Source organism: Lepidochelys kempii, chromosome 7 (assembly GCF_965140285.1).
Source record: "Lepidochelys kempii isolate rLepKem1 chromosome 7, rLepKem1.hap1, whole genome shotgun sequence".
In the NCBI taxonomy this organism is placed as follows: Eukaryota; Metazoa; Chordata; order Testudines; family Cheloniidae; genus Lepidochelys; species Lepidochelys kempii.
Window position 1 is genome coordinate 61,050,711 of NC_136386.1, and position 142,710 is coordinate 61,193,420.

Below are 142,710 nucleotides of genomic sequence, written 5' to 3' on the forward strand. Positions count from 1 at the left end.
CTGCATCAAAAGACTCTTGGACTCATTGCAGCAGCCATAGACAAGCCCTCGCAACAAAATGCATGCCTGAGGGACTGAAGGAAGTGCTGGACAATGCAGTGAAAATGGTGAATTTCATAAAATCACGGCCAAAAAATTCCAGAATATTTCACGTACTTTGTGAAGAAATGGGTAGTATACACAATGGTCTGTTGACCAATACTGAAGTTAGATGGCTGTCACGGGGCAAAATCCTTCTGCGCTTGTTTGAGCTTAGAACAGAAATCCTAGTTTTTTTCAACAGCCACCCTTTCTACCTTGTCAGCTGTATGGAAAATAATGCCTGGCTCCATAGCATAGCTTATTTAGCAGATATTTTGTCAAGAATTAATGACCTAAATTTATCTCTTCAAGGCCTCAATATAACAATTTTCAATGTGCAAGAGCGAGTTGAATCCATGACAAAGAAGTTGCAGTTCTGGGAAAGTTGTTTGGAAAACAATCAAACTGCGTGTTTCAGTAATCTTCATGGCTTCCTGGCAGAACATAAACTTCAGTTGGATCAGTGCACTAAAACCAATGTAATTGCACACCTAAAAGGACTTCGCACAACTTTCAGGGAATACTTTCCAGCTATGTCAGGTGATCATTACTGGATTCGCAACCCCATTTGATTATACCACTTTCTCAACACAGATATTGAACACTAAGGAAAAAGATAAATTGATTGAGATCTCCTGTGATTATGAACTGAAAAGGAGTTTCAGAAATTTGTCATTGATCAACTTTTGGCTGAGTTTAAGAAACGAATATCCCCTTCTGGCAGAAAAAACTGCTGCAGTTTTGTTACCATTTTCAACAACATACTTATGCGAGAAAGCGTTTTCCTCGTATGCACATCTGAAAACCAAATACAGAAACAGACTTGATGCTGAACCAGACCTGAGACTATCTTTCTCCAGTGGTTCCAGACTTCCAAGAGCTATGCAGGAAAAGCAAGCGCAGCCATCACACTGAGGAAATTTAAACTTAAAACCCTGGAAATATTCATTTTTCGGAGGGGGTTCACGAGATTTCACAATTTAGTAAAAGGGGTTCACGGGCTGTTAAAGTTTGGGAACCATTGAGATAAAGTAATGTGTGAGCAGACAAAATGGAACATTGCCAGCTGGTTCTGTCTCACAGCCAGAAGTGGTGAAAGGAACTCAGGGTCCTTTGGTCACGCCTTCCCCTTGTAGATGGCGTGACCATCTCCTTAAGAGAAGAGAGGCTTGAGGCTACACTGGGAACTGATGAAATCAATGGACACTGCTGGCAAAAATGTTCTGATCTCTGGATCAGGGATCTTCAATCTCCCGCATGAAGAGGTATAGACACAGAAGACATTTAGACAAGTGCTCGAATATATTTTAATCCCAATGATCAGAACTCAGTTTGCTGTTTTGGGATGAAATATAATAAATTGGTTAGTCTCTAAGGTGCCACAAGTACTCCTTTTTTTTTTTGTACTTCGTTTACTAGTGAGCTCAATTCTCTATTGCCTTGTATCCTTGGTCACTCATACTGGTGCAAAGTGCATGTAAAATGTGCACCCACTTTGCACAGATGTAAATGACTGCACAAGGAGGCCCACTTAGTGTATTGCTGGTTATTTTGTGGATGATGTGAAATTTACAATTTCCTTCGCTTTTTATTTCTTGCTATTCAGAATTTGGATTTGGTAAGTGATGTGAACTTGTTACTTCATAGCTACCTGGTTTTGAAATGTTTTGGTTTTAGAGTAATTCAGCCTTATATGGAGAGAGACAAGCATGGATCAAGATTTTCAAAAGCAGCTTATGCTTTCGAGTGCTCAACTTAAGACATCTTAAAAGGGCGTAATTTTCAGAAAGTGCTGAGCACCTGCCCTCTATTAAAGAGGTTGGGTTGCACACCCAAAATCACTAGCCATTTTTGAAAATCTTGCCCATAAACTGAAGTCCAGGTAGCCTGTTACCTTTCCACTCCTGTGTCCTGCCCAAACAGAACATTGGCAAGTCAAACCATTTGAGGGTATCATCTTTAAAATGACGCAAATCTGGAACATAATAAGAATCACGAAGAGGTTCTACATAATATAATATTTATCACAAATGAACAAATAGAAGTCTTAAATATTTTAAAGTAGCCAGTGGATATAAAATTCCGTCTGTTTGGAATTGGGGAGTATTTCCTGATCAGTAAGAAACACCTGTCAAAACTGCTTCTCGGTAGACAAGAGTGCACATCGGGGTGGAAAGCCATGGCTGTAGTGTTTTTCTTTCATCCATCAGAAATTGCATTCCGCAGACCAGGGCTCAGATGGTTGGGATTTAGTGGGGGTTGGGGTGCAAGATAACGTAAGTAATACATCATTTTGCATGTGAGATGCCTGCCCCAGGAGAAAAGGGTGCAGTAGCCCAGCACCCCAGCAGGACACTGCAGATACTGCTGTAGCCTGTACTGTGCATCTTGTCCACTTAAGGCAGATATCTGTCTGCACCTAGAAGGCACTCCCTGCCTTCTCCCTACTCAGAGGAAATAAGGAGAACACCTCCCTGGTACCTGCCCCCTCTGCTTCCCCTAGAGCTCACAGCAGCTCTAGCACCAAACAAATTAACGCCAAATGCTGAGGCAGAGGACCTCCCGCCAGGAGAGGTTCTCCATAGACAGAACATTTCGAACAGTGCTCTAATCTCAGCTCATTTGTCAGAGCAACAGCTGCCTCCCTTAGCAGTGCCTATCAGGCACAGACTGCATGGACAGGTCATACTGCCAGAAAGACTGGCCATTGCAAACATTTTCAAACCAAACCCAGGTGCCTAAAAAGCTTCTAAATATAAAGGGTGTCATTTTCAAATGTGCTGAGCATCTGCAGTGCCCAGGGATGTAGTGGGAGCCAGGATCACTCAGCATCTCTGAAAATCAGGCTACTTCTTTAGGTAGCTTAATATGGATTTAAAAGCCCTGAAATGAGGCAGCAGGTTGGAAAACATTTGCCTCTAGCAGCAAAACATACAAGGTAGGGTCTCTGTTGCTGCCCATGTACTTTATAATCAAGTCCGCTAACATCTACAAAACACAAAATGCCTCTTGCAGAACTGTCATCCGGATGCAGTGGGAGAGAAGATTATTCAGTCCTGAATCAGCAGAGTGTGGAATCAACAGCACAACGTTGATACTGGGCTGTTTCATCTCATCGCAGACTGTCAGCCAACCTTGAGCACATGGACATATTGGGGATGGCAACAATGCCCGCTTGACTTCCTTAATTATTTCAGCCAACTCCAATCAAGACTCTAGAAAAGAAGCAAAAGAGCAACTAGAGTTCAGTCAGCTTATCAATTTTCAAATCAATGACCACCTGCCTGGGAGCTGCATTGTCCAAAACCACTCACTGATGGCAGTCTTGGAATTATAAGGAGAGACTGAAGTGGGTAGTGTTTTAACTATCCAAGACCCGCTGGTAAAAACCACAGCTAATCGAGGTATTTCAAAGACTTCTGACATTTCACAAACAGCAACTACTTTCCGGATCAAAAGCCTGAAAAGAAGTCACCCTGAATCTATTCTCAGCATTGGGGAGGAACTGATGAGAAACCAGAAATGAAGAATTTGTGTGGCCAGGGACTGTGAGCTACTGAAACTCAGTATACTGGCAGACAGTTAACCTTTGACCTCTAAGCTACTGGTTTCATCTGACACAGATCAGCAGGGACCAGAAGTCCTTACTGTCTGAAGGCTATTGGGTAACCACAGGAGATGAGTTAATGGTGTCAGCTCAGTCCCTACTATCACAAACCCACCACATTAGCTGGCACTAACTGGACCTTGGTGGTGGTCTCAGCAGCAATACTTGATAAAGTGTCAGAGCTACTGATAAGCAGTTGGTTTGTAAATTAGCAGAAAATAAGGTGAGAAGTAGTAAGCAACAAAGGGTCATCAAAACCAGACATTAAACCCTAAAGGCTAGATTCTGTGCTGTGCCCCTGAAAGGTGCAGCCCAGAAGAGGAGGCCAAGGAGGCTTTAGATAACATTTCATCCTCCAGATTCTGGGCAACTGGGCTCTGCCCTGGGAGCTGCTCTAACTTACAGTAACCTCCCCAGGGCTGCCTATCGCTGTTCAAGAATCCGGTGCTCACTTTGGCTACTCTACCTCCCTACCCCATCCTACTCTAGGGTTTGTGGGGTCCACAAAGGACAGATTATGCTGGCCATATGTTGTTCCCGTGTTGGGAAAATTCTTTACTGGTCTCTTACACAACTGCCACAAAGGTTATAGGGGTCAGAGCAGTGATCCCCTTAACATGTTCTCAAGTGGCTGGTGAGGAGTGGAAGCATATTGTATATGTAGGTTTTAGCATGGCTTCATAGGAAATCATTCTCAGGGAAACGTGTATTGAAGGGAACATCTAACATTCCAGCTAGGGAGTAGCTTAATGTCACAGTTGGAGGAGAAGTGAAATCTTAATCCCAAGGTCACAGCAGGGATATTTAGATAAATGTAACTGCATAAGGAGCTTGCAACAGAACAAGCTGCCAGGAAAGAGTGTGGCATCTGACACAGATCATCATCATTAGTTTGGACACCATACTGAGTGCTCATGGGAACAGCTTCATTTCATCCATTAGAGATGGGCTGAAACAGGTGAGATCCTTGCCTGCTCAAGGGGAAGGATAGGAGGAGAAGAACTAGCTGGCCCATAGTTTCTGCCTAGCCCAATGACTTATGAATTCCAGTTTCTCATTATTTAGAGAAAGGTGAAATATCCTTCTGCTCAGACACTAGGTCCCAGATTGACATCATACTTGTCCACTCACACCACTTGTTCCTCCTATTCCCTACTCACTCTGAACCTTAAGCCCATTCCTACTGCCCCTTCTGCTCTTGTCAAGTCAAAGGGTGGACATGGCTCAGGAACAGGAGAAAAGGTTTACTGCAGGCAGTTCTTTCTACTCTATAACAAGATCTTGAGAGATAATGCTCCCACCACTGTCCCCTGCTTGCCACATCCCTGCTTGAATAGCTTGCCTATTTCCAGAGCCAGGAATAGGATTCCTTAGCTGATGCTTTTGTCAGTGCACCTGCTATCCTTTGTGAGCAACTCACCAGGACACGCACATATACACTTGACAGCAGTAGCCTGACTTGTCACAAAGGACCAGAGATATATTTTAAGATACGCTCAGTAAGCAAAAGCTTCCAAGCCAATGACAGCTTTGAAAATCAAGCCTTTGAATCATAGAAACAGACTTACCATCATGCTGCTGTTCTGCTCCTGTTTTGCCTCTTGAATGATAGTGCTAAAGCGGTCCAGATAGTTCAGATTCTCTTCTATCACACGGGCAAAAACTTCCCTATAAAAAAGGCATAAGGGGGCAGATTTAAACGGTGACTGACCCACTCCTCCGGAAGGAGGACAGGGAGAGGAGGAGATAAATTTACAGCAGTTTATCTGCAATTCAAAAAGTTACTCTGCAACTGTATTTGGCATGCCACTCTGCTGATGCCAAGGGATTGACAGAGGGCTTCCAGCCACCATCCACAGGGCAAAGATTAAGTTAGGAATGATTCACTGCACAATAATATCCTGCACTTCACTCAGGACAGAGCAGAGTTCCAAAGAGGTGCCATAATACTGGAGACCTCAAAGATGAATAGAAATATCATGAATTACCTGGGATCTAATCTGAAGCAGCCAATTTCTAAAATTCTGAGTAACCAAGTATGACCTTAAGAGCCCCTTGATGGCAAATGGCAAAAGACTCACTGTTCTGTAAATACAACGGTTACCAGGCCTGCCAAACTCACTGCATCTTAACGCTGCTGTCATAATATTTATCCAAAAAGCATCTTGTAAAAACTGGTGACCCTCTGGTCATTAATACTGCATGATGTAGAAATGGTTACTTACTGTAATTGTGGTTCTTCAAGATGTGATGCAGACGTGTATTCCAGGTAGACACATTCACCCTGCAAGCCAGAGACTTTTGCCTATCAGTACTCTTAGGGGGGTGGCACTCATGTCTGTAGCCCCTCTCCTGACTATATGAGGCCGCACCACCGCAACCCCTCTCAGTTCTTTCGCACTGAACACCCAGGGGAAGACACTGATGCAGAGAAATAGAGGGTGAGTTGTGGAATACACGTCTGCATCACATCTCAAAGAACCACAGTTACTATAAGTAACTGTTTCTTCTTCGAGTAGATGCAGATGAATATATTCCACCAGGTAGGTGATTCACAAGCAACAACGCTCAGTTCCTTTGCACCAAACGTCCAGAGGAAGACTTTGATGCAGAGGGGACAGAGGGTCCATTGTGGAATACACATCTGTCTAGCCTTTTATCTGACCAGGACTGAACAGTTTCATGCTTGCCTCGCCTGTTCATATCGTATCCGGATTGCATGAAGGGACAAAATTTCTGTGCGGACCATCTCTAGGTGATAACGTCTTGTACAAAGACATGAGCGCTACCAGTGTAAGAGTACTGCTAGGCAAAAGTCTCCGGCATGTGGGGTGCACACATGCCCCCTAGAATACATGTCTGCATCACATGTCGAAGAACCACAGTCTAACGTATGGAGATGTTACTCCTCCAGGGAACGATGCAGCTTAGGGAAAAATACAGGCAAATACACAGCCTGTGCAAATGAAACAGAATCTGCCTTGGATAAGAAGTTTGGGTGTGGTTGGAACATTACCTTGTCCTTGGAGAACTGCATGTAAGGAGGCCCCACCATCAGGGCCTGCAACTCACCCACCCTCCTGACAGGTAATGGCTATCATGAATGCAGTTTTCTGAGACAGAGGTGGCAGTGGACAGGATGCAAGAGAGTCGAATGGAGGCCCCAATAGAGCTGTTAAAACTTCCTATGATCTAATACTGTTCAGAAAGGTACTGAGCAGTACAAGATGAGCATCTCTGTGGGAACAAGGCTGGGACTAGAGAGCTTGCGGGTGTTGCCCTGTATGTAATTCATGAGTGATTGGTCAGAGTGCTCATTATTTAGCTGGGAGTGAATCTGCATGCTGAAGGCTGCGTGAACAGGCAAGAATTGGCTGTTCTGATAGCAACACAGTGTAAAAGGCACCCCAGGCTAGAGAGTTATGGGTACAAAGCTGTTCAACTGTCCAGATTGTACCCTGGGTAATGTTACAGTCTGATGCAGGCCTCGCTGATTTCTCGAACCAATAGTTTTCAGACAGTTTTCTCTGGATCTAGCAGCTCTTCGGAAAAGGACTTGCAATCCTTAAACGTTTCCTAACATCTCACTCACCCAGGCAGTAGACATAATTGGGAAACATCAAGAAGTGCTGCACAGGTTTGTGGGATTTTTAAAAAATGGTATGAAAATTATGGACTATGGATGGCATTATTGAATGGAGAAAGTTGCATGCTGGGACCATGGCCCCCAGCTCCCAGAGATCTCTGGGCAAGTTGTTTCTATCCGACAACACATTGCAAAAATTTCCCAAAAGGCATTGTGCCAGACAGTGGGATACTTACCTGTGGCGCACTGCACTTTGCATCGACACAGGCACTGCTGGTGACTACACGCAGTTCTGACACAGCTGTACACCCATGTAACTTGAATCAATCATAATTCGTAGTGTAGACATAGCCTTGGAGTGAGCATTATTAACATGCATAACAGCCTCACATAAACATTTAAAACCTCAAAAATTTTAGACACAAGGAGGTCTCCCTACTTGGAAAAAAACAAACCAAATAAAAAAAAATACTATTAAATTAAAACCCATCAACTACTACAATACACCCTAACTAAACTATTTATAGATAAACTAATGTGTGAATGGATGAGATGGCACTGTCAGTTGGCATCATCTCACAGCCAAAAGTGCTGAAAGGAATTGAGGGGTCAGTTGGTCACTCCATCCCCTTTTATAACCTCACAGGGGAGGAGCTTGAGGCTATGCAGGAAGCAGCTGCAGCCAACGGACACTGTTGACTAAAGCATTCTGATCTCCAGTGCATGTGGAGCACATATAGACAAGGACTCGAAGAAGAATGGAACACCACAAGGGAAGAATATGTACAACAAGGAGAAAAATAGTACACACTGATTGGAACAGGAGTCAGGCAGGTGTTACAGTTAGCAAAAGGAGTATACCTAATTCAGCTAGAAAGCTGGGTGAGGTTTGAGGGAAACAACTGAAATGCCTGAACATGATTGCAAGTCGTCAGGACAATAAAACAGTGGAACTGGAACTACTGGTGCAGGAGGCCAAACCAGATATTATAGGGATAAGAGATCATGGTGGAATAGTGCTCATGACTGGAATACAGGCATTGAAGGGTATGTGCTGTTTAGGAAAGATAGCAATAAAGGTAAAGGTGGAGGGATAGAGTTCTATATCAATGATGCAGTAAACTGTTAAATAAAATGTGATAGTATATATAAAACTGAATCTGTTTGGGTCAAAATCATTTTGGGGAAGGATTATAAAAGAGGTTCTATTAGGATATGGTTGGGGTATGCAACAGATCTCCAGGGCTGGACTCAGATATGGATACAGATCTCTAATATTATTAGAGAGATAAATACTTTGGGGAATTGTGTCATAATGGAGACTAACTTGCTGGATAGAGATTGAAAAATAAATGTTGCTAATGCTGATATGGCCCAGGTATTCTTGGATGCGATAGATGACAGTTTTCATTTTCAACTTCTCACTGAATTAACAAGAGGTGATGCAATTTTATACTTGGTTTTGATAAGTAGTGAGGACATCATAAAAGAGCTGGTCGTAGGAAATAACCTTGGATCGAGTGATTCAGTTTCAACTAAATGGAAGGATAATCAAAACCAGGCATCAATTATGGTTTTTCATTTCAAAAGGGAAAACTTTGGAAAATTAAGGGAATTAATTAAAGAAATGAACTGGGCTAAAGAGCTCAAAGACTTAAGAGTTGGAGGCGGCTTGCAATTTCTTCAGATCAACTATTCAAAAAACTGTCTGAAATTTGCATTCCAAGCAAGGGGAAAAAATCTTGTAGGGAAAGACTCCAGACCCAGCTGGATGAATAACCACCTCAAAAAAGTTATTAATAGTAAGCAGAGAACCTTTTGGGAATGAAAGTGACACCTTGGAGGTTAGGAAATGTAAGAATAAAATGAACTGCTAAAAGTCTATGTGAATTAGCTCTTGTCAAGGAGATTAAAATAAATAAGAATTTTTTTTGAGAGAAGGTAGGTGAGATAATATCTTTCATTGGACCAACTTCTATTGGTGAGAGAGACATACAAAGAGCTCTTCTTCAGGTAAGCTCAAAAGCTTGTCTCTCACACCAACAGAAGTTGGTCCAATAAAAGATATTACCTCACCCACTTTGTGTCTCTAATATCCTAGGACCAGCATGGCTACAACAACACTACATATGACTTTTTTAGTTCTAGAAATAAAAAGAGAATAAGGAAGGATGAGGTCAGGCTGCTATGTAGCATAGATGGGAAGGAGATTAAAGATATATGTATAGCCCAAAAACTGAATGAACACTTTGCCAAATGTGGGGTCAGAAAGGAATTTCCCCTCAGGTCAGACTGGCAATAACTTTGGGGATTTTTTGCCTTCCTCTGCAGCGTGGAGTGTGGCTCACTTGCCAGGATTCTCTCTCATCATTTCCCTACCATGCCTTAGGCATTGGTGCACCCTGAGCCTTCCTATTTCCCTCCCTGTGGCATCTAATTAGTCTAGTCTCCTGTGGACTGTAATACTTTGGTCTAATTTTGGTTGTTGGATTTAGCGTGCGGCTACTGGTGGCCTGTGACACACAGGAGATCAGACTAGGTGATCTAGTGGTCCCTTGTGGCCTTTAACTCTATGAACTGCCCCTTAATTTATTTTCTTTCATAGTGCTTCAGATAGAGCAGATGTCAGTGCTGGGCAACTTGTATGTCTGCTATTAAGCATCTTCACTCTAAAGACAAAATGGAGGTGGTGATACTGGTGCTAATATATTCTTCTCTTACTCCAAATGGGGCAAGCAGACAAGGTCTGCACCACTCAGTGAGTAGCCAACTCCCAAACTCAGAAAAGAACCTGTCCTGCTTCTAGAGTGAATGACATCACATGAATCTTTTTCACACAGATAAACCCAATTTAAGAGATTCCTGATCCAACTTCCAGTGGCCTAAGAGTAACTCTGAGGCGCACATTACTTTTCCTCTGCCAGTGTACAACTTGACTAGATTCACTGAACATAAATTAGTTAAAGTAAAGAAAAAGCTAGTTTTGGTGAGACAGCAGATACACCAGATTCAACCACAGACTCAAAAAGTAGGACACAGCAGCTACCCATTTTTAAAGATATGATCTCGGCATTGTAGGGTGCCTGCAAAGAAGCACACTGCTCTGAGCTAAGACAAGAACTTTTACAGCAGTTAGGTGTAACCCAGGAAGTCCCTCAATGCGAACTGGCAGAGGGCATACCATACCATAACTCACATCAGGCCTGACATTCATTGCCTCAACACAGTGTTGTCGTAATCTGTAAACACAAGGCATCATGTAAGGTATGCAAACCAGTAAGATGCTGGTCTTTAATATTATCACGTGATGTATGTAACAGGTGGTGTATAAAGAATGATACATGTGTGCTGGAAAAAGGTGTTTTGCAAGGAGTGCATAAATCCAGCCTGTCCTAGACAAAGGAATGTCATCTCACCGGCTTTCCTGCATCTCCAGGGTAAATTGAGCCAGGAAACATCTCAGAGGAAAAGTACATCTACATATAAAGTTAACAAAGCCATCAAGCTAAATGAGCGAAGGGGAAGACCGCTTAGCTATCATGATGGAGCCCACACTCCATGAAGCCTTCGTAGCTCTTGAAATAGACAACAGATTTTGGGAAATACAAGCGGAAGCATAAAGCCATTTTGGCATCCAACACTGGGCAGACAAAAGAGGATAGAGCTCTAGTAATCTGAAAAAGGTGGATCCTTTAGCTAAGTGAGTTGAAGTCTCTGGAAACTTGCTGAAGTTAAGTTTTAGTCACTAGAAAGCATGTTTTGTTTTGTTTTACTTGTAACCACATCTGTGTCTTCTATTCTTGTCACTTAAATATGTGCTCTTTGTTATAAAACTTGCTCTTGTTTTACTACAAAACCATCTCAGTGCTGTCTACTAAACTAAAGGGTGAAGTCCTCAGCTAAACTAACAGGCTGGTGTGTGTTCTGTCTCTTTGGAGGCAGCACATACAACTTCTAGGTATCCGAGAGAGTAACTGGACACCGTTTTGAGGAGACTCAGAATTGAAAGAGCTGTTGGTGTCACCCTGCAAGGAGTAACCAGGTGGGTGGAAACCAAGGTGAGATCACTGTGCAGTGAACAGGCTGCTGGTATGTGGGCTCTGAGCCAAAGCTGCACAGCACAGAAGCAGGCGGTGCCAGAACCCCTTGCTAGTTTGGGTGGACCCTCATAGCATCACAAGAGCAGCAATCGGGGCCAGCAAGTTTCATAAAAGAACAAGACTTCAGCCTCGTTTCTGATTCTGATATTCAGTATGGTTGTAACATACGAGATGTATTAGGACTCTGTCCTTCCACATACTCACCAACAATCAACTGAACGGGAGCTCAAGATCACAGGTTAATTGCTGCCCTGAGCACAGGCAACCTCAGTGACCCCAGCTCCAGATCAGTCAAGAGAAACTGAACAATCAGAGTCCACTTGAACTGAAGAAGATTCAGGCTATTGCAGCTGCAATGGACGCCAAATGCGGCCAGCTTTAATCAGAATTAACGAAAGGCCAGGCAGCCTCTGCCAACAAGAGGACTTCGACAAGAAGAGAGGATGGATTGTGGTTCACAGTGTTTCATAGGCCAGCCTTATTCTATTCTGGTTCTTACACCACGGCCATCACAATGGTATGTCTAAAGTCACAGTTACTCTACCAAAACGTACCAGGCAGCACACAAGCTGTGTGCTTTTCAAGAAGTCCAACGTGCTAATGTATCACAGTTGGAGCCTGTCTACACTACAACTCAGTGAGGGAGGGCAGGCTTTCAGAGCTTTTGCATATAAAATAGGTATACTCTTCAGAAAAGAGACAGACTGGTCTTAGCAATAACCTCCCTTCCTTGGCTCTTACCCATCTCTAGGAGCTGCCATAGAAGAGAGGGGATGGGGTATGTTGCCAAAGGAGTTCGGAGGCAACCATGTAGCAGTTGGAGGGGTGGCTGCACTTTCGATGCTGGAACTCACAAGAGATCGAGCAGAACTCTGAGTCTAGGATAGAAGCAGAATTATTTTCATTGCACATATTCACTGGACACACAGATTTTAGTCCTGCTTCATTTGGGTTTATACTGTGTATACAAGCCAAGAGACCTGCGAATAGTGCATTATGAGCATCATTCAAGATAAATGTACATTAATGCAAAAGCTATGGCAATGAAACATCAAGGCAACGAATTCAAGCCCCAGAAGGCGATGAATTGCCAGTGTTAAAGGTTCTCACATCCACAGTAACTCACCCACATTGCACATACTGTACATTTTAAGCTGAAGTCACCTATGGCACTCGCCCTCCCAAGGCCATGCACTATAGTAACCCTCCTCGCTGGGGAGGGCTGTATATGGTTTCAGAACTGAACAGGCAAGTGGCCGGGAGATGCAAGGCTTGCACTTCCGCAGGACCCGAGGGGGTAGCCTTGGGGAGCAGAGACTCAAACTGATATGACTGGTGCTCCAGCCACACAGTCTGTCTTTGCTTCCCCAGCAAAACAGCAGCAATGTAGGAAGCAGATGTGCTACTTCAAAGCAGGCTTCTTCCTTGTTTTGGCTATTTAGACTAAGTTCTTTAGGATAGCAACTGTCTGTCTCTTGCTGTGTGTCTGTGCAGCACCCAGCAAAACGTGGCCCTCTGAGTGTCACTGTAACAAATAATAAACAGCATGCATAAGCCACAGAACAATTCCTGTATACTCAGCACGTAGTGCTTCAAACCTTCCACAACACTTTACCAACCATCAGAGATCTGACAGGTCACACACTGCCTGGCTAAAGAGGTTACTGTTAGCGTTTAGAGACTTCAATCCTAAAGTCACTTACACAAGCTATTTTCAGCAAATGCCAGATCTCCCTCTGCCTTTTTCCCTGCATCTGCATCACAGAGCTGTCAGCCTCCTTGATGTTATTCAGAGCCACTTCAATCTTTGGAAGCAAATCAATAATCTTCTGCTTACAGCCTAACAGCTTGCTGTAACAAAGGAGAAATCACAATCACTTTGCCATTCAGTGGGGCACAGGCTTTGGAAGAATCAATGTAGCTACACTGATTTTACATCTTGCTATTTAAGGAAAAACTGGATAAACATGTACTTGACCCTCAGCATTTACACTGATAGCTGCAGGCACAGATGCACAACTGAAAGATTCTTTAGGACCACGGTGGCTCCTGGAAGTCTTCGGGTCTAATGATCAAGGTACACAGCACAAAAAGTTCAATGAAAGAAGGCTTCAGGACTTAGAATTTGCTGTATTTTAGTCTTTCTTCACAAAGAAACCTCTTGCCATGGACCCCTCCACCTCAGCAACAGTCACATATGTACTGTTTCTTGAGAGAAGGTTCCCAGAGGAGATGTGAAATGCTTTTAGGAAAAGCGTTAAGGGGTTGTGTTACAGTATGAGTCAAATGAATGTGAGGAGTATAGAGTGTCTGCATGTCCTTGAAGGGGAAAGCAATTCTTGGTGGGGAGCTGCAGTGCCCCACTGACAACAGATAATTTGAGGGGGATGTATAGCAAGTTCTGAGACAGATCTTCCCCTTTACTAGCTTTGAAGGTTTAGGGACAGTGATGGGAATGTGCCCTTCAGCAATCTGAACGGTCTTTGAATGAAGATTTTGCTCTTGGAATATGAATGCAAGGGCTCTCTCTGCTCCCCAACAGAATTAGTATGTTAAAAGGTCTCCAGCTCAGAATGATGGAAGTTGCATTTTGTCTCTGTTTTCCTCCAGAAAGGAAAGCTCTTCTGGTACCTAAGGTGTCCAAAGAGCTCCTTGAGAACTCGATCCTGGCTCTGCACTGTCTGCACGATAATCTTCACCATGTCAGTGCTGTCACTGTAGGCGTGATCTGGAAGGGATACCAATCGTCTGGTTAGCAGAGTGCTTCTCAGCAAAACAGTTCAGACACAAACCCACAGGTCAAAGAAGGATTTTACCCAACAAGCTCTGCCAAAGAAATAGAGACCTACATAAGAATATAAGAGTGGCCATACGGGGTCAGACCAAAGATCCATATAGCCCAGTATCCTGTCTTCCCACAGTGGCCAATACCAGGTGCACCAGAGGGAATTAACAGGTAATCATCAAGTGATTCATCCCCTGTCACCCATTCCCAGCTTCTGAGGCTAGGGACACTATCCCTGCCCTTCCTGTCTAATAGCTATTGATGGACCTATCCTCCATGAACTTATCTAGTTCTTTTTTGAACCCTGTTATAGTCTTGGCCTTCACAACATCCTCTGGCAAGGAATTCCACAGCTTGACTGTGCGTTGTGTGAAAAAATACTTCCTTTTCTTTGTTTGAAACCTGCTGCCTATTAATTTCATTTGGTGACCCTTAGTTCTTGTGTTATGAGAAGGAGTAAATAACCCTTCCTTATTTACTTTCTCCACACCAGTCATGATTTTATAGACCTCAATTGTATCCCTTCTTAGTAGTCTCTTTTCCAAACTGAGAAGTCCCAGCCTTATTAATCTCTCCTCATATGGAAGCCGTTCCATACCCCTAATCTTTTTTGTTGTCCTTTTGTGAACCTTTTCCAATTCCAATATATCTTTTTTGAGATGGGGCGACCACATCTTCACACAGTATTCAAGATGTGGGCGTACCGTGGATTTATATAGAGGCAATATGATATTTTCTGTCTTATGATCTATCCCTTTCTTAATGATTCCCAACATAGTTTGCTTTTTTGACTGCTGCTGCACATTGAGTGGATGTTTTCAGAGAACTATCCACAATGACTCCAAGATGTCTCTGTTGAGTGGCAACAGCTAATTTAGACCCCATCATTTTATACGTATAGTTGGGATTATGTTTTCCAACGGGCATTACTTTGCATTTATAAACACTAAATTTCATCTGCTATTTTGTTGCCCAGCCACCCAGTTCCGAGAGATCCTTTGATAGCTCTTCACAGTCTTCTTGGGATTCAATGATCTTAAGTAGTTTTATATCTGCACATTTTGCCACCTCTTTTTTATCCTTTTTATCCTTTATTCCAGATCATTTATGACCCAATTAAAAAAGAAGGGGGTTAAGTCTACTAAATCAAAAAGCCTTCTCCGGTGCACGCAGTTATACTACACATCAATCATCTGAACCAGTCAGAGCACAGGGGAGCTGACACTAATCACCCACCTCTCCACACTCACTATACAATTCTAGGCACTCTGCCCAAGCGATACTTTCCATAATGACTACAGCTATTTACCCATCACATAGCTATGCAAAAATCCCTCCTCTGACTGCCCTTAGAATACCCTCGCCACAATATTCAGGGCTGTCTCAATTTCTGCCACCCTCCCCACCATCACGCCAGCCAGTATAATTTAAAAAGTGGGGAAGGAGGAGCAGAGGGAAAGATTAAGAATGTTAGATGCAATGGCAAGGAAGGGAAGATGCCAGAAAGCGATCATGTGTATTGTGGGCATGAGGATGAGGAACTGCAAGGACATTGGGCATAGAAGAAAAGTCACAAGAGTGCATGAATCAAAAGGTAGAAGGAGCATTTCTGAGTTTGGGCAAAAATCACATTGGGAAGAAAGCTACTAGAGCCTTCCCTGGGATAGTGCTTGGGGTGTGCTATAGACCGCTGGGATCCGATCTGGATATGGATAGAGACCTTTTCAAACAAATATTTTGCCTCAGTCTTTAATGAGGCTAATGAGGACCTTAGGGATAACGGTAGGACGACAAATGGGAATGAGGATATAGAGGTAGATATTACCACATCCAAAGCAGAAGGCAAACTTGAACATCTTAATGAGACTAAATCGGGGAGCCCAGATAATCTTCATCCAAGAATATTAAAGGAACTGGCAAGCCCATTAGCAAAAATATTTAATGAATCTGTAAACTCAGGGGTTGTATGGTATGACTGGAGAATTGCTAACATAGTTCCTATTTTTAAGAAAGGAAAAAAAGTGATCTGGGTAACTACAGGCCTGTTAATTTGACATCTGTAGTATGCAAGGTCTTGGAAAAAATTTTGAAGGTGAAAGGTCATATTTAGGGATTAATAACGAGGATTTTTGTTATAAACTGGGGATGCATCACTTGGAAGTAACAGAGAAGGACCTCAGCGTATTGGTTGATCATAGGATGACTATGAGCCGCCAATGTGATATGGCCGTAAAAAGGCTAATGCGGTCTTGGGATGCATCAGCCGAGGTATTTCCAGTAGAGATAAGGAGGTGTTAGTACCGTTATACAAGGCACTGGTGAAACCTCATCTGGAATATTGCGTGCAGTTCTGGTCTGCCACGTTTAAGAAAGATGAATTCAAACTGGAACAGGTACAGAGAAGGGCTACCAGGATGATCCGAGGAAAGGAAAACCCGTCTTATGAAAGGAGACTCAAAGAGCTTGGCTTATTTAGCCTAACCAAAAGAAGGCTGAGGGGAGATATGATTGCTCTCTATAAATATATCAGAGGGATAAATACCAGGGAGGGAGAGGAATTATTTAAGCTCAGTACCAATGCGAACACAAGAACAAATGGATATAAACTGGCCAACAGGAAGTTTAGACTTGAAATTAAATGAAGGTTTCTGACCATCAGAGGAGTGAAGTTCTGGAACAGCCTTCCAAGGAAAGCAGTGGGGGCAAAAGACATATCTGGCTTCAAGACTAAGCTTGATAAGTTTATGGAGGGGATGGGATAGCCTAACTTTGGCAACTGATCTTCAACTATTGGCGGTAGATATGCCCGATGGGATGTTAGATGGGGTGGGATCTGAGTTACTACAGAGAATTCTTTCCTGGGTGTCTGGCTGGTGAGTCTTGCCCACATGCTCAGGGTTTAGCTGATCGCCATATTTGGGGTCGGGAAGGAATTTTCCTCTAGGGCAGATTGGCAGAGGCCCTGGGGGCTTTTCACCTTCCTCTGCAGCGTGGGGGTATGGGTCACTTGCTGGAGGACATAGGTTAGAGGTTTGTTACAGGAGTGGGTGGGTGAGATTCTGTGGCTTGTGTTGTGCAGGAGGTCAGACTAGATGATCATAATGGTCCCTTATGACCTTAAAGTCTATGATTCTATGATTTCAGTGTAGCACTAACTTGAGACTCATCAACGCAGTAAAAATGGAAACCTGGGACTAACTTGACTTGGACTTCAGTTTTCAGAGTTTGTTTAGCCCAGGATACAATTATTAAGTAAGCAGGAAACACCCGATAAATGTTTGAAAACCCCCAAAATAATAACTGTAACTAACTAATAAATTAAGAGAATGTCACATGTGAGTATGTAAATGTGCACAAGTTGGGACATTCAGAGAGAAGGGTGCTACAATCTCCACAGCACTCCCACTCCAGGCCTCCACCAAAGCACTCGCTAAAAGTCCATCTAATTTTTGAGCTAGAGGTGTAACTTCCAACTCAAAGAGGCATAACCGCGCTAGTTCTAATTTAGCTAGAGAGCTAAAAATAGAAGTATAGCTGTAAGTGGTGGTGTGGCAGCTAGCCATCTGAGTATGTGCCTGTCTAAGCCCATAAGTATATACACAGGTGCCTGGCCCCTCCCATCACTTGTGGTGCCATGGATAGACTTATTTTTTGCATGCTAGCTTGATCAGCTACACTTGACTAGGTCATGGGAGTGAAATCAGACCCAGGACTGGTTACCACAGATAGATTAATGGATTTAAGGCCTATGAGCTATTTTTCCAGACCTTTGAGAAAAAGCCAAAAAATCATTTAACCAGAACAATGCTAAGAAGGACTTGACTGTTTATCCATCTGTTCCACCTCCTTCTACTAGGAGTGTGAGCTTCTCAGGGGGCAAAAGCTGCCTTTGTTTTTTCTATATGTCCAGTGACCAGCACAATGGGGCCCTCATTCCTGACGGGGAACTCTAGGTACTACTGCAGTAGGACCACCTCCGCCATATAGGAAATGGTTACAAAGGCTGAGCTCTTGGTGAGGTTTTAGGACAGCAGTGTCCGTCATAGTGATCTTGCTCAACAATTCCACACGCATGGATTAAAAAGGCCACTGGGAAACTCTGGGAGGACGGCTGATCAGCTTCCATGAACTGAAGCATAACATTTAGGTTTCAGAGTAACAGCCGTGTTAGTCTGTATTCGCAAAAAGAAAAGGAGTACTTGTGGCACCTTAGAGACTAACCAATTTATTTGAGCATGAGCTTTTGTGAGCTACAGCTCATGCTCAAATAAATTGGTTAGTCTCTAAGGTGCCACAAGTACTCCTTTTCGTCTTATAACATTTAGGGTAACTGGAGGGACAGGGTGTGGCACAACTGCATTTTGGTCGTTTTGTTTGTTCCATGTCTGACTTTTGCTTTCTGCATCAACTCCTGGTTCTATAAAGCCTTGAGCCCTGTCAACCTCAGACCATGATGTTTCTTAGGGTTACCTAACCAGACCGAGGTGTGGCTTTTACCTGCTCCCCTGACATTGTCCTCCTGGCTCTTGGCACAGGAACAGGGAGAGAAACCATCCACCAGCTCCAGCCCAACCTTCTAACCAGGGCCAGGACTCCCCTATCCAGTGGAAGAGGTGTGACTCCAGCTTGAGGCTCACAGTAACTACCACCCCCATCACCAGTTCAGAAAAAAAGTGTTCCTCTCTCTGTCTTTAACACTCAGGGCCATTCCTCGTAGATAGTTATCAAAGCCATGTTAAGTAGACTAGAATATCCTTTTTGCCTGTATGGTTAGAGAATCAAAGAGTAAGTGCTAAATGTATCTGTTTGCCTGCATCCCAGTAGAAATCTAACAATGTGATCTGATTAGCTTGTAGTTGCTAAATCCTGTTCCTATCTTCTAATGTTTCATTACTATATTCTATTGACTCAGAGATCAAAGGGGGATATTATCATTTAGATGGGACTGGTGGTGTAATAATATTATTGTCCTCATCTCTTCTCAAAGCTTGTAATTCCAAATAGTAACTACCTGTGAACTGTCTTGAGAGTTTGAATGGCTGTTGCTAGAAGTATTGTCTGTGAAAGGACCCATTGAATAGAGATCACAAACTGTCAGCTCACTTTCATCAAAGCCCACATGGTAGAGTTACCTGTCAGTGCCCTACCTACTTGAACTATAAAGGAAGCTTTGGGCCTGATCCTTTTCATCTCAGGTCTGCTTAAACTTTAACAGGGAAGGTCTAAGCCATAAGACTGAGGTTTCCGGGTTTACCCTGAATTTCTCATGGAAGAACGTGAACAGACTCTATAACTGGACTGTCTATTGGACTGTAACCTTTTTATATGGATTCCAGAAAGACTTTTACAAATCAGCAGCCTTACCATCTCAGCTACGAAGCTGACCTAAGAACTTTACACACATTTGTATGTATATTGAGCTCTTAGAAATACATATTTCTTTTTATATATATTATATATATTTTATATATATTAATAAATCTTAGACTTAGTTAATAAGGATTGGTTGTAAGCATGCATTTGGGTAAGATCTAAAATATTAGTTGACCTGGTGGGCAATGTATCTGATCCTTTGGGAGTGGTAGAACTTTAAATATGGTTAGGGACCTATCAAATTCACAGCCATGAAAAACGGTATTGTCACCTTTACTTCTGCGCTGCCTTCCCAGCTGAATGGCTGGAGAGCAGCAGCTGCTGTCCAGCTGCCTAACTCTGAAGCAGTACTGTCACAGCAGCAGCACAAAAGTAAGGGTGGCAATACTTCAGAAGCTATTTTGTTACTGGCTTGGTGAATCTAATTTTAGAATAAACCACCAGTTTGGCAGATTGTTTCACTCAGGGCAGACTGTAAGTAATAGGGTAGACATTCTCAGCGTGGCCCATCAAGGCACTACGATCACATTAGAGCATCTGTTCTTCCTCTCTCCCCTCTCATCTGGGTGTCTGCTTGGGTTTGGCCAGTGACAGTGACCTGACAAACTGAAAGCGCTGTAAGTAGCATAGAAGGTTTTGACGGTACCATCCCACACTAAAATAAGATCTGAGCAACAAGGCTGGGTTGGTGATCTGCATGATTTTCTTTAAACCTTAGTAACTGACTAAGAAGGGTTAACAGCATGCACAGCCCTGGAGCAATTAAGCCTTAGACAACAAGACCAGAACCCTATCACCTTTTACCTTATAGCTGATGCTATGTAACACCAGACTGATATATACATCATGACACCTACCTCCTCTACCCCAGACCCACCTGGTCAGGTCCAGGCCAAAGTTAAGGGGTGTGGCAGTTCTGACACTATATAAAAGAACGTGTAATGAAAAGGATCACTAAACAAGTTACATTTTATGGGCCATCTAATTTTTTGGTAGTGAAATTGATATATGATGATATTTACACAACTCACAAATGTTGCCGACATTTCCTCCACTCACCACCTATGTCTTTGGACAGGCACACCATCAAACCACTCCCCTCAGCTCCCACCAAGACTTTGCGGTCTTCCCCACCCCATCACTCTAAGTGTATCTCCACCCCTCCTTGTCCAGCATTCCCTCTGCCCTGCCGCAAATGGAAATGTAAAAAGTCTGATATTTACTGTTGAAAGCAAAGATTACTTGCAAGGTTTGAGTTTTATGTAGGTCATAGAATAAGCCTGTTCCGTACCTGGAGGTCTTGGTTTTAATTGCTTGTATAGTTCTATGGCTTTTTGTTCACTGCAAAAAGAAGAAATCACTTCATACATGTATTCAAACACACAGAGGAACTGATCATCTGTAATATTCAAGAGTAACAAGATTTCATATTCAGGTCTTTATTAAGATAGAGCCAATTTTTAAATCTTACTAATAGATATCCTGCCCCTCCAACATTAGGAATCCATGTCAATTCATTCCATGATAGAAGTCCACATTTCCTAAAAAGATGTCCCTTTTTCTTCACAATTCTGTATTTACCTTGCTGATATTCAGTCTAAATGGCATTAATTCTATGCTTTCTTCAATTACTTTGAACATATTTATTATTGCCATAAAATCTACCAGGATTTTGTTCCCATATAACATTTAAACATTGAAGGTTTGATTTTAGTAACTTTGTTTGCTTTTCTTCTGTATAACTGCCTGACAAATTCCCCATTTGCACTCATGTTTCCTTGATTGCTCTCAGTTCCATTGTGGACATTTGGGAAGAGTACGAGGAAGAGATCACCAAAAAGGTACATTTCTTTCTCCCTTTAAAGTAAGTTTTGATACTCTGCCTACCTTAAATAACTCAAAAGCGGCTACATGTGGAAGCTTCCAATGTCATGTCAAATCCTCCCTTTCCTATTTCAAAAAGTTCAGCATAATCTTTCACAGCAGATTAGTTTCTCCCATCATGCAGACCATTCATAAACCTGGAATCTCCCATTCCTTGGCCAGCCCACCCACCCACCTTTACTCACTCCCAGAGGAGTTTCAAGGGAATCACATATTCCAGTCAAATGTCCTGTGTTTTGTCCCAGTAATAATATATGTATAGAGCACCCTCCTCCACAAAAAGGCTGGGGTTGCTGAACAACCACAACAGCATTTTCTTGTTAACTATCAGAAAATACCCCAACCTCAACAAAATTACCGTCAGGGTGGGTAAACAAAAACAATAAGAAAAAAAAACAGAACAGCAGCAACAGCAGGAGTAATTTAAAAACACCTCTGAAAAAAACAAGTTTTTGGTGTTTTTTGAGTGGGGAGATGAAGTAGCCAGATTTCAGGAAGGAGGGAGTTCCACACTGCAGGGACGGCCACAGCCAAGGCTCGACCGCAGGCCTGCTTCAGGCATGATGGTAGAACCCCGAAGCACCAGGTGGTGTGGGAGAGCAAAATTCCATTAGATAGAGACTCAAGAAGGGAGTCTTAAATATAACCAGAGCCAGTCCCATTCAGAGCTTTATAAACGAGTAAGGATAACTGACTGAATCTGCCACTTAATAGGCAACTAATGTAAAGAACACAATGCAGACTGAATATGCTCAACAACTCAAATTTGCAAGCTGTCATGCGGTTTAATCTGAACGAGCTGCAAGCGCTGCATCAGTCTTGCTGATAGCCCCACAAGAGGGAATTACAACAGCTGATGTCTCAAGATCACAAGGGCTTACACAGCCACTGCCAGTTCGTCACGAGTTAAATAAGCACTGGAAATAGCTAAGAGATCGCCTTCTTCTTGGCACCCCCAAACTAGACAGCAGACCACTACACTGCACCCGTAATGTAGGGGGAAGAGAGCTTATTAGCATTCAACTCCCTCAATTAAGTTTTAGATGCTGTGCAAACAAGTGTGAAGATCCAGCAGTCTTTCTTGTGCCCTAATCCCAGCCCGGTGCTTGTTGGTATGCACTGGTGCTTGAAAAATCAATACACAGAGGAGAGAAAATCTGAGACAAGGATGGAGAGAAAATCCCCACCCCATCATACCCCAGTCTGCTTCTCAACCCTGCCAGCCCCCAACTGCCACGAGGCCAGGCACCCAGCCTGCTCTTCACCCCCCGCAACAGTGACTTGCCCAAAGTCATACAGGGAAACTGACACAGCTGGGGAAAAAACGAGATCTCCTGTGCCTCTGTCCAGTGCCTTAGCCACAAGATCATCCTTTCTTCTCACTTCCTGGCTCTAAACATTCACTTACTCAGGAAGGGAAGGGACATTTCTTCCTGCTCTCGGCCTGTCTGTGGTTTACGTGATAATTGGTTACATACTCAACAGCACATTTTTTCCCTTATCCGTTTCAAGTAGGCTTCCTCCACCCACTCTGAACCCCAATGCCGAACCAGCAATTTCACGACACAAATTACTCATCAACACATCAGACAGTAGTCTGCAGCCCTGATCAGACCTGTGGCACTGCTGGAGACTGCACACCAAGCCAGCTGGATCCACTACCATTATCAGAGAGTAACCAGCACCCCTCCTCCTGCCCCCGTTGGCTGCTTTCACTCCAAAGTAAATATACTGAAATGTGTGCACTTACTCTGAATTGACAGCAGCGTAACTCAGAGCAGATATGGCCCCAGAACGCCCAGGATGGACAGTGTGTAGGGAATCATTCAGGGATGTACAGTGAATAAAGCAGAGATCAGGAAGACACCTACCTCGGTTAGTACACATTCACTGAGCACTGTATAGAACAGAGTTTCTTTGGAAATAACAGATCCAATAACTATAGGCTATATGGTTATACGTATGCACAAAGGGACAAAGTTAAGACTGCATGTGCAAACTTTACTTTGGCACTTCCTAACTTGAGTGCTTCACTTTACAACCCTTATGTTCTTTTAAAGTAGGATTTAAATGGAATATACTAACGATTTTCAAGTTCAAGGTTTTTGGTTTTTTTTTTAAACAAATGTTATTATTGCTCCAAAACCACATTGAAACACTTGATGTTTGAGAAAATATTGTCATTTTCATACAATAATGGCTCAATGAAGTTTACTTCCCTCTTTGGGCTAAAAACAAAGCAAGAAAAACTTTAGCTCTCTCAAGCGTGCAGTTTTCAAATAGCCTGGGTATATAATTCTAGAGTACTGAAGTGTAAACACACCCACTCTTCCCCCTCCCACTCCCCACACACTTACTTTAACCTCTTCAAAATGGAGAATAAAACCAAAAAAGAACAAAAAATATAAAACCTGTTACAATGTAAAATGATTTCAACAAGTATGAGAGAATAGCCCTTTTCCTTACAGACTCTCCATGACATCTCCCTGGCGCCTTGCATATGGACTCCTCTGCAGTTCCACAATCTCTGTGTGCAAAGCCATAATCTGTTCATCTAGGTATCCGATATCTCCAGCCTAATGAGAAAAAATAACTCGCCATAGATCTCAAGTTTTGACTGGAAAGTGACAGTCCACGTATTAAACAATTTCAGGAGCAGAAATACATAAAAATCAACAAAGATTCCCCAAATTACTTTGTTCAATAGACAAGTGAATCTGAGTGGAACAAACAATTTACTGAAAGTGAGAGTCTTGCTGTCATTGAGGGACAATAATCATTCACTAGATCAGCTGCTGCTATAGTTCTACTACGGAAATCAGACCAATTTCCACACAATGTACGATACCCTCAACAACCTTGGATAGACACAGACAATACCAACAAACTGAAAACGTATCTTCTTCTAACAAAGGATTCCTCTGGAGTCAGCATTGTTGCGTTAACCACATCCACAAGACCACAGAATCAGCAGATAGTCTCAATTTTGGTGCCAAAACTGCTCCCATATATAAGCTGTGGAACTGTATTACAGTCCAAGTTGAGATGCTTCCAGAACTTGCAAAACTTAAAAAGCTATAAATAGATAAACTATGTACCTGAATAGGAAAATGCCACTGTAGTGATTCCCTCTGTTAAGAGGAGACAAACTTGCGGTAAGTCCATACGGTCTGTTCTCACACGTAGAAGGAATCTACTAGTCTGGAGTCATGTTGACAAGTGAACATATTGTTACTCCAAGTGTGAGGTATGGAAGAGACCAGGATGAGATGAGGAGACACATGTAGGGAGAATGGCAGACTGAATGACTCTGACCAAAGACAGCACTGGAAGAAGGTGTTGTATCTCCTTGCGTCTGATCAACATACGCTTTGATTGCCAGAGATCTGCAATTCTTCTCATAAGAGGTTCCATTTCTTCTACCCAGGTTATGGAATCAAATGAGTTGACCTTGCTCTGAGACTTGTAGATGTTCAGATTTTTTCCCTAAATTCTTTTAAAATAGCTAAACTGAGTCATCAGTAGATGGTAGATTTTGAATCTTTTCGATCTTTGATTTTGCCAGCAAGGATATGAATTATGAATGTATCTGAATTCCAGATGGACTGTGTCCTAATCAAATGGAATTGGATTGTTCTGCTGACATCCAGGTGACTGCATCTGTTTCCTTGGAAATGCATGAAAGTTAAGCCATAAGAAAGAAAAGTTGTCCCCTCACAGAAATGATACAGAGCAACTATAGTAGTTCAAGAAACCTGGTAGTAGTTTCAAAAAGTACTCTGGGTTGAAAAAACCCTGAGGATAAAATAAAAATGTCACTTATCCTTCTAAGAGAAACAACTGGAGTTTGACAAGACAACCTTAACTTCTTAATTCTTAAGAAAAAGAATCCAGGTGGAAGCAGCACTTGGATCAAAACACTGCTCCATCTTCAGGGTGCTCAAGACAGGAACATGCAATAGAGTGCTGAGACTAAGCCTTATTAGTCAAGCCACCCAATATGGCCCAAAGACAAGTTCTGTTAGATGCTGACGTGGCATTAAAGCTATCCTGAGAGAGCACTGATTAGAAGGCTTCCAGTACTAGCTATAGACAGAGAAGAGAACGTCTACCAATTACTCTGGGAGATGGACCTCGAGGTCCAAGTCATCAAACTAAATCTGCCGGGACCCAGACACTGGACATTACAATGGCATACCTAGGCTGGTGGGGGAAAAACACCAAGGAAACATATGGACATCCTCCTTGATTCAGGAGAACCAGAGGAAACACTAGATGTAGCATTTTCTAATCATCCTGGACACTTGAACAAAGAATGGTCAACAGGGGAAGCTGCAGTAAAGACCATAATTCAGCTAGTGTGCTGGCAGTAGCACCAAGGACACATTTCCTGTGTCATGCAAGCACAACGATCAAGAGGGAATCCCCCGCATCTTATGGACATCCAGAAAAATCAGAGGTAGGACCCTAAACTCCCCTATCCAGAGGAACAGGATTATGGATGTCAGATCCTGAAGCCTTTAAACTGAGCCTTTCCTAACTGGGCCCTGCTAGAAAAAAAGGTTGAGCAATTTGTGGAAAGGGACAGGACTCTATATAAACACCCCACTTCCACAGGACACACTTTATTTAAATAAATAAAATGCAGAGTGTTAGGCAACACTAATATAGGAATCACCTCCACCATCTGAATGCACTGTGTAAAAGCTGCTTCAATATATTTATCTGACTGGCCCACAACTACTTCCAGAACACATGAAGTGATGCTTTATTGTTTTGGAGAAAAAAACAGTACAATTCCAAGACAAAATCAACATTGTGCTGGAATAAAGGTTTCACAGATGTTAAGGCTAGAAGGGACCATTATGATCACCCAGTCCGAGCTCCTGCACAACACAGACCTGAAAACAGACCAACGATTCCTGCATTAAACCCACATCTGGTAGTTGAGCTGGAGCTTATCTTTTAAAAAGAGCCATCCAATCTTTAAATTCAAAGTGGAGGGACTGGATAATCTCCATCCCAGAATACTGGACCAACTGGCACACACTACAAATTCGGCAGCAAGGATTTTTAATAAATCTAGTAAATGGATAGTAGTACCATATAGACTGGAGACTATCAAAAGCAGTTTAAGGGAAAAAAGGCTCCAGGCAACTACAGACCTGTTAGTCTGATCTCAATAGCATGCAAGACTTTGGAAAAAACTTTAATTAATCTTTTCTTTAAAGACATGGAGGTAAATGGAAAATAGGACAAAATGCAACATGGGTTTACAAAAGGCAGATCACACCACTAACCACTTTCTTAGGCAAGATAAATGATAGTCTAGACCAGGAAAATACAATCAATCAAATCTACCCGGATTTCAAGTTCCACGTTGGAAATTATTAGATGAATTCGAGAATATAAACTGGCTAAAAGGGAAAGAACAATGGGTTGTGCCTGGAAGAAGGTTATTAGTGGAGCCTCCCAACTATCAGTCTTGAGACAGTTCTTATTTAATATTTTAATTAGTGATCTCGGGACAAAAAGTAGCAATGTACTAATGAAATTCACTGACAACACAAAATTGGGAGGCATCAACACAGAGGAGGAAAAATATTATCCAGTAAGAACTGAATAACCTAGAGGATTGGAGGAATAAAATGGGATGACATGTAATAGTACAGCGTGCAAGGTCATGTACTTAGGGGCTAAAAACGAGAATTTCTGCTATAAACTGGGAGCTCATAGTTGGAAATGACAGAGGAGGAGAAAGTCCTGGGTGTATTGATCACAGGATGACTATAAGCCACAAATGTACCAAGGCCATGAAAAGGATAAAGGCGATCCTCGGATGTATAAGGTGATGTATTTCCAGCAGAGATAGGGAAGTATTAATACCATTATACAAGGAATCCGTAATACTGTATACAATTCTGGTCACCCATGTTCAAGAAAAATTAATTAAAACTGCAAGAGGTGCAGAGTAAGGCTGCAAGGATGATCAGGGGAATGGAGAGGCTCTCTTATGAGAAGAGACAAAGAGCTTGGCTTTCTTAGCCTAGCAAAATGAAGGCTGGGAAGGGATCTGATTGCACTCTATAAACACATGAGGGAAGTAAACACCAGGGAGGGAGAAGAGCTATTTAAGCTAAAGGACAATGTTAGCACAAGAGCAAGGGCAATAAACTGTCCATAAGTAAATTTAGGTTCGGCTGGTGAAATGTTCTAGGCTGACCTGAATGGACCATGCTTTAACCTTTATTTCTCTTTGCTAATCTAAGGACTTCCAGCGCTGTGTTCCAATTGACTAATAAATCCTACATTGTTGTATGCCGTGTATTTGTAGCCATGTTAGTCCCAGGATATTAGAGACAGAAGGTAGGTAAGGTAGTATCTTTTACTGGACTGGGAAAAAAAATATTACCTCACTCGTGTCTCTAATAAATCCTACTTTGTTTTGAAAACACTGTTTAGGATGTCATTGGAAATACTGGCTAGGGTGCATTAGTCCCTGAAGAGCATACAAGTCTCTACCAGGAGTCTTTCTCAGTTGGACTTGCTGAGCAGAATTCATGCTGTGAAGCAGGAATGCTGGAGCCTCCAATCAAGGATGCACTGAGTCTGCATTGTCTTCCTTGAAGGAAGAATGAGACCCCTTGAGGGTCTGGCATACTAAGGGGATTCCTCCAAAAGACTGTTCAAAAGCTAAGGATGTAGCACCAAACCTGTGGATCCGTGACACTTATCAAGGTTTGTGGTGGATTTGCATCTCCAGAAATTTTAAAATCAAGATTAGATGTTTTTCTAAAAGAGATGGTCTAGTTCAAGCAGGAGTTAATTCAGGGAAGTCCTGTGGCCTGTGTTACACAGGAGAGCAGACTAGATGATCACAGTGGTCCCTTCTGGCCTTGGAAGCTATGAACAGTATCATAAGAGATGCTTCCATAATGAAAAGTGAGCCTTATAAAGAGATCATCAAAGTGGAGGGTTTAGGTATTTCAATTACTCTGATGTCAAGACAAGTTTAAAATGAAGTGGTAATATGTTAAGTGACTGGTTCCCTGTCAATCTTGTGGAAGTGGGAATGACTACAAAGTCTCAGTTACTCCCAAATCACCTCCCAAATCCCAAATGAGTAATAGTTTTCTATGATCTTGTGTTTCTAATATGGACTCTAAGGAGACAATGGAAAGAGTACAATGGAGAAATAAACTGTTATATTTGAACAACATGGTGACAGTTGAATTGTTTCTTGAGGAAGGTCTCTGGCTGAAATAGTAATTTTGTTATTGCTATTTCACTCAGTACATGAGGCATCTTGAACAGGTGCTTCAGCTACGGCGCACATCATAGCTTAAGTTTAATAAGTCATGATTTAACATTGATGTAAGTGAATGTATTTCATCAGTCAGACTCAATGATTCAGTTCCTTTAAACATGCTATAATTGCCTGAGAGAGTCCCTTGAGTTTTCTACACCATACACATCTTCTGTAGCTGCATAAGTTATTCCTCGGTAAAGCTTCAGAGGGGAAACTGACCCAAATGCAAAAATTTTCAGTATCTCAGCCTGCCAGTCCCCCTCCCCGAGACATCAAGCATCCTGGTTTCACTCCCCATACCTCAGCACACTGGATGGCCTTTACTTCCATTTCCTTCCAGGCTTTGAGCATCTTTTCTGAGGCTTAAAAGAAATGGAGTTTGATTAATGAACAAAAAAGGCACAGGTATCAAATGAACTGGGAATGAACCTAGATAAATGCATACATATACAGACAAAAATGGGTGCCTAAAGAAACACTCTGAAGTCCACAGTTAGGCACATAAACAAGTGTCCTGAACTTCAAGAGTACTGAGAACCCAAACAGCTTGCAATGGCTTCAGTTATCTTGAGTTCAGCTACTTTTTGCAAATCAAGCCTATAAACTTCATCTCATAACTTCAAGTTCCCACTTTTGGAAATTTTCATGGCCTGTATAACACAGGCCAAAGAACTTCACACAGTCATTCCAGCATCAAACTTGTATCTTCTGGTTGAGCTAGAGCAGGTCTCTTAGAAAGAGACATCCCATTTTGATTCAAAGACTCCAAATGATGGAGAATTCAGCACATCCCTATGTCAGTTGTAACTACATTTAATCACCCTCACTATTAAAAATAGCTCAACCGGAAGTTATGAACTTGAGGCAGGAATCATTGGATGAGGTTCTCCTGTCTGTGTCAAACAGTAGGTCAGACTAGATGATCAGAACAGTCCCTTCTAGCCTTAACATCTATGAATCAAAAATGCAGGTAACAGCACTTTTCTACCTCATCAGATTGTTGTGAGAATAAATATATTAGAGACAGCAAGGGACTCCGATACTATGGTAATGGGGAACATGTACAGACAGATTTCCAACAGAAAAGAAACGTGCCACCAGAATGGCAAAAGTGAGAAATGATCAACAAAACTGCACTATGTATAAAGTTGTCAACAATGCCAATTGCCCATTGCTTCAAATGTAAAAAAATTTATACAAAGGGGGCAAGGAAGCCTTGCTTCCTTCAATTAATTCAAACTTTGGAATGGGCAGGAACTCCAGGGAAGGAAATGAACATGTGGCAGATTTTTTAAAGACAGCTACTCACCTCTTTTGTAAGTTGTTCTTCAAGATGTGTTCCACATACCCATTCCACTTTAGTGTTTTGGGCATGCACACTCTAAAGTCAAAGACTTTTTCCCAATGCAGTACCCATCAGGGTGGCATCTGCATCCTCCATATGCTTTTGCTCCCAGGCCAAAGTATAAAAGGCAGAGCTGCCCTGATCCCCCTTCAGTTCCTTTGCACCAGAATCCAGAATGAATAGACTCTGATTTACAGGGGAAGGAGGGCAGGTCATGGAATGAACATGTGCCACACATCTTGACAGCCACATGGATTATGATTAAGAGAACAGATTCAGGAAAGTACAAACTGAGGTGTGAGAAGGAAATGAACTGAGATAAATGCTGCTCAACACAATAGCAACTAGATTTTTTGGAGGCCTAGCAAAGCATGCTTAGAACAGCTTCCTCGCTACCCCCTCAACTCACTCTTCACTTCAGGTTCGTTCGCCTCCCAATAGGAGTCCCCCCTATCTTAAAAAAAAATTTAGTCCTTTACTTAACTGCCTTTCTGAACCCAAGATCCCACACCTCACACTCTAACTCTTCAATCCAGCTTTCACCCTTTCTATTCCATGGAAGCTGCTCACACCAAACCTCTAACAACCTCTTCCAGCCCAAATCTCAGGGCTCGTATATCATCTTCCTCCTTGACCTTTTGATAGCCTCTCACACCACTGACCACTCCCTCACTTTTTAACTCTTCCAATGGCTCTCCTAGCTCCGTTCTCTCAGGGTCCTTCTCCTGCTTCTCTGACCGCTCCTATAGCAGGCTCTTTACCCACTCTCTTGATTGGCGCAATCATTGACACCCTCTATGTCCTGTCTAGGTGCACATATCTAACAAGCATGGCTTCAACCACCACCATCATTGCTGATGACTCACAAATCTACCTCCATCCAACCCAGCATCTCATCCTCTCTGATATCTCTTCAAGGATTATGTCCTGTTGGCAGATTAAACACAACATGGGAAAAATTTATCTTGTAATCATTCCCTGAAGCCCTCTCTCTCCTTTCCTCCATATCTGTGAACAACATGACTATCCTAACAGACATTCAGGTGGCATTTCTTTGACTCAGCCCTCTCTATGGCTAAACATACCAACCATGTATAAATCTTGCTGCTTTTCCATATGTAACAGCCTATCCTCTGTTTATGCCACCAAAATGCTCATCCAGGGTTTCATCATTTCCCATTCTGACTACTGCAACCTTTCTGGCCTCCATTACAGCAGACTTACCTATTCAAATAGCTGATGCTGCACTCACCTTTCTGGCTTGTTACTGACCACATTAACCCCTTGCTCTTCCTTCACTTTGCATCAAGCACCAGCCATCTTGTCTTCACCTTTAAGGTCCTCGACAACTTAGTCCTGCCCTACCTAGCTGCTCTATTCGTTTATTGCAATGTTGACCCCACTTTCACTCTGCCAACATTCTCAACTTCCCTCCCCACCAGCCACCTTCTCCCACAGCCCTTCTACCTAGGAAAATTCCATAACTAAATTCATAGAGCCATGCCCTTCCCATATCTCCTAGAAATCCCTCTTTAGGACATGCCCACCGCGATGCCTGCAAAACCCTACCATGACAAGGTATGTGCGAAAATGGGACTGTCCTTCTGTTTCTTCTTTTTCCTACTCCCTTTCTCTCATGAACTCCCTCACTTCTGCCATCCACAGATTTCAAGTACAGAAGGAACCATTGTGATCATGTACTTGGACCTGCTGTATAACAGACCATAGAAGCTTCCCAAAATAATTCTTAGAGCCTGTCTTTTAGCAAAAATATCCAATCTTGATTTAAAAATAGTCAGTGATGGAGAATCCACCACAAATTTACCCACAACCTTGGGTAAATAGTTCCAAAGGTTAATTACCCTATTAAAAATTTACACCTTATTTCCAGTCTGAATTTGTCTAGCTTCAACTTCCAGCCATTGGATCATGTTATACCTTTCTCCACTAGACTGAAGACTTCACTGTTAAGTATTTTTTCCCCATATAGGTACTTGGCAACTGCAATCAAGTCACCCCTTAACCTACTTTTTGTTAAGTTAAATAGATTATGCTCCTTGACTATCACTCTAAGATATGTTTTCAATGTTTTTAAATCATTCTCAGGGCTCTGCTCTGAATCCTCTCCAATTGTTCAACATCGTTCTTGAACCACGGACACCAAAACTAAACACAGCATTCCAGGGCCAAATATAGCCTTAAAATCGTCTCTACTACTCAGGATGTCCATTTACACATCTCAGGATTGCATTAGCCCTCATGTCCACAGCATCACACTGGGAGCTCATGTTCAGCTGATTATCCACCTCTCCCACCAAATCTTTTTCAGAGTCACTGGTTCCCAGGATAGAGTCCCTCATCCTGCAAGCATGACCTACATTCTTTGTTCCTAGATGTACAGGGAGTCCTCGGACTTATGATGCCTGACTTACGTCGGATGCCACTTATGACGCTTTTCAATTGTCTGCCCATTTCGCTCCTACGACGCTTGTTTCGCCCTTATGACGAAAGCTGGCAGGGAGAACAGCACACAACACATGCTGAGCCTCAGCCAATCACTGATTTCACTGTTCAAGCTTTCTCATTGGCTCCCGGCCCCGGGCTCAGATAATCAAAAACAAACGGCAAGGCTACCCAGCAACAATAGGCTAGCCATGGAAGCCAATCAGACAAGCAACTTCAAGGGTCCCCCTTCCAGCTCCATTCATTGTAACAGCTGCTACAGAGAAATTTACAAAGGAGAAGAGGAGAACATCTGTCCAAACTTCCTTGGACACTTTAAGATTGCAGAGAAGCCCCCAGCCAAGAGCCCTTCAAAAAGTTCTGGGAAGTCAAAGCATATGTGATTTTGTGTGTTTATTTGAATGCTGTTTACCAAATAAACACATTGATGTTGCTATGTTAGTCATCTATAATTCATTTAGTACAAAAATCTGTGTTCTTGTGGTGAAAATAGTGTATCATGTCTTGGTTTAGGAACAAATCCCTCCTTTATACCGTGGATTCCTATGGGAAAAGTGGTTTCGACTTACAACGTAATTCTGAGGAATGAATTGTGTTGTAAGTTCGAGGACTCCCTGCATACATTTAGCCATATTAAAACGTATATTACTTGCTTGCGCCCAGCTTACAGAGCGATGTGGATCACTTTGTATCAGTTACCTCCTCTTCATTATTTACCACTCACTCAATCTGTCTCTCATCTGCAAACTTTGTTTGCAGTGGTGTTGCAGAAGTATTAGTCCCAAGATATGAGAAACACAACAAAAGTGATGTCTTTTATCAGACCAAATTCTGTTGGTGGAAGGTACCAACTTTTGAGCTACACAGAGCTCTTCTTCAGGATTGGAAAGCCCAGACCTGAAGAAGAGCTCTGTGTAACTCAGAAGTTTGTACCTTCCACCAACAGAATTAGGTCTGATAAAATGCATCACTCACCTACCATGTCTATCTGCAAACTTTATTACTGATGATTTTGTGTTTTCTTCCAGGTCATTAATAAAAATGTTAACTAGGTCCCCTGACCTCTGTCCCCAGTTAAAAAAATACAGCACACTAACAAAACTGTGCTGAACCCCCAATAAGTTCATTTGCTTGTGTGAGAGTCGTCATCCTCAAACTTCTATCTATATCTTTTACATTACAAATTCTCTGCAGCAGGAACTGTCTACCCACCATGACCTTCACTGGGACCTTCAACTATTCCGAAAATACTTACATATTCCATAAGCCATCTGGTCACTGTATCTCTCCAGATCAAGATGAATACTCTGATGAAAGAATTCCAGCTTTGCTTTCAGTTGCTGAGATGCGGACACCATATTATTTTTCATCTTGGTTAAGTTAGCATTATATCGAAGAAGACTCAACCTAAACAATAATTGCGAACAGAGCCTGTTAAAATTAATACAACTGGAATTCTGTGAGTTAGTAACAAAAAATGAACTGCTATAATCAATGCATGGAGAACCTGAATTCTAACATCTAAAGGAAATGCATCAGTGGCACTGAATTTTTTACGACCTTTTGGCATAAGGTTTTCAGCAGAAGGACAGACTCCCTGTGTGACCCTGGGCAAGTCACTTAAAACCCTCTTGGCCTCAATTCCCCATATGTAAATTGGGGAGAATAATTCTTCTTTTTCCCCCATTTTAGTTGTCTTGGCTATTTAGACAGTGAGCTCTCTCTCCATGGCTGGGACTGACTGGGTATGTGTTTGTACAGCACCAAGCACAACAGGGGCATGTTCATGGCTGGGGCTTCCCAGTGCTACCATAATACCAATAATAAATAAGACCATCTATCCCTGCACACGCAAACTACTCTGAACAATCTATATTAGTACTATTATATTGGTCACAGAGTAACCATCATAGTTAAAATCGCAAAAACTATCTTTATCATCATCTGTTATCTGTTCCTGGAATATGGTGAAATATTTTTGAAAATCCCTTTTAGCTTTTTCTGGTTTATGAACATCTGAAGTACAGTTTTCCCCACTGAAAATTCTACTGCTACCATTTTCCAACACACAGGATACTTGTGTTATTTCATAGAACTGAACTTTGAAACTTTAAATTTAGCCTGTGAAGGTACCCCTCAATGAGAGGAGTACCGTTTTGCTACATTCAATAAAACTGAGTAAATATAATGGAGCTGCTAGGCGTGATTCCACAGTTAAGGCTGAGTTGAGTTTTGCACATAAGGTGGAGATTCGACCACTCTGGTGTACGAAGAAGAATGCAGCGTACCCTCACCAAATTTACAGCATTTACTGTGAACACAGAATGAATTTTCTGAGTATTTGCAGGTAAATCCATTAGTTTAGGAGTTAAAAATTTAAATTCTGAAGTGGGTTCTCTAAAGATAACGTAATTACCTTGTGTTCTGAACAGTCTTAGAGTAACAGAAACTTCCAATTTACCATATAGTTAACACTCACTGAAATCTTGGGCAGAGGCTACATTTGAATACTCTTTTTTTAAATGGACTAATGGTCTTTGTGACACTATGAAGAAGAAAAAAAAATCTAATGCATCTTTAAACATCAGTTTACTTTAAACTAATCTAGGACTACAACTGCTATCATGCAATAATCTTTTCTTTTAAAGTTTAACTTTAACTTGGCATTTCCTGGGCTTATTAATGTTTGTTTTGGGGACAATTACATCATTATGACAATGTAATTTTACTCAAAATTACTAACTTGAGTTCAACCTTAACTCCAACTCAACATAGATTTTATCTGGGATACAATTACATTTGATGTAAAATACACCTTTGAAAATGCTCAGCATCTTCTGCTATGATTTATGACCTAATGAAGACCACAGAACATTCCTTCTGACCAAATAGTCTTGACCACCAGCCATTTGAATTCTCAATTTACATTTACTGCTGAAATGCATTTTCAAGAATAAAACTACTGCCACCATAAACCCAGACCAGCTGCAATAAACAATGCTAGAGAAACAACCTCTAGCTTATTCATTTTTAAAGTTGAAGTTGCTTTTACTGAGATAAATATTAATCATATATAGAAGCACTGATAATTTAACAGATTAGGACAAGTTCTCATCTGGTTTACAATGTACGTTTATGGACAAAAAGAACAATGCACTTCAAAAGAGTGGCCAAGAATCCAAGAATCCTTTAATTCCTACAGCTTTCAGTTCAAATGTCTTCCATGTTCACATCTCTCTTCCTGGTCTACTGAATTTGCACCAACTTACATTGCAGCTCTCTGCCCTTGGAATAGCCGGCTGTAATCTTCTTTTAGCCCAGTCACATAGTGCACGGCTTCTGCCCACACTTTACGCAGCTGTGAAATTGGCAACTGGATTTTGCTGTCCTGAACTGCACACAAGAGAAAAAGAAAACTGTGTAAATGAAGTAACAGCAGTGTTAGTCTGTATTCGCAAAAAGAAAAGGAGTACTTGTGGCACCTTAAAGACTAACTAATTTATTTGAGCATAAGCATTCGATGAAGTGAGCTGTAGCTCACGAAAGCTTATCCTCAAATAAACTGGTTAGTCTCTAAGGTGCCACAAGTACTCCTTTTCTTTTTGTGTAAATGAAGTTTCCTGGAATATTTGTAAGAGGCTAACATTGCATTTCTGTACCACTGACAGTGTTATTGTTCACACTGCAAAACTCTTTTAGCTACGAAAATAATCTATTTGAAGAGAATAATAAAGTAGTGGGTGAAGATCCACTCAGACTCATTAAAAAATTACAAATCATCAGAATTAAGACTAATTCAGCCAAATTATCACTGATTTCTCATATACTCCTGACAGTGAGAACAGCTAGGCAGGGACACACAGGATTTTGATCTTCTGTCGGTCTCAACTGGCCCATACTGGGCTCTGGAGTCAATGAACTTCCCTGCTTATAGGTGTGCCCTGGACAGTGCCTCCTCTATGGGCACACTCCCAAGTCTTTAGATAAGCTCAACCTCTTCGTCTGCTTTGATGATTCAGGTACCAAGTCCTATTTACAATGCCTCTTCGGTACCAGCAACACCAATCTGCCTCTCAGTACCAGTGACGCTGGAGGTGCATTACTGACGGATGCCAAGGCACTTCATACCTGGACCAAGGTAGATGGTTCAGACAGACAATGTAGCACCAATCCCAGCAGCAGATATTTAAGTCTGGCTGCCCTGTCCTTCTTGAAGCAGCACTGAAAGCCCTTACGAATGCTACATTTGTCACTCATGTGAGCATTCCCCAAGCACTTAAGGGAACTGGGATGAGGGTCACTGTTAGGCATTACCTTACTACAAGAGTGGCAGGACTTGAAAAGCAGAGAGCTCAGCATATCTCCAGTACTAGAGCTGGTACCCAGACTGGGTGCCAGAGCCAAAAAAACCCTTTTTTTTTTTTTAAACTACACTAACTAACCAACCTACACTAACTGTACAGAAACTTACAAATGGGCACTATTTACATGCTTGACAAAAAGCCTTGCAGAAGCAATAAAAGGGAATGCCAACAACCATCATGGGCAGCAGGAAGGAACTGAGGAGGGTTAGGGTGGCTCCACCCTGTTTGCCTGCGTACTGTGCACAAGGCACAGAGGGGGCTTGTGCTGCCTCAGTGAGTACCCACAGGGGAAAAACTCTGACAATTGTGCCCTGGAGCAGTCACACCCCTACAGTGGAATGGACATGTGCAATCATTCACAGAAGAACTGCTATTTGTCAGTCAAATCCCATGCACATCTATGGTGCTATACACATAATTCCAGATAATCCACTACATTTGAAGAACACTAGTGTTGCACAGTTGAGCACTCAACAGTTAGATGCCAAAGTTAAGGTTGCATGTATAACCTTAGTCCTTGTGTTCATGCCACATAACAATACAATCTATTACACTCCGAACAGGAACAGGAGAGAAAAGAGGTTCTGGAATCTAATCTCCTCCCTGACTCATCTTGGTCAATAAGTCATGGGCAAAGGTGTCCACTTCCACCAAGTGGTGTTACCAAAGGCTGTAATGGAACACCTGGGGACTAAGAGGTGATAGTTGGAGACATGGTCAGGTAACACAGATCTTTTCCCTTTCTAATTCATATTATTCCATAGCAATTTGCTCCCACAAGAATTCACACTATAGAGTTTTTGGCTACACCAGTTGTGGTTCTATTTACTGGCTGGGATTTATTTACTGACAGTGGAGATGGACCGTGTTCCCTCAATGCTCAGAGATTTTAATATAAATCTTTAAAGAGCTTAAAGAGAAAATAGCTCAGACAGACGCTCTGTAGAATACCCATGCAGATTTTTAAGACAAGACAAATTTGGGTATTAAACTAGTTGAAGGGCATTCAGGTTCAAAGTCTATTGGAATACACTTACCAATGTAATTTACACAGTCAGACAGACTTCTGGAAGCAAAGGGTCCTTCATACACGATTTTGCTTTTATCGAACAAATAAACCATGTAACTGTCCCAGCCTCTCTGGTGAGGAAAAGAAAGATTATAAACAGAGAGAATCCCAAACACAAACTATCATGAGAAAGACTTCAACACATCTCACCAATCCAATGGTTTGCTACTATACAATTTTATGAACTAGTTAGAGGAGATGCTGATCTCAGATACAACCATCATTTTATACACAGAGCTGATGAGGACTCAGCACTTTGGTGAATCGAGCTATTCTATTTAGGTCCTTAAACAGGGATTAAGGATCCTGCATGGTGCAGGAGATCAGACTAGATGATCATAATGGTCCCTTCTGACCTTAGTATCTATGAATCTAAAGTTAAGCACCTATTTTTTATAATATTGGCCCCTGGCTACAGAGGGATAGAAACATGGAGCACAGCTTAGGCTCAGACCCCACACACAAGCCCAAGATTGGATTCTTCTGAATAGCAGTATCCTTTGGGGCTGCGCCTGTGACCCCCAAATCCTGTCACTTTCCACAGCAGAAAGTATATAAGGCAGGGTGGCAGCAACCCATGCTCTGTTCCTTCACCAGTAAAAAAATCCCATTAATAGGACTTCCATCATCAGGAACATGGGGAAGATGTGGAATCTGTGTGGATAGCCCATCTCAAAGAACTACAATCACTGTAGGGCAAGTAACCATATTTTCTTCAAGTATTTGCCCACACAGGTTCCTCTCTTCATGATTAGCAATCAATCACCCGAAAGCCAGAAGGTGGGTGAGGGGACATTTACTTGAACAGTGATTGTAAGATTGAATGAGGGAATACTGGGAGATAAAAGTGCAGACCGAATTCCATGCCACTGCTCCACATATTTCTGAAATGGAGACACGAAGGCAGGCCACAGAGGCTTCCTGGGCAGATGGAGTGAGCTCTAACTTGTCCAAGTGTGTCTTTATTGGCTAGGGGATAGCAGGTCTTGACAGAGTCCAAGACCCACTTAGTCTCTGTGAAAATACTGATTGACCCTTAACCCGCTCAGAAAACACCATGAAAAGTCTAGACATACATCTTTGGTCTGGTTCTGTTCAAATAAAACAACAACATCCAGAGTGTGAAATCTCTTCGCCCAGGGAGGAGTGAGGTTTCAGAAGGAAAACCAGGAAGTGAATAGATTGGTTGGTGTGACAGTTGGACACTAACTTAGGCAGACATATCAGGTGAGCCTTAAGGAAGACTGTCCCTGAGGAAAATCATACATGGAGGTCTTGCCCTGAAAGCTTGAATCTCTCCTAGCCATCATATCAGCTAGAAGGATATCAAGGTGGCAATGTTCATTGACAGATGGTAAAGAGAATGCACAGCCTGAAACTCAAACAGAGAGAGCCCATCCATCTGTCAGCACCATGCTGAGGTTTGATGATGGGCGAAAACATATGAGCCCCTTAAAATTTTTTGATGCCATAGGGCAGGAGTGGCCAAACTTACTGACCCTCCGAGCTGCATAGTATAATCTTCAGAAGTTCAAGAGCTGCAAGACATTCGCTATCTGCCCCGCAGGACGGCGTATGCCAGGGTGCAGGGCTTCTGCCCCAACACCTCCTGTGAAGCTAAAGCCCAGAGATCTCCCTCCCCACAAGGCAGAAGCCCCTAGCCCACCACCCCGCCACAAGACAGAAGCCCCGAGCTTTCCCCCCGCCCCCAGTATGGTAGACGAAGGGGCGGGGAGTGGGAGGAAGGTGGCTCCACAAGCCGTGCTTTAACTGTAAAAGAGCCACAGCAGCTCACAAGCAGCAGTTTGGCCATACCTGCCATAGGGCATGAGAAAACAGTGTGACCTTGAATATGGGGATGACTAGCGGATATCACCGCTAGGTGTAGCTGTACCAAGCTTAAAGAAGAGTAAATAGTCCAAAAGAAAAGGTTACTCACCTTGTGCAGTAACTGAGGTTCTTCGAGACGCGTCCCCCTGTGTGTTCTCCACTTCAGGGGGAGGTGCGTCCCAGCGCCATCCATCTGAGATTTTGCTAGCAGCATCTGGTTGGGGCGCGCATGTGCAGTAGCTGTCTCGTGGTGGCACTGACACCTCTTCTACCACGCACACGCCTCAACCCCCTCAGTTCCTTCTCTATCGTGGAGCAGTTGATTCTTACTCCAAAGCAGAGGAGAGGAGAGTGGGTAGTGAAGCACCCACAGGGACACACGTCTCAAAGAACCTCAGTTACTGCACAAGGTGAGTAACCTCTTCCTCTTCGAGTCGTGTCCCTGTGGGTGCTCCCCTTCAGGTGAATGTAGAGCAGTGCCCGCATGCGGATGGAAGGGGCTTCGGAGTTGATTGTGTAGCTGCTGCTAGGACTGTGCAGCCTAATTTAGCATCTGCGCTCGAGCTAATGATTGGTGAAAGTGTGTTCGGATGCCCATGTAGCTGCTCTGCGTATGACAAGAATGGGCACGTTGTGCAGAAATGCTGTAGAAGCTGCTACAGCCCTTGTCGAATGTCTTCTGATACCCTTTAGAGCTTCAGTGTTGCATATGGAGTTGTACAAGTGGATGCAGTTTGATATCCATTAAAATAGTCTTTATGTTGATATAGCTGCGCCTTTCGACCTTTCCGTTGTCGATATGAACAGTCTGGGGGACTTATGAAAGGTCTTTGTCCTGTCTAGGTAAAAGGCCAGAGTGTGGTAGACTTCTTACATGTGTAATGCCACCTCTTGTGGGTTGTTGTATGGTTTAGGGTGGAAAGTGGGTAGGTGAATTGGCTGGTTAAGGTGAAATGAGAACGATATTTTGGGCATGAATTTTGGGTGAGTCCTCAGAGTCGCTTTTTCCTTGTGGAATATTGTGTATGGGGGGAGCCATGAGTGCCCCAATCTTGCTCACTGTTCATGCCAATGTGATGAATATTAAGAATGCTATTTTCATTGATAAATGGAGCATAAAGCAAGATGCTAAGGGTTCGAATGGTTTTCTGGTTAAGGATTTGAGCACTAGGTTTAAGTCCCATGCCGGAGTGGGTTCACGGATGTCCAGGTACATGTTTTGTAGGCTCATTATGAATCTCTTTGTAATTGGGTGGGTGATTGAGGTTCCTTCTACCTGTTGGTGAAAGGCAGTTATTGCCGCGAGGTGGACCTTGATCGAGCTTGCAGCCAGTCCTGATTTCTTTAACAATAGTAGGTACTCCAGGATCAATGGAAGTGGGGCCTGGTTTGCCGATATTTGTTTGCTTTGGCACCAAATGAAAAATCTCCCATTTTTGGAGGTAAGCATGTCGTGTGTTTTGTTTCCTGCTGTTAATCACTACTACTAATACTTGATCCAAACAGGTTAATTCATCCTCTGAGAGCCATGAAGGAGCCACGCTCTCAGGAGAAATTTCCCTGGATTGGGACGGAGGACTTGTTCATTGTCCTGTGAGAGGAGATTGTGTCATCGAGGGATAGTGAATGCAGTGCATATTGCCTTGCGATTCAGGTAAGGGAACCGAGTTAGTCTGCGTCATGTTGGCATTAAGAGGATGATCTTGGCCCTGTTTGTATTTTGTGTATGACTCTGGAGATTAGAGGAATTGGAGGGAAAGCATAAAGGAGAGGGGCATTCCATTTGATCAGGAATGCGTCTCCCAGTGATTGCGCTCCCTGTCCTGCTCATGAGTAAGATCTTGGGCATTTCTTGTTTGCTCATGTGGCAAATAGGTCTATGGACGGATTTCCCCTCCTCCGAAAGACGCATTGTGTTATTTCTTCATTCAGTTCCTATTTGTGTTCTGGTGAGAATGTCTGCTTAGTGTGTCCGCCATGATATTCAGGTGGCCTGGTAGATATGAAGCTGTTATAGTGATGTTGTGCTTTATGCACCAGTTCCATAACTTTAGAGCTTCCACACATAACGAATGGGATCACACTCCACCCTAGCGGTTGATAAAGAACATGCATACAATGTTGTCTTTTAATATCCTTAATGTTCTGTTTCTTATTAGTGGAATTGCAGACGACACGTAGTTCTAATAGGTTTATGTGAAGGTGTCTCTCTTGTTGGTGACCATTTGCCCTGGGCAGTACATTGTTTCAGGTGGGCCCCCGATCCAATCAGGGAGGCATCTGTTGTGATTTGAACTGATGGTGTTTCCTGTTGGAAAGGTATGCCTGAGCACATGTTTGATGGGTTTGTCCACCAGTGCAGTGACTGAATCACCTCTGTGATGGGTGTGATTCTCTTGTTTAAGCTGTGCCTTCGTGGTATGTAGACTTTGTAGGCACTGCATGTGTAGTCTGGTGTGCTTGACCACTGCATGTATAGTCTGGGGTGCTGGGCCATGTGCCCCAGTAGCTGTAAGCAGGTGCGTGCATGCACCCATGAGCTGTGTGAGACCATCAATATAAGGGAGGTCATCATTGTAAAGTGGGGCTCTGGAAGGGATGCTCTGGCCGTGAGTGAGCCCAGGCGAGCACTTATGAATTCCAGTTGCTGTACTGGAGTGAAGGCTGATTTCTTTTTGTTGATTTGTAGCCCCAAGGAGTGGAAGAGGAAGATGGTTAGTTGAACACCTCTTTCTGTTTCTGCCTTTGTGGAGCCCTTGATTAGGCAGTCGTCTAAGTAAAGGAATAGGAGTATCCCTTGTCCGCATAAGTGTGTTACTACTACCGCCAGTGTTTTGGTGAACACTCTCGGTGCTGTCGATACGTCAAATGGTAGGACTCTGTAATGGAAGTGTTCTTGTCCTACTGTGAACCTTAGGAAGCATCTGTGAGCCGGGTGGATTGTAATGTGAAAGTATGCATCTTGTAGGTTGAGGGCTGCGAACCAGTCCCCTTCTTCCAGCATAGGGATGATCGAGTTCAGGGTGACCATTTTGAATCTGTGGGCATGACGAATTTGTTGAGTTTTCTCAGGTCTAGGATGCGTCTCCACCCCCTATTTTTCTTTTGAGTCAGAAAGTAATGGGAATAAATTCCTTCCCGGTGTGTTGTATTGGGACTAGTTCCACCGCACCTATTTGCAGAAGGTGATGCACCTCTTGTCTCAATAGATGCTTGTGGGAAGGGTCCCTGAAGAGGGACAGGGAAGGGGGGTGGGTAGTTGGGATAGATGCAAAAGGGATGGTATAGCCCATTAGAATTAGTTCTAAACCCACTGATCGGATGTGATCGAGGCCCAGTTGGTGTAAAATGGCCTGTGTCGGTGCCCAAAGATTTGGATGTTGTCCGCTGACATTGGTGTTATGGGAAGGTCATGCAGACCCTTGACCAATACTTCAAAATTGCGGTTTGTTTGGTGGTGGCTGAGATGCTGAATACTGGGGTTGGGTCTGTCGGCATCTTTGTAGTCTATTTCTTTGTCCCCTTGCTTCATATGGTCTCTGCTGTCACTTCTGTGGTATGGCTGATAAAGCTGTCTCCTGTTTGGGATTGTATATAGCCCTAACTTTCCAATGGTCGCCCTGGAGTCTTTCATGGAGTGGAGAACTTCGTCGGTTTTGGCCAAAAGTAGTTTGTCTCTGTCGAAGGGCAAGTCTTCCACTTTGTGTTGCAGTTCTCTGAAGAAGAATAGTAGGTATTGCAATGTCAGCTTTAACAAAACAGCTCCATTGCCCAGATAGAGTCTGTTCCATTTGGCACTGTGTGTCAGCCTGGTCGAGGGTTTCCTATTGTGAAGGAGAATGTCTTGCACTGCAGCAAAGCAGTTTCTTTTCATAACCAGCAACCAGGTGATTGGGTCCAGCCAGCATCCAGGTGGTCAGGAGAGACATCAAGTCCAGATGAAGAATCCATTCGCTGCTCTGAGAGAGACAAGGTTTGGCAGGTCGAGCAGAGTGATGGGCCATTAAATGGACAGGTTCACCAGGTTGAGAACCAAAACTACAAGGCCCATGCTGGTGCTATCATGATAACTCGACCCTTGACCCTGCCTTAACTCCTTTAGCACAGTGGATATTGAGGCAATAAGAGAAAAGGTAAATCAGGCTGGGGGCCCAGGAGAACAGATATCTGACAGCAAACCTAGGCACAAGCCCCCTTTGGAACAGAACTGTTTGCACCTGGCATTAACGCTCATCACAAAAAGATCCACCTATGGGAGCCCCCATTTCTGAAAGACCTCCAGGAGGGCCTCAGTTTTTAAGAGACCATTTGTGGTTCCCCAACAAGACCCTGCTGAGGTGGACAACCTGTTGGAAACCCAGGAGATGAAGGACCACCAGTGCAACATGCATGTAGCTTCCTGACAAAGGGGAAAGGATCTGGCTCCCCCTTGCTGATTTACACAATGCATTATTGTTGTCTTTAAGCACGTGTATCATCAGATCCTTGATTGGGGTAGGAAGGCTTTGTAAGCCAGTCTGATAGCTCTGAGTTCCAGGGTGTCTATGTGCAGAACAGCCTGGAGACGGGCCACTGTCCCTGAGTTTTCAGACAGTCTTTGTGTGCTCCCCACCCAGCAATGGAGGCATCCGTGATCAATCTTTATTGGTAATGTCTAAGAAGGCTATTCTGCTGCCTACTTGATTTGGAATTGTCCACCAATCTAGAGAGGAGAGGACTTCGAGGGGAGCCTGACCACCTGGTCCATACTATGTCTCTTTGGCAGATATCACTCTTACAGGGACCACAGACTAAGTCTGGCCTGCAGCCTCATGGGTACCAAGTCGGAGATGGGTGGGTCCCGAGGTGGTCAACCTTGTTGGGGATCTTCTCTACCCAGGGGACTTGAAGCCAGCTTTTTTGAGTCTTTTTGAGCGGAATCCAAGGATTTCCTCTTCAAAATCATGGGGGAATGTTGCACCGAGGAAGTTGATGGAATCAGCCTCATTAGGGACTGTTGTACAGAGTGAGTCCCTGGGCTGGGATCAGAAGCTGATTGGAGTGAACTCTCCATCATTTGCAGCTGCAGTTTTAACTCAGTTCTTTCTGGCTCTTGATTTTAACTTAGGGCAGAAAATACACTTTTGAGGCACATGTGACTCCCCGAGACCAGCATATGTAGTGGGAATGTCTATCACTGACCAGGATTGCTTCTCAGCAGGAAAGGCAACATTTAAACCCAGGAGAGACAGGCATACCCTGTCCAGATTTCACTTCCACAGAGGGAAAAGACAAGGAAAAATATAACTAAAGATGAGGATTAGTTCACATTCCAATAAGGGAAGAAAAAAACATTGAATTTTTTTGAAAAAAAAATTTTAAAAGAAAAAAGTTAGTACTACTACTAACAGAAACCATGAACTAACATTAACTATTTCAAAACAAGAGAACAAAACATAAATGAGGTCATCTCAGTTTGGATGCTGCTGAGGCTCCAGCTCAGACCGACGCAGTTGAGAAGCTCAGATGCAGGGCACGAGACAGAGGGAGTGTATGTGTGGGCTGAATGGACACTGCTACATAAAATATCCGATCTGAGGCGCAAACACTTCTAGAGTGGGAGCACTCATAGGGATACTACTCAAAGAAGAAGAGGTGGTTAACTTCGCCAAGGCTGGCTCCCATTCCTGAACTGGCAGAGCTGGAAGGAGCAGCTCCACAGGCTGTGCATGGGGAAGGCTAACTGGTGCCTAAATCTGCGGTAGGTCCACAGTTCCTCCCACCAATCTGCCCAGTGAGACTTTGCCTTAGAGCAAGCTGAAGCATGCGAGCTCTACAATGAGCGTCCCACACAGCATTCCCTCTATTTTTTTCCATCCAAGTGCAGAATGAATTTTGTTATGTACACCATATCGAGGTAATGTGCGGATGTGCACCACCGTTAGAAACCAAAAACCTAGATAGAATATATATTTTTTAAAAGTTACCACAGAGATAATTACTCCAGCCAGGTTAGGCATTTTAGAACTCATTACTCAAAGAATTAAATGTAACCATATGAGAGAAATAAAAATTCTGAAATGCATAGACCAGTCAAAAAACTAAAACAACACACTTTGAAAGAAGTATCAAGAAGTAACAACACCACCACAAGTATGTGTTGGAAGGTGAGTGTGAAATACAGCGTGTGAGAGAGAGACAGAGACACACACACGGTGTGTGAGAGAGACACATACGCACGTTGCCCCTTTAAATATGCTGCCTCCGGTTTAAGTGTGCTGCCCTTTTAAATAGATCACTGTGTTCAGACACAGCAGCAGCTGCCAGCAAGCTCCCTCCGTCCTGACCCTGTTGTGTACCCCCGCCCCTGCTCTGTAAAGATGCGGTACGGGGCAGGGGGACACACTGACATCAGTGCCCTGCTCCTCCGCTGCTCTGCATAGCAAGCTCCAAAGCAGAGGGCAGGAGCAGTACAGCAGTGGGGGGAGACACACCTGAAGTGCTACACCTAAATTGTGCAGCACTTGATAGCCAGCTGGGCAGCTTAGGGGGAAACTTAGGTCCCACGGATCCCAAGGAGGCCACTGCTAAGGATAGGGCATTGATGGCCAGTAGGCACCGGGCCAGGGGCCCCCAACCCCAGTGCAAGACGAGTGCCAACACCACACAGAGCTCCAACTCCAGCCACAGGTGGCAAGAAGGAACTGAAGAGTGTTGGGGTGGCCCCACCTCATATAGCCAGGGGAGGGGCTATGGTCACAAGGCACAAGCACCACGTACTGCTAAGCAAACTTCTCTGGCTTCAGTAAACTGGGCATGCACATAGGTGGAATACATAGCTGCATCTCATCTACTCAAAGAACCACCTATTAATATGCTAACTATAGAAACTACAGAATATCCAAAAGTGGGGAAGATTGGAGGGGAGTGAGAATATGCAGAGTCCATCTCAAAGAACTGTGGTTACAAGTAACCAGCCTTTGTTTCTTCTTTGAGTGTCCTCTGCATATTCCCACTCGAGGGATAGTTTGGGAAGCAGTAAACTAAAAATGGATGGGAGGGACATGGAGTTCTAATTAAATAATGATTGAAGAAATTCTCTGCCAACCCATGTGTCAGATCTGGCTGCCAAATCTAATTCACAAAATTCTGTGCAAATGAGAACTGAACTCCACGTAGCAGGTCCACATATTTCAATAAGAGGAACATGTCTAGCACACGTTACAGATACAGCAACTACCCTAGCGGAATGGATTCTAAGACCAGGAGGGGAGATTGAAGAGTTTCTATATCCTTGTTCTGTACACTGTATAATCCATCCAGACAGGTACTAGGTAGAAATAGCTTGACCCTTGGAATGACCAATATAGGAAATAATTTAGGAGAGGGGCTAAAATCTTGAGACCTGTTCAAATAATAATAATGCATTCTTTTTGCATCTAAAAGGATACAATCTAGATTCTCCCTTATAAGTATTACCAGAAAATAATACCAATACATTAATACACTGATTTACTTGAAAATCCTAAATTACTTTTGAAAGGAATTTGGGGTGCAGCTTAAGAATTACCTTGTCCTTAAGGAAAACAGTATGGGAGGAGGGGGGCAGCCACCAATGCATGTAGTTCTCAGATTCTTCCAACAGAAGTAATTGCAATTATAGAAGCTATCTTTATAGGAAGATGCAACACGGAACAAGCCATAAGAGGTTCAAATAGAAGAGACAAAAATTGTGTTAAAACTAGATTTAAATCCAGTGGAAGAACTGGATCTTGTAATGATAAATACAAGTCCAATAAAGCCCTTAAAAACTTTTTTTAACTAAGGTGGGGGGAAAAAACAGATTTGCCAACCATCTGTATATGGAAAGCTGCTAATACAGCTAAATGAACATCATTAGAGAAGACAGAAACCCATAACTTTTAAGTTTAACAAATCTAAAATATGTTGAAGAACTGAGAATGGATCAACACCTTTATTAGATACCCATATAGCAAATCTCTTCCACTTTAAGTCACAACTTTTCCTAGTGGACTGTTTTCTAGACTGATGAGAATGTGTTGCATGTCCACAGAACATGACTATTCTAAATCTGTCGAAGTCCTGTTGCCCATTATTGGAGATCTGGATTGAAAACTCCCCCCCTCCACCTGCAATACAACAGGACCCTTATTACTGAAAGCATCTTGAATTTGCCCTTGGATAAAAGGAGTAAGTCATGTACTAATGGTGCCTCAGCCATGCAGGAGCAAACAGGATCACCCTGGCCAAATCCGGTCTTAATTTTCTTTACTACCCTTAAGCTCAGAGGGAATGGGAGGAACCACGACCCTTCTCCAAATCGAGGAGGAACACATCCATCACTGATTGAGTGTCTGAGCCTGTTCTTGAACAAAACCAGGGACATTTGGTATTGAACCTGGTGATAAGGAGGTCTACGCGTACAAGACCCCAAAGACTGAAAACATCCTAAATCACTGAGTCTTTTAGAGACCACTTATGCATCTGTGAGGGATCCTAGCTCAGTTGGTTCTCAAACTCAATGTAATCTCCTGCTATATGTAAGGCAATCGGATAAATGTTGTGTAGGATACACAAGTCCCAACATTTTATCGCCTTCCTGGGTGCAGTGGAGAGGCCAAAAGACAGAACTTTGAACTCAAAACAGTCTTGACCAAGCATAGAACAAAGACATTTGCAGTGAGGGTCTTATAGAAATAAGAAAGCATGCATCTAAGACTTAGATCAGCAAACCAAGCTAGAGTGGACAGGGAAGGAAGAATCAATGGCAGGGGTAGCATTCTGAACTGAAACTTTCTGATATATTTGTTTAGAGCTCTGAGGTCCAGAATTGGTCTGAAAGCTCCATTCTTCTCTGAGATCAGAAAGTTACAGAGAAGAACCCCATGTTTCTGTAAGTTAATGGGGCCACCTCTGTAGAACTTCTGTTCTTAATATAATCTTATGAGAAGGATACCTGAAGAAGGAGGGAAGGAGAGGGCTGTAGGGAGAAAGGGATTCAAACAGGATAGTATAACACTCCCTTACTGTTTCCAAATTCTCTCTCAGAGGCGATAGCTGATCATGCATTGTAGAAATGGTATGACAAGTCTCCAAAAACATGGGTTGTACTTTCTAAAACTGGTTCAAAGCTCTCAATTTCAATGTAAAATCTGAGGCTTGACATGGGGCAACGAAAATGCAGCTGAAGAATTCTTTGTCCTCATCCCAGGTTTAAAGGGCTTTCTTCTTTCTTGGGATTGATAAGATGATTGGTGCTGCTACGGCTTGTCTCCTTTTGTATAGTATGAAGAGAAAGGAAGGAGGACAGTACTGCTTATGGTATCCCAACACAGGTGGTTTCCTTCTAAACCAGTGGTTTTCAATCTGTGGTCCATGGACCCTTAGGGGTCCACAGACTATATCTAGGGGATCCATGAAAGATAGTCATTACCATAGAACAGTGGTTTTCAACCCATGCTCCTCAGAACCCTATGTCTAAGATTTCCAAAGAGGTCTGTATCTCCATTCAAAATTTTTTTAGGGGTCCACAAATGAAAAAAGGTTGAAAACCACTCTTCTAAACAAATGCAGTAAGTCAAGAGAGCTAGCTGTGGAAGGTCTCATCTTTTCCAATACTTCATCAGTTTTAGCACTGAATAGTCCATCCCCTTCAAAGGGAAGATCCTCTATCTTTGATTTCATTCCCATAAGTAATGATGATCTTAACCATGTGTGCCTATGGAGATCTACTGCTGATGCAACTGATCATGAGGCAGTACCTGAAACATTAAATGATCACCTGAAGGCACATTTGGCAATGTTTTGACTATCTTTGACAAGAGCTACCATTAATTTTCTCTGATTCTTTGGAAGAGTTTTAGTAACGTTCAAAGTCTTTTCCCACAGGTGAAACTAATATCTGGCCACCTCTGCGTGAAAAAAATAATTTTCTCCCTAAGGAGTACAACTTTTCCCCTTCTCTTTCACAGGGAATAAAGTGTGGAAGATCTGATCTAGTTCTTTGTACTGGGTAAACATGAAAAGAAGAGAACCCTTCATATGTGATCTAGCAGAATTTGTCAGCCTTTTTTTAAATGGGTTGACAAGAGGAAGTATTGGTCCATATAGCTTTTGCTGATGATCAAACAGGGCTGGCTCTAGGTTTTTTGCCACCCCAAGCTCAGGTGGGACTGGGGCTCACAGGCGGCGCTGGAAGCGGACGGAGTGATGTCACCGTCTCCCAGTGCCTGCAGGGGCTTACCCCCTCCCCTGCCTGGCCACGCAGAGAAGCCCTGATATAAGGGGTGGCACAAGGCAGCACAGCAGCCAGTGTGCAGATGAGGCAGCGCAGCCCCGGCTCCCCGGCAGGACTCACCCTCTCCTCCCCAGGTAGCGGCTGTGCCCTGGCAGCTCAGCACCCAGGGGCTGGGGCTTCCCCTTCCCACTACGACCAGGGGCACGGAGCCCTCGTCCCATCTAAGTGGTGCAGCTCCGAGAGCGCAACTGCCCAGAAAAAAAAAGGATGGCTGGAATGCCGCCCCTGACAATGTGCCCCCCCAACCATGTGCTTGCTTTGCTGGTGCCTAGAGCCAGTCCTGTTATCAAAGTCCCTCCAGTATTGGCAAAAAAAGTTATTTTTGGCAGAAGAACTCAATGTCAAATACTGGGTGGGTGGCTTCTTCCAAAACTACTAATGACAAATTTAAAGTTAACATCATCCCATCTAATAGTTCATGGACTTGAACTAAATCTGTAGATTTAGATGGAGGCTGCTCAGGAGTCGGCTCTTCTTGCATAGTATGGATAGGCAGGAGTTGGCCAACAGGGGCAAGGCATCCACAGTGGCATGTGCCAGTCTTGCCAATTACCCCATACTAGCACCACAGCAGACACTGCTGTGTAGAATGTCTTGAGATGTCTGTTAGAGAAGGAAAGCCCTGTTTCAGAGAAACTGTTGATTATTAGATGCTATCATCAGATCTGGCTCCTACCCTGATCCAATAGTGAAACAGTAGGAGATACGAATGAAGTTAGGATCTAGAGAATGGAGACAGTCTTTCTTGGAGAGGCAGTTGGAATCTTAGATGGGGGGAGTACAGTCTCTGGAGATCTATCATGTTCAAGCTCCTGTCTTGGTCTCTTGTTCAGAGAAAAATTATATGTAGTCAGATCAGTCTATGTTGCGGATCTATGTGAACCTGCACTGTAATTGAAGGATCCTTAGTAGTTGAGGTACAGGATTCTGTTGGTCTCTTTTTCAGATCCATTCCCTTAGAATGATCCCTAGTTGTTATATCTTTAGGTCTTGGATCCACACTGAGTTTTGAATGGCCCAAAGAACCACTTGAGATATGCTTCAGTTTGGCCTCTCTTTTCCTCATAACTGAAGTGCTTGGTTGAGGCAATTTCTCCTGAGCTTTGTGATCCTTAGCTAGAGCAAGTTCTGATGGAGGTTGTAATATCTCTGGAGTTGGATCAGAGGATTTGGCTACTGCAAGCTCAAATTGACTTGGAAGTGAAATTCGGTCCCGAAACCAAAGCCTTAACTACTGAAGCCTTCTTGGATCCAGAAGTACTATCCTTCCACTCAGATCCTCTAGCTATATCCGATCCTGGAGATTTGGCTGACAAGCCTTGTGTAACAAAAGGGCCTGAAATCCATTCTCTCTCTCTCCATGGGCCTGAGGAGTAAATGCAGCAAACATCGCAATATGAAGGAGAACACTTCTCTTCTAAGCATTTTGGTATCAGACTTTTTTTTTTAGGGGGGAGGGGGGCGGGGGGGGAGCACATGAGCACTCAGACGCTACCAGAAGGTTCCCCCATCCAAGCTGCACCGGTTGGCGCATTCCCAGGAGTGGGAATACTGCAGAGGACACTAGACGAAGAACAAGGACATTATGATTTTCTATCTTGTAGCCACAGGCGATAAGAAGGAACTGAGTGCAGTTTGCAGCTGCCACACCCCTTATTCCCTGTTACAAGGAAGCAAGAGAAAAAGAGGGGTACAAGCACAGCCACAGCAGACACTGATATTCAAAAGAATGTGATCTCATGCATATGGGGTACATGTGCACCAAGAGTAGAATTCTGTATGGCCACTCACTTGACTTCACATTAAATCTGTAAAGCAAGCGGTGCTAGAACTTATCTAACCACTAACTAAACTGAAAGACCACAGCTTAAGCTACAATCTCTACTATGATGAAATGAAAGCAATTAATTTTCCCTGAGATTTTCAATGTGAAAATTTAAAACAGATATGACACAACTGGAGTAAAATGGAAATAATCTTACCACACCATCAATAACACACTGGGAAGCAGGTTTCCGAGGATCCAGGGAAATTCCCATCTCCAAAAGCAACTCTTGATTTCCAGTACTTATTCCAGTATCAAGCTCAATGCGAGACTGAAGTGAATGAAGACTTTCCTCAGGATGCAAGAGAAAAGAAACAATCTTGGCAGAAGTCATATTTAAGATGTGTACTATCTGTAAAACCAAGAACAAAGTCATCTTCATTTCTAGTCGTAATTTCTTTCAAGAGACAAATGGCACTAAGGTATCAGGCTAAATGATACGCTGTCCTAGAAAGAAGATGTGCTGATATACAGATAAATAAAAGTTAGGCTGATTAGATAAACTGAGTTTTAATTACTGTCAACAGTGGCATCCTTAACACGTGGCACATATTTGTCTGAGGCCACCCTTACGCTTCCAGAATAAGGGTGAAAGAGTCACATTACTACTAATATTCTTGCTTTCAGGTATGAACTGAATTAAGGCAGAAGCGTTTTCTCTCTGAGGAAAGGAAGAATGCATCCCCCGACACTGGATTTGGAGGGTGCAATGATTTCCACTCAATTAGCACATTCATTGTCCACTGAGAGGTCTTTACCATCAGTATTTAGATAACACATTTAAAAAACGCACCTTCAAATTCAGTATGTGATCCATTAACAGGAAACATTTCGGTCGATTGGTTTCTGTGTCTATACCTCCACCCCTCTGCTGTGGATCCCAATTCAGCATCAGTTGTAACCAACTCTCCATTGGTTCTACAATTATACTAAACAAAACAAAAACAAACCATACATTGACATGTGTAATACAAATAAAGAAGGCAGGCATTCTACAACGAAGAGTACAGTTAATTCAAACGTGTTTTCTACCAGTACTAGGAAAAAAAATACTAAGAGACACAAAAATCCCATTGACTTCAGTGGGACCAGAATTTCACCCAAAGTATGTATCCTCTGTTTTATTTCCCTCTTATAAAGTAGTTACACTTATTCAGTACAAGAAAATTATTACTACGACATTAATGTCAGAACAGTTACACCATAGGCAAGGCAAAAGTTAAGGTTTCAACAATAACATCATCTTGGCCACACTGGGAATCCAGTATAGTGTACAGTTTACATGTTTTACATGAAACTGTAATAGAAATCTACATATGAAACAAGAAATAGGAAGAACAAGGCAGCGGAATGTTGCTTCTGGAACATTAACTCCTGCATCTCCTGACTTTTGAAACCACCCCACTTCAATGCAGTCTATGTAGATTTAATCTTTATTTATTTATTAAAGGAAAAACAATTCGCCTGTATTTAATATGTGCATTTCAATGGTCCCGGTTAGTCTTTGGTGTTCACACCATAGAGAGAAAAATGGAGAGGAGTATGCCTTTGCTGTTGCTCTTGGCAAGTAGACAATCCCATCCCAGGCCCCCAATTCCAAATGGGGGCCAAGAGAAATGAAGATTACTCATCTGATACTGACATTTGAGATTAACTCTGTATATTCCCACTTTTGGGATGTGCTGTAGTGCAGCTCTAACTGTGGAACATTCCACAGCAGTGCCAACTGGAGAGCTCTCACATCCCTCCCTTCTCCTCACTGTTGCTGCATGTTCTGAGGGAGGGGCAATGAAAGGGAGTGTGGCACTCCAGTCACCTCAGTTCCTTCCGCTACCTCCTCAAGTCTGAGATTATTATTAGGACCCCAAGGAAGAGTGGCAGGGAATGTGAATGTGCAGAGTCCATCTCAAAGAGCCCTAGTTACAGGTGAGTAACTTGAATTTCTTCTTTGAGAGGCCCCTGACACATTCCCACTGTTGGGATAGTTTGTTATGCAATATTGTCTTCTGCAGAAGGTGGGATAGAGTCCTAATTAAACAGCAACTGGAGTACTGCCCTACCAAAGTGCATGTCAGATCTGAATGCTAAATAAGTAACACATTTCATAAATGTGTTTATAGAGGTCCACTTTGTAGATCTGCAGAATTCAGTAATGGGAATATGTCTAAGGCTGTCTTAATCCTAGTGGAACCTTTACAGGAAGAGGGACATGGGCTAGTGTGTGGCTCTCTTCAATGCACAGTGTAACCCATTTAGACAAGCACTGAGATGAAATTGCCTGACCTTTAACTATTCTCTCTGTAGGATATAAAAGAATCTGGGAACTTTCTAAAGTTTTTAGTCCAATCAAAATAGAATGCTAATGCCGTTTTAGCATCTAGTCTGTGGAGTATTGACTTGCCTAAATGCACATGAAATCTGAGAAAGCATCTGTAGACAAGCTGATTGGTTAAGATGGAAATCAGTTACCACCTTGGGCAGGAATTTAGGATGTGGACAGAGGACCAACTTTGTCCTTGTGGAAAATTGGTTCCACCATCAAGACTTGCAGTTCGTTTACCCTTCTGGCCGATAATACTGCTATAACGAATGCTGTCTTGACTGATAGATGAAGCAGTGAGCACTAATTTATTGGCTCAAAGGGCGGTCTCATAAGTTGAGTAAGGACTAAGATAAGGTCCCAGGATGGCAAGGTGGCTATACATTCACCACACCTGTCAAACTTCTCAATCAAGTCCTGGGTAACTAAGGTTCTGTTGTCTTCTAATACGTGGTAGGCTGAAATGGGTGCTAAATGGACTTTCAGAGAGGATACAGATACTAGATAGTATCAGGTGCAGTAAGCAGGGACTGATTTGTTGCAGACAATGAAGATCAGATCCCCAAAAGACAAATCTTACCCACTTGAGGTCATAGCACTTATGAATAGATTGCTTCAGAAGTTTTGCATGATGTGTTGCACATCTGATAAACAAGATTCCCCCAGATCAGTTAGTCCTATAGACCATGCTGTTACGTATAGGGACTGCAGGTGTGGGTGCAAGATCTGTGAAGGAGAACTGGAAACCACTGCAATCTTGCCCTTGCTATAACAACCAGAATTACAAGGGCATTGTCTGCTTTATCTTCCATACTACTCTTTGGATTTGAAGAAATGGGAGAAAGGCGTAGAGGATACATATTACCTAGTAGATCTCGAACACATCTGAAATGGATAGCTTACTAACTGTAAGCTAACTAACTGGTAGGGAAGGTTGCTGACAGTTGCAAATACCATGAGTGTTCCAAGTCACAAGGTGGTTAGGGATTAATGGCAACTAATGCCCTTCTCTCTTATATCCCCTTGCAGAACAGCATGACAAGACTCAAGGCACATATGCTCTGGGCGGATACTTCCGGCCACAAGCACATGAGGTGCACATGCACCATCAGTCGTGAAATGTACACATGGACAACTACTCTAAGGAGAACCACAGTACTCCAGTAATCCTCTTTTTCATTCATAAAACATAAGAACCTTCAAAGTTTTGGATGAAGTTCTAGACAACTGCTAGATATTAGCTTTATTGTGCTGCAAAACACAGTAACCAATGGAAACCTGCTGCAATTTTCATATTTTTGATTTGTAGTAAAATTGTGGCCATTTTCTTGCAAAACTACCTGAAATAATAAATCTGGTCATATGCACTATTGGCTCTTAATGGTTTAAAAGAAAACTCAGAGATTAATGTGCACAAAACTATAAACATACTTACCTACAAAGACTGTTAGGCTGTGGCAAATGGGTACTAAACCGAACCTCCCCAGTCATCTCTTCAAAAGCAAAAATGTGCTTTGGATCCTTTTTCTTGATTTTTTCATGCCTATAAAATAAAATTCTCTGTGGACAGACTGACTTTATGTACTCTTATTTTACTTGCTCTAGTTCAGTGGTCTCCAACCTTTTTACGCCCAAGATCACTTTTTGAATCTAAGAGCAACCCAGGATCTACCCTGCCTCTTCCCCAAAGCCCCTCCCCACTTACTCCATCCCCCGCTCTCTCCATCACTCGCTCTCCCCCACCCTCACTCACTTTCACCAGGCTGGGGCAGGGGGTTGGGGCTGAGAGGTTCGCAGTGTGGGAGGGAGCTCTGGGCTGAGCCTGGGGCAGGGGGTTGGGATGGAGGAGGGAGTTAGGGATGCAAGCTCTAGGAGGGAGTTTGGGTGCAGGAGGGGGCTCTGGGCTGAGGCAGGGGTTGGGGTACAGGAGGGGATAGGGTGCTGGCTCTGGGAGGGGGCTCCAGGCTGGGGCAGGGGTGCAGGAGGGCGCTCAGTGATGGGGGTTGGGGTGTGGCCTCCCACCAGGCAGCACTTACCTCTGGCGGCTCCCAGTTGGCGGCAAGTGCAGAGAGGCTAAGGCAGGCTCCCTGCCTACCCTGGCCCCACACCGCTCCTGGAAAGGGCTAAACGCACTCCTGAGGCCCCTGGGGGAGGAGGGAAGCTGGGGGCTTGTGTCTCCGCACGCTGCTTCTGCCTGCAAGCACCGCCCCCACAGCTCTCCCGGCCAATGGAAGCTATGGGGGCAATGCTTGCAGGCAGGAGCAGTGCACGGTGGGAGACTCCTGCTGCTGCTGCCCCCCCCCCCCGGCGGGGCTATGCTGGCAGCTTCTGGGAGCGGCGTGGGGCCAGGGTAGGCAAGGAATCTGCCTTAACAGTAGACACACTATGCTGCCGGAGATCGCAATCGACTGGGAGATGCTCTAGGATTGACCATTCCATCACGATCAACCAGTTGGTGACCACTGCTCTAGTTCATACAGCCACCTCCCCACAAAAAGAGCAACTCTATCAAACCCACGTACCTTCTCTCATAGCAAATGTCTTACCAGGTAAATGGCTGTAGATTGTGTAAAAAGGGTCTAAATCCTGCAATACACTCGAACACCATTGTTCCAAAGCTCCAATAATCTACAGTAACAGTGTAGGACTTACTCTCAAAGAGTTCTGGGGCCTAAAAAACAATATCATACTATTTTTAAAATGACAAAACTCCACAGAATGTATTTTTTTCTATTTCTGGAAAATGTATGATTTGAGGAACATGTGTAAGTAGAATTGTGCTAATTTATGCCAAAGTAAATTGTAAACATGAAAAAAAACAAAAACACTTACCAAATATTGTAAGGTCCCAACAAATGATGTACATAAACTTCCCTGATCCAGATCTTTGGCATATCCCAAGTCTATTATTTTATGAATTATCTGTCAATATCCAAGACAAATATTTGATAAAGCATGATGAAAAGGGCAAATTCAAAGTAAAAGGTGCAGAGTCAAACCCAGGGATGGGAGGAACAAATCCACAAACAAGATTTAAAAAAAAAACATGAAATGCTACACAGAGCTGTTCAGCCATGTAAGCCAAGCTCATTAATTTACATCAACATGCACATACAATTCATTATTGTCCTGAAACTAATTAGATCAGGCTTGACTGAACACAGCATCTAAACTTTTGAGAATTTACAAGATATAGTATTTTGATATCAAGAAAAGTAAACAGAAAAATAGTAAATCAAGAATACCACTTTTACTAAAAAATGTATCCAACTGAGCACAAGGACAATCTAGATATGTACCCCGCAGAAATCCAAACATATGCCAGGATACAATCAATGTCACATTGCTGATACTGGCAGGAAGCAAAAACACTGGATAAAAAAAAAGTTGATACTTTACAGTAAAGTGACTGATCAATTGACAAGTCTTCGAGGATAAGCAAATAGAATTTGTAATATTAAGAAGGAATATGAATGTTATTAAAATCATGGTTGTCTTTTGCATGAGCATCATTCTATGGGATTCAGTGCTATACTCAATAAGAAAGCAGTAGCATTCTTCATTTCAATCAGTCAAGGCAAAATTGTTACATGACTTCCAGATCTGATATTTGGGACACCAAAGGTGATATTCTTAGGCACAGTTATATGACTTACCTTTCCACCATCATCCTGGAGAACAATATTTTCAGGCTTTAGATCTCTGTGTATAATTCTGTTTTCATGCAAATACTGGATACCCGACCCTGAATAAAATCAAGTATTTGACATAAGAAACAGAAACAGCACCAGTACCAGTACAAATCAAGTTATAAGAATTTCTAACACCTCTATACGATTTCCTGACCAAAAAAGAATAAATAAAGTTAAGGTGTATGTATTTCCCTTTAAAAACAAGAATGGTTTAAAATAATAAAATTCTGTAATTGGCGAATTTACACTTTCACCTCTGTAACCTCCCCACACCGCATTAACAAATCAGAGAACTTTTTACCCTACCAAGTGCCATCTGCATTTCCATTATTGGCCACCAACCAGCTGGCCTATCAATTGCCTGGTGAAGCACCTCGTACAGACAGCTGTCTTCTCCAGCCCACTCTCCTGCTGCAGGACACGGCAGCATGCTGTATTTTACCTGTCACATGAGGTTCCTCACCTACCATTTCACGAGACCAGACCTCCCAGGCTAGTTCCCCCACTGTGCCAAAACAACCTGGAAATTCCATAGTATCTTCTACTCTCACCTTTCCAAGACGTGGAGGGTTAATCCTTTATGACATAATATATAAATCTACCTTTACCTTACTCTCTCAGCACAAAGAAGCCACAGCCCTCCAAGTACTACATACACCTAAACTGGCGCCATATTTCTACCCTTTCTGTATGGAAGGAAGATGGGAGCTAGTAAGTGCAGCCTGGGAAACTCCACATGCCCTTGGCAGCACATCGCTGCCATATTCTGCCTTATACCCTCCCTTTAGGACAGTCCCCAAGTCAGGTGACACACAAGGGTGTCAAATGCACCCTAGACATCTCCCCCCAGCTCAGTTAACTGAGTCTCCCTGATTATTCTACTGGAAACTGCCCATCAGCTGTGCATTACACATTGACCTGCATAGGGTGCCAGATCCCAGCACCACAAGAATGCACCCCAACACATCACCTTATAATCCAGGCCCCTGTACTCAAGACTGCTACAGAATTTGTACCTTGCAGGATAACTGTGCTCTAAACATCAAATGTTTTGGACTTCTTGTTAAATTTTTTTTATTGCTTATGGTTGCAAAGCAAGCATTAAAAACAGGAACTGAGTGTAAACCATTACATCAGTCTTCCTGCACCTGCAGAAAGCCTGAAACAACCGGTCTAAGAAGTGTCAACTGCCTCATTTATCTCAGTGAGATGCATGGTGTTGGAACAGTCTTTGTTCAGAGTGAATGAAAGGTTGTTTTAAGTTAAGAGCATGTTATGTAAAGGGTTGCTTAAAGAAAGCACAAAACAGATTCAAAGGAATGCAGAGAACTGAGTTTTTGTTGACCTAAAGGAAGTGCTAAATAGGGGTTACAAAACTTCTCATGAAGTTACAGAATCACAGGCCAGAAACTCTCTTAAATTGGAAGCATCTCTGTCGGTTCAATCAGAAATGTGCTTTCAACTAAATGTTGACTGAACAACACTTCCCCTTAGTTAGACATTTCCTTTTTTGGAGCATCTGGAACTCCTTGCCAGAGGATGTTGTGAAGGCCAAGACCATAACAGGGTTCAAAAAAGAACAAGATAAATTCATGGAGGATAGGTCAATCAATGGCTATTAGCCAGGATGGGCAGAAATGGTGTCAGAAGCTGTTTGCCAGAAGCTGGGAATGAGCGACAGGAGATGGATCACTTGATGATTACCTGTTCTGTTCATTCCCTCTGGGGCACCAGGCACTGGCCACTGTAGGAAGACAGGATGCTGAGCTAGATGGACCTTTGGTCTGACCCAGTTGGGCCATTCTTATGCTGCTAAATATTGAAGGATGGAACGTTGTTGCCTCGGTAATGCTGTTCCGACTCCTTGGTGCTTTTGTCCTTGGAGCTCCAGTGTTATCAGCAATAGCAAACAGTGCAGCCTGCTAATTTAGCAGACCTTAATGCTACTTATAAAAAAAGACAACAGGCACAGTTTTGTAACAAAGGCACTTGGCCAGGTTTATTGCCCTGAAGGCACAGTACTAGCGTTTTATAGGAGCTACAAGGACACTAACATATAAATGCCCAGGGGCAAGGAACAGCTTAGTGAGCAGAGGAATTTTTGCTGTCTCCTCAGCCACAAAAAGGGTTAAGACAACATTTATAGACTGAAACAAACAACTTACATATCCTTATACATGTTTTATGACATTTGTTTGTTATTTCCCCTTGTTCCTAATATCTTGGACAAAACATCCTTATTCATTATTTTGTCAAATTTTATTTTGTTTTGGATGCATTTGTACTAGTTAAAATATATGTATGTAAATACTGTAGCTTAGTACACTAGCAACAACTTTGCCAAGTTCATGTACTGGACAGTGAACTTATGTTCGTTTGCTTTAATATATGGCCTGACTTTGGTTTACAGAAGTGGTTCTCAAACTGTTGTACTGGTGACCCCTTTCACATAGCAAGCCTCTGAGTGAGAAACCTCCTCACAAATTAAAAACACTTGTTTATATATTTAACACCATTATAAATGCTGGAGGCAAAGCGGGGTTCGGGGTGTAGGCTGACAGCTCACGACCCCCTATGTAATAACCCTCGCAACCCCCTGAGGGGTCCCAACCCAGTTTGAGAACCCCTGGTTTACAGCCTCTGATTCAGGCCTTAAATTTTGCACCAGGCTCAGTGTTCCAATCTCTCTCTCTCTCTCTACTACAGCTGCATTTTCCTTTCTTCTCCTTCATAGTGTATGTATTTAAGAAGAAACAGGATCAGACTAACTACAAAATCCTGCGCACTAAATACAACCATCTAAAAAGGTGCATCCTCTTCCCCTATCCACACAAGGGCACTGAGCCACACCTATAAGATGATCAAACTAGGGGTTTCCCAATATGAGACTACAGAGCTGAAAACAGAAGGAAAAAGGGAATTTGTTAAAATGAAGATATATTTGCTCTTTTGGGATTCAACTGTGCATGCACTTCGTGTTTATTTTTTGGCTTGGTAATGTGCAAGCAAAACCAAGATTCTAGCAACAAAACCCCCAAACCAAACAATTGTTAATGATGTGGCAATAAGTAGCAATAGTGCAACTTTTTAATTTTAGCACACTACAACCATTAAATCTGGACCATATGTTAACTCTGAAACATAACAATGAATAATAACCATGAACATTGTTATGTATGTAGCAGGGGAGTTACCCCGCTCCTGTGAAAGGCTAGGCTGATTGGGGAAGCAGCCACAGCTAGGGCCACGCTGCAATCAGGCCACAGCTGGCCCTATAAAAGGGCTGTGAGCCAGGAGCAGAGTCAGTCTCTCTCTAGCTCTGGAGAGAGAAGGTACCTGAAGTAGAGTAGTGCTGGGGAAAGGCAAGAGGAATTGGGGAGCTCCAGCCTGGTAACTCCCCAGGCTGCAGGCCTTGTGCAAGGCCTAAAGAAGGTACTGGGGCTGCAGAGGTACAGTCTGGGGTTAGGCAAAAACAGCTGGTCCAGACCCCATTGCCAATGATGAGTGGCCATTACAGACTGCAGTCTGCCCCAGTGAGTGGGAGCTAGATGATGACTGGCAGTAGCCACTGAGACAAGGTGGGGATAATGGGTTGGGGGTTCCCCTGGGAGGGGAGACCCAGACTATGGATTACTGCTGGAGATAGAACCCTGAGGTAAAGGGCCAGCGGGGTCCGGGAAGGATACAGGGGCCTGAGGCAGGTGAGCCATGGGCCTGCAGAGGGCACTCTGGGCTGGACAAGAGCTAATTCCCAAGACTACCAACAGGAGGTGCCGCACTGGTGAGTCTTCAACCCTGCTACAATGTATTTCATTATAGATCATTTTTTCAGAAATATCTAACTAATGTGCTTAGCTCACAATTCCAAAATGCCTTCCCTACATGAGCCAGGAACCAGAAGCCCCACCTCTTTCATACCAGCTGCTAAAAATCTTCAATCCGTAATTTACAGCTTCAAAAATACACTTATCCACAGTCAATACAAAAATCTGCAGGAAATGGAGGACTGGCAATGTAGAGGCACAGTAAAATAAGTTGAATGTTATGTCAGGAACACACATGAGGGATACCGTATTATTAGTATTAGTATGTAATTTAATTTAAAGTCAGAGTTTACCTGAAGGCACCACAGAATTTCCAGCCAGCTAGAGTGGAGCACCACAGGCCCTCGGGGCCAGGCAACAGAATTTCCAGCCAGCTAGAGTGGAGCACCACAGGCTCTCGGGGCCAGGCAACAGAATTTCCAGCCAGCTAGAGTGGAGCACCACAGGCCCTCGGGGCCAGGCAACAGAATTTCCAGCCAGCCACTGGGGAAATCTCTGACCCTATAGGCCAGGCCAAAGAATTTAGATGCAGCTCCCCACAGAGTACATAGGGCCTTTCCTAAAAGTCGAAGGCAGGCAGGAATACAAGACAGAGTTAAGACTTGTTTTGCAAAATTACTTGTAAGTTTCCACTTTCCAGTGTTCAATTGTTTATTGAACAATACAATTCAGTGTTGTTAACATGCATATGGCCATTTAAAAGTGTATCTGGCTGGACATTTCCTTGGAATGACTTCATTAGGCCATTCTCCAGGAGCTCCTCCTGCAGATACACCCACCTGGGTGTAGAGAAGACATTTTCACCAGCCAAGACCAACACTATCTCCCTAGACAGAGAGCTGTGCTGACTCGAGATAGAGTTGGTGCTTTTTATTCTCTCCTAGCAGTGCTGCTGGCAGAGCAATGGAAGCCAAGAGCAGGCATCTGAAAAGGCAGTATAGCAAAGATACCATTGCTGGGACTCTAGACCCCAGTCCAACTCAGCAGGAAGAGTAATGAGAAGATGCTGGCCACCAGGAGCAGGAACACACATCAGGCATTCTTGCTGCCCTAGACCAGGTCTGAAGTGTGTGTGTGACTTAAGTTAGGGTTGGTCGCGGGGGGGCAAAGGGGATCCACACAGAGTTTCAGACGGTCTATCCTCCAATCCAGGGACTACAAAATTGATATTAGCACCTGAACCATCTTTTCCACATGTTGTTGATTTGGGCTATACACAGATGCTAGCCATGGCTGAAGCTTTCTGAGGTGTAGCCTGGTGTGTTGAACCACACAGGTACACAGGAGGCAGTTGTGTGCCATGGTGAGAGGATATGATTTCAGACATAGCACCAGATCCTGTAGCATCTCAAACCTGGATTGAGGTGGTAAAACCTTGGCCTTTGTGGAATCTAAGACCACACCAATAAACTATCTTGGGGTACAGGTAGTAGAACTGATCTGTTCCATTCACCAGGAGCCCCAGTGCATCGAACATTGATACGATAGTGAAGATGCTGTATAACACCTGAGCCTCAACCAGTTATCCAGGTACATAGGGCCCTATGAAATGTTTTATTATGGATTTTCAGATTTATTCAGATTTTTTCCCATTTTTAAAAGATCTATGGATTTTTTAAATCAAAATTCTTTGATACACTGACAATTAAGTAGCCTTTCTATAAATGCATTAAAATGTTCAGAATTGGATTGCAATGGGAAAACATATTTTACAAAAAAAATCCTACAATTTAAGGAAAACATGCTGCAGATATACAGTACATGTGAAAATTAACACATTTTAAATCACTTTTTAAAGTAGCACTTGCTCAGGTGACCAAACAGATGTCACTAAACAGTAATACAAAAAGTCCACAGAAGCGTGTGGGCACGCATGGAGGGGCAGGTGCATGTATGCTCTTTCTTTAAGCAGAGCACTCAGAGCCTAAATACTTGTTCAAACAGCAGGTGGCAGCAACCACTCTTGAAACATGCATCCGATGAAGTGAGCTGTAGCTCACGAAAGCTTATGCTCAAATAAATTTGTTAGTCCCTAAGGTGCCACAAGTACTCCTTTTCTTTTTGCGAATACAGCCTAACACGGCTGCTACTCTGACTCCTGAGACAAAGGCTGGTACACAGACAGGATCGCCCCTGACCCCCACCCCAATGGAGACCAGCAATGGGAAGGGGACACCCCAACTTCAGCCCCCACCCCTCAGGCTCTGCTCAACACAAAACAGGAGGCTCCCGATCCAGAGCAGCTTGACTCAAGTGTAGCTGCACAGTAGCTCAACCATGCAGCCCACCTTGCCTGCCGCTGTGGTCTCAGTGCTGGGGAGAGCAGAATTCTGCATTAACGTTCTGATTCCATGATTCTATCCATGAACACAGATTTCATAGTACCCTAGGTATGGGAACACATGGACTCCTGATTTATGCAGATGAGTTCCCACTACCACCATGCACTTTGAATATCTGAGGAGTGGCTGAGAGACCAAACTAGAGCACTGAACTGACAGTGGGACCCATTTACCACAAATCTGAGAAACTTCCAATGGCAGTGTCAAATCACAACATGGAAGCAAGCATTCTTTAAGTGTATCAGTCCCCATGTTCCAGGAAGGAATAATCAAGGCTATGGTAACCACTAACCATGAGCAACTTTATTTTCTTCAGGAATTTGTTTAACTCTCTTAGATCTACAATAGGCCTGAGAACTTCTTTGGCTTTGGGGATCAGGAATAAAAGCCTTCCCCTCTGAGGCCTAATTGAACTTCCTCTGTGGCCCCAATTGAAGAAGCAACCAGATCTCCTAATGACGGATGATCTTGTCAGAGCAGTCACTGAAGGAGAGTAGGGAAGGGGGAGGGAGGGGGGTGTACAAATGAACCTGAGGGAATATTCCAGTTCTACCATGCTTAAGACCCACTGATCCGAGGTTATTTGGACCCACAGTCTTAGAAAGTGGGATAATCAGTTGAAAAACAAAGGGCAGGAAATAGAGGGAACTACAGACACTGGTGTACTGTCCTCAACAAACGCGTCAAAATGCCTGTTGGAATGCAGCAGCTGGAAAGCATGAGCCCACTAATGCTGATGAGGAGGATGGTAGAGACTGCCCTGTATAACTCCTGCCCTTTCTCCTTGGCGAATCTTGAGACAGAGGAGGAAAACCCTGGAGTCTGTATGGCTGTTGATGACCAAAATGTTTCCTCTCTTTCACCAGAATACAGATCACTGGAATCCTTTAAGCTACAGAGCCCATCGTCCATCTTATCTGAACATAAACAGGGACCTTTGAAAGGGAGGTCCATGATGGTTTACTGGACTTCTGGCAAAATCCTGGATGACTGTAACCACAAACTTCTTCTCACTGTAACAGCTGATACCATGTTTCGAACCACCACATCTGCACTGCACACGATGTCCTGGAGAACAGTTCTGGCAATCAACTTGCCATCATCTACTATTACTGCAAACTCCTGCTTACAGTGCTTTGGCAGATTATAAAATTTAAAGATGTTGTTTTCCTAGAGGGTGGAGTCAGAGCAGCTCAGAAGTGCTTGTTGATTTGATTCTTGAGCTGAAGACTCCCTGTGGAATAAAGTTTGCATCCAAACAAGTCCAGTTCCTTTGCATCTTTTTGCCTGTCAGTGTTGACACTAGGTACACGTCTCTCCCATTTATTAGCAGCTGTCACCAACAAGGAACCCAGGGGAGGATGGGAATACAAGTATTTATAATCCTTAGAGGGGATGTAGTATTTCCTTTCAGCACCCTTTGCTGTGTGGGGTAAGGAAAATGGTGTCATAACACTTTGACTGGCTCCATAATGGCTTCACCAATTGGCAGGACCACCCTGGCAGGGGCTGCTGATACGAAGATGTCCACCACTCGGAGGAGCTTAAACCTCTTGCAGATGTGTTTGTCACTGATACGGGATTCACCCAATGTCACATTAAACAGGTTGGATGGGGATCACTAACTGGCATGGGTTTAGTGCAACTGTGGCAGGATTTAAATCCCAGTGAGCACAGCATCGTTCTGGTACCAAAAGCCAGTTATCTGAAAACAAACTTAGTCTAGTCTTAGGACTACCAGTATAACTAGTAGGGCTGTCGATTAAATTTTGTTTAGTTAATCGCATGAGTTAATGGTGATTGATCATTATTAGCAGTTTTAATTGCACTGTTAAACATTAGAATTTATTAAATATTTTTGGATGTTTTTCTACATTTTTGAATATATTGATTTCAATTACAATACAGAATACAGTGTACAGTACTCACTTCATATTTTTATTACAAACATTTGCACTGTAAAGATGAACAAAATAGTATTTTGCAATTCACATCTACAAGTACTGTTATGCAATCTCTATCCTGAAAGTGCAACTTACAAAGGTATTTTGTTCCATAACTGCACTCAAAAACAAAACAATGTAAAACTTTAGAGCCTACAAGTCCACTCAGTCCTACTTCTTTTTCAGCCAATCGCTCAGACAAACAAGTTCGTTTACATTTGCAGGAGATAATGCTGCCCGCTTCTTGTTTACAATGTCACCTGAAAGTGAGAATAGGCGTTCGCATGGTGTTGTAGCTGGCGTTGCACGATATTTACATGCCAGATGCGCTATAGATTCATATGTCCCTTCATACTTCAATCACCATTCCAGAGGACATGTGTCCATGCTGATGACTGGTTCTGCTCAATAATGATCCAAAGCAGTACAGACCAACACGTGTTCATTTTCATCATCTGGCTCAGATGCCATCAGCAGAAAGTTGATTTTCTTTTTTGGTGTTTCTGGTTCTGTAGTTTCCGCATCAGAGTGTTACTCTTAACATTTCAGATTCTTAAACCTTGGGTCGAGTGCTGTAGCTATTTTTAGAAATCTCACATTGGTACGTTCTTTGTGTTTTGTCAAATCTGCAGTGAAAGTTCTTAAAAGGAACACATGCTGGGTCATCATCCGAGATGCTATAACATGAAATATATGGCAGAATGCGGGTAAAACAAGAGCAGAAGACATACAAGGAGTTCAGTCACAAATTTAATTGATGCATTTTTTTTTAAATGAGTGTCATCAGCATGGAAGCTTGTCCTCTGGATTGGTGACCGAAGCATGAAGGTGCATACGAATGTTTAGCACATCTGGCATGTGAATATCTTGCAATGCTGTCTACAAGAGAGCCATATGAACGCCTGTTCTCACTTTCAGGTGACATTGTAAACAAGAAGTGGGCAGCATTATCTCCTGCAAATGTAAACAAACTTATTTGTCTGAGCAATTGGCTGAACAAGTAGTAGGATTGAGTGGACTTGTAGGCTCTAAAGTTTTACATTGCATTCAAAAACAACTTATTTTTTTGTACATAATTCTACATTTGTAAGTTCAACTTTCATGACAGAGATTGCACTACAGTACTTGTATTAGGTGAATTGAAAAATACTATTTCTTATTTTTTACAGTGCAAATATTTGTAATCTAAAGTAAAAGTGAGCACTGTATACTTTATATTCTGTGTTGTAATTGAAATCAATACATTTGATTATGTAGAAAACATCCAAAAATATTTACATAAATGGTATTCTATTGTTTAACAGCGCAATTATGCAATTAATCATGATTAATTTTTTTTAATTGCTTGACAGCCCTAATAACTAGCTAAACGAACTTACTCCTAACAATAAGAGGGTATATAGACAAAGAATTGAAGGTAGCACTTATAATAAATTGAAGGTTGCTGTGACAACTGTCACAGGCAGCATGAAGGAACTGCAAGGGGTCCAGAGGTGGCTCCGCCCTCTTATACCACCCCACGGTGGCATCAGATAGGAGGGGGCTCAAGCTGCCCCCATAGGTACAGCTGAGGGAAAAATATTCTCTAAAAGCAGTTCATAAGGCAAACACACACACCTAAAGTGGAACAGATCTGTGCAAACACTCAAAGAACAACACTTCTTCCCTGCAAAAGCAAACAGATTTCTTTTGGTAGATTTGACTCACCCTGTAGTCCCAAGAAGAAGAGAATCATGTATATACATTATGTGTTCACAAACTCTTTACTATTAGTAAAATATGCTTAGCAGGTATGCTCTTTAAAGCATCTTGGGTTGAATGATAAATATAGACAATACAAATTCATCAATTTCTCAGGAAACACAACTCTAGGAGCTTGACTACACCATGGTGAGGGGTTAATCCACATTGAGTTAGCATGCAATTTGTAAGCCACGCTAATAGCATGCATCCAGGATGGCTGTGCCCTCTTTCAATTCACAACAAACGGCGAGGTTTATTGCATATTAAGTGCATGGCATTCTCGGAGGGAATCCCATGGTTCTTTGCTGCTGAACTGGGTGCATTCTGAATTTTTCTCATTCTGCATATTGCAGGATGCATTGTGGGATGCATAGCAGAAGCCAGGCAAGTTCAAATTTTATTTTTTTTTTAAATCCTATGGTTCTACACTCTCAATCCCTTGCTTCCTTTCTGGGTAGCTAGCACCATTTTTGAATTGCTGTTGGCCAGCATGGACCTTATGCTGACAACTGTGAATATGCAGACACTCCTTGGACTGGGCTTTATTTCAGCACTCAAAACCAGGTGGCTTTGGTTTTGGACTTCACCCACCACATCACCACGCAGAGATGTGGCTGCAGATGCAGCTCTTCCCTCAGCAGCAGCGGAGAAAGCAGGACGAGGAACAAGAAGATGACACTGAGCATCTGATATTATAAGAGCTGCTTCACACAGTGCCAGTGTGGACCACGCTATGTCAGCAGGAGATGCTGTCCTGCCAATTTAGCTACCACCACTCATTGGGAGTGATTTTAATTATGCTGGCAGGAGAGCTCTCCCCCACTGGCATAGAGCAGCTACGCAGGAGACCTTACTGCAGCGCAGCTGTAGCGGTACAGTGCACTGCTATAAGGCCTGTAGTGTGGACTTAGTCTTAATGTGCTGTAATGAACTGCACACTGTGTATGTGGGCATTTTCACCCAGACTAACCTGAAGTTAAGGCAGATTTAAACCTCCAGAGAAGCCCTACGTGTCACAAATTATCCCAGTAAGCAGGACAAAAGAGCCTTCCACTACTAGAGATACCTGCTTTGTTTTGACAACTTGCTTTTGCAGGGTTTTGTTGAAACATCAAAACAGTTACATATAGCGAACATGAAAAGGCAAGAAAGGCAGCAGATTACGTACCAATGTCGCAAAGCAGAGAAAGTATTTGACTTTCCTTAAGTCCACAGCAATTTTCTGGTTTGTTTAACAACTACAGAAAAGAAAAATAAGTCTAAGTCGGCAATGCAAGAATTATTTGTTAAGATCTTCTGTCCTCAATCACTATAACATGAGAAAACAATTAAATTCACACTTAATTAAAATGGGCTACAAAATTAATTGGTCTTGTGAAAAAGAATAAAAGGTACAGAAAGACAAAAGTATATATGAGCAAGAAACTGGTTTGAAAAGAAGATTCCAAGTGTGTGAAGGTTGTTGTAGTTACATATAACACAGTCTTGTAGGCTGTTTAGAGGCCAGGCAATGACAGATTCAAAACTGACAGCCATTACGGCGAGATCATGGCCCCCAGAGAGTCTGCACATTCCCCAAAAACTTGACAAATTCAAAACATTATATGAAAGCAAACAAATGAAATTTATGACTGGCCCAAGTCTCAGGAGCAAGATCACTGCTTGGAGGATCAACTGCGCTAAACAAATAATCTAAACTAGGGGTCTCAAAGTCCCTGTCCACGGGCCATCTGCAGCCCAAGAACCTCCCCACTGCGGCCCGCGGAAACATTTAATAAAGTTCTTTCATCCAGCCCTCAAGGCTGCCAGCCGAAAGTGGGTGGGAGGGTCAGGAGGGGAGCTGGCAGGAGAGATTCACATGCCTCTCCCCACAACGTTGCTCCATCCTGCTGCTCCTGGGACCCTCCCAGGGGTTGCACTCGGCAACGTGTAATTCACCTCGGGCAGCTCGTCTCCCTGCAAGCGGTTCCATATCCCTGCTATTGCTGGTGGAGGAGAGATCCATGCAGCCATGCTGTCTACTGCAGGCGCCGCCCCCCGCAGCACCCATTGGCTGGGGGAGAGGGACAGAGATACCACCACTAGTCGCTGGGCAGAGTCAGCCATGGATGCAGCATCATTAGTTGCCAGGCAGAGTCATTTGGGGCAGCATGAGGCCAAGGGAGCAAGGGAAAAGGGTGGGAAACGGGCTGGGGAGGTGGCGTGAACACCATCTTCAGTGACATTATTGGCTCGCTGGGGGAGTTTGAGGACTGGCACTGGCCCTAAGGTAAATTGAGTTTGAGACCCCTGGTCTAAACCATTTCTGAGGAGCCAAGGAAAATCAGGCCAAGTGACAAGAAGAAACAGAAAGGAGCACATGTATATGCATGCATGCATACACACACACACGGAGCATGATGCCCTGTAGTCCCTAGGTTAGTACTCCATGAAAAGAACAGGAAGGAAACACACAGGGCCAGATTTTTGCTATGTCTAAGGGGGTGAAGGGGCAGTCAGGGAACCAGTTACAGCTCCCTGTTCTCTGCTTGACCCAGAGTGACAGCTGCTTTAATCTGAACAAGTTGGCTATGGACCTTAATGGACCATCCATCAGCAGGAATTGCATGGCACCTTAGCCACACACATCAGCACAAGGAGCAATGGGTAGGAAGGCACACAAGCCAGCTACATGGGCTCTGCACCTGCTGGAGACTCCCCCTCCCGAACACTAGGGCATCCCTGACTGGGGCATTGCAATTAGTCTCCATTCCCTTTGCACCACCTGAGCAGTGCAGAGAGCCTGCCCTTCAGTCATGCTGATGCCTGGAATGTATCAGAAAGAGGTGTGCTCTCTTCTGCAATGACTGCATAACCCTCTAATGTTGATCCACCCAATGCCGGCCTGCAAGTTACTGCCCTTACCAGATCAACTGAGTTCATTATATGCCAGCTGGCATTCTGAACCATTGAGCAGTCAGTGAGTACTTTTATGTCACTTCGCCTAATTTCTGTTCACCTACTAATCATATATTTAGCCAGGCAGATCAAGTGATTGGTATTTCATCATAAAGCCTAGCTAGCTGTGTGTTATCTATCATTTAATCCCTCTTCATCACTGAATATTTATTTGGGATTTAAGCACTCTGTCTCTCATTCTTCGATTTTTCAATCTACTTGAAAGCTAAGCACTTGCCTTATTAACCAACTGTCCATTGGATTGCCCCCAGCATGGCTGGCTCTACTAACCATTTGCTACCCTTTTACATGTGCGATCTTCGTCTCTGCTCCTCTATTCCCCCACCCCTGTACCCTTTCATCCTAACACCACACACACTCCCCACCATCACCTGTACATTTGCATCTCTTCCTCCTGTCCTTGCTCTACCTCTCTCACTCCCACAAATCCACATACCTCTTCTGCCTTCCTCACTTCCATAATCACTTGTCCCATTCCAATCCTCCCTCGCTAACACTTTGCTTCCTTTAACCTCAACTGTTTCCTTCCTCCTGTCCCCACTAAAATGCCAAGTCCATCTAAAAGAAAACTTCTTCCAACCACAACTTCACGATCTCCCAGCTCTCACTGAGACCTGGACTCTCCCTGGCCCTTCTCTCCCCCTCATACTGCCTCTGTTGCAACTTTCCTATTGCAATCACTCCTCATCAACTCTCCTTGCACAAAATTGCCCTGCACAGGTCATAGTTGGGGTATTTGGCTCCCCTCTCTTATTTCTATCACTTCCAATGCCTTCCTGCTTCTTCTTTTCACTCATCTTTTGGACTACCCTCCTCTTTCTTCCACTCCATGTTGCTGTGATCTATGGCCCACCTTATTCCATCTCACTGACCATCCTCAATGACTGACTCTTGGCTCCCATGCTTCACAATCCCTCACTTTCATTTTGGCTACTTCAGCCTCCAAACTGATGTCCCAAATGATCCCTAGGTAGCTGCCCACCTTCCTGCCTTCATCTCTTCATTTGATTAGCTCCTTCATTCACCTGATCTGGTCTTCACCAAATACTACTCTCTCTGATCTTTCCATCACTGAATTCCTCCCTCTTACCATTACCTCATCTCCTCAGCACTGCTCACACCACTTCTGGAACCACCAATTCATCAACATCTATTCTCTCTCTTCTGCTTTTCACCACCCTTGTTCTCACATCTCAGCAGTCCCACAACGATGCAAGCTTTCTCCGCTACATATTCACTCTGTTGTCTCAGCTAAGTAGTTCTACTTCTCCCCTCTCACTGAATGCCACACGCACAACTCAGACAATCCCCCCCCCCGCATCTTTGATCCCCTCAAGTCCTACCTCTACTCAGGATTTCTTCAAGGAAAAAAACATAACATCCAACATGACCTCTTCCTATCACTTACAGAGTTCTCACCTGCTTTCCTATGTCACCCAGAGGCTGCCCCCTCTCCCTCATTCTTCTCAACTTCTAACTTTCATCATGTGTTCTCCACCCAGGGGAAAAGGCTTTTGTCCCCTGATTACAGAACACTCACCCAGACCCCCATCTCACACCCAATCTCTTCTTTCCAAAACTCTCATTCAATCACTGTAACCACCCCTGGAGTTTCTTTCCTCCAGCTCCATCCACCTTCCACCCTCTATGCTCCCTGAAAGTGTTGTCAGAGTCTAAAATGATCTCTTTCTGCCCAAACATGAAGGCCTGTCCTCCAGCCCCATGCTCCTCAACTTATCAGCTGACTTTGACAACCATGCTCCTACCCTTGAAATCTTGTCCTCCCTTGGCTTTAGTGACTCCATCCTCTGTCCTGGGTCTCCTATCACCAAACAAAGCATCTTAAATACATGCTAGGGTGATCATGTTTTTAGAAGTTGGTGCCATGAGTGATCTACTAGTGTAGACAGGGCATACACAGCATGCCTAAGGACAGAGAAGGAGTCATTGGCAGAATCAGGCTCATTTCTCTTCAGACAACACTCCCCACAGATCAAGATGACCAGTAACTGATAAAGACCACAATTTAGTATCAGACTATTTTCCAGCCTTGGTGCTGTTACAGAACTTTAACTAGATATTGACATCAGTGCAAAATAAAGATGTCACCACACAAGTGCAGAAAAGCGATGAAAATGAGATCACAGATGATTAAAAATATGCTGTAGTGCTTCTCCCTCTTTAGGTGTGAAGCATTAGAGGTGACCATTTGGACTAGAGCATTTCACTTCCAGAACAGCCACAGGCACCAACACAGCTTTCAAGGTCTGAAAAACCTAACAAATGGTACACTGAAATGAGATTTGATGTAACCAAGGTCGCCTGAGCCTGGCCCTCCTCTTAGTCCTTCAGGTTTCCCCATGCTCCTATTCACCGAAGGCAGAACCTCTGAGTGGGGCCCTGCTATCCATATTATCAGTTCAGTATCTCTGTATATCCCTAACCTGTCCCCTCCGGGTTCAGACTTTGTTTCCTCCTCCTGAGAATATCCAACCAGGGATTGCTCCAATTGCTTCAAATAAAGCCAGAAGTATTTAACATAGAAAACAAAGAGAAGATGAAAGTGAAATGGAAAAAATCATGGATATAATAGGATAAAAGTTAGTTACTGATTAAACAGAATTCAAAGTCTCTCATTGTTAAAGCCCATTTGCCTCTCTCCCAGTCCTTAGTCTGTGGCACATCTGACTTGTCTGCTATTTACACTGTAGTCAAGAGCCTTCCTCATCATTTTAGATACAAGATCAAATTCTTGTCCAATCCCTCATTTAGTTACCTTTGTTTCTTAGTCTACAAATGAAAGTGTGTCATTCCCAATTCCCACTGCAAGGGAAGGGAGTACAAAGTGTGCTGGTCTATATCACTGCCCTCTATTAAAACTACTGAAAGGTGCTGGTGAATACACCATTAAGCATTTCTTCCAAGGTGCTGTCTAGTGTCTTCCTAAATGAAAGTCGCCCATGCAATGGCCTAAACACATTCCTAAATCAATAGGGAATATTAGCATTTTGGTAGCTTCAGCCCAGGAAGATTCTACACTGATGGAAGCCATGTGAGAATCTAAATAAATCGACAATTTAGTGTGACATCTTTCATACTTTTACATACTCCAGAATAACTTCTCTATTATGTATCTGTATCAAACACACTGCTGGTTAAATAAGAGCTTGATTTAACTACTAGAATTTGTACCACACTGATTTAGTTCCTATGACGGGAGGGTAAAAAGGGGATTGCACTTGTACTACTCACCACTGTAAGATACTCTGGTGCAAACCCCTTCTTACACTGGTGTGGGTGCACCTGTGGATTTGCACTTGCATTTGTTACACAGGTGCAAAAATCCCAATCCACTTAGTTGCACAGACAGTCAACTTTGAAATCACTTATTCAGCTATAATTTCAAACAAGCAGGTTTTACCTTTCTGAGATCACCTCCTGAACAGTACTCCATTGCAAGAAGAGGGACATCATTAACTAGGAAGTTCATCTCCTCTGGAACATCACAGGCCTTTACTACATAGGGGTTGTTTAACCTAAACAAATGGAAAGCGTGATGAAAATCTTGACACATATTTCAGCAGAAGATCAAGCAACAGAAGCAAAATGTGTTTCAAATATGTGCACAGTAAGATTTCTTTCCCAAAAACATTTAATGTTAAAAGTGCGATGGCCAGCAAGTAATTGTCATCAAGTTATCCCAGTGTTACCCAAGGACAATACACAAAGTTCATACTTTCCAAGAACAAGCAGATCAGTGATGAGTAGAAAGTTAGTCTTATGGTTAAGGACTGGATTGGGACTCAAGAAATTTGGGTTCAAGTCCCTGTGTGACGATGGGCAATGTCACTTAATCTGCACTTCAATTTCTGTATCTGTACAAGAGGGATGATACCTCCTTACCTCCCAGCAGTGTTGGGAAGATACATTTGTTAAGGTCTGTGATGCCCTCAGATACTTTTCTATGTGAATACCTACATAGTTAGGAGATGTGTACATAAGGAAAGGGGGAGCCATTTAATATCTATTTCCTGGTCATGTCTGAAAATACACCTGTCAACCTCTCAAAACAACATGAGGGGAACACAGAGGATCCAAAGAGCCAAAGTTGGGAATATTGACATTGTACTTCTGATGGAAACACACAGCCAACTCAGTGTCAACTAAGAGATTCAATACGTTGCATAAAGCAAACTCTCCATAACACTCTAAACATTTCCATCTTTTTTTTTTTTGTTAACTCGTCTAGTAATATTTTCTGTCCTAGTCTCTACTTCCCTTCTAGATTTTGCAGCCTCACTCAAATCATCTACCTTTCAATCATAATTGCCCCTCAGACTGGCTTTTTCTACAAGTTTTGCCCTTTTCAGTTTTCAGCTAGTTCCTTCTCAAAAGGCTGTTTCTCGCTCTACGAAATTTTGCTTTTATATGGTGGTTACCTTGTCATCCATTTTTACGGTCAGTGTTGTCCTTCTTCTTTCCCTGTCTCTCCCTACCACTGTTTCTTCCCTTTCTCCTTTCTTCCACTTCTACTTCTCCTTCCTCACTTTAACCCAGCCTCTAGTGCCTTTATGTGGGCAAAAGCACTGGCCCGGCCTGACCTCTAAATTCAGTTAAGGATTTTGGAGAATGAGCCCATGGACAGTGAATGCACAGGGTATCTGTAACCAGGTGAGTGCTCTGACCAGCGCCCAGGAGAGAACCAGTGCCATGCCCAAGTCTGTTTCAGGCTTGCACCCCATGGTCTCAACATTTTGTTCAACACAAATTTATGAAGTATACAAAAATAAAGTGATGCTCCAACTCAACTCTGGCCTTTCCGAGCCTCCTGCCCCCAAAGAGAACACAGCCCCTTATTGAACCCCCTTCTCAGTCCTGTGACAGACCGGTAGCCCTTATCCATTCCTGACTATTTCACCATCACAGTACTGCTGTCCAATGAAGCGGTTAGCTGACAAATCTGAGGGAACTGAGTCAAGTAATGGAATCTGCTGTGACCCTTCGAAGTACTATGTTTTGGGCAAGTGGTGAAATCCTGTCAAAAGGAACACAATGCTGAAAGCAAAAATTTTAAACTACTACTGCAGTTCTTGTAAGAAGAGAGATTTTGTTCACATGTAGGAGTGGTGTTTCAGCCTGTGCAGGCAGATATTGCATGTCACCCTTCTGTTCTTACTGAACTAAGCAGGGCTGGGCCTGATTAGTTCATTGATGGGAGACCAAAGCAAACCAAGGCAAAGAGGGATTCAGCAGCTGACACTCTTTCTCTGAGTCAGGACTGAACCTGTATGGTATTAAATGTTACTATGCTACTGAAGGCACGGTGATTCTGATGAGATGTAGAACAGAAGTTCTGACTTTTCATGTTTATTAGGAAGTCTATGCCATGTATGAACCCTGGTGTTTTGACCAAATACCAATAGTAGTACTTATAATTTATCTAAAATTCTCCCTGCAGTTTTAAATGGCTATTGTAATGTTCACTTCATGTTCTATTCTAAAGCACAGCAATGAACTGTTAAACAGCAGGCCATATGCCATCCGAGAGGTAGCTGAATTTTAGAGGCAGATGTCATTTCTTGGCACATATTCAGGCCAAAGTGCTCTGGACTCCATTATCGAAATACAAGATAGTGCTGTATCAGCATAGAAAGCCATACAGGTTTACAGGGAAATTCCGTGGACAGAGATTATGTTAACCTAATATTGTTTTATAAAACAAGCTCTAGTTATGTGATCACTTACACTTGTGCATTTTCTTTCAGTTTTATGTTCATCGGTTATATATGCTACATCACTCACATGCAATATTCAGAGAAAAACCAGGATGAAACCCATTGCAGCAAAGACACGAATCAGAGCAGTAGCAGAAAGTCTATACAACAGAATATACTGGACACAAAAAATGGATCTGGGCCCATATACTTCTGCTCCCTCCCTCCAGCCTGAGCCTTTCATTATAGAGTATCTATCCAACTGAGATTAGAAGCTCCAAGAGCCAGGCACTTCACTTGTGAAAAGTGAAATGCATACTTCTAGCACTATATAGTAATAATTAAAATAAGCAGTTACTATTAGGATGACTTTGGCTTACTGTGATTCATATATGTCTCACAAATGTACTGGGGACACAGAAGAGTTAAGTGCCCAAGATGCATTAATAATAGCTTCATACTTGCAGAACAGCTGCTGAACTTGTGCAGGTGCTCTCAAGATGGGTACTGTGTACATAGCAAAGCCCTGAGTTGCACTCATGTGCCAAATGCAGCTCCAGCTCTGCCCTGTGCACTTCCTTATGTTGAATTGTCAGGAGTGCAGCTAATAGCTCAGCTAAGGGGTCTGTCCACTACAAGTTACCCTAAAACACACCACCCTTTTAAGAAAGTCAGTCATCTTTCCATGTTACAAATTATAGAAAATCTTGTCCTTAAATGTAATTTCTAATGGTGTTAACATTTATTTACAGCTTGTGAGCATCTATGGCATCTTCAAATAAAAATTTAGTTTCTATTTTGTTTGAGATGGAGGATGGAAATACATTAATATTAGATCACTAGAGCATAGCCAGTAGTTCTCAACATACTAGGCCCCCTGCTGCCCCATGACTGAACCAGAAAATGTCAAGAAAGTTTTACAGACTCTGTGACCTCCATGACAATCTTAGCCTTAATTATAGACCACTAAATTTCACCTAGTTATCTCCATATTGAGTCCAATAACTTGGAGGTTAAACTAAACTGTTGTGTGCCACAAACAGAAGACAGGAGCGACTGAGGTGCCACAAATGCAGGAGGCCCCAGCAGTGGCAGGAAATTGATTAGGTGAGTCGTGCCCAGATGATCCCTGCAGGTGAACCACACCCCATACCACTCTGCCCAACCCCAAAACTGGCAGTCAGTATGACAGAAAGATTTTTAAAGACTCCAAGCAATGGTAGGTGCCCCACTCCCCCCGGTAAGCTGTTCCAATACTAGGAAACCATGTCTTGTTTCAGGATAGAATTTGTCCAATTACAGCTTCCAGCCCTTGGACCCTTTGTCAGCCAGGTTTTTTTTAAAAAAAAAACAAAAAACTGCTCAGATCTCTTTTCTGCATAGCAGTGCCTAAATGCATTGATCAAGTCACCTCTCAACCTTCTCTTCGATAAACCGAGTAATGTGAACGTAAAACAGGCAGCTGGAATTCTATGAAATCCTGTCACATGCAAAGTTCATGTCTGGGCCAGGAGTAAACAAGACATCTCACTGCAGAGGGTAGTTTTTCCATAAAACTATAAGACTGTGAAAAGAGAAGCTTATTAATTTATCATAATTATAGCGTTTTACCTTTACAATATCAGTGTAAAGTTGATTTTTTTTTTTTAATTACAGCTTTCTTTCCAGTGGACTAAAGATGCTCACTCTCACCTCTTAGGATAAGATTAAGACCAAAAGAAAAGTCTATGGTCTACTTCTGAGTCTGAAATGCAAATGCTCCCCAATTGATTTGACGACACCCGCTCCCAAAAGCGAGGGAAAAGATCATGATGGAGCATACTTACTTCTTCATGATTTGGATTTCATGGCACCACCGGTCTTTGTTTTTCATGCTTAGTTCCAGTCGACAAGATTTAATAGCTATCTTATCACCTAAATCCTACAACAAAAATCAATCAATCAATGTGCTATGGCACAACAATCAGTCTGGGAATTAGCCAGGTTTCAGCACAGTGGAGTGGGATGGCTGTAGCAGAGGGGCATGAAACTGGGGATCAATGGGTGGGGGGGGAAATCAGTGTAGGGCCAGAACAGGGGGGGAATGAGTGGGTCAGGATGAAGGGATGTTGGTGGGGTCAGTTCATTAGGTTATATGGGGCATCTATGTGGAGCTGAGGTGGGAGGGTTATTAGGTATTTGGGGGTGGTCAGTGAGGTCAGGAGTCACAGAGATCAGAGAGTGTTGGGGAAAGCAGTGAAGAGAACAACATGGAGTTACCGAAATGCCAGAATGAAATTGATGGGGGTAGGGAATTATCAGTGGGGAAGGGGTTATCCAGGGGTCAGTGGGTTTGGTGGAAGGGTTACGCTGGGGGGGAGGGGGCCCTGAGAGGGCACTAGATGGTCAGCAGGGACTACCCAGGGGTGGGGGCACTACCCAGGGATCCGTTGGGATTACCCAGTAGTTGGCAGGGGCTACCGGGGATAGGGGTAGCTATGGACTCGGTTGCCCGGGGGGGAGTAGTACCCAGGGGCAGATTACCCGGGCGGGGGGGGGGGGAAGAGGGGTGACCAGATAGTAAGTGTGAAAACCTGGAGGGCGGCAACAGGCTGCCTCTGTAAGACAAAGCCCCTAATGTCGGGACAGCGGCTCACGCGAGGGCCAAGGGGGGGCTGCCGGGGCTTCGGCTGACACCCGCGCGGGGAGCAGGGCGGTTACCCCGGGTGGCCATTGGAGGCTCCCCCGCACCTGGTGCTGGTACAGACAGACGTTGCCGAAGCCGCCAGTTCCCAGCCGCTCCCGCATTTCCCAAGGGCCGCAGCTGCCCCCGGGCTGCCCCCGCAGCGCCGCGCCCACCGGGGGCCGCTCCATCCCACGCCAGGGCCCGCAGCAACCCCCCACCAGCCCGGAAACCAGGGCTTCTCCCCAAGCTCGCTGACGTCACTTCCCGCGAGACTCGGGGCGGGGCCGGCGGGTAAAAGCATCACTCGCTCGCCCTCCCCGCTAACGGCCGAGGCGCAGCGCGTGCTGGAGCCACGGCCCCGACCCCACCCGGCTCCCGGCTGCGGGGGGAGGGGGCCCCCCTTCGCCCCGGGCCCCGCCCCCTCTGACCAGGCCCCCGCCTGGCGAAACAGCAACCCAAATCAGCGACGCAGACATGCTCCCCGAAAGCCTTGGCAGGGCAGGTTGCAGGTTTGGCGTCAAAGCTCTGATGTCACACAGGCTGTGTTGCGTTGAGTACAGGAGCAAAACTGCCCCTGAATTCAAGGGGGCGTAGAGCCACTACATCACACTCAGGCATAGGGTTGGCAGGATTTGATGTTTATTAGAGACTGTCAAGTTCATCAAAGGCACATAAACCTATGGAAAAATATCTCTAGCACTAATCTTCAAAGATTACAGATGATCAGCAAAGTAAGAAAATGTTACTTAAGTATATTTGGTATATTTTGATATGTGAGTTTGACAATTTGTGTTTTAGAAGTTATAAAGTATTATTTATATTTGTCATTAAATATTTGTCTGACAACCCCACCCCCATAATTTCCTTCAACTGAAAATTTAAATAAACATCTAAAATTGCTTAAGAATAAACTATGTCTGTCAAAATTTAACAAATAAAAATCAAATTCTGCCAAGCCTACTTACAAACAAATACAATTCCTAGCCAAAAACATTATTAAGGTAGAATTAGGGCTACTCAGATGCATCCCCCACTTTTCAATTTTAAAAGGCATTTTACTGTGGAAAATAAAATGTAAATCACAGAGCATTACCTTACACCGAATGTCATACATACCTGATTTTGCATGACTATGTTAACCTCTTCATTTTAAGTACTATGATTTTATTATCTTAAGGTGGCTACATAGGTAACACATAACTAACTGGAAGCATATGGAATCTTTGCAAACAAATATAAAACTCCAGGCCTCATTCCACAAATGGAGAAGAGAAAGGATGGAGGGTCTTCTGGTTAAAGCACAAGACTGAGAATCAGGACATTTGTGTTCTATTCTTTGTTCTGCCACCATGGTGCTGCCTGACCTTGCTCAAGTGACTTCGCATCTCAGTCCCTCAGTTTCCTCATCTTTAAATACTTATTCCTGTTTTGATTGCTTTATCCTTTTTGGTGATTCTTTGTAAGCGTTACACAAATAAAACTCTTTTCTGCTTAAAAAAAAAATTGGAAACAAGGACTTGGCAGCTCTACACATTAGAATCAAGGTTGGTCAAGAAATGTTTACCAATTAAGAGTATGCTTAGGATCATGGGCGGTGGGTGAACCCCGGCATAGACACTGACTCTGTGGGTGCGCCGGGGCTGGAGCATCCACGGAAAAAAAATAGCACCCACCAACAGCACTGCAGATCAGCTCCTCTGCCTCCCCTGCAGCGCCTTCAACCCATGATCAGCTGTTTAGCAGCCTGCAGGAGGCGCTGGGGGTGGGAGGGGAAGCAATGGGGTCAGGAGGAGGTGGAGCGAGGGTGGGGCATGCTCAGGAGAGGGGGCAGAATGGGGTGGGAAGAGGCAGAGCAGGGGTGGGAAGGAGCAGGGGCGGAGCCTTGAGGGAAGGGAGGGCTGGGGCACACCCAGGGAAATTAGAAAGTCAGCACCTCTGAACCCTGGGCTCGGGGAAGTTAGTCCCCGGCCCCACCCCTCCCGCCAAAGCCCAGAGCCCCCGTGTGGCACCAGTCCCAGGCCACCCGAGTGACCCCCCTCCCTCAGCCCTGGAGTGCCAGGCGGGTGAGCAGGCGACACCTCCTCCCACCCAAGTGCTGGGCAAGAGGGCTGGCGGCATGGCCCCCTCCAGCCACGGAGCACTGAGCAGGTGGCATGCCCCCCACCAATCCCTGGAGTGCAAGCCAGCCCGCATTAGCCCCAGCCTAGGGCCCTGGCAGGAAAAGCCCCCCATATCACAGCACCAGGAAACAGGAAGGGGCCAGGGCGGAGCGTGAGCAGGGCCACGCAAGGCTGTTTGGGGAGCCTCAGCCTTCCCCAGCCTTCGATACCTGCCACCCAAGTTGGGGATGCTGCCTTGTTTGTGGAGAAGCCAGAGATTTTCAGCTGTGCCCTTCAAAGTTTCCAAGATACCACGAGCACTATGGGATTAAAACATCTCAGAGCAGAAAATCAAGGTTCAAAAACCTCAAGGCATGTCTACACTGCAAAATTAGGTCGACCAAAGATGTCAACATACAGCTGCCGCAGTAATTAAAATCACTTTTCTACATCCACACTACACTCCTTGTGTCAGCAGTGCAAGTCCTCACTAGCGGCACTTGCATCGATGCAGAGAACAGTGCACTGTGGGTAGCTCACCATCTGGTGCAGGGTGTTTTGGGAAGGGTTTAAAAAGCCTCATGGGGGCAAACAAGTCATGCAGGGGTGACAAGGAACATGGTTTAAACATCCCATGATGCAGTTTTCTCCATCCCATATTATCATCTGCATCCCATAATGTTTCATGCATCTTTTCAAAAGCCCCACAAACCCGCACATACACCATCTCTGTAACAAACATGGATCCTGCACTGCTTTTCAATATTGTACTGACCGTTACGAACACAACGTGCCTGGAAGCAGCACATTCTTCTGGACTGGTATTCAAGGGGGGTCAGAGAGAGCTCTCGGCTCAGGACCGACCCAGAAGGACGTTGCTGTAACCTTCTGTTCTCCTGTTCACCACAGACTTTCTACACTGTGTTCCAGTCATCTAATAAATCCTTCTGTTTTTTACAACACTGTCTGAGAGTCACTCCTGATTACAGAATTTAGGGGTGCATTGCTCCCTTTGGATGTGCAAGCCTTCTCCAGGAGTCCAATTCAAAAGGATTCACTGAGGGGAGCTCACTGAGTGAAACCAGGGTGCTGAAGGCTCAGAGGTTTGGTCCCAGGAGGCAGTAAAGCCAAGGGGTTTAACCCTCCGAGAATGACCCACAGGGGGGTAACATACTGAAGGGGTAATCCTAGGGGCTGTTCCACAGAGCACCGGACCTCTGGATTCTGTCACAATTGCATTGTTATGCAGGTTTGGGATGACGAGCAGTTGCTGCAGAACTTTCAGATGCACAAGGCCACATTCATGGAATGGTGCATGAAGCTCGCCCCAGCCCTCCAGTGCAGCAACATCAAAATGAGAGCTTCACTCATGGTGGAGAAGCAAGTGGCAATCACTGTGTGAAAGCTGGCTATGCCAGATTGCTACCAGTAAGTCAAGAATTAATTTGGAGTTGGGAAATCCACCAGGGGGGTTGATGTGATGCAAGTGTGCAAGGCCATTAATCGTGTCCTCTTGACAACATGTAGGACCTTCTGAATGGTTCTGCAGCAATAGGGTTCCCAAATTCCAATGGGGGCAATAGCTGGCATGCATATCCCTATTTTGGCACCAGACCACCTTGCCAAGGAGTACAATCAACAGAAATGGCTACTTTTCTATGGTATTGCAAGCATTGATGGATCACCAGGGACATTTCACCAACAACAACGCGGCCTGATCAGGGAAGTTGCATGACACACACATCTTTAAAAACAGATAAAGATGTTCAGAAAGATGCAAGCAGGGACTTCCTTTCCAGAGCAGTGGATTACCATTGGGGATATGGAAATGCCAATAGTGATCCTTAGAGACCCAGCCTACCCGTTCCCATGGCTCATGAAACCTTACATTAGCCACCTTGACAGCAGCAAGGAGTGCTTCAACTACAGGCTCAGTAGGTGCAGAATAACTGTTGAAGGTGCCTTTGGTCATTTGAATCAGTGCTAGGGCTGTCTACTCATGGGATTGGACTTTCATTAAAAAAATATCCCCAGGCCTATAGCTGTCTGCTGCATGCTTCATAATACCTGTGAAGCAAAAGGGGAAAGCTTCTGCAAGGGTGGAATATGGAGGTAGAACATCTGGTGGCTGATTTTGAGCAGCCAGATACCAGAGCTGTAAGAAGAGATCGACGGGGAGCATTACAGCTCAGAGAGGCTTTGAAAGACCATTTCAAAAGTGAGCCACAGTAGTGAGTGTTGGTGTAGTGTACTCTACTTGGCATTGTTTTTTAGCACTCCGCTTTGAACCTTATGAGTGCTGTGTGTGTGGTAATAACACATTGCAAATGCACCAACTGCTATTATCGTTGAATGTCAGCCCCAGCTACCATATGTTGTGAACTATTAAAGATGAACTAAGTTTCCGTAAATAGACTTTTATTCCAAACTCATGCAAACAAAAATAACTGTAACTGAATGAAACTATATAAATACAGGGAAAAGAACCTTTGAAGGAGAAAGAACAGTCATTCTCATTTCAAACACAAATATACCAACCATGTCTCTCATAGGTCAGTGTATATTCAGCTCGGATTGCGTGTACTCTCCCTCGGGGTGGAGTGGTAGGGGTACTGCAATGGCCCAGAAATATATGTGGAATGTAGAGGCCGGGAGTGTAGGGAGGTCCCAGAATGCAGTTATCAACAGACTGCAGCAGGAGGCAAGCAAGGGTTACTTGGACCTGAAGGTCTATAAGAATCTCCAGCATGTCTGTCTGGAGCTTGAGAAGCGCTATCATGACCTGCTGCATGTGTCACTCCTCTCTGCACTATCTCTTTCCATTCTGTCCACAAGGGTGCTTCTCCAAGCCCTCTGCTCGATGTGCAACACCAGAGGCTTGCAGAATCTCTTGGAACATGTCATCCCTCATCCCCTTTCTTCTCATCATCTGAGCTGTTCCAGTGGAGTGGATGAACGGAGCCTCAAGGCCAAATTTCCAGCTGCAAAAAGCACAGTGCATAGAGGTACTATTTTAAGTGTTTTCACTCTCCTTGCTTGTAACTTGTGTGGATCACTACATGCTCCCTTGGTATTCATCCATGATTAAGGCTGTGAGTCTGTCACGGAGGTCACAGATTCCGTCACTTTCTGTGACCTCCATGACTTCTGCAGCGGCTGGTCCTGGCTCAGGGACTGCCCAAGCTGGGCAGCCCCTGGGCCAGCAGCAGCAGTTTGGGTGTGTGGGTGGGGTCTCAGGGCTAGGGGCAGGGGGAGTGCAGGGGGGAGGGGAACTTACCTCGGGGTGCGGGGGCTCCCTAGCTCCCACTGACATGGCCACCCTGAAGCTCCTAGGCAGCAGAGGGGTAGGGGGAGCTGCAGGCCCCGCCCCCGCACCTCCCACTGGCCGCAGTTCCCAACCAATGGGAACTGCGGCAGTTGGTGCTTGTGGGGGAGCAGCAGAACCCCTGCCTCCGCCACCTAGGAGCTGCAGAGATGTGGAGCAAGGTTGGAAGACCCTGCCAGCCCCACCAACTCCCCCTCACCCCTGCCCCAAGCCACCTCCTGTGGTACCCCCCGGACCGCCCCTCCATGACTTTTACTAAAAATACCCATGACTGAAACATAGCCTTAGCCATGATTATGGCCCGGGGTAGGAAAGGGATGATTTGGGACAATAATAGGGGTGAGCACACGGGCATCAGTATATGTTGATAGGGCAACTGAACGGAATACTAGCACCATTTTCTACAGGTGGTGGTAATTTTAGCTGGTATCTCACTCCCAAGGGTAATAGAGGCTGAAAGGGAACAACTCCTGAACAAGTCTGGCTGGAGACTGGATCCGTATCCTGCTAGCCTGTGTGCTGCATTGGTGCCTGCTGATGTAACTGCTCACTGGTGTGAGAAAGTGTCCTACTGCAGTGGAACAAATAAAGCAGTCCTCCCCAGAAACCTTCAAAGACTGCAGACTACCTCCAGGAAAGTTTTCTTGAAATCTCTATGGAAGATTCCCAGGACATCCCGGTGCACATAAATAGACTGTTCCACAGGGCCCCCTTTGCCTAGCTGAATAGGGGAATGAGAGGCACAGAGTGAAATAACCAGTAGAGGCAGAGTTGCTCTCTCTTCTTGCCTGATTAAAAAAGAGTAAATGAACACATGTCCCTGCAACATCAAAACAAAACAGCATACTTACCAGAGGTTCCAACCCCTGCATCAGGCTCGCCGGTACTGGACAGTAGGGACTTGCTCAACTGCTCCAGCAGTCAGAAAGAGGTCCTGGCTCACTGTGCCACTGGATTCCCCCATTCACCTGTCCTCCAAAACTCCTCCTGCTTGTCGTGACTGCAGGGGCCTCTGATTTTAGCTCCTCCGAAGTATCCACGGGGCTCTTGGTGGTGGTGTCTCCGCCAAGGAAGGCTTGCAGCTCCTTGTAGAAGCAGCATGTCTGCGGTTCCGCACCAGAGTGACAGTTTGCCTCCCTTGCCTTCTGGTACGCCTCCTGCAGCTCCTTGATTTTTACACGGCGCTGCTGCACGTCCCTTTTGTAGCCCTTCTCCCCCATGCCCCAAGTGATCTGGTCATAGATGTCAACGTTTCTACGGATGGATCAGAGCTGTGCCTGCATCGCCTCTTCTCCCCACAGACCGAGGAGAGCCACCACCTGCTGTGCACTCCAGGCAAGAGCACGTCTGCTGCGTGGAGCCAGCATGGTCAGCTGGGCAGTTGCTATGTGAGCTCTCCACACCAACCAAACATGAAACAGAATTTAAAATTTGTGGGGCTTTAAAGGGGGAGGGGCATGTACATGCGCATCTGACTGCCAGGCAGTGGAGTTCTAAAAGGTGACGAGAGCAGTTACGATGGGGCATCATGGGTCACCTCCTGGAAGCCACTAATGTAGACATAAGTAACGCAGTGTCACTGATATTGTGTCAGCTAAACTATGTTGACCTAAGCACTATGCCTCTCGTGAAGGTGGAGTTACTAAGTCAGTGGAGAGGGTGAGTTACATCGGTGGGAGCAACATTTTAGTGTAGATGCTTACAGAATTAGGTCAACATAAGCTGCCTTGCAAACAAAAACTCTGTAGTGTAGACCAGGCCTCAGAGCTGGGCTACCAGAAACCCTGGTGCAGGTGGGGACGAGTTCAAATGGTCGCAACAAACTGGACATCCACTGAAGAATAGGTCTCACTGCCTCTTGAATGAAGTCTATGTCTTGCCTATGAATGCAAAAATATTTCTGCATTAAGACAAAGTTCAAGATCTAACAAACCTGTGTACTGCCTGCACTGCTGTATGGGTCAGAAACCTGGACCCTCCTACAAGCAGACTTGGAGCAGCTAGAGGCATTCTATATGCGCTGTCAGCATCAAATGCTGTGCATAAAATGGTTCAACTTCGAGCGAGATTTGGTCTTCCTCCAATTGCTTGCTCTTTGGCCATGTTGCCAAGAGGACCAAAACCACCCCAGCTCATTGTGCTCTCAAACTCTTCACTGATGCACCTTGACACCTACCTGACATCACCTGCAGGACTGCCCCAGAGATTCATGGATTCTCGGAATTGAGCCATATCTGGGAACTTCATTCTGCGATGTCTGGTACGATGCCATCATCCAAAACTTCCTGTCAGAATGATTAAGCACTCGGAATAAATTGCCTAGTGAGGTTGTCGGTATCTCCATCATTGGGGATTTTTAAGAGCAGGTTGGACAAACACTTCTCAGGGATGGTCTAATAATACTTAGTCCTGCCTTGAGTGCAGGGGATTGGACTACTAGATGACCTCTCAAGGTCCCTTCCAGTTCTATGATTCTATGGTCACTCCAGCTGCGCAATGGCCCTCAGTATATTGTGCACATTTGATGATACTGATGATGAATTTATAAAACACTGAAGGGAAGACTTCGCATGTCTGAAATTTGTTACCAACTCACTGGACCTGTTTTTCAGTACATTCCTAGGCACATATGCACATGAATGCATTGCATGCACACCCCACTTTCTGCATGCACACAGCAAGACAGGCAGCTAGCTTACTCTGCATGTGTGTCAAACCCAATTTGGGTGGCCTCTGTCATGCAGGCCTTCATCATTCACTAGTGCAACGTGGGGCTATAGTACCTTAAATCTATTTGGAAACTAAAGTTGCTTCAGAATAACTAGGGTAACTTGCCAGGAGCTCCTACCACCAGTGTTCTGTGATCTACACCAGCTGCTTATTGGCCGCTGGGTGGAGTTTCAGGTGTCTGTTTTGGCCTGTAAAGCTCTAGATGGCCTGAGGCTTGCCTGCCTGAGATGCCTTTGCCCTTTTGAGCTGCTGACACAAGATCAATGGAAGTGCTCAGAGTACAGCCTCCTTGGTTTACTAGAGAGGATGCTGCTGGTAGGACAGGGCCCTCAACTTAGAAATTCATTTTCTTGACTGAAACTGTCTGAATATGCTCACCATTAGTACATGGTGAAAAGCATTTGGAGAATGCGGAGTTTGTAAAGAAGTTGTGGTGTTAGGGGATCTGCAGGATGCAAGGAGAGAGGAAGTTCATCTAATGCTGATGTCTGGTTTTGTCCACAGCAAGGCAGTTGGTCTGGCTAATGCTGTTTTTGTCTCAGTTTAGTGGAGTTTTACACAGCCCAGGATGAAGCATCTTTAATTATTTTAGTTTGGTTTCAACATATAAACATAATTTGCACATCCCCACCTGCTGAAAATCAAGCCCTTTTACTTCCCAATGCACAGAGGGTATATTAAACACTTGCATTCCTTTAAATAGTAATACAAACACATCTGTGCCATTGCCGAGACGCTAGCCAGTCAACTCTTCAGGATCATGAGGTAAGATCTGGCCCTTCCTGTACTGAAGGGATGTTAATATTCACCTTGAAAAGCGAGTCTGGTTTTATTCATGGCATCTAGGTCCTTTACAAAGTTAAGTATTTATGTTCCCATTTCCTCACAGGAGCTTTCTCCGAGTCAGAGTGAGAAAAGCCTCAGCTTTGCTTGAAGTCAGGCTTCTCTGTGTAGTGCTGACCAGGCAGCTTGCATAAAGATAAACCAGGGTGTGTCCAAGTTAAAAGAAAAAGCAGGGACTTAATTTTTGGCTTGTGTCTCACTTCTGCTGCAGATGTGATTTCCAAGGAGTAATGGGTCCAAAGGACACAACAAGCTACACTGCTGCTAGTTATTAGTCATTGATCAAACAAGAAGGCCAAGAGCTTTCTAAACTCTACCCAGGCAAGTGCACCAAAAAGCCAGTCAGCTGGCATACACTACTACTATTCCACTGGAGCAAATGGAGCTGTACCTGTTCTTCCACGAACAAATTCAGCTGACCGTGTGCACATGACTGGAACACCAGATGAAGACTTATTTCTTATATCCCCTCACCTCAGACATTTCTGACTCCCCCTGGCTTCTGAGCTTTACTTACAGACACCGTATAGCAGAGAGGTGACTAATCTACAAAACATAAAGGGTGTTTTTATAAATTAAATCGTTAAGAAAAACGCTGAAAAAACTGCACCTACCTTTGGGAAACTCAGGGGTTTTATTTAAATAAAAGGAATAGGAGGTTATACAAGCAATGTTTAACTAAATGCTACACCAAACCATCTACCTACAGCAATTACTGATACAGGGCTTAATGTTCAGAGATGCAGGGCACAATGTCTTCACCTGGCTAACTAAGTACTCAGCACCTCTGAAAAAATCAGGCCTACAGTATCTTCTATTACAACAACTGCCTACAGCTTAACTCTGGTCATGTAAAGGATACTTTTCGATGAAATGACAAACCAGAAAGGATTAAGGTTAAATAAATGAGAAGTGAAAATCTTGTTTCATACTTGCGTGATATCCAAATGCTCTGAGATTTCTAGTAATTCGATCCGTTGTTCTTGCGCTTGTACAATAAAGGACTCTTTAATATCTTCAGTAGCACAAGAGTGAGTGGTACAGGAATCACCTGGAGATGGGAGACACAATAAGAAAAAAGACACAAACCATACTATTCTCCTAGGTAAGACAATAAATCCATCACGGGGGTTTGTACACCCCTCAGTACTGCTTGTCATCATGTGAGACAGATGATCACCTGTCTCTACAGACTTAAACTTATGAGGCAGGTCCGCCTTGTAGGAACTGGCAGAATAACTGAAAACTGAAAGTTCTGGAAAAGTTTTCATGACTGTCCTTCTCCTTTATACTCTTTGTGGTAGGTTGAGGCCGCTCTGACACTGTCACAGATCCGCCAGGCAGAAAACCACCACAATGCACCCTTCCATAATCAATTCAGCAGAAACTGGTCACTGAGCATCCATGTTTGTGGACACTGACCAAAAAGATTTACACATGTTACAGCACACACGTTTAAGCTTTCCTTCCTATCTCAGTACCCCAAACAGAGAGGAAAGCCTCCTGGATTATATGAAGCCCCTCTGGTCTTTATCAGTTGAAGACAATAAACATTCCTGTCTATTGTCACTGTCCTTCAACAAAATCAGCTCTCTGCACTTGCTGTAACACGAAAAATTAGCATGTTCAAGTGGCCATTTAAGTGGTCACAGGTTTTACTTTTGTCCTGTTCCCTATCTGCTGGTTGGGAATTTTTATCTACCATGTGGGATGCCAAGAAGGAAAAAAAAAAAGAGAGGGAGAAGTTTGCCTATGCTTAGGTTTAAATGTGACCTGTTCCCTTTCAAGGCAGTTGAGGTTGCATTCTTCCACTGATGTGCTATAACCCTACCTGCAACTGTAGGTGCGGACTCTGGTAATTTCTTTCAAAAGACACTTGTTTACTTCTTCCACCACCTCTGCAAAGAGTTCAACCACTGACTGGTAATGCCCACCAAATGCAGGCAAAATCCAGACATGATCTGTTGACTAGCCACCCTTAGCCAGGGCAAGGAAGCACGAGAACATAACAAGAGGTCAGAAAATATATAAGCAGCTATTCACAGCAAACTAACTCAGACCTTGCCATGATAATTCCCGCCTGAACACAAAATACATTGAGTGACTTTCATGGCTAACCAGGCCCACAGTTGCAAGATTCAAAATACAAAAGCCACGAAACCTCCCAAGCCCTAGAGGAGATTTTGTAGCAGTCTGTCAATTATCAGCGGACTTAAAAAAGCGTAAGGAACTGCAAAAAATTACTTTGAATGCAGGTGAGTTGGGCTTTAGCCAGTATGGCAATGAATGGGATTTATGGATAGGATGCAGCCTGAAAGAAAATCCACTTGGGAATTTATGGTTGGATATAAAGTAAACAATGAATTAATTTGATCCTATAATGGTTCATATTCAGCTCAAAATTTGGATTATATTCCACAGCAACAGTAGTTTTAGGCAAGTGTAATAGACTCCTACTAACACTGTTTAACTCACAGTAGGTCACTGAATTGCAGTTGCTCAAGACAGAGTCATGAGATGGTGAAGGTGTTTGGTTCGCTTTTTTCACAGCATCTTTCAGAATTAGTAAAAAAGGCCACTGAGTCCCATGTTTCTCCTTCCCATTTATTTAAAAATTATGTTAATTTACTACAAGAAAAATAAAAAACTGGAAGATGTTAAAACATGCAAAAACAAAATCTCATTAAAAAAAGCAGTAAAAGGTACAAAAAGTGACAACACTGTACATACCTGTTATATCACTTACTACACTAAAGCTCTTCAAAACAATATTTACTAGTCTAGAGATTATCCCATTTTACACTCCCACTTGAGAGTAACGTGTTTATTAAATATGATAAATGTCTATTGCAACATATCACAGCTACCTTGGCTCCAACGCAAAAATCAATGTTCTTTCATCACCAGTCTCAAAATATAAACATGTCTGAAAAACAAAGGCATCAGTAACACGTTAATCAGTCTCAAATGCAAGTCCATATACATTCTTAATTTTATTATAAATCAATACTGTTTTATTACTTATTTGTAATCCTGTAACAGCTAGGAGCCCCTGACATGGACCAGGACCTTATTGGGCTAGGCACTGTACAAACACAGAACACACTTTTCCTATTAAGCAACATACATCATTCTCAAGAAACAAAAATTAGAAACACTTCACCCAAAAATACTGATGCCAACTGATAAAGAACACAAGTTTTCCCATTTAAGGGAATCTGAAGAAAGTACTTATCAAAATATTTTTAAAAAGCATTAATAAAACAAACCAGACTTCAAGTTGATGAGTTATAATGAAATACGCATTTCTATTTGAAAATAAATATTTATTTTCTCATATGTGTAGGAGCAAGATTTACAGTATCTTGCAGCTATTAATTTTTTCACTCTTAAGTGCTTGGGGTTGTAAATGAAGTGACAGGTAACAACACTTGTTATTTAACTCACTTTTAAAAAAAATATATAACTTACAAAATGTTTACAAGTAAAGACACCCTTCCTTTCATCCACTTTAACTCAGAAATGGCTGGGTTTTATGAAAAATAGTTACCTTTGTATGAACTGCCACTCAGAAACCAAAAATCAATTTTGGTAAAGTAATCCAAGTTCTACATTACGATTAATATAGAATGAGAGTGGGAGCCAAAGGCCAGAACTCCTGGGTTCTATTTCTGGCTCTGCCACTAACTAAGGCCCGGTCTACACTTAAAATTAAGGCTGTGAAAAATCCACACCTCTGAATGCCATAGTTACTCCAACCTAAACCCCAGTGAAGATGCACATATTGTTGCTTGGGGAGGTGGTATTCTTATGACAACAGACAAACCCCTTTCATCAGTATAGGCTGCATCTACACCATGGGATTATGCCAGCATAGCTACAGCGCCACAGCTATGTCCGTGCAATCTCCATAGTGTAAACATAATCTCAGTGAGTGACCTTGAGCAAGTCACTGCATCTCTTTGCTTCAGTTTCCCACCTGCAAATATGAGAATAAGACATAGCTGTAGTACTAACTTTAAAGAGGTTGTGAGACTTAATATTTGTTCAATATCTTAAAGATGGGAAGCACTATGCACATGTTAAGCATTGTGCTTCTAATTCACATTAGATTTAGAGGAGTCTAATAAAATAAGCATTTGGCTTAATTTAACACTGTTGTAGACCAGGAATTTTTTCCACTTGCCAGTGGTAGCCACGATACAGTGACACACTCCTAATCTCATAGACCACGATGCAGAAGCAGAAAGATAAATCTTACATCAAATTCTCCATTTTTCTCTTGTACAGCTTGCACAATGTTGAACAACATTAAATTTTTCTTCAACATCCCCAAAGGCCAGTCTAGGAGAGAAAAAGTAGAAATAAAGACAAGATGACGCCATAATAAGTTTGTGCATCTATAATTTTTGAATTGGTAATATTAAATATTGTGACCCCATCTTGCTTACAACCAAGGATTCACACACTCAATTCACCCATGTGGCTGGGGAATATCCTGCCCAAAATGTCACTACTGTCTAACTGCTGATTAACTCAAACAGACGCACTTTCCCAGAACAGAAGTCCTAAGAGACAGACCGCCTGAAACCTCTGAGGATCAGGAAAAAACAAGTGCTGCCTCATGTAATGTACATCTCCCCAAAATAGACAACATTTTTCTACAACCATGTCAACTTTATTACATAATATCATGTAATTAAAACTTATATTGAAACGCACACACACAAGGGGCAGAGTTAGGATTACAGGAGTAGCCATAATGAGCATATCTTGAATGTTAGGTGTTTAAACCATGGAATATTAATGTTCTCTTTACAATTTTTTCTGAAACGTCCGACATTTTTGGTTTTAAACAAACAGAAAAAAGTGTGTGATGCCAATGGAAGCCTCACCATTTGGGCTACAAGATATGGAGCCCTTTAGCTCAGTCCTTACTCACCTTCAGGCTTAGTACAGTCTAAGTCACACCCCATCCCAAATGGTGATTAAAACCACTAAAAAAATATACGACACTGGCACAGTGCAACTTTCTGTTAAGCGGTATTAAAAACAAAACATTGCAAAAGCGTTTTATGTACCGAAATCAAATTGGAAATACTTCGGCATCTTCGGAACCGTGTCATTACTTCTCCAGTTACGCTAGCTGACAGCAAGAACAAGGTTGAAACTGCAACACGGTTTCCATTATGAAGCCTGTTTTCTAACAACTTCCTCCTGCAGACCTCTCCTTTGGCACGGAGAGTCTCCCTGCCGGCCCGGCTATTACAGCTGCAAGAAAACGGGGGAAAGCGCCAGAGCGTATCAGGACAGGACCGCGCGGCTCGGGAGCAGCCAGCACAACCGGCCCGGGGCGCCAGCAGGGCGGCCCTACCGGGGGGTGGAACAGCTCGATCGGCGCCCCGCCCGGGGCAGGGCTGAAAGCAGCGGGCGCTCAGACCGAAACAGCCGCAGCCCCGCCGAGCCCGGCTCCGCCCGCACCCTCCGCCGAGCGCGGACATACCAGAACCGGCCCTTCGCGCGCAGCACGATGACATCGGAGCGACCCGGCCCCCTTCCCCGGAACCAACAACCCTGACCACCCCGTGCACCACTCACACCCTTCCCCTGATTCATAGCCCGGCTTGCAGTGTGCCTCAGCTAAACCCTTCCCCTGCAGAACACACAGTCCTGATCGCTGTGTGCGTCACCCAAACCCTTCCCCCTGGAACCAGCTCCAAAACACCAGCCCACTCACCTCAGGCCGGGCATAGTCAAGTCAATTGTTTATGGTCAAGGTCCAGCTTCCAGAGAAAATAATTAAAAAAAAATATTGATAATAATTAGTAAACACAAAGATTTCAAGGTCCTTTTAAAAGCATCTGGCGGTGCAGATTTGGCACCTATTGGCTACCCTGGCTGCAGCCATTACTGGACTAAAACCTTCCCCCCACAGCCTCTGGAATCAACATCCTTGTGACCGTGCCCGCATCAGCCCAGCCCTTCCCTACGGCCACACTCACCATACACGTCAACCGCACCACTCCTCCGGCACTGAATTCACAGCTCCATAGGATTGTTCCTGAGTGCGTGTATGTGTGCGTGTCGCGGACACCGTTTCCCCCAGAGCTAGCGCTGACACGTTTTGGGTTGCCAACGCTCTAATCACACAAAACCAAACAGCTCTGCCCCGCCCTTTCTCCCAGACTCACCTCCCAGTCTCTCCATGCCCCTTCCAGTCTCTCCATGCCCCTCCCTCCATCGCTCACTCTTCCCCACCATCACTCACTTTCACTGGGCTGGGGCAGAGGGTTAGGGTGCGGGAGGGCATATGGGATCCGGCTGGGGGGGGTGGGCTCGGGGATGGGGCCAGAGATGAGGGGTTTGGGATACGGGAGGGGACTCCGGGCTGGGGCAGGTGCTGGGGATGCGGGATCCGAGCAGCACTTACCGCAGCTCCAAGGAAGCAGCCTCCAGGTCCTTGCAGCTTCTAGGCGCATGGGTGGCCAAGCGGCTCTGTGCGATGTGTGCTGCCTTCGCATTTGCAGGTGCCCCCCTCCACAGCTCCCATAAGTCATAGTTCCTGGCCAATGCAGCTGCAGAGCTGGCCCTGGGGGCGGGGGCAAGGGCAGCACGCAGAGCCTCCCAGTCCCTGGCCACCCCAGCACCTAGGGGCTGCAGGGACCTGGCCATCACTTCCGTGGGCAGTGCGTAGCCAGGGAAGGCAGGGAGCCTGTCTAAGCCCCAGGCCCCTACTGCACTGCTGACTGGACTTTTAATGGCCCAGTCGGCGGTGCTGACCAGAGCCACCAGGGTCCCTTTTCAATCGGGCGTTCCAGTTGAAAGCCGGATGCCTGGCAACCCTAGACAGATACTGCAACCACATATGGTATTGTTGCCAGCACCCAGTGCCGAGAGGCTAAACAACAGCTGGAGTTTGTTCGCTACCCGGTGTGCTACACCCAATAATCACAAAGGGGTGGAGAAGCAGAAAAGTTTATTTGCAGGTGCAAAAAGGTACAGGGAGAATAGAATCTCAAATCCTGCACACAGAGCAGGAAGTTACACAGGCTTTTATACATCCTTTTTCCCAGCATACTTATCCAATAGCAAGCTGCCCTAAGTATCCATATAGCCAGCCAATCCAGTTCCCAGCTAGTGCCCTTGTGCTCTGTATCATTTCTTAAACCATACATAAAGCTGCTTTATTCAGCACTGTTCTTCCATATGTGCCCTGTTTGGCCTTGCTTAGTTTCAGGCAGTCTGACTCTGCAACATATTGTTGCAGATCTTCAGCATAACTGCTGCAAGTGCCTCCAGGCGGGGGGGGCCAAGGACACTTGGGCCTAGTACACAGAGCTGCTGTGAGTGCCTTCAGGCGGGGAGGGGGAGGGCACCAAGGACACTTGGGCCTACTGTGAGGGGGCTTCATCGACACTCATGGTCTTCCATTCCCTCGAGTTACCTAGTGGCCATGCCCCAGTGTCCCCAACAGTATCTTTGGGGACTAGATTGTATTTTACATTGAAAGCATGAAAAAAAACATCAAAGAGCCATTCTACTGCGATGGGCCAGACAGTATGAGCTGTGGAATATCCATAGCTCTTTGTACCACATGGATGCAATTAATGCAGAACCCCAAGGTTAGCTTTGAAGCTTGACCTCTTGGATAATAGGCAGTGGGAAGGTTTTTCCTGTTTTCAGGAGGCAGGGAGACACAATAAGACATTTGGTATAAAAGGCTGGGTTAAAGTAGACTCAGGGTCATTTTTTAGATTTGGCAAAGAGAACTTTTGGCCTTGGGGCCCCACCCCTTGCTGAAGGTTTGGAAGGCTTACCAATGGCCCACATGGAAAATGCACTATTTCTGGTATGTTTAGTGTTTATGTAAATCCATTTATTGCTCTTTATATATCTTCTCCGTAAAACTTTTGCACTAAGAATAAATATACTTGTGTGGTAACTTGTAACTGCTGGCGTACACATATCATCTCCCTCAGCAAGAAAACAAAAGCACTGGCAAGGGCACCATGAAGCAGGACACCGCAGCCTACCGCTCCTCCATTCCCTGAATGTTTTCAGGCTGGGCCACAGATTGCAGCTAGCACTCCTGGCCCTGAGGATCCTCTGCCTCCCCAATGAGGCCCACACCACCTTTGCCTCCATGAACATCAGGGGATGTAGAGTGACTGCAGGTGACAGGTGCACTCCTTCCTTCAGGCAGAGGGGTACTCTGTGATCTTCCTGCAGGAGACTCTAATCAATCTGGCCGCCGAAGCCAGCAGGCATCTGCAGTGGGGAGACAGTATATTTCAGCCACCCCACCATGCTCTTAAGCAGAGTGGCCACCCTGTTCTCCATAGATCTATGCTCCAAGGTGCTAGGGGGTTGCCAAAGTCATGCCTGGATGCCTGCTGCACCTCCAGGTGTGTGTGGAGGGGCTGATTCTCAATCTGATCAACATCTATGCCCTGATACAGGGCCTGGAGCAGGTGCGCTTCTATTGGCAGGCGTCCAGTGCTTTGGATCCTCATGAATGCCTGGCTGTGGCTGGGGATTTTAACACCACCGTGGATATACGGCTTTGACATAGGGTAAACAACAGGCTTTTTTAAACAACTAACAAAATCATCCAAAGCACAGGACTTGGTGGTGATGGGGGACTTCAACTACTCAGATTTCTGTTGGGAAAATAACACAGCAGGGCACAGATTACCCTACAAGTTCTTGGAATGCATTGGAGATCATTTTTTATTTCAGAAGATGGAGAAAGCGCCTAGTGGAGAGGCTGTTCTAGATTTGATTTTGACAAATAGGGAGGAACTGGTTGAGAATTTGAAAGTGGAAGGCAGCTTGGGTGAAAGTGATCATGAAATGGTAGAGTTCAAGATTCTAAGGAATGGTAGGATGGAGAACAGCAAAATAAAGACAATGGATTTCAAGAAGGCAGACTTTAGCAAACTCATGGCATTGGTAGGTAAGATCCCATGGGAAGCAAGTCTAAGGGGAAAAACAATTGAAGACTGCTGGCAGTTTCTCAAAGAGACATTATTAAGGGCACAAGAGCAAACTATCCCACTGCGAAAGATAGGAAGTATGGGAAGAGACCACCCTGGCTTAACCAAGAGATCTTCAATGATCTAAAAATCAAAAAAGTGTCCTACAAAAAGTGTAAACTAGGTCAAATGACAAAGGATGAATATAAACAAATAACACAAGTATGTGGGCACAAAATTAGAAAGGCCAAGGCACAAAATGAGACTGAACTAACTAGAGACGTAAAGGGTAACAAGCAAACATTCTACAAATACATTAGAAGCAAGAGGACGATCAAGGACAGGGTTGGCCCGTTACTCAATGGGGAGGTGGGAAATAAAAACAGAAAATGTGGAAATGGCAGAGGTGCTTAATGACTTTTGTTTCCATTTTCACCAAGAAGGTTGGTGGTGACTGGACATCTAACATAGTGAATACCAGTGAAAATGAGGTAGGATCAGAAGAGACTAAAACAGGGAAAGAACAAGTTAAAAATTACTTAGACAAATTAGATGTCTTCAAGTCACCAGGGCCTGATGAAATACACCCTAGAATACTCAAGGAGCTGATTGAGGAGATATCTGAGCCAATAGTGATTATCTCTGGAAAGTCATGGAAGACTGGAGAGATTCCAAAAGACTGGAAAAGGGCAAATATAGTGCCCATCTATAAAAAGGGAAATACAGACAACCTGGGTAATTACAGACCAGTCAGCTTAACTTCTGTACCTGGAAAGATAATGGAACAAATAATTAAGCAATCAATTTGCAAACATCTTGAAGAAAATAAAGTGATAAATGATAGTCAGCATGGATTTGTCAAAAACAAATTGTGTCAAACCAACCTGATAGCTCTCTTTGACAGGGTAACAAGCCTTGTAGATAGTGGGGAAGTGGTAGATGTGGTATATTTTTACTTTAGTAAAGCTTTTTATACTGTCTCGCATGACCTCCTCACAAACTAGGGAAATACAACCTAGATGGAGCTACTGTAAGGTGTGTGCAAAACTGGTTAGAAAACCGTTCCCAGACTACTTATCAGTGGTTCACAGGAAGGACGTAATGAGTGGGGTCCTGCAGGGATCAGTTCTGGGTCTGGTTCTGTTCAATACAGTAATGCCTCACTTAAAGTCTTCCCGGTTAATGTTGTTTCGTTGTTACCTTGCTGACCAATTAGGGAACATGCTCTTTTAAAGTTGCACAGTGCTCCCTTATAACGTTGTTTGGCAGCCGACTGTTTTGTCCACTGCTTGCAGAAAGAGCAGCCCGTTGAGGCTAGCTGGTGGGGGCTTGGAACCAGGGTGGACCGGCAGCCCCCCATCAGCTCCCCGCTCCCCTAAGTTCCCTGTGTGGCAGCTGCCCAGCAGGCTATCAATTGCCAGGCAGTTCAGCCGTCCCTCCCCGTACTGCCCTGTGCTGCTCCTGCCCTCTGCCTTGGAGCTGCTCCCGGGAGCCTCCTGCTTGCTGTGCAAGGGGAATGTCAGGGTATCCCCCTCCCCCCCCGTTCCTTTACCCCATTTCCATAGAGCCGGGTGTGGGGGCAACAGGACAGAGCTCAGGACGGAGGGAGTTTGCTGGCAGCAGCTGTTGTCTCAACTTGCTGATCTACTTAAAAAGGCAATGTACTTAGAGTCAGCATACTTAAAGGGGCAATGCGCATCTCTCTCTCACACTCACAGTGTGTGTCTCTGTCTCTCTCTGCCATGCTGTCTCCCCTCCCTCCATTCATGCTGCCTTGTAGAGTGTGAGGCTACATTAACAACAATGTGTTAGCCATGGAGGGCTCAGCCAAGTGCTAGCTAGTTCATCATTTAGCAGTAAGGCATTTCCTAGGAAATATCCCACCCTCTTCCACCCTCTGACGTCACCACCTCAACCAAGCTTTACAATCATCATTGCTGTGTACAGTATTAAATTATTTGTTTAAAACTTATACTGTGTATATGTGTGTATATATAGATATAAAATACAGTCTTTTGTCTGGTGAAAAAAAATTTCCTGGAACCTAACCCCAGCTATTTACATGAATTCTTATGGGGAAATTGGATTAGCTTAACATCGTTTTGCTTAAAATAGCATTTATCAGGAACATAACTACAATGTTAAGCAAGGAGTTACTGTATCTTCATCAATGATTTAGATAATGGCAGAGAGAGCATACTTATAAAGTTTGCGGACAATACCAAGCTGGGAGGGGTTGCAAGTGCTTTGGAGGATAGGATTAAAATTCAAAATGATCTGGACAAACTGGAGAAATGGTCTGAAGTAAATAGGATGAAATTCAATAAGGACAAATGCAAAGTACTCCACTTAGGAAGGAACAATCAGTTGCACACATACAAAATGGGAAATGACTGCCTAGGAAGGAGTATTGCGGAAAGGGATCTGGGGGTCATAGTGGACCACAAGCTAAATATGAGTCAAAAGTGTAACGCTGTTGCAAAAAAAGCAAACATTATTCTGGGATGTATTAGCAGGAGTGTTGTAAGTGACACAAGAAGTAATTCTTCCGCTCTACTCCGCACTCATTAGGTCTCAACTGGAATATTGTGTCCAGTTCTGGGCACCACATTTCAGGAAGGATGTGGACAAATTGGAGAGAATCCAGAGAAGACTGACAAAAATGATTAAAGGTCTAGAAAATGTGACCTATGAGGGAAAGTTGAAAAAACTGGGTTTGTTTAGTCTGGAAAAGAGAAGACTAAGGGGGGATATGATCATAGGCGCCGACTCCATGGGTGCTCAGGGGCTGGAGCACCCACAGGGAAAAATATGTGGGTGCTCTGCACCCACCAGCAGCCAAGCTCCCCGCCTCACCCCACCTCTGACTCCTACACTGAGCGCGCCACAACCCTGTTCCTCCACCTACCTCCTAGCGCTTCTCGCCACCAAACAGCTGTAGCAAGCTCCAGGAGGGAGTGGGGAAGAGCGGGGATGTGGAGCTCTCAGGGGAGGAGGCAGTGAAGAGGCAGGCCTGGGGCAGAGATTTGGGGTAGGAGTCAAATAAGGGCCGGGAGGGAGCAGAGTTGGGGCGGAGACTTTGGGGAAGGGGTTGGAGTGGGGGTGGGGTGGGGGTGCAGTCGGGGTGGGGCCGGGGACAGAGGAGGGTCAAACACCCACCGGTGCCATTAGAAGTCAGCACCTATGGATATGATAACAATTTTCAAGTATGTAAAAGGCTGTTACAAGGAGGAGGGACAAAAGTTGTTTTTCTTAACATCTGAGGATAGGACAAGAAGCAATTGGCTAAAATTGCAGGAAGGGAGGCTAAGGTTGGACATTAGGAAAAACTTCCTGTCAGGGTGGTTAAGCACTGGAATAAATTTGCAAGGGAGATTGTGGCATAGAATCATAGAATATCAGGGTTGGAAGGGACCTCAGGAGGTCATCTAGTCCAACCCTCTGCTCAAAGCAGGACCAAGCCCCAACTAAATCATCCCAGACAGGGCTTTGTCAAGCCTGACCTTAAAAACTTCTAAGGAAGGAGATTCCACCACCTCCCTAGGTAACGCATTCCAGTGTTTCACCATTTTCCTAGTGAAAAAGTTTTTCCTAATATCCAACCTAAACTTCCCCCACTCCAACTTGAGACCTTTACTCCTCGTTCTGTCATCTGCTACCACTGAGAACAGTCTAGATCCATCCTCTTTGGAACCCCCTTTCAGGTAGTTGAAAGCAAATATCAAATGCCCCCTCATTCTTCTCTTCCGCAGACTAAACAATCCCAGTTCCCTCAGCCTCTCCTCACAGGTCATGTGTTCCAGTCCCCTAATAATTTTTGTTGCCCTCCGCGGGACGTTTTCCAATTTTTCCACATCCTTCTTGTAGTTTGGGGCCCAAAACTGGACACAGTACTCCAGATGATGCCTCACCAATGTCGAATAGAGGGGAATGATCACATTCCTCGATCTGCAGGCAATGCCCCTACATATACATCCCAAAATGCCATTGGCCTTCTTGGCAACAAGGGCACACTGTTGACTAATATCCAGCTTCTCGTCCACTGTAACCCCTAGGTACTTTTCTGCAGAACTGCTGCCTAGCCATTCGGTCCCTAATCTGTAGTGGTGCATGGGATTCTTCCGTCCTAAGTGCAGGACTCTGCTCTTGCCCTTGTTGAACCTCCTCAGATTTCTTTTGGCCCAATCCCCTAATTTGTCTCAGGCCCTCTCTATCCTATCCCTACCCTTCAGTGTATCTACCTCTCCTCCCACTTTAGTGTCATCTGCAAACTTGCTGAGGGTGCAATCCACGCCATCCTCCAGATCATTAATGAAGATATTGAACAAAACCGCCCCCAGGACCGACCCTTGGGGTACTCCACTTGATACCGGCTGCCAACTAGACATGGAACCATTGATCACTACCTGTTGAGCCCGACGATCTAGCCAGCTTTCTATCCACCTTGTAGTCCATTCATCCAGCCCATACTTCTTTAACTTGCTGGCAAGAATACTGTGGGAGACCGTGTCAAAAGCTTTGCTAAAGTCAAGGAGCAACACGTCCACTGCTTTCCCTTCATCCACAGAGCCAGTTATCTCGTCATAGAAGGCAATTAGATTAGTCTGGCATGACTTGCCCTTGGTAAATCCATGCTGACTGTTCTTGATCACTTTCCTCTCCTCTAAGTGCTTCAGAATTGATTCCTTGAGGACCTGCTCCATGAATTTTCCAGGACTGGGGTGAGGCTGACTGGCCTGTAGTTCCCAGGATCCTACTTCTTCCCTTTTTTAAAGATGGGCACTACATTAGCCTTTTTCCAGTCATCCGGGACCTCCCCCGGTCGCCATGAGTTTTCAAAGAGAATGGCCAATGGCTCTGCAATCACATCTGCCACCTCCTATAGCACTCTCGGATGCAGCGTATCCGGCCCCAAGGACTTGTGCTCATCCAGCTTTTCTAAATAGTCCTGAACCACTTCTTTCTCCACAGAGGGCTGGTCACCTCCTCCTCATGCTGTGTTGCCCAGTGCAGCAGTCTGGGAACTGACCTTGTTCGTGAAGACAGAGGCAAAAAAAGCATTGAGTACATTAGCTTTTTCCACATCCTCATAGGATATCAGGGTTGGAAGGGACCTCAGGAGGTCATTTAGTCCAACCCCCTGCTTAAAGCAGGACCAATTTTTGCTCCAGATCCCAAATGGCCCCCTCAAGGATTGAGCTCACAACCCTGGGTTTAGCAGGCTAATGCTCAAACCACTGAGCTATCCCTCCCATCCTCTGTCACAAGGTTGCCTCCCTTGTTCAGTAAGGGGCCCACACTTTCCTTGACTTTCTTCGTGTTGCTAACATATCTGAAGAAACCCTTCTTGTTACTCTTAACATCTCTTGCTAGCTGCAACTCCAGGTGTGATTTGGCCTTCCTGATTTCACTCCAGCATGCCTGAGCAATATTTTTATATTCTTCCCTGATCATCTGTCCAATCTTCCACTTCTTGTAAGCTTCTTTTTTGTGTTTAAGATCAGCAAGGATTTCACTGTTAAACCAAGCTGGTCGCCTGCCATATTTACTATTCTTTCCACACATCAGGATGGTTTGTCCCTGTAACCTCAATAAGGATTCTTTAAAATACAGCCACCTCTCCTGGACTCCTTTCCCCCTCATGTTATTCTCCCAGGGGATCCTGCCCATCAGTTTCCTGAGGAAGTCAATGTCTGTTTTCCTGAAATCCAGGATCCATATTCTGCTGCTCTCCTTTCTTCCTTGTGTCAGGATCCCGAACACGACCATCTCATGGTCACTGCCTCCCAGGTTCCCATCCACTTTTGCTTCCCCTACTAATTCTTCCCGGTTTGTGAGAAGCAGGCATCTTCATCATTGGAGATTTTTATGGGCAGGTTAGACAAACCCCTGTTAGTGATGGTCTAGATAATTTTAGTCCTGTCAGGAGTTCAGGGGACTGGACTAGATGATCTCTCAAGGTCCCTTTCAGTCCTATGATGCTATGATTCTCTGGCCACAGAACTGCAAGCTAGGGTCCTCTAACATCCCCTGATCCCTCCCACCACCCTTAACCCTCAAAATCAGAGCAAACAGGCAATAGAACACCCAGAAGCACACAAGTGCCAAAGGAAACCAACACTGCGCCTATGCTACCCATCCAGCAAGCTATAAGGCAGCTACGTACTCTCATGCTGATCCCTTTATACCAGGGGTTCTCAAACTGAGGGTCGGGACCCCTCAGGGGGTTGCGAGGTTATTACATGGGGCGTCCCGAGCTGTCAACCTCCACCCCATACGCTGCTTTGTCTCCAGCATTTATAATGGTGTTAAATATATAAATAAGTGTTTTTAATTTATAAGGAGGAGGTCACACTCAGAGGCTTGCTATGTGAAAGGGGTCACCAGTAAAAAAGTTTGAGAGCTAAACAGACCACATGTCTGATGCAGGCAGCTGGGATTGGACAAACCTCCACATTACAATTCCTGCAGAGCCAGGTGAGAGCCTAAGCCCCTCGCCCTCCATTAACACCCACCCAGGGTCTTCAGCTGTATCTTTTAGGGCCTGGCTACACTTGCAGATGTAGAGCGCTGTGAGTTAAACCAGCCCTCGGAGACCATAGCAGGGAAAGCGCTGCAGTGTGTTCACACTGTCAGCTGCAAGTGCACTGGCATGGCCACATTTGCAGCACTTGCAGCAGCATTGGGAGCGTTGCATTATGGGCAGCTATCCCACAGAGCACCTCTTCCCATTCTGGCGCTGTGGCTTTTGGGAAGGCGGTGGTGGGGTGCGCAGCATTCTGGGTCCTGTCCCAATGCCCTGTGATGCATCGCTTCACATCCCAGCAATCCCCATACTTCCATCCACATTTGGCACCATCTTTCAATGTTTTTTGTACTGCATGTCCTGTCTTCCCTTTCAGTCTGCGGAAATAGATCCCGAAAGCTGAGGAATATGCTGATGGGTCTTGCCAGGACATCACGAATTGCAGTCGAGTTACTCCTTAAGCTACAAAGTCACAGTGAGGAGTCCGATGATGATATCGACTTCATAATGCATACAACGTGAGATTGCTTGTAGCATTTACGAACATGCTCACCACAGTGGAACGCCGCTTTTGGGCTCGGGAAACAAGCAGTGAGCGGTGGGATCACATCATCATGCAAGTCTGGGATACGAGCAGTGCCTGCAGAACTTTTGGATGAGAAAAGCCACTTTCATGAGACTGTGTGCCCAGCTCGCCCCCATCCTGCGGTGCAAGGACACGAGATTGAGAGCTGCCCTGCCAGTGGAGAAGCAAGTGGCTATTGCAATCTGGAAGCTGGCAACTCCAGACAGCTACCGATCAGTCGCTAACCAGTTTGGAGTGGGAAAGTCAACCGCTGGAATTGTGTTGATGCAAGTTTGCAGGACCATTAATCGCATCCTGATCAGAAGAACCGTGACTCTGGATAATGTTTATGATATTGTGGCTGGCTTTGCACAAATGGGTTTTCCTAACTGCGGAGGGGCGATAGATGGACGCATATTCCAATTCTGGCACCAGCCCACCTAGCCTCCGAGTACATAAATCAGAAGGGGTATTTCTCTATAGTTCTCCAGGCGCTTGTGGATCACTGTGGGCGTTTCACTGACATTAATGCAGGCTGGTCTGGAATGGTGCATGACACATGCATCTTTCAGAACACAGGCCTGTTCAGGGAGCTGCAAGCCAGGACTTTCTTCCCAGACCAGAAGATCACCATAGGGGAAATCAAAATGCCCACTGTGATCCTTGGAGGCCCCGCTTATCCTTTAATGCCGTGGCTCATGAAACACTACACAAGGAGCCTTGACAGCAGTAAGGAGCAGTTCAACAACAGGCTGAGTCGGTGCAGAATGACTGTGGAGTGTACTTTTGGCCGTTTAAAGGGCCTCTGGTGCTGTCTGTATGGGAAGCCGGACCTGGCCGATGACAACATCCCCACGGTTATATCCGCATGCTGTACACTCCATAAAATTTGTGAAGGGAGGGGTGAAAGATTCACTCAGGCATTTAGAGGGACCCAGCATGGGGGTGCAAGGATTAGGGATGCCTTGAGGGAGCAATTTCAGGCTGAAAGCCACCAGCAATGTTTGGTGCCCTGCACAGGAGTGAAGTGCAGCTGTCCCCCTCCTCCTCAGCAGCCTTGCTCCTCTTTCCTCCTCCTGCCTTGTTGAACTGGGCTCTGAAGTGTCTATGGTGATCTTTGGAGTGGAGGTGGGGTTGCCCCCAAGTATTGCGTTCAGATCTTTGTAGAAAGAGCAGATCCCGGGGGCAGCACCGGAGTGGTGGTTTTCCTTGCACGCTTTGTGGTAGGCATTCCGCAGCTCCTTCACTTTGACCCTGCACTGCAGAGCATCCCGGTCATGGCCCCTTTCCATCATGTCCCTTGATATCTGCCCAAAGGTATCATAATTCCTAAGGCTGGAGCGCAGCTGGGACTGGACAGCTTCCTCCCTCCAAACACTGATGAGGTCCAGTATCTTGTCATTGCTCCATACTGGGAATCACCTGGCGCATGGAGGCATGGTCACCTAGAAAGATTCCCTGAGAGCACTCCACGCCTTGCTGAGAAAACAGGAAGGGGACTTTCAAAATTCCCAGAGAATTTAAAGGGTGGGTCTGATGGCTGGTCACCTGAGGACAGGGCAATAGAGTTCGAAGTAATGACCAGAGTGGTTAGAACAGGCCATTGTGACACACTTCTGGAGGCCAATCAGAGCGCATTAATAGACCAGGGCGTCCACACTGGTGCCGCAGCACTCCAGCCGGGGCGCAGCAAGTGTTATGCTTCTCTTGGAGGTGGATTACCAGGAGCACTCCAGCTGTGGAGTCCAGGTGCTCTACGTGCCTTGCCAGGCATCATAAGTTAGGGTGCCCGGGGCTGCTTTAATGCACTCTAACTCGCAAGTGTAGCCAAGCCCTGAGACTCATCACAACTTCCCCCAGAGACAGGAAGCCTTTGGGAAAATGGAAGGAACCTCACTCAGATGGCAAATTGGCTGCTGTTTCTGCAGAGATTTATTGGCATGCTTTCTTTTCTCACTTATTTCCCTCTTGAACCTAACTGAGTTTTAAATTCTGTCCTTCCCTAAGTCCCAAGCCCCCTTGTGCAAGGTGCATGGCTCAGCCCCAAAGAGATCCTTTTTCCCATTTGCTAACAGACTCCTGTGTTATTATTAGGCCCCAATCCTGCAAGCTGCTTTGTGCAAGTGGAGGTCCCATTGAACTGACTAGCACAAGCATTTAAAGAAATTTATACTAAAGGTGTAAAATACATTGGAAAACCAGAGAAATGTGGGCATGTCCAAAGTGAGGCCCGTGGAATCAGAAATCATTTGTTGTTGGAGTCTATTTAGCTAGGAGGGCTGTGCTGCAAAAAGCACTGGAAAGTGGCACCGAGTACATCAGACTGCCCAAGAAATAGAAAATTTTTCCTTATTTACAGCTAGTCTGGAAGAGAGCAACTAGGGGAATGAACTCCAAGGAACAGTCCTCACCAGTGAATGTACTTTTAGTTTGCATTGTTTGTGCGGTAGGGAAATTTTCTAAACTTCTCAGTAATTAGACTACAGTGCCGCTGCTGCGGTTACAGCTCAAATCCTCCAGATGTCGCATGTACATCAGGTCCAATTCCAATGTGCAGGAAGCAGCTAAATTAAGAGGCTGGTGAGACGTATTAATTAGTCCCTCAGGCTCTCCTATGACTAGCAGAGGATTGTTTCCTTCCGTACCTGCTTTAGAGGAACTTCCTTCAATGGCAAATTGATGACAGCATCCCTCTGGGAAATGATTTATGTCCTGCCTCCATTCCCAGTGCACTATCCATTGTAAACTTTACAGAGTCTAGGAGGACTTGTGGCTCCTTAGAGACTAACAAATTTATTTGAGCATAAGCTTTCGTGAGCTACAGCTCACTTCATCGGATGCATGCAGTGGAAAATACAGTGTAGAGATTTATATACACAGAGAACATGAAACAATGGGTGTTACCATACACACTGTAATGAGAGTGATCAGGTAAGGTGAGCTATTACCAGCAGGAGAGAAAAAAAACCTTTTGTAGTGATAATCAAGGTGGGCCATTTCTAGCAGTTGACAAGAACGTGTGAGGAACAGTGGGGGGGGGGGATAAACATGGGGAAATAATTTTACTTTGTGTAATGACACATCCACTCCCAGTCTTTATTCAAGCCTGATTTAATGGTGGCCAGTTTGCAAATTACAGTGTGTGTGGTAACACCCATTGTTTCATGTTCTCTGTGTATATAAAATCTCCCCACTGTATTTTCCACTGCATGCATCCGATGAAGTGAGCTGTAGCTCACGAAAGCTTATGTTCAAATAAATTTGTTAGTCTCGAAGCTGCCACAAGTACTCCTTTTCTTTTGTGGATACAGACTAACACGGCTGCTACTCTGAAACCTGTCATACTGCATGAACACTCCAAAGCAGCTTGTGAGAATCTTCCTATACTTGTCATCATTTTAGAAATACAGAGCCAGCAGATTGATGCCAGCCTGGGTGTCAAGTCATTCGGCGTGACATTCAGAGCTTGGCAGGATTTAGATAAAAGGACTAGACATTAATATGGCTAATGAGAGTGGCCAAAGTTACACTGGAAAGGATAAAAATATTATAAGGGATCTCAGGGCATCAATCATTATCTGATGAACATTAGGAACAAACTCCTGCTGTCGGCAGGTTATTTCCAAGTGCAAGTCTGCTACTGGGTTAGTTGCACCTTCCTTTGAAGTATTAGGTACTGACTAGTGTTGGAGACAAGATTCTGGACTAAACAGACCACACGTCTGATGCAATTTCTGTATTTCTATGTTGCATGACCATGCCATGACATGCTGACATCAAGGCTCTGTCCCAAACACCCTGATCCAGTTACTCAAACATATTTAGGTTCCTAACTCCCATAAATAGGGACCTACCAAATTCAAGGCCATGAAAAACACATCACAGACCATGAAACCTGGTCTCCCCCTGGTGAAATCTGGTCTTTTGTGTGCTTTTACCCTATACTATACAGATTTCATGTGGAAGACCAGCGTTTCTCAAGTTGGTGGTCTTGACTCAAAAGGGAGTTGCAGGGGGGTTGCAAGGTTATTTTAGGGGGGTTGCAGTATTGCCACCCTTACTTATGCACTGCTGCAGTTGGTGATGCTGCCCTCAGAGCTGGGTGGATGGAGAGCAGTGGTTGTTGGCCAGTTGCCCAGCTCTGAAGGCAGCGCCCCGCCAGCAGCAGCGCAGAAGTAAGGGTGGCAATACCTTATCATGCCATCCTTAATTCTGCACTGCTGCCTTCAGAGCTGGGTGGCCAGAGAGTGGCGGCTGCTGACTGAGGGCCCAGCTCTGTAGGCAGCACCGCAGAAGTAAGGGTGGCAATACCATACCATGCCATCCTTACTTCTGCACTGCTGCTGATGGTGGCTCTGCCTTCAGAGCTGGGCTCCCGGTTGCAGCTATCCAGCTTCCCAGCTCTGAAGGCAGCACTGCTGCCTGCAACAGAGCAGAAGTAAGGGTAGCAGTACCACAACCCTCTGCACAATAACCTTGTGACCTTCCCACAACTTCTTTTTGGGTCAGGACCCCTACAATTACAACACTGCGAAATTTCAGATTTAAATAGCTGAAATCATGAAATTTACAATTTTAAAAATCCTATGACCATAAAATTGACCAAAATGGATCATGAATTTGGTAGAGTCCTAATTACTATTGACGTAACACCATTGAACCAATTAATAGTAGTGCATGTGATACATTGGGGAAATCCGTAGCTGGTGGGAATGAACAATAAATATGGGGGTGCCAAGGATTAGTAAAAAGAAAAGGAGTACAACACAGCTGCTACTCTGAAACCAAGGATTAGTGTTTATTTTTTTGATGGGGCCCAGCATAACAGGATCCTTTCTTCTCAGATTATTTCAGTTTTAAAATGAGATCAAATTCTGCAGGTTTTTCGCCCCATAAATGGCCTGTGCAAGACAAACAAATTCAAATGCAGAGATGCTCAAGTTTGTTTGCGTTGACCCTGAATGCATAGCCCTCTGGCAAACAAAGAGAGTAGCTGCTGTCTGGTATCTAAAATTTGCCTGTTGTCTGGCCATGAGTGGGGAAACTATTTACTGCATCTGGAATGAGCTGCATGTTGTTGTTTTTCAAAACTTTCCAAAAGTTGGGAATGAAATTACATCACAAATACTCATAAAAAGGAAGGGGAGAGGCAGCTAACAGCTCTGTTTTGGAGCTGGCATAGTCCAAAATGTGTCACGCAAGATTGCCACTGAGCTCTGCCAATGCCCCAGCTATGCTGTGTCCGAAACAGTAAGTAAAAAGAGGGGTGGGGAAAGAACAGGTTCGTAGAGTACCTTACACAGCCAAGGAGTTTTAATTAATAATTCACATCGGAACTGGATTAATGGCAGCCTAGGTTCTTTGTCATAGTCTCATACATTAAGGACAGCTAGCTATTGAGATACAGTGGTAACCCCTTATTTTGAACTGAGATACAGTCAAACATCAGTTGTAGCGGGGATGTGGGAAAGTTATTTGGCCAAACTGTGAAATCACCTCGAAATCAATGGCTTTCTATTTAGAATGGAATTCAGTAGCCAGAAATCCTTCCGGACAAAGCACCCAGAGAGCCTTCCCAACACCTTGGTGAATGTGTCAGTCCCAGACTAAAGTACAGCTGAGAGTTAGTCAGTTTCCTAAGGGTTTCCTAGAGACCCTTGGCCAAGCTGGAAATGTATGAATGTATTTTCATGAATATTTCTAATTCACTTCTTTTCATGGAGAGATCTGTATGCTGATCCCCTGGAGAATGGGATTGCTGACTCTCCCAGACAGTGAGTGGGAGACAGCCCAGATGGAAGCTCCGATCACAAGTGATTACATTTGTGTGATGGGAAATGATGCAACACATACATTCCTTTTAGCCCTTCAGAGACTGCATGCATAGGCTTTTCCCTGGGATTAGTACAGGGTCGCAGTCCTAAACAAGGAGCAAACTCCTCACCAGCTAACGTGACATGCGTGAGGGTGAGCCAGCCTTTCTGCAGCTGAGCTCTGCTTTGCAGCCCCCACAGCCAGTTAATTCTACAAATGCTCGAAAATCCAGAACCAAAACTGAACAGACTAGTTAAGCAACTTACCAGAAACAAGCAACAGATACAGGCAGAACAGCAGAAGTAAAGCCGCAGCTCTGAACTTGTGGGTCATCAGTACTGAAGTGCATCAGTGTAGAACCTGATGCTGTAATAAACAATAATCCTTCCAGATTTGGAGGCAGACCCTCAGTTTGTGCCAATTGGCCTAGCTGTGTTGAAGTCAATGGAGCAATGCTGATTTACTCTAGCTAAGGATCTTGTCTTCATCCAACCCCAGAAAAACATACATGGCAGGTTTCAGAGTAACAGCCGTGTTAGTCTGTATTCGCAAAAAGAAAAGGAGTACTTGTGGCACCTTAGAGACTAACCAATTTATTTGAGCATAAGCTTTCGTGAGCTACAGCTCACTTCATCGGATGCATACTGTGGAAAATACAGAGGATGTGTGTTTTTATACACACAAATCATGAAAAAATGGGTGTTTACCACTACAAAAGGTTTTCTCTCCCCCCACCCCACTCTCCTGCTGGTAATAGCTTATGTAAAGTGATCACTCTCCTTACAATGTGTCTGATAATCAAGGTGGGCCATTTCCAGCACAAATTCAGGGTTTAACAAGAATGTCTGGGGGCGGGGTGTTAGGAAAAGAAGGGGACATAGGTTACCTTGCATAATGACTTAGCCACTCCCAGTCTCTATTCAAGCCTAAGTTAATTGTATCCAATTTGCAGATGAATTCCAATTCAGCAGTCTCTCACTGGAGTCTGGATTTGAAGTTTTTCTGTTGTAATATCGCAACTTTCATGTCTGTAATCGTGTGACCAGAGAGATTGAAGTATTCTCCGACTGGTTTGTGAAATGTTATAATTCTTGACATCTGATTTGTGTCCATTTATTCTTTTACGTAGAGACTGTCCAGTTTGACCAATGTACATGGCAGAGGGGCATTGTTGGCACATGATGGCATATATCACATTGGTAGATGTGCAGGTGAACGAGCCTCTGATAGTGTGGCTGATGTTATTAGGCCCTGTGATGGTGTCCCCTGAATAGATATGTTGCGCAGTTGGCAACGGGCTTTATTGCAAGGATAGGTTCCTGGGTTAGTGGTTCTGTTGTGTGGTATGTGGTTGCTGGTGAGTATTCGCTTCAGGTTGGGGGGCTGTCTGTAGGCAAGGACTGGCCTGTCTCCCAAGATTTGTGAGAGTGTTGGGTCATCCTTCAGGATAGGTTGTAGATCCTTAATAATGCGTTGGAGGGGTTTTAGTTAGGGGCTGAAGGTGACGGCTAGTGGCGTTCTGTTATTTTCTTTGTTAGGTCTGTCCTGTAGTAGGTGACTTCTGGGAACTCTTCTGGCTCTATCAATCTGTTTTTTCACTTCCACAGGTGGGTATTGTAGTTGTAAGAATGCTTGATAGAGATCTTGTAGGTGTTTGTCTCTGTCTGAGGGGTTGGAGCAAATGCGGTTGTATCGCAGAGCTTGGCTATAGACAATGGATCGTGTGGTGTGGTCAGGGTGAAAGCTGGAGGCATTTGGTAGGAATAGCGGTCAGTAGGTTTCCGGTATAGGGTGGTGTTTATGTGACCATCGTTTATTAGCACTGTAGTGTCCAGAGAGTGGATCTTTTGTGTAGACTGGACCAGGCTGAGGTTGATGGTGGGATGGAAATTGTTGAAATCATGGTGGAATTCCTGAAGAGCTTCTTTTCCATGGGTCCAGATGATGAAGATGTCATCAATATAGCGCAAGTAGAGTAGGGGCGTTAGGGGACGAGAGCTGAGGAAGCGTTGTTCTAAGTCAGCCATAAAAATGTTGGCATACTGTGGGGCCATGCGGGTACCCATAGCAGTGCCGCTGATTTCAAGGTATACATTGTCCCCAAATGTAAAATAGTTATGGGTAAGGACAAAGTCACAAAGTTCAGCCACCAGGTTAGCCGTGACATTATCGGGGATAGTGTTCTTGACTGCTTGTAGTCCATCTTTGTGTGGAATGTTGGTGTAGAGGGCTTCTACATCCATAGTGGCCAGGATGGTGTTATCAGGAAGATCACCGATGGATTGTAGTTTCCTCAGGAAGTCAGTGGTGTCTCGAAGGTAGCTGGGAGTGCTGGTAGCGTAGGGCCTGAGGAGGGAGTCTACATAGCCAGACAATCCTGCTGTCAGGGTGCCAATGCCTGAGATGATGGGGCACCCAGGATCACCAGGTTTATGGATCTTGGGTAGTAGATAGAATATCCCAGGTCGGGGTTCCAGGGATGTGTCTGTGTGGATTTGATCTTGTGCTTTTTCAGGGAGTTTCTTGAGTAAATGCTGGAGTTTCTTTTGATAACTCTCAGTGGGATCAGAGGGTAATGGCCCACCTTGATTATCATACACATTGTAAGGAGAGTGATCACTTTACATAAGCTATTACCAGCAGGAGAGTGGGGTGGGGGGAGAGAAAACCTTTTGTAGTGATAAACACCCATTTTTTCATGATTTGTGTGTATAAAAACAAACATCTTCTGTATTTTCCACAGTATGCATCCGATGAAGTGAGCTGTAGCTCACGAAAACTTATGCTCAGATACATGGCAGGTAAATCTACCTGTTGACTCACTATTGTGGAACAAAGCATGATATTCCTCCATATTTTTATTTTTTTTATTTTAGCACAGTTCCATCAAATATGGAAAAAAATTCCAAACCAAATGACCCCATCCATTGGCTCAATATTGTCATTTATTTGCTCTAAATTGTATAAATAAGATAAGATTTATACAGGATTTAGTACCAAGATTTAGTACCAAGTAATAAGGTCTAATTTAGATTTAGAAATGTAGAAATCTAATTTCACTTAGACTGTAAGTCCTTTGGGGCAGGGATCTTTTGTTTGTTCTGTGTTGTAAAGCACTTAGCACAATGGGGACCTGGTCCATGACTGGGTCTCCTCGGTGTTACCAGCACACTAAATAAATTAAATTAAATTAAAATAAAATAATAAATAATAATAATAATACATAATTAATATACAGATTGATATTTTACTAATAGGTCCAAATTCAGCAAGCCAGATCTACTTGATTCCTGAATCTGCATATCTGTTTCCTATCCAATACTACAGGGGAAGAGACTACTTTCTCTCAATTGATCCCTTACTATCTACAAAGGCATTCGAAAAGGCCAGAGTCTTAGCTAGTGTAAATTGGTTTAGAGCCATTGACTTCTATGCTGCACCGATTTACACCAGCTGAGGATCGTTTTTCCAATTTTTTCAAATGTCTGAAAGAATCATTTCCAGGTGGAGATAGAATATGATGAAAACACAGCTACAAAGGGAGCCATAAAACATCCTGTCCTCTCAGGAAAAGCTGAACCAGGTAATTTAACGCCAGATTTTTTTATGCTCTTTCCTCTCTTTCTCTTTTTCACTTTTGAGACCAAGCATTCTTCTATGTAACCAAACGACTGTATAACTTAAGGGGTTGCTAATGGTATGGAGCCTTTCATCTCTAAGCCACTGCTGTGATTTCAGTTCAGCTAAGCAGTGACAGAAACAGACTGATGGTTATTCAGCAGCTTTAGTGAAGGGATCTAGTCTCAGTTCACTTCCTAGTGATCCAGTATTCTCACTTCCTAGTGAAAACAAAACCCACCATCACCACTGGCCAATAACTGTTGTCAGTCTCAGCAGAGACCAAGGATTGAATGGGCCAAAGAGAATAAACTACAGAGAGAGGTCACTCCAGGTCACGTTTGTGGCACTTTGGTGCCAGGGTTTCCGTCTATGCTGCACATGATCTGTGAATAGAAGTTTATAGTTTCCAGTAGTTGGTCCAGAACCTTTCACTGGTGGTAAAATCGATAGATGTGAAATTGCTCAGAAGCAAAGCCAAAAGGAAAAGCTGGTTGTATCCTGAAGTACGAAACATTGATCTTATTTCCAGTCCAAGCATTCTTGTAGCATTGTGCAATCATCTCAAAGATTAATCACTGAGATTCAGACGATCATTCGTTCCCCTCCAACTAGCTCATTATGTTTAGTAACAATTTTATCATATTTTTCAGTGTTTTCTCAGGTTACCCATTTTAATGGAAACATCCTGTTTTGTGGCTGTTAATAGCTCAGAGATGTGCCCCACAAACATGCACCTTCTTGAAAAGCTGCCCACCAAGGCTTTGGATATTTCCCCAGTTGCTTTTCATCATGTGATTATTGAACATCTGTTATTTTTGTTCCTTGTAAGAATTTTACTTTTACTAGAGAAACCCACTGACACAGACTAAGACAAATACAAAGTTGAAGCTAACCAGGCATAGATGCTTAAAAGCAAATTTATTAGGAAGTTCAAAGAGACTCCTTGGAAAAGAATCATCTCAGTTTATTGGAGGATAAATATTCAGCCAAATGATTCTGTGTACAATGATGGCACATACATAGTGTTAATGACATCATCTAGTTAGAACACACAAAAAATCATTAAGTCAGATACTCTGGTGGTGTTTTCAAGAGTGCTGGATACATTTTTGGCTATTAAAAGCATGTGTAATTATGGATGTTAAAATATGGGTGTTCAAATCTAATGATTCAGGGCATAGATTAGTCACCTACAGGAGTTAAGAAATAAGGCCAGTGGGAGGTGTAGGTATTCAGCACCTCTGAAAACCATGCCCCAGGTGGCTTAAACTGGCCATCCAACGATGGACACACCCAAAATGGGTGGTCTTTTCTTTATAATTTGGACCTAATTAATTTACTCAAGGTTACCCAGCGAGTCAGTGACAGATCTGGGAATAAAACCTAGCTCTACACAATCCTAGACCAGTCCCCTCTCCATTTCACCATGCTGGCTATACCTTTGCACAGTTGTTTAGGTTTTACTAGGACTAGGGAGAAAGAGAACTGCTGTGCTGTCCTTTGAATTTTCAGATATAGACCAGTTAAAGAAACAGGATACCAAACCTGATGGACCAGTGTTTTTATTTTATGACCCTATGAAATAGCCAACCTACCTAAACCTGTGAGGGTGGTCATGCCTAATGGTTAGAGTCAATCACCTAGAACCAGAGCTGGGGTGAGAGCCATGGTCAGAGTCAGGTGCCAAGCCAAAGGTCAGAGCTGGAGACAAAGTCAAAAGTCAAGCCAAAGGTCGAAGCTGGAGTTGGCATGAGGGTACAGTGTAGGAGCAGGGACCTGCAACGAGGCAGGAAAACAGGAACTGGGAACAAACAGGGACCTGGGACAAGGAGTGCAGGAGCAGGCTGGGAGGCAGGAACTAGGAGTCAGGAAAGTAGGCAGGGTCCATAATAGCAGCCAGCCAGAGATTCACCTATTTGCTTAGACAACTTCCCTGTGCCTCTTTCTGGTGTAAGCAATGCACTCCAGCCAATCAGTGGGGCTGCACATCTCCACCCAGGATGAGCTTTGTGGGTGTAGCCCTTGAGAGCCAGAGCTTCTCTAGCCTCTTTGTCGACTGGTTTGGGTGAGTGTTGGTCATTGCCTGGGGACCCACGCTCCCACACAACCTGCTGGCTCCACAACAAACCAAAACTAGGCTAGCCAGGTAACCTGACTAGGTGGTGCCCCTACATCTATGTGTCTGGTGTTTGGTATCAAAATATTGACCTGTTGTGATTGGAAGCTGCTTCTAGTGTTATTTCCTCAGCATTCCCTCTTCATGTCCTAGCATGAAAGAAGAGGAAAAACCCACTGAAACATGAGAAAGCAGGAAAACAGAACAGAAAACACATTGTTGCTTAATAGAGCTGGGAAAGGAGGAGGATGAATAGAATGCCATGACTGGCTGCTCTGTGTTTATAGGGCTGTTACACTAGCATGTCTGGAGATACGGTGCCCACTTCAGTCTTCCAGCTGTCGTACAGGAAGTCACTGAGGAGCACATTCAAGCATGGAGCAGACCAAGTTATGCATTGACTGTGTCGGTGTCAGGCCCATGCACTGAGGTCTGGTTTACACAGAAAGTTACACCGTCATCATTTACAGGTGTAAATCAATATAAACCAGATTTAAATCAATGTAGACATGTTCAAGTACAGTTTGTATCCATTTAACTAAATCAGTTTAACACCACCTCTTTGACTAAAGCTTGTGTGTGTAGACCAGCCCTAGTACAGAGAAATCTCTTGAAATGAATAACTGCTAAGTGAATACACTCTTTGCACACCCAACTTTCTTATCTGTCTGCAAGTGAGAGCAGATGTGCAATGGTGAACAGAGTCAAGTAAGATCACTGAAAAGATGCCTCTTCCCCCATTGTAAGCTAAGGAGTGTTCGTGACTCACAAGTTCCCAGGGTATGATCCACAGATGATTAGTAAGATTGTCAAGCGTTCCTTTTCAAGTGCTGATATGGTGTGAGAAATCTCCTTTCCTTCTAGGATGGGATCCAAATACAGCTAATGTCTTTTGCCTCAGCAGCCCACCACTCTTCAGGAGCATTCTAATCCCAACCAGGAATCATGGGAATGGTTTAATAACAGGTATATGAATAAATCACTGAAGTGGACAGAATTAAGTGTCCATAACATTATTCAATGGAACACAGCCATGGATTGTCTCTCTACAGAGTCCCTCACCCAACCCACTCTCAGTAATGAAACTGGAATGCAGGAGGCACTGTGCGTGAATCAGCAATGGGCACACATTCATTTGTACATTTACAGCAAGGTTCACAGGTGTTTATTAGCTCCCCATGCAGCCAGCAGAATTTCACCTGGAGAGGGAGGGGTTCACCCCTCATTCTTTTGCAGTTATCAGCTGCATTAACAATGATTGAAGATATTCCCAAGCAATGGCGTACAAACTGAGATCTGGATTTCAGGCATACCAAAATTTGTGGATGTTTGGTCCCGTCTCTAGTAATCCCAATAACAATCTTCCATAATAGACTTGGGACCAGATTCTCTGCTTATCTTAATTTACAATCACAGGGATAGGGCTATAAGGGAGCCAGTTACAGTTCTCGGATTCTCCGGCTGGCCCCGGACTGTAGACTATACAACCTAGGGGTACAATACTTCTCTTCAAGCTCAGGGTACAACTGGCAAGCTACCCAGTTTCCAGGGGGGGTTGATTTCCCTCAACATTCATGGTGACCCAAACAGGAGAGTTTGGTTGCAATATACCTATATCCTCCAGTCTGGAAAATGCATTATCTGAAGCTTACGGCACCATGCAGGAGTGTGAAGGTAAAACTACCCAAACATATACTAAGCCTGATTCTCCTTTCACGCTGGTGTAAGTCAGGAGTAACTGCACTAAAGTAAAATAAAGTTATGCTGGTTTCAAACCACTCTGAGAGGAAAAGTCAGGCCCATTACTGCCTCCTTAGCGACTGATCACTGACTAACCCTGGAGAGTGAGAAACAGGAAAGAGTAAAAGAGGGTTTCACTGCTGTGTGGTAAGACAAAGCTTTCAGTCATGAGAATGGCCATACTAGGTCAGACCAGTTGTTCATCTAGCCCAGTATCCTGTTGTCTGACAGTGGCTCATGCCAAGTGCTTGAGAGGGCAACTTATCAAGTGATCCATCCCTTGTTGTCCAGTATCCAGTGGTTTAGGGACACCTAGAGTATGGGGATGCGTCCCTTACCATCTTGGCTAATCACCATTGATGGACTGATCCCTCATGAATTTATCTAATTCTTTTTTGAACCCAGGTTTTCATTTTTGCCTTCACAACATCCCCTGGCAATGAGGCTGACTAAGTTACTTAGTCACACTAAGGACTTGATCTAACTCACACTGATCTCAGCAGGAGTCATTCAATTGACTTTAATGGAAATGGGATTAGAGGGCCAGTGCCATGTGGGGCCAGTGCCTTGTTGACTGGCGCCGAGGATGCACCTACACGAGGAGATTTCTTGACAGCAGTACTAGTGCCACCAGCAGTACAAGTGCTACAACAGACAAGATGCTGCTGTTTTTAGCACAGAATCATAAAAATATAGGGCTGTGAAGGACCTCAAGAAGTCATCAAGACTAGCTTCCTACACTGAGGCAACACTGCTGTTAATACAGCCCAGAATGATATTGGCCTTTTCCACAACTACATCACATGGTTGACTCATATTTAATTTGTGATCCCCTACAGCCCCCAGATCCTTTTCAGGAGTATTGCCATGTAGCCAGTTACTCCCCATTTTGTAGTTGTGCATTTGATTTTTCCTTCTGAACTGAAGTACTTTGCACTTGTCTTTATTGAATTTCATCTTATTGATTTTAAACCAATTCTCTAATTTGTCAAATAATTATTTTCAATTCTAATCCTGTCCTCCAAAGTGCTGCAACCTCTTCCAGCTTGATGTCATCCACAAATATTAGAAGCACACTCTCCACTTCATTGTCCAAATCATTAATGAAAATATTGAATAGCACCAGATCCAGGACTAACCCCTGTGGGACCCCACTAGATACACCTTGTCAGTCTGACAGTGAACCATTCAACCAGTTGTGCACCCACCTTATAGTAATGTAATCTAGACCACAGTTCCCTAGTTTGCGTATGAAAATGTCATGTGGGACTGTATCAAAAGCTTTACTAAAATCAAGATATATCACGTCTACTTCTTCTTCCTTATCCACTAAGCCAGTAACCCCATCAAAGAAGGAAATTAGGTTGGTTTGACATGATTTTCTTGACACAGGCGTGTTCAAACCCCCACTCCACCCCAGGCCCCACCTCCAGCCAGCTCCTTCCCCCAAACTCCCACCTCTGTGCAGCCTTTCCCCGCCCCTGCTCTGCCACACGCCCCCCCACCCCTGCTGCACCTCTTCCTACCCCCGCTTCGACCCAGGGGGCTCAGCCCTCACCACACCCCTTCGTTCAAGCCCCCACCCCCACCCCGCCTCTTCCTGCACCCTCCCATGAGCGCCCCCTATTGCCTCTCCTTTCTTTCCCCTCCAGTGCCTCCTGCAAAACAGCTGATTGCGCCAGGTGGGAGGCACTGGGGGTAAGGCGGAAAGCTGGCTGCTCGTGGGTGCTAAGCACCTGCTAATTTTTTTCCTATGGGTGCTCCAGAGCTGGAGCACCCACGGAGTCGGCACCTCTGCCCAGTGCAGTACAGTTTTAAATAACACGGAGCAGGAAGAGCACTGAGTCACTTGAGAATCTGACAAGTTCACTTCCTAAATGTTGCTGGCTGCCAGAGAAAAATCACCCTGACTCATGAAGAGATGTTTGTATTGTATTGTCATGCTTATGGCCCTTTCATTAAGCACCCAATCTAGCTCCCATTAAAAACAATGTAAAGACTCCAGTACACTTTAATGGGAATTGGATCAGGCCCTAAAAGCAGCTCCTCCTAGCCAAGGAGCAGATGCCTAGATAATCTGCCATTATCCTGCTTGGATGCAGTTGGACTGGGAAGCACCTGCAGAGAAAGCCTGCCAGGGTAGGGAGGTGAGGTTGTGGTAGCACAAGGCAGCTGCTGCAGCAGGAGGTGTGTAGGGAGCTAGCACTAAACCAAAGTGAGCTGCTGGGCTGGGCCAGAATTGGACACGGGAGAGGCTGATTTAACACCTCCCTGCAGCTGTTCTGTGTGTCTGTGTGTGTGTAAGCTTGTTCCATGTGGCAGGAACTCTAGGGAGGATGCCAGCTGGTGGAAACAATACTGTCTACCCTCCCTGGGGCTGAACATCTGTTACAGCATAAAGGACCTCAGTGCATCTGTACAACCATTTCCACAGAGGAGCCATTGCTCAGCACTCGGTGGCTTGAGCTTTCAGAAACCAACCTGTAAGAAAGCTTATGGGCCAAATTCTCTTCTGATGTAATGCTGTTGATCTCAGAAGTTTCTCCAGCAGAATATCTGATTCCTTATTTATTGAGTGTAACTTGTAATGGTTATGAATTATTGCTGGGTCCAGTGTGGGTTGTCAAAGAGGACTAAACATGGGAACAAAAACAAGTGATACCTAACATGGATGTCCACAGTCCTCTCTATTAATAAAAATGACTGGCTCTTATCAGCAGTAGACTTCAAAGCACTTCACAAGGGACGTCCATTTTACAGATAGGGAAACTGAGGCAGAATGAAACAAAATGACTTATCCAAGGTCATCCAGCGGCAGAAATAGGAAGAGAACTCAGGTCTTCTGAAGCCCAGCCCAATGATCGATCCATTATACCCCTTCAATTAGTAGCTCCTTTTACATTACACTTCTGGAGCATTTCCCATCCCAGGTGGGCAATTCACTCATTGTTTAAACCTCACAGTGTGCCTGGGAGCTGGGGAAGCTTTTTTAATCCCCACTTAACAAACATGTACACTGAGGCATGGAGGAGTTGAGACTTGCCTTAAGTCAGACATCAGTACAGTGACAGGGGGGCAGAAACCCGGAGTTCTGATATAGTAGACAATGCTATCCCATTTCATTTGAGCTAGTGAAGTTATTCCTTTCAGTAACTAGTAGAGCTCATGAGTCTCCTCTCCAAAGATGGTTCCCTGCATTCCATACCGGTCAGGGTGTGCATGGGCTCCAGTCATCTCACCATTCCACAGTGGACAAATTGAAAATCACAGGCTCTCTCATCATCAGACGACTCTAACTCTCCTCCATTTCACACTCTGGGCTTGTTTTCATAGAATATCAGGGTTGGAAGGGATCTCAGGAGCTCATCTAGTCCAACCCCCTGCTCAAAGCAGGACCAAGCCCCAAGTAAATCATCCCAGACAGGGCTTTGTCAAGCCTGACCTTAAAAACTTCTAAGGAAGGAGATTCCACCACCTCCCTAGGTAACGCATTCCAGTGTTTCACCACCCTCCTAGTGAAAAAGTTTTTCCTAATATCCAACCTAAACCTCCCCCACTGCAACTTGAGACCATTACTCCTCGTTCTGTCATTTGCTACCACTGAGAACAGTCTAGATCCATCCTTTTTGGAACCCCCTTTCAGGTAGTTGAAAGCAGCTATCAAATCCCCCTCATTTCTTCTCTTCCGCAGACTAAACAATCCCGATTCCCTCAGCCTCTCTTCAGAAGTCATGTGTTCCGGTCCCCTAATCATTTTTGTTGCCCTTCGCGGGACGTTTTCCAATTTTTCCACATCCTTCTTGTGGAGTGAGGCCCAAAACTGGACACAGTACTCCAGATGATGCCTCACCAATGTCAAATAGAGGGAAACGATCACGTCCCTCGATCTGCTGGCAATGACCCTAATTATACAGCCCAAAATGCCCTTGGCCTTCTGTTGACTCATATCCAGCTTCTCGTCTACTGTTGTTGGATCATATTAAAGAAGTTCTGTATTAAAATCACAAATGAGTTTGATTCCCCAGAGTTTAAATTCCAGGGTATTATTAATTAAGAGGTCTCTTGGTTTTTGGTACTGTTTCTCTCCCTCTATGTGCGAAACTTGCAAGCTGCTAATTGTGTTAGTACATTCTAACAATAGAAACAGCACCCAGAGACTCCCCGCTGTTTTGTTGTATTAACAATTGTGATTAAAATAGAGATAGAGGATGTATGTGGATGGATGCTTAGTGTGGATAATAACTGAATGATCAGGGAGGTGCCAGCCTAAGAATCCAGTGTCCATCTGCTGAAGAAGGCGTCAAGTGGAAATAACCAGAGGACCCCCGGAGGGCAGACTGGAATCCATCCAACAGCCTCAAGAATGGGAGAACCAAAGAACAAGATAACATCTAGCAGCACGGAGCCGTCAGGAATGTGCCATCTGCTGATTGATTCAGCAACAGCATGATGAAGCAATTCCCATAGACTGGCAGAGGAAGAAATTCCTATAAAAATGGACTCTAGAAAGTGAGAACTTTGGGGTCTGATTCTGCAAACCAACTTCCAGGAGCATCAGATGAGCATCTGACAAGGCCCTGCTCCCTCCTCATGTTCAGGCCACCTGGCCAGTGGCTTGGCATGAGCAACTCTAAGGCTGGTAACTATGATAACAATCTTGCAGAACCTGTGTGTGTGCTTGTTTGTATGAATGAATGAGTGAATAAATATGAGATTGAATAGAATGTTATAACTATAACTAACTGCTTACTATGATTCTTTCTGTATTCACAATAAATGTGGTATTTTGCCTTTTTCCCTTTAATAAGATCCTGCTGGTTTTTATTTTATTGGTACAACACTGTAACCCCTGGGTCCTTTTCTGCAGAACTGCTGCTTAGCCATTCGGTCCCTAATCTGTAGTGGTGCATGGGATTCTTCCGTCCTAAGTGCAGGACTCTGCACTTGCCCTTGTTGAACCTCCTCAGATATCTTTTGGCCCAATCCCCTAATTTGTCTCGGGCCCTCCGTATCCTATCCCTACCCTCCAGTGTATCTACCTCTCCTCCCACTTTAGTGTCATCTGCAAACTTGCTGAGGGTGCAATCCATGCCATCCTCCAGATCATTAATGAAAATATTGAACAAAACCGCCCCCAGAACTGACCCTCGGGGCACTCCACTTGATACCGGCTGCCAACTAGACATGGAACCATTGATCACTACCTGTTGAGCCCGACGATCTAGCCAGCTTTCTATCCACCTTGTAGTCCATTCATCCAGCCCATACTTCTTTAACTTGCTGGCAAGAATACTGTGGGAGACAGTGTCAAAAGCTTTGCTAAAGTCAAGGAACAACACGTCCACTGCTTTCCCTTCATCCACAGAGCCAGTTATCTCATCATAGAAGTCAATTAGATTAGTCTGGCATGACTTGCCCTTGGTGAATCCATGCTGACTGTTCCTGATCACTTTCCTCTCCTCTAAGTGCTTCAGAATTGATTCCTTGAGGACCTGCTCCATGAATTTTCCAGGGACTGGGGTGAGGCTGACTGGCCTGTAGTTCCCAGGATCCTCCTTCCCTTTTTTAAAGATGGGCACTACATTAGCTTTTTTCCAGTCATCCGGGACCTCCCCCAATCGCCATGAGTTTTCAAAGAGAATGGCCAATGGCTCTGCAATCACATCCGCCACCTCCTTTAGCACTCTTGGATGCAGCGCATCCAGCCCCATGGAGTTGTGCTCGTCCAGCTTTTCTAAATAGTCCTGAACCACTTCTTTCTCCACAGAGGGCTGGTCACCTCCTCCCCATGCTGTGCTGCCCAGTGCAGCAGTCTGGGAACTGACCTTGTTTGTGAAGACAGAGGCAAAAAAAGCATTGAGTACATTAGCTTTTTCCACATCCTCTGTCACTGTAAGGGGCCCACACTTTCCTTGACTTTCTTCTTGTTGCTAACATACCTGAAGAAAACCACCTTGTTACTCTTAACATCTCTTGCTAGCTGCAACTCCAGGTGTGATTTGGCCTTCCTGATTTCACTCCTGCATGCCCAAGCAATATTTTTATACTCTTCCCTGGTCATTTGTCCCATCTTCCACTTCTTGTAAGCTTCTTTTTTGTGTTTAAGATCATCAAGGATTTCACTGTTAAACCAAGCTGGTCGCCTGCCGTATTTACTATTCTTTCTACACATCGGGATGGTTTGTCCCTGTAATTTCAATAAGGATTCTTTAAAATACAGCCACCTCTCCTGGACTCCTTTCCCCCTCATGTTATTCTCCCAGGGGATCCTGCCCATCAGTTTCCTGAGGAAGTCAATGTCTGTTTTCCTGAAATCCAGGATCCATATTCTGCTGCTCTCCTTTCTTCCTTGTGTCAGGATCCCGAACACGACCATCTCATGGTCACTGCCTCCCAGGTTCCCATCCACTTTTGCTTCCCCTACTAGTTCTTCCCGGTTTGTGAGCAGAAGGTCAAGAAGAGCTCTGCCCCTAGTTGGTTCCTCCAGCACTTGCACCAGGAAATTCTCCCCTACACTTTCCAAAAACTTCCTGGATTGTCTGTGCACCGCTGTATTGCTCTACCAGCAGATATCAGGGTGATTGAATTCTTCCATAAGAACCAGGGCCTGCGATCTAGTAACTTCCGTTAGTTGCCGGAAGAAAGCCTCATCCACCTGGTCCGTTGGTCTATAGCAGACTCCCACCACAACATCACCCTTGTTGCTCACACTTCTAAACTTAATCCAGAAACTCTCAGGTTTTTCTGCAGTTTCATACCGGAGCTCTGAGCAGTCATACTGCTCTCTTACATACAATGCAACTCCCCCACCTTTTCTGCCCTGCCTGTCCTTCCTGAACAGTTTATATCCATCCATGACAGTACTCCAGTCATGTGAGTTATCCCACCAAGTCTCTGTTATTCCAATCATTTCATAATTCCTTGACTGTGCCAGGACTTTCAGTTCTCCCTGCTTATTTCCCAGGCTTCTTCCATTTGTGTATTGGCACTTAAGATAACTCGTTGATCGTCCCTCTTTCTCAGTATGAGGCAGGAGCCCTCCCCTCTCGTGCTCTCCTGCTTGTGCTTCCTCCTGGTACCCCACTTACCTCAGGGCTTTGGTCTCCTTCCCACAGTGAACTTAGTTTAAAGCACTCCTCACTAGGTTAGCCAGCCTGCTTGCAAAGATGCTCTTCCCTCTCTTCGTTAGGTGGAGCCTGTCTCCGCCTAGCACTCCTCCTTCTTGGAACACCATCCCATGGTCAAAGAATCCAAAGCCTTCTCTCAGACACCACCTGCGTAGCCATTCGTTGACTTCCACGATTCGATGGTCTCTACCCGGGCCTTTTCCTTCAACAGGGAGGATGGACGAGAACACCACTTGAATCTCAAACTCCTTTATTCTTCTTCCCAGAGCCACGTAGTCTGCAGTGATCTGCTCAAGGTCATTCTTGGCAGTATCATTGGTGCCCACGTGGAGAAGCAAGAAGGGGTAGCGATCCAAGGGCTTGATGAGTCTTGGCATTCATTGCAAGTTAGCTTGGGTTAGTACTCTCAAGTTACTCCACCCCAGCTAGTGTGACAAAGCGGGACTGTTCTTAATGTTTCCTCTGAATAGTGTGGCGGTGCCTCAGTTTCCCCTATGCAGTTCTTAAGTATCTAGGCGGTGGGATAAGGGTGTATGATCCTTGCAGAGCCCTAGAGGGCAGGTGTGTGCAGGGGTCTGGACACAGAGGATGGCCAACACTCTGTTTCCTGGCAGCTGATGGCCTGGGCCCTTCCCCCCTGCAAAGTGAAAGCTAAAGGGTTGGAGAACAAAGGAATCAGGTGACCTCCTGGCCCGGGAAAGGGACAAAGCCCAGAGGAGGAGGGGCTGGAGAGAGTTTCAGTTTGCGGCTGGCTGAGGACATGGAGTGAAGTGCAGACATGGTTGTCTGGCTCACTGCCCCCCAAAATGGCAGTGACCCCAGCTGAGGGGTCCTGTTCTTGGTACCTGCAAGTTCTGTTTTAGACCATGTTCCTGTCGTCTAATAAACCTTCTGTTTTACTGGCTGGCTGAGAGTCACGTCTGATTGTGAAGTTGGGGTGCAGGACCCTCTGGCTTCCCCAGGACCCCACCTGGACGGATTCGCTGTGGGAAGCACACGGAGGGGCAGAGGATGCTGAATGCTCCGAGGTCAGACTCAGGAAGGTGGAAGCCGTGTGAGCTGTGTGTCCTGAAGACAGGCTACTCCCAGAAAGGAGACTTCCCCAGAGTCCTGACTGGCTTCATGGGGCGCAGTTCCAGAGCATTGCCCATGGACTCTGTGACAACTGTTACTCCACCGCAGCTAGCTTGAGTGGAGTGACATATGAGTGCTAACCCCAGCGTGTCTAGTTTGAGTGAGAGCGATGACCCTGCAAAACAACACCGAGAGCTGCACAGACTGAGTGGATTAGCAGCTGATGAATTGGAGTACTTGTGGCAATTTAGAGACTAACAAATTTATTTGAGCATAAGCTTTCGTGAGCTACAGCTCACTACCTTACCTGATCACTCTGGTTACAGTGTGTATGGTAACACCCATTGTTTCATGTTCTCTGTGTATATAAATTTCCCCACTGTATTTTCCACTGCATGCATCAGACGAAGTGAGCTGTAGCTCACTTCAGCTTATGCTCAAATAAATTTGTTAGTCTCCAAAGTGCCACAAGTACTCCTTTTCTTTTTGCGGATACAGACTAACACGGCTGCTACTCTGACAGCTGATGAATTGTAACTCAAACTGCTGCAGGACAATACAGAGCTGGAATCAAGAAACACTGCCACTGTTTTCAAAAGTGCAGGAGCTCATCCTGATTTCCTGCCCAGAATTCACTCCTATATGTCCCTATAAACCACTTGGCACCGACAGAAAGATGTTTACAGATTGCTGTGGGATGTTCCTGTGTACTTAACACTGGTAGCTGTGCAGTAAATTCCCCAAGTTCCAACCACTGTTCAGTTAAAGGCTTTATGAAGTCCACCAAGGTGTTTGCCTACTTGGAGTGCTGCACCTTTTGTCTTAGGTCAGACTAATGCACCCAGAGAAATTGTTAATTTTTAGCAAAACTATTTTTATCTGTAAGGGTGGATTCCTTAAGAATGTCTCATTCGTCAAGGAGCTCCAGTCCACACCCCAGCCCTGTGTTATTTGGTTGTAATATGCCCAGTCCCCTCCATGAGCTGTTGTATCTCCAAATTCACACTCTGCTACTATTATGGGGCAGATCCTCACTTGGTGTAAATCAGCTGAACTCCCTTGAAGTCAGTGGAGCTGCATGGATGTACGTCAGCTAAAGATCTGGCCTGATATCTCTGGCTCTGATGCCCATTGCCTGATGAAGACAGTGTGAGTCTCAAAAGCCTGCCTTCATGATTCTTTCCAGTTATTTCAATATCACCTTTGATTTCTTCTTCCCCCCACCAGTCAAACCTCAAGCCAAAGATTCCCTTGGGAAAGAAACACTGAAGTTTCTCCTGCCTGGTGTGTGATTCCTTGTCTTCCTGCTGACAAGCTGAATGGTTGGTGCTGACTAGTAATACTTTTACACTTGATGCAATGGAGAAATAAGCAGCCATCTCTCAAGGAATAAAAGCAGGGACTAAAACATGTACATTGTTTTATCTGCTACTGCATAAACTACATTTAATTGATAATAGCTTATTTATATACAGATCTTTATAGAGCTCTTTTCATCCTGAAAGATCCCAAAGCAATTTTAAAACTTATTCACAAACTTAAGCTTTGATCCTACAAAGTTACGTGAGTGCTACTTACTCATACAGCATCTCGCTAAAATCAATGGGATGACTTGTGTAAATGTCTGCAGAAGCAGGCTTTAAACACCCATTCCTCCAATTTCATGCAAATAAAGCACTCAGAGTTTTGCTTGCATTAAGGCTGCAGGATTGGGTGTTACATCAGTAAAATGGGGATTAGGGAAATCTGTACAGTTTTTAAACAAGACATGTAGTTCAGGTCATGTGTCATCTTCAGACACATAACTTGTCCTCATAAGCATTACTGTACATCTCATGTCCTTTCCAACAAAAATTGATGAGATTCATCTGGTGACAGACAATTGATCTGCAAGTTTCCAGTTCATCATTATCAGTTGCCTATACCTACAGGGAGCAACAGGCTCAGAACTTTTAAGCAGTTCTAGATGGAATTCTGAGTCTCAGCGTATGAAGGAGGACAGTAGAGGATGTCTAATAAGATTTTGCATGGATTTTCTCCAAACTTCTATATTTGCTCATAATGGAAGCAAGCAATTTGTTGTCAGGCAATATGTTAGATGTTACTCCTTGTACAACATAATACAGGCGCAACATTCTGGCCAGGTATGGGGATCACAGATTGGCTGGTTCAGTAAAAACGGCTGACTTGCTTTCTATGCTGACTAAAGCTCTTTTAGGCTCAATGTAGTTTGGCCTGCTTTACTTTGGAGGTATATTTTAAGTAGGTCTTGGCCACAATATTTTTTTTTTTTTTTGCACACATGATGAATTAGCCAGCAAAGCATCCTGCCTTTTCTTATGCAGATGGAATAAACTGTAATGTTTTCCCATGAGAAGGTTTTGTTTTTGTTTTTTCCAAAAAGGAACATAAGAACGGCCATACTGGGTCAGACCAAAGGTCCACCAAGCCCAGTATCCTGTCCTCTGACAGTGGCCAATGGCAGGTGCCCCAGAGAGAATGAACAGACAGGTTATCATCAAGTGATCCATGCCCTGTCACCCAATCCCAGCTTCTGGCAAATGGAGGCTAGGGACACCATTCCTGCCCATCCTGGCTAATAGCCACTGATGGACTTATCTTCCATGAATCTATCTAGCTCCCCTTTGAACCCCATTATAGTAGTGGCCTTCACAACACCCTGTGGCAAGGAGTTCCAGAGGTTGACAGCACGTTGCATGAAAAAACACTTTGTGTTTGTTTTAAACCTGCTACATATTAATTTCATTTGGGGGTCCCTTGTTCTTGTATTATGAGAAGGGGTAAATAACACTTCCTTATTTACTTTCTCTATACCACTCATGATTTTATAGACCTCTATCATAGCCCCCATTAATCACCTCTTTTCCAAGCTGAAAAGTCCCAGTCTTATTAATCTCTCCTCATATGGAAGCCGTTCTATACCCCAATCCTTCTTGTTGCCCTTTTCTGAACCTTTTCCAATTCCAATATATCTTTTTTAAGATGGGGCGACCAGCGTTCAAAGTGTGGGTGTACCATGGATTTATATAGAGGCAATATGATATTTTCTGGCTTATTATCTATCCCTCTCTTGATGATTCCTAACATTCGGTTCGCTTTTTTGACTGCCACTGCACATTGAGTGGATGATTTCAGAGAACTATCCACAATGACTCCAAGATCTCCTTCTTGAGTGGTAACAGCTAATTTAGACCCCATCATTGTATATGTATAGTTAGGATTATGTTTTCCAATGTGCATTACTTTGCATTTATCAACATTAAATTTCATCTGACATTTTGTTGGCCAGTCACCCAGTTTTATGAGATCCTTTTGTAGCTCTTCACAGTCTGCCTGGGACTTAACTATCTTGAGTAGTTTTGTATCATCTGCAAATTTTACCACCTCACTGTTTACCCCTTTTTCCAAATGGTTTATGAATGTTAAATAGGACTGGGACCAGTACAGATCCCTGGGGGACACCACTATTTATCTCTCTCCATACTGAAAACTGGAAGGTAAATAACAATGCAAAACAGAAGCAGAAACCAATCTGGATCTCTTTTGAAAACATGGCATTGCAGAGAAGGCTGCAGATTTAGCCCTATGGAACTGAAGTGAGATCCCTACGTCCAATCTGTTTATACATGCAAAGCATTTTGGACAGGATTTTGGATATACACTTCATCTGCAAAACTGGGCATTTCCCCCTTTACACTGTGCTTTTAAAAGAATAAAAAACCCTGCATATGAAATATAAAAACCCATTTATTTCTTCAACATGTGCTGAATGCCTGCACTCACCAGGATACAAATGTATTATTTAAAAAAAAAATTAGCTAGACTAAAGTTGTTGGTTGGCTCATCAATCTTTAACTAGAAAGGATGGTCTTGAGAGGCAGGCATGGGGTTAAAACTCAAGATCTGGATTTGATTCCTGACTTTCCCATAGACTCCCTATGTGATATTTAGCAAATCACTTAAGGCTTGATCCAAAGACTACTGGAGCGAACTCTTTGTTTGTCTTGTCTGTTTCGAATGGAAGCTCTTCAAGGCAGGGGGTGACTTGTTAAGTGTTTGTACAGTCCACGGCACCATGGAGACTGATTTCAGTTTTGACCTCTAGGTGCTAAATGTAAGGCAAGTAATAATAATAAACGCTGTTGTCATGTCCTGGTGAAAATCATGGCGGATATCTATAATATTTTGTGACTATTATGTGACTGTTTCATGGTTATTGTGTTGCTTGCTAAAGAATAATTATGGATAAGTCAGTCTTAGGTGGTTTGAGACTTCTGCAGGAATCAGGGTCAATGTCTTTAGCTAACCCAACCACCAGTACTTAACTGACAATACAGGTGTCAAGGCCTTTGAAGTTTTGTCTCTGAACAAGCGAGACATAACACCCGGTAACTGGGACAGGAAACATCAGACAAAGAGTTTGGAAATGGTTAACAGAGCATCACTAATGATCAGAGGGAGAGAGGCAGGGTGTACAGGAAGTAAGATTGTACCCTGGCTCCCAGAAGTAGGGGTGCCTGGGATCAGTTGGGCCTGCCTAAGTCTTGAGGAAAATATTAAGCATGTGTAGGCCTTTGGTGGCTTTAACCCTTTTCTCTGATTGCAATGCTGCTTGAACAAACATCATATGCGCATTTAACTTACGTGAATTCAACTATACGCACTCAGCAAAAAAAGAAAAACAACAAGATACCTGTAAATAGTGCGGGCGATTCCACCCACCATTCCACTCAATGAGCGTACGCCCCGGAGTGAGCGTGAGATGGGAGATGTGAATCTCCTGTTCCCTCAGTTCCCGCATGCCTCTCATAGTGTGAGCATCTTGCCGTGCTGAATGTGATTCTAGTGTTTAAAGATATGTATTTTTCGTACAGCAAGGCCCCTAAATGCAAGCCAACTACTTCATCTGGTGCTCAACCGAGAAAATAGCGATCTGTTCCAACACTGGAGGAAAAACTGGCTGTGTTGGACTTAGAGAGACGGTATGTCGGTCTCCAATGTGGCATGTAAATATGGCCGCAATGAATCTAGCATCCGTGCCATCAAGATTCGAGAGAGAGAAATTCATCAAGCTGTGGCATCAAGTGCTCCAATAACTGCTAAGGTGACGAGCCAAGTGTGTGATAAGACAAGACTAAAAAGGCATTAAACTTATGGCTGGAGGACATGAACCGTAAATGTGTGCCTCTCAATGGCAACACGTTGCGAGAAAAGGCTCTTAGCCTCTACATGCTGTTCAAACCTCCCACCAAAGAGGGACAGCCTTCTGATGAGAAGGAATTCAAAGCCAGCCAAGTTTGGTTTAACAGTTTTAGGAACCGCTTCAACCTCAAAAACGTGCAGACTACTGGTGAAGCTGCATCTGCCAATGAAGAATGATTTAATTTCTGAATACGATCCCTCTATGGAACGAAGCCTCAAAATCACACTTAGTATTACGGATGATTTGAGACTATCAAGAAACGTTTGAGCTGCTCAAGAGACAACAGCGACAGTTGCCGATCACCATGTTTTTCAAGGAAAAACAACCAGCAGCAGATAAGCCTATGCAATCAACTTCTCGAGCTGAACCAGAGCCAACCACTTTGTCTATGACTCGCTCTCCGTCACCCAAGCTCTCCGTCACCTCCGTCTCCTGGATCGACATCAAGCCCTGACGACGCCCTGTAATTACCCCCTGTAATTAAACAGACAGTACTGTAAAATTATATTTTGCATAAGTACTCTTTATTATATACTGTACATTGCTGTATACATTATACATATTACTGTACAGGGTTGTATACACAAAACCATGTACAGTATACTGTACTTTATGGGTGATTTAAGAGATTTTCAAGGGTAATTTTGACTATACACAATTTTAGCCTTACGTGCTGACTTTAGAACCTAACCCCCATGTAAGATGCGACTCCACTGTAGTTTGTTCCAAAGAAGCTGTTCTGAGTCACTGTCACCTTCTGCTTCAGCTCCCAAAGGGAGTCTGTACTGATGGACGAACATATCAGGCCTGAGGAGTCATCACGGTTGGTGAACAGAGATGTCGTAGTCATAAGACCCAGTCTAAAAGTGCTGTGAATTGCAGGATTCTACCCTGAGAGAAATAAAGGTGCTGGGCCTGTCACTGGGCTCATGAAGGAAAGAAAAAGAGGTCAAAGGTACAGCTAGTCCTGGACCATAACTCTTCTAGAATAGATTGCTCTGTGATGGCACATGTGCCTTTACTGTCTATCCTAAACTTGTATAGTATACTTGTGTGCTGTTAAAGAGTTGCCACTTCCTACTCCAGAGAGAAGGGAATTCATGGACTGATGGAGCAATTCTGGTGTATACTTAGTACATATGGCTTGTAAAATGCAGGAGGACCCTTTGGGAGGGAAAGCGCTGTGTTAGTGTAAGCTATTATTATAAGACCCTGTGACAGGATGTACAAACCCAGCACCAGGCAAGAAGGAGTTAAAGAGCAGCTTTGAGCTCAGGTGGCACTGTCCCACTGCATCTGCAAAGCATGCTGATCTTGGAAGAGGAACCTTAAAAAGGGAGAAGCTCCATTCAGAAGAGGCCAGCCTGGAGAAGTGGAAAGACATCTCACTCTCAACTCCCAGAGAGGAGCACCGCAGAGACCCAAGTACCTCCGGTAGATTGTGAGCGCAGAGTGTCAGCACAGATGGCTGGAAGACCCAGGTAGGACAGTGTAGGGGCAAGGTTGCGGAAGATTGGCGAGGAGCTAAGAGGTGGACTGAGTATATGACTGGATGTAAGCGGAAGATGCAGGCAGTTTCAATGAACTTTGTCTGATAGACCCTGCCAAAAGATGTAGCATAGCTCAGCATATTTTTGCCTGTAAACGAGTCAGTTTATATAATAAGCATGAATCATACATGCAAGAATGTAGCCAGCTGTTGACCCCATGTAACCCCGATATAAGCACGGAGAATATAGCGCCGCAGAGGACTCCCCTCCGGCGAAGTCCTGCCTGGTCAGCTGTCCCAAATGGCCAGAGTCCCCTGCAGCCCCTCCACGCGTCCTAGGGGCTCCCTGCGCAGATTGGAGCGTAAGTTCTTCCTTCCTTCAATAAAGCATAGTTTACTATTCTTAGGCCTGAGTGTCCTCCTTTTACTGGTATCTTCCTCCCCAGCCCTTTTGGGCACCAGACAGAGAAGGTGGAGCTATCTATTTCTGTTACCTTATTTTCTTTTCCTTTGTTACCTCAAGGGCTGAGACTAGGGGCTGGGCCTCAGAGCAGACGCCTGCTGAGAATAAGAGCCCCCCTGAGGAGAAGGTGGAGATATTGTAGGAAGCAGCCCAGGGAAGAATCAAGAGGTCTGACCAGACAGACCTTGATCACTTGCTACAGGGTCCCTAGTCTGGAACCCAGGGTAGAGGAAGAGAGAGAGAGTTCCCTTATAGCCTCACTGGAAGGAATAGAGAGAACACCCAAGACAGAAGGGGTCAGAAAGACTATTAGGCCTGGGACTATTGGGTGAAAACCCTGGGTTACCCTGAAAGGGGTGAGACCAAATTTGGTCCTGCCAGAAGTGAGTCACAAGGCAAAAGGGGACCACCAGCAGACCTGGCAGGACTACAGAGGATGAAACCCTGCATAATGTGGGGGAGGTTTAGATTGGATATTAGGAAAAATTTTCACTAAGAGGGTGGTGAAACACTGGAATGCGTTACCTAGGGAGGTGGTAGAATCTCCTTCCTTAGAGGTTTTTAAGGTCAGGCTTGACAAAGCCCTGGCTGGGATGATTTAACTGGGAATTGGTCCTGCTTCAAGCAGGGGGTTGGACTACATGACCTTCTGGGGTCCCTTCCAACCCTGATATTCTATGATTCTAATGGGGTGCTCTGGCTGGTGAGACACTTTGCCAGGAAGTGCAATGAAGTAAATGGAGTTTTTATTTCTCTTTGCAGTTCACTTTTCAAAGTTATGTTGTGTTCCCTCTGAGTACACCTGAAAGCAGCTAATGATCCAAGCAAAAACTTACCTGCAATAGCAAAACCAGTTTCTGCAGTGAGTTATTTTATGGATGCTTTCTTAAAATATTGTTATCTTCATGTATGTGCTAACTGGAAACTCCCTGCTGGTAGCTCTCTCACAGTAAATGCAGCACATTACTCAGGTGCTGAGCTAGGTTTTATTTTTAGTGTTTATCTCCCCACACTCTGTGGCAAGAGGAGACAGGATGCCAGGCTTTCCGGTAATGGGACTTTGACCTGCTGGAGTTGTTCTAACAGGTAGTAGCATGCTAGGCTACTTTTACATGTAGTGTGTATGTCTCACTGATCATACCCTCAGTGGGTGCCAAAAAGTACTATCCTTCCATGCGTGGATTAATTCCAATTTATTATTATGTATTTGTATTGTGGTAATGCTGAAAGGGCCCCAACTAAGATTGGAGCCCCATTGTGCTAGGTGCTTGTACAAACACAGAGTAAAAGACAGACCCTTCCTAAAAGAGCTTACAGTCTAAACAGACAAAGGGTGGGAGTAAGGAATTAGTAGTAGTCCCACTTTACAGATGAGATACTAAGGCCCACAGAAACGAAGGGTCAGATTTGCAAAAATATTTAGGTGCCTAAAGATGCAGATAGATGCCTAATGGGATTTTTCAAAGGCACCTAAGCAGGTTAGGGCCAAGATTTTGAATGGTATTTAGGTTCCTAACTCCAAGTGAAATCAGTCTAAGGGGAAATCAGGCTCCAAACAATGTCCAGCCATAACTGGAGGCTGGATCTGAAGCAAGTTAAAATCAGGTCAGGCCTCTTATGCCCAGGGGTGCATTAGGGACACACACAAGCTTAATACATTAGTTGATCTTCAAGGCATCCACTTGGCACTGATGCAGGTTTATGGCATCTGATGCTCCTCCCCTGCTACACTGAGATCCAACCCCCACAAAGCAAAACCGTGTTCCCAGCGGAGGAAGGCTCAATGCCTCTCCTTGAGTTCCAGCAGGTTTCATTTGTAAAGTTCAGATTTGCTTGCTGTGGAACCACTGCTGTGGGTTGGCTAGTCAAGTGAATACTAGTGATGTCCTAAAGGGTGCAAGGAGAGTTAGAGTCTATTTTCTTTCTCCTCTGATGTCTTATGTGTCTTATAGTTAAAGATCATCCCTAACCCATGAAGGTAAGTCCCAGCTGTTCAGCTCTTTCAGGTTAAAACAACCCCCTTACCCTTCCCTCCAGATAAGTTTCCATGGCCCTATCAATTCTGGCATCTCCCTACATCTTCCCTTCCAAAGCCTGGGACCCTATCTCCATACACTAGTCCCCACAACTGTGAATGAGCCTTCCTGCCTTGACCCCCTGGGAAGAAATCAGTGGCCCAGTCTCTGTGTACTCCAGCAGGCTCTGCTGTCTCTATGCCACTCCACCTATTAAGTCTGTTTCCCAGGCTTTGACTAATTCTTCTGATCTACTGACATGCCTTATATCCATCCACAGCAAGCTGTTTTGAAATGCCTTCAGGTAAATTCTACTAGCAGACCTTCTCTGGCAAGCCCATTGCATGAGTCACATCAGACAGTTTCAGTTCTCTCATGTTGCGGAAAGATGCTCAGTCCCAGAATAGCACTGCTGAGCAGAGGCACATAGAGCTGCCAAGGATTACAAGAGGCAGCTACACCCATGTCAACATAGCTGCTTGTTTGACCATGTATAAAACAATCATAGTTTGGTGCCTTGCATTAATTGGAAGAAAAAACTATGTATTCCTGAGTAAAGTGGTAATATGTCCAACTCCACACTGCAAGGAGGGATGGAAGAGAGACGGGTCTGAAATCAATACCATGTACATATACAACCTTCCTGGCCCAAAGCCCAGGTTGTGGGACAGAGAACTTAGGACACTACCTGAGCTTCATCTTGCCAGGTTTCCTGTGAATGCCCACCACAGAGGGGAAGGATATGGTGACGAACAGGGGCATACCCCCATCCCCCACTCCTGCTGGGACAGAAAGCTGCATTTACATGGTATGCAGATGATGGCTGGCCATCCTGTCTGCAGCCAAGCTGCTACTGTTCCTCAGCCTGCAGGTCTGCCATCCCATCCCACCTCATCTAGTAGGGATATAGGCAAGGGTTTGGAATTAATGCAGCTTCAAGCAGCATTGACTCCTGTCAAGGATGAGTCCCCACTCTGGACCTTTGAGTGCAGAAGGTGGGGGCCTGCAAGGATTCTAAAAATTAATACTGGCCAATCCAGACTTTATTAAACTCCCAAAGTTACAGCTTCTCTCTGACCTTGGATGGGTAGATGCTGACACCACCCAAATGCAAAAAAACCCTTTGAAGCCAGGAAGGCGCACTTGGGAATTCCTCCCTGTGGGGTACCCTCAAGCCCTTTCACCGCCCCCTCCATGAAAGAGCGGAGAAAGAAACAAGGAAATCAGCTGTCGCCACCAGCTAATTAAACAACATATGCACAAACCTCTTAGGACACAAAAACCCAATCTTGTTCTTAAAAAAGGTAAATTTTATTAAAAACAAAAAGAAAGAAAATAGATTTTTAAAAAGAACCACTTTTTAGGATTAAGCATTAAAATAACTTTCTTGAGGTCCAGATTAAAGGTTACAAGCAAACAAAAGCACCTGGGGTTAGCAAAGAAGAGTCCACAAGCCTTACAGAAATTAAATAGATAAACCTAATCGTGTCTTCCTAGACATTTTCTGATCTACTTACATATCTGGGGTTTTAAATAAGTAGTTTCTAGGCATGATTTGATGATTTTTCATACTTGGCGCAAGCTTCTTACAGCATTGCTGCTCTGTGTCTTATCTCCGGAGAGAACAGGAAAGGGGAAAGTTTTTCCCCCAATTTTAAAAAGTTCTAGCCCTCCCATTGGCTCTTATGGTCAGGTGCCCACTCCCTTCCTTTTACCTATGGGCTTTTTTAACACTTTACAGGAAAAGCAAGTAGAGAACAGCTACTAAAAGGGATTTCGCAGCTAACTGGCTGGCTGTCCATAAAAAGGACCTACCCTCCCTCCCCTTTCATTTATCACAACTCCCATGTGGATCCACATTGCTGTGGAGTGTTACTGCTCCCCTTGACACTTCTCAGCAATCTGCTCCCTGACCCAAGCATCCTTGACCCTATGGGTTGAGGTGTTTGGGTTTCCATGGGATCGGGGAGGTTGGGGATTATGTTAGGGAGCTGCTGAACCTGGAGAATAACAGGCATTCAATGTGGGAGAGAAACATGGAAAGCAGGACATTTAGAGATGGAAAAACCTAAGAGAAGGGCCAGAGACATTTTATACTGGCCTCCAATGAACAATGACATTGGAGAAGTAATTAAGGCTTGTCACATACGCCAAAAATTCAGCCCAAGTCAAGCAAAAGAGCCTATGTTGGTGGCACAGGAAAAAATGGCCCCATGGAGCAACATAAGCAGATTTGTTTACGTTGTCTGGAAAAAACTATGTATTAGTCCTAGGCTATTATTCTCCCTTACTAGAAGACTATGCATATCAAATCTATTTTTGCTAGGCATGGTATACCTGACATAGTAATGTCTAACAATGGGCCACAGTCTAGTGAGCATGAGTTTAAGCAGTTTGCAGTGAAGTTGGGGTTAAGATATGTAACAGCCAGTCCCCATTATCCCCAATCCAATGATTTGGTGGAGAATGCCTGAGGGTCTGATGCTGGCCCATATCTAGCACTGTTAAATTACAGAACAGCACCAATGACGCATAGGTTGTCATCTGCTGACAGTTTGTTCAACAGCACACTGAAAAGGAGAATGCCTGCATAATAGGAAATTGAAGTCAGAGTCACTGAAGACTTGCTAATGTATAAAGAATCAGATAAAGCAAAACAAAAAGAAATCACTGTGATTTAGAGTCCAGGGAGCTGCCACCACTTAACAACAATAGTGCTGTGTATCTCTACAATGGGAGAAAAGGGTCACAAACAACAGTGGTGACATATGAGGTTGCCCTGTGATCATATGAGGTGCCACCTGAGACGTACACACACTGCTGTGGACTAGGCCGCACCTTCTCCAAATCCCCAAATGGAGGGAGATAAGGGGCACTGAGTCTGACATTGTGCTTGAGGTCATCTCAGACAGGCAACAACCACAGCAGGTTAAGATAACAGAGCCCAGGCTCTTGGCACAAGCAGAACAAGTGGACATACCACTTCCTGTTAGCAGTGATGCTGTTATGGCAGGTGAGTCCCGAGGGCCAACCAACAGCGCAGGGCACTTCAAAGCCTCACTGAATATAGTTAGGTTTAGTTTTTAGGTGGGTTTTAAGTATTGGTAATTGTGTGATATGTCAATGCTGTTTTAAGTGTTACTGTTATTGAGTTTTGGCTTGGAAGGGAAAATGGGGACTGTGCCTAGAAGGGCTGAGCATCTCAGACAGAGACTCTGGGCTGGATGCTGTGAAGCTCTTGTTATTATGCACAGCCAGGTGGAACAAGGCCAGAATAAAGCAGATCTCTTGCAAGCACTGAGTGATCACTGACTACCACAGAGGTGACCTACTCAGGTCTCAGGCAGCCTCCCCTTTTAAAACACTACTGTCGTCTCTAGCCCCACAAGCCTTGTTAGTCCTAAAACCTCTTCCTAACGCAAGCTTGTTTATCCTTAAACTCTTGCCCACTGCACTGAAACCGAGGCTGCTGTTGAGAATCCCCAAAGTAGCATGTTACTTTTCTCTCATTCCCCTCTCTGATTCTTTCCTGTTTTGCACAAATCTTTTCAGGGTGGCTTTCAGTGCTTTGGTTTCTCTCCATTCTGTCTCTCATAACCTGGGATGTCTTCACTGTGATGTTCCGTTGGGGAAAAATCTCCTCCTGGGACCCAAGCAGGTTTTTACAACCCTTCTGGCTCATTGACAGCAGGGTTGAGAAACTCCTTAATTATGATGAGTGAAAAGGTTCTGTTAGAGCAAACTAGCTCTCCAACCTTCTCCGGTGTATTTAACAGTGTTATAGCATCATAAGTCTTCCCAGAAAGGAGAGGGGACACCTGAGGGAGGAGACTTAGCCCCTCATCTCAGAATACTACTCTGCTACTTCTGAGCCACAAAGTCAAGGACACTGCAGAGAGAACTCAGGGGAAGTGGGTTGGGACATGGGGCTATGTAATACACTCACCATTTATACATTGCAGTGCCAGACTAGACAAGTCAGTGCATCACTCAGGGCTGCCTGCTGGAACTGGGTGTTCTAAAATCCCAGAAGTGGGGCCGGGTGGGCCCATGTCATTAAGATGCCCGGGGTGGTCATAGCATCACCTGTTAAGGGAAGCAGCATGGGAATGATTTGTGGCTCGTGAAATCTATGGAGACAGAACGTGTATTGAATTGCCTATACAGTCCTTTTAGATGCTGCTTCTAGTGCATGCCTTTCTCTAATGCATCACCCTCAGTATCTGTCTCTCCTGAGAATAATACACCATAAACAATTCAATGTTTTCAGCTCATTCTAAACATTTTCTAAGTTTTTTGGCTTTCCCTGATGTGTTGTGAATCTGTCCCACCCACTCCATTCCGTGTCACATTATCACTGCAAGTGATCACAACCAGTATAGAAAGCCATGGGCCAGGCAATCAGTCACAAAACTCATCCGTCCAAACCCCAGCTCTTTCCTCTTGCCTGCAATCCATGGATGAGTTTCTACAACACAGGGCTCTTCTTAGCAGGCTACACTTGGCCATCTCCTGCCACCTTCCCTTTGAGAATGGGCTTCTGGGCTGTGATTTTCAAAGGCGCCTAACACAGAGTTAGGCACCCAAGTCTCATCCAAATTCATGGGAAATTGAGTACCAAACTCTTGGGATACATCTACATGGACTGCGGCAGCAAGGCTCAGAGCTGGGGGTCAACAGACTTAGGATCACGCTACAGTGCTAAATATAGCTGTGTAGACTTTGCAGCTGGGACTGTGAAGTCTTCCCTTGGCTTCGGAGCCTGAGCTCCAGCTCAAGCCGCAACATCTAAACAGCTATTTTTAAGGTCATAGAGTCCAGGTTGTGACTTGACACAGCAAGTGGCCGCCTGCAGCAGCAACATACTTTAATAGGTACCTTTGAAAATCCCAGACTTGGAGTAGAGGTATCTTCTTGGGCAGCCCCCGGATACAGCCATCCATTGCTTCTTGTGCTCCTGTCTTGGAGACCAGAAGCATGGTTTCCTGACTAAAGCACAGTACTGGGAGTCCAAGGATGTGGGAACTGGTCCCAGCTCTGCCACTCACTTGCTGTGTAACCTTGGGAAGTCACCGACACTGCGTCTCAGTTTCCCCAACCGTGAAAGGGTAAGAACAACAAGTGCCTATGATGATGGAGAGTTGAGGAGTTTAATTAATTAGGCTGCAAAGCACTTCGGGAGCCACAGTAGAAGGTGCTATTATTTATCTTTACTACTAGTCTCAGAGTGCAGGATTCTTCCCTGGGTGTCAGAGGGAAATAACTGATCCTCTCCTGCCATCTGCCTCTAGCTGTCTCCTAGCACTTGCCCACTGGGGATGGCTTCTCACCAGAGAAGATTGTTCTTCATCAGCCTCTTTGTGGGGTGGTATGATGGAGAGATATTTGTTATGTCCTAACTTAGTCTGCCAGGTTGAACTGACAAGGCCTGGGAGCCTCTCACTTATATTGGTGTAAATTAGGAGTAACTGAACAGAGCTATGCTGATGTAAAAGCAGAGTAAATGAGAGGAGATGCAGGACCACAATGCCTGGTGACTAAGATGGCTGGTGGGGAAGGCTCACAGTTCACCCCCAGCCAAAGTCAATCCATTCTAATTCTCACTTTTGCTATCCGTGTCTCCTGCTGGTCAGCCACCATTTGGATACAACTATTCATTATGGCCAGGAACAGGCTAAAGGGTGACCAAAGCAGGCAGAAAAGGAGCCCCCCAATAGATATTTGGGTGGAAACCTGTGTAAAAAGGGGTGTGGTTGCTAAAACTGGAGACGGATTTGCATCAGAGACATTCCAGCAATACTGGCCCCAGAGAAGGGTTTGGATTATGGCCGAGATGGCTGACTCACCACTAATCTTTTATTATTTGAGCAATCCAAGAGCCTTTGGCAAACACTGATATGTCACAATTTGGGGATAGTAACTATGGTGCATAATTCCTGAATGTTGGACAAGTTTCATCCCCACGGGGTAAAGCTGTTTTCTGAGAGGAAACTACAGCCTACAGTGTGCTAAGAGAGAATGGAGAGGGTGTAAAAATGGGAATGAGGAGAATTTGTGATGGGCCAATTTTTATCTTCCAGGTCTAGAAACGTTCCCATTTCCAGGACACGTAACTTCCAGGGGTGATACAAAGAAAAATAGATCATTCTGCCTGAGAAAGGCTGGATTTTGTCTGAATGCAACTAAAGTTTGGCTCTCTAGCTGGTAGTATCCACTGTGTTTGAACTGAATCATAGCCTGTACATGATTGTCTAAACCATAATTTGTAGCTTCTACTGTTACCAGATTCTCCTAATCTTTATGCGCCATAAACCACAACACTACAATTATGGGACAGTTGGAGATGCATAGTGTATATTCATGAGTCACTCCCTACAACACAGCTGTATGATGCTCCCTCCTCCAACAGTCCTTGACTCAAAGTATCATAGGCCCTTGATCTCAGATTTGTTTCCTTGCCTATTTACATTCTTCAGCTTTTTATCTTTTTTCCACACTATGAATCAGGATATTGGATCTTGCTGATTTAAGAACAAAAATAAGTTTATCCCTCAACCTACATGGTGCAGAGAAGTAACCACTGGGAATTAGCCACTCTGTGTACTCATGTCCTACCATCTAATCATTATCAGAACAAACAGAAGCCTAAAGCAAAACCACGGAGCTGACCAGCTTCTGTTAGGAAAAATTCACATCAGGATTGACCTTCGCAAGTTAGGCTCATCTGTATTGCTAACTGGAAATATTCCCAAAATATTGGGGAAATGTCATGGGGTAAATGGTATCTACACAGCAGGACTGGGTGGCCGGAACAATGTGATATGGGATACTGAATTCTGAAGGATTCTACTTTTTGCCCCATGCATGATCCATTCATTCCCAGAAGTGAGAGGAGCAGCAATGACTATGGCTGGCATGCAGAGCAGCACCAGTAACTATAGTTACTGGTAACCAGTAACCCTGACTGCTGTGGTAGTGAGAGAAATATCAGTGTCACTGATCTTGGGTTGTTGTGAAAAAGTGAGAGAAGCCTCAGAAGTTGTGGTATATTTCCTTTACCAGCAGTAAGAGCTCATATCTGTCATAGTGAGACCCAGTGTTATCAGAGAGAGCTCTTCTACACCCTAGAGAAATGGGCCATGGGGTATCACAATTAAAAACACTTCATGTACAATTCCACAGTTTGAAGTTTTGCTCTTCCCTGGACATGCTGCAACAGTAGGGAACAGCATAGGAAGCACCTGCGAAAGGAAACTATTTCCACATAGGTTTGGCAAACCCAGAATGATCACTCTGTTTAGCTGTCACTGCTTAATCCAGCCAGAAAATGAAAATGCTTTCTGCAAAAACAAGCTAAAGACTTGCAGAACAAAGGTGGTTTGTGCTGTGCATGGATTCTCATCCTGCTCACACTTTTGCTTGTGGTTAAAGCCCAAACTCTAACAAATGCTATATATTCTGCAGTCTACATGCAGTCTGAAAAATATGCTTGATAGGTTGTGGCAAGGATGGTTTATTGTGTATCCAGCTCCTGGCATGGATTCCTCACTCCATTCTCAGCACTAAATGCATTCAGTAATTGGAGTTTTACCTCAAATGTCAGCTGTAACAAATCCATGTTTGTCTGTGCATAAAACAGTCAAAGGTCACATTAGCGGTGAGAAGGAAAACTAAGTGACAGAAGACAAGGTAACTTGATAGCTTTATGGCTGTGAGGCTTGAGTATAAAACTCTCTTCTTGGAGTTACATGGCAGATTTCAACACCATCGTCTGCCCTCCCTCCATCCATGCCCTCCCAGGGACATCAAGAGGAGCCCAGCACATGCAGGAACAGCAGAATATTA

General features: G+C 44.4%; 1 protein-coding gene, 1 long non-coding RNA gene and 1 other non-coding gene across 13 annotated transcripts; all 3 read right to left on the bottom strand.

The window, feature by feature from the left end:
* Positions 1-2,084: 2,084 nt before the first annotated feature.
* On the bottom strand, positions 2,085-79,407 carry CHUK (component of inhibitor of nuclear factor kappa B kinase complex). Of its 4 annotated transcripts, none has more exons than XM_073353133.2 (21): positions 79,185-79,407; positions 78,281-78,375; positions 74,162-74,276; positions 68,951-69,020; positions 57,895-57,983; positions 57,071-57,160; positions 56,785-56,909; positions 55,674-55,781; positions 52,712-52,847; positions 52,076-52,270; positions 37,935-38,037; positions 35,803-35,926; positions 33,789-33,940; positions 29,026-29,087; positions 23,883-23,992; positions 20,824-20,873; positions 14,006-14,102; positions 13,078-13,225; positions 12,116-12,252; positions 5,257-5,356; positions 2,085-3,296 (listed from the first exon to the last, which is right to left on the bottom strand). In XM_073353133.2, exons 1-21 carry the CDS (start codon positions 79,305-79,307, stop codon positions 3,270-3,272), a joined length of 2,256 nt encoding a protein of 751 aa, XP_073209234.1. In that variant the 5' UTR covers positions 79,308-79,407; the 3' UTR covers positions 2,085-3,269. The 4 variants fall into 4 exon arrangements, with proteins under 4 accessions (XP_073209234.1, XP_073209233.1, XP_073209235.1 ...); XM_073353132.2 differs by having other exon boundaries at positions 79,155-79,407; XM_073353134.2 differs by lacking the exon at positions 79,185-79,407 and adding an exon at positions 79,028-79,108.
* A 4,212-nt stretch (positions 79,408-83,619) lies between these two features.
* LOC140914685 (uncharacterized) lies at positions 83,620-94,728 on the bottom strand. 8 transcript variants are annotated; one of them, XR_012159945.2, is made up of 8 exons: positions 94,547-94,728; positions 93,854-93,899; positions 93,198-93,387; positions 92,378-92,460; positions 89,049-91,042; positions 86,720-88,662; positions 85,395-86,423; positions 83,620-84,199 (listed from the first exon to the last, which is right to left on the bottom strand). It is a non-coding gene; the product is annotated as an uncharacterized LOC140914685 (long non-coding RNA). The 8 variants fall into 8 exon arrangements; XR_012159946.2 differs by having other exon boundaries at positions 94,119-94,728; XR_012159948.1 differs by lacking the exons at positions 93,854-93,899; positions 94,547-94,728 and adding an exon at positions 93,620-93,838 and having other exon boundaries at positions 89,049-89,167; positions 89,948-91,042.
* Positions 89,333-89,475, bottom strand: LOC140915437 (small nucleolar RNA SNORA12). The gene has a single exon (XR_012160174.1). It is a non-coding gene; the product is annotated as a small nucleolar RNA SNORA12 (small nucleolar RNA).
* Positions 94,729-142,710: the final 47,982 nt, after the last annotated feature.

What these genes read in the sequence shown, in the direction of transcription:
- CHUK (XM_073353132.2), bottom strand. Translation starts at nt 79,307, where the DNA reads ATGGAGCGGCCCCCGGTGGGCGCGGCGCTGCGGGGGCAGCCCGGGGGC. An exon ending in TTCTCTGCTTTGCGACATTG is followed by an intron (nt 57,984 to 68,950) that starts GTACGTAATCTG and finishes GATTTTATTCAG; the next exon opens with GGTCGGGTATCCAGTATTTG. An exon ending in ATGGCAGCTCCTAGAGATGG is followed by an intron (nt 5,357 to 12,115) that starts GTAAGAGCCAAG and finishes CCTTTTTTATAG; the next exon opens with GGAAGTTTTTGCCCGTGTGA.